Source organism: Enhydra lutris, unplaced genomic scaffold, assembly GCF_002288905.1.
Source record: "Enhydra lutris kenyoni isolate GAN:26980312 unplaced genomic scaffold, ASM228890v2 scaffoldscaffold75, whole genome shotgun sequence".
Classification (NCBI taxonomy): Eukaryota; Metazoa; Chordata; class Mammalia; order Carnivora; family Mustelidae; genus Enhydra; species Enhydra lutris.
In genome coordinates, this window is record NW_019154159.1 from 6,018,370 (window position 1) to 6,160,046 (window position 141,677).

Below are 141,677 nucleotides of genomic sequence, written 5' to 3' on the forward strand. Positions count from 1 at the left end.
CAGAGCCCAAGCCGAAGAGCGGGGCTTACCCCGCGGGGTGCTAGGTCTCCTCTGCAGCTCACCTTGGGTTATGGCCACCTTCGTCCTGACCCCAGCCGTCCGTGCAGAGAAGAGGCGCAGCCCCACGGCGGGGCTGGGTGGAAACCCACCATGTGTCTGCCTGTGAGCAGCGGGTCCCAGGTGAGGGGGAAGGCAGGGCAAGCCCAGGTTCACATCGCATCCAGCGGCCACACCACAGGCCTGCTGTTGTCAGGGCTGCGGTACAATGAGTCCCCACCCGGCAGGCGGCGAGCGTGTCCGGCAGGTCTGCGTGCGTGCTCTGCCCCGTGCCGGTCACCGCAGCGACTAGCTCTGCCCTCCAGAGCTGTCCAGTGCCCTGCTCAGGACCATATCGGGGCCCAGATGCTTAATTCCATTTCCACCTGGCCTTCGAGCTTGGCTCAGTTCCCACCGGTGTAGACACCGGTCCCCCCTCCTCAGCTTCACATGAGTGAGCAACGGAACTCCCATTGCCTACACCATGAGTTTGATGCCAGCTGAGGGTGTGGAGTGAGGACCTGCCTGTCGCGGGCTCTCAGGCGATGCTGTGGACGTGAGGCTGTTCTGTGGCCTCAGCTGCTGGCCCGAAGCTGAGCGGCAGGCCTAGGACACTTGTCCGCAGTGAGGAGACCACTGATTCCGAGTCTAGTCAGATGGGTCAGCTGAAGGAACCTGGCCCAGGCAGGCAGCTCACTGGCCCGAGGCCGCTTGGCCACCAACATGGGCCCAACCTTGGTATTGACGTGCACCTCCTTCCGCACAGGTGCCAGGTTTGTTCCCAGCCGGCCAGAGCACTCATCTGAAGCAAATGACCCCTCCACTCTTCCATCCAGGGAAGCAGAGGGTTGCTGTCCTTTCTGGACAGAGGCCGGCCCCCTATTTTCTGAACAAGGATAAGCTGAGCACTTCGAAAACGGAGGAGCAAGTGCCAGGATGGAAGACTGACTTTACAACTGAATACACACCCATGCACGTCCACGCACACCTGCACACATATACCCACACCCATGCACGCACACAGGCGTTCACACCCGTGTGCAGTTGGATGCACGCACACTCGTACACATGAACGTAGATCCAGAAGTCTGTTCCTGGAGTCCGTGAGGAGCAGGCTCCCTCCCGGCAGTGGGCACTTTTGCTCTCAGGAGCCTTCCCTGAGCAGCACCACCCAGAGGTGCCCCGTGGGCAAGTACGAGACATTCTCTAGGACGCTCTCATGAGAGTAACCCTGGCAGAGAACGGCCGGCTGATTGTACATCCAAACTGGGATGCGAGAGGCAGTTAAAACGTGGATTTTTTTTTTAAATGCACAAATAGGGAAATATCTGCAGTACGTCCCCAAGGAACCCTCAGAATAGGCCCTTGTCATCATACGTGAGCCAGTGTGGGGAGCAAGGCTCCTTGGGGCTCTCACCTGGGCTCTGGGTGGGATACGAGCCCATTTTCACAAAGACAGGTGGAGAACGGGAATGAGGAGGACATTGGGTCCCAGGGTCCCATAGCAGTCAGGGGCAGGATAGAAATCACATTTGTGCAGCAGAGTTGGGATGAACCCCAGGGGATCAGCTCACCCAACTCTCCTCACTGTACAGATGAGGAAGCTGACATCCCAAGAGGGCAGGGTCTTTCCAAGGTCACAAGAGAAGCAGATGCAGAGTTAGGCTCCTGGGCCTTACTCGGGACTCTTAAATCTGCTCTAATAAAAATTCAAGATTTCCTGGCACTGACAGTATGAGCCCCTTTTGGTCTCCTTTTTTAAAAGTCAAGGTAGAGGAGGTACACATTGAAAAGACAGAGATCAGGAAATCCCTGATGTGCTCCCTCTGGGGAAGGAGCAGGAGCTCTGGCAAACCGCCCATACAACCCAGCTCAAGGGCCCTTACCTGGAGGTCTCTCAAGAGATGTGCTTAGGAGTGGGGACAAGAAGAGTCCTGGGCCCTGTGCACCCCAAGGGAAGATTAGGAGAACCAGAGGTTTCAGAGTCAACCCTCCCCTCCACCAGACTATGTCCTGTAGGCCACAGGCAGCATCGTGCAGGGGTAAGGAGTCCTGGGCATGTGGACACATAAGGGAAAGGTGACAGGTGACCATGGAAAGGCCAGTGGGTTAAATGGAAGCTGCAGCCAGAGGTCTCTGATCTGGGAGACCCTGATCTGGGAAAGTACCAGCCTGTCCTGGTGAGGACTGCGTTGTGCACTACCGGGGACGGGTGTCAGGGGGGACACACAAGAGCCACAGGTGAGGCAGGTTCTACCAAGATTTGAACTTGGATTGCTGGATTCAAAGTCCAGAGTGTTGACCATTACACCATAGAACCAGAAGACACCAGGGCCACCATAGGGCCACCCTTGGCCTGAGTGCAAAAGGAAGAAGGGACACCAAAGTGGGGATGAAGAGACAAAAGGGGGAGGGGGACAAACAAGTCGTGCAGTCCCACGGAGACCTGAACTGTGATCACTGGATTCAGAGTCCAGAGTGCTGACCATTACACCATGGAACAGGGTGCTGCTGGGCTCTGCACACCCTGATAGGGAAATGGAAGGGGGACAGGGACAGGTCTGCAGGCAACTGCCCAGGAAAAGATGAGCATGTAGCAGGGGATGGTTTTGATCCATCAGCCTCTGGGTTATGGGCCCAGCACGCTTCCACTGCACCACTCTGCTTCCCCTGGCACCACTAGGCCAGGCCCCATCTGTGAAAAGTCTGCAGGCCACAGCCCCTCCAGGCCAGGGGGACGAGGCTGGCAGGCTCCTGTAGCAGCTGGAATAGGCCAAGGCAAGTGCCCATTTACAAATAAAGTGGACTTGTTTTCCCTCCTTTGACTTCTTGTGAAAAGAAATCTCTGAATTCATGTCCTTTTCTGCTGTTAAAAACAAAACCCTCAAAAGTCAAGAAACAGAACAGTCACGGGCCAGAGTGTCCGTGTCACCGGGCTGTGGTGGCAGGTTCGGTAATGTGGTGGCGGTGACTGGGTTTTGGAAAGGAACAAAAACAATGTTTCTCCCCATCATTGGAAAATGACTCCTAATTTACATGATTATGAATAAATTCTTCTTTTAATTCTACTTCTTCGCTTGGACTACTCCTTTTCGGTGACCTGTAAAGTTGTTTCTTCAATACAAAACTGCTTTCAAGTGTTTTGACGCCTTGCTGTTCACCTTTATAATTCGAAAAAAAAAAAACAAACCCATAGACAAAACCCTTTCAAGGAAGTATGAACTGTCCCCCAGAACATTCTGGATACAAATCCTTTGAGCGAAAAACAAAAAAACCTTTCACATTGAACCTATTCAAGTAAAAAACCTGTATGGAACTTGCCATGTAGATAGCGATCCCCTCTCACAAGCCCACAGAAGCCTCGGGAAAGAGACGCACAGCCTGAAACCGCCAAGGTCCCACTGCGAGTGTCAGCCAGGACGCTCCAAGGATGTGGCAGCAGGGAGCTCAGTGAGCAGGGGAGGGGAGGCCGGTAGCACTCCACCACCAGCCACCGCACCGGGTGGCCAGCATGCTGAGGCTATCCGCCCGCCCGCCGGCAAGAACGTGCCGAGGGGTACTCGGCCTTCCCTTCTCTCTAATCTGCTTGCCTGTGCTTCCCAGTGGCGGCAGCCCCTTGGCTCTCGGCCCTCTAGCTTCCTGGTGGGTCTCGGGGCAGAGAAAGAGGTGACTCTGGGGTGCAAGCAGAGACATCCAGAACTGTGGGGACAAGCATGACCTCAGCTGTATGACCGCAAGCCAAGGGCTCTCCTCCAAGGGAGAGCAAGGGCGGAGGAGGACCTGAGGTGCAGGTCTGGGCAGCGCCAGCCGGCAGGGCCTTCTGAAGCGTCAGGATACACCCAGCTGGGCATAGGGGCCGCCCCTGGCTCCCAACATCAAGATGCGTCGGCAGGTGCCACAGGGGACGAGGGGCTGTACTGAGCCTGAACCTCCACCGCAGCGTCCTAGGGGTGTTGTCCGAGCCTGATAAATCCAGGCACACCGGTCAGTGAGAGACAGAGAGGCGGGCTCGGGACAGGACAGAGGCACCCCTCTGAGCAACACGTCCCACGATGCCCCCAGCAGGGACTCGAGGGTCGGCGTCGAAGAGCCTTGCGGGTGAGGTGTGCCGGCGGACTTCCTGGAGGGCCCGGGGTTCGAGAACACCCAGGTTCCCCCCGAAAGCTGGTCAGAAGGTCTCCGTCGTGGGAAAGGCTTAGGCAGGCGGACGAGGTGACCCACAGCTGTGCGCCCGTCGGAGCCTTTCTCCTGCCATCCCGAGGACGGCTGACTGACCCTCGGACCAAATCGGCCCGGGGACAGAGACGAGGCTGGACCACACGGATGCCCCAGCGCCAACGGCAAAAGCCCAGTGCTGGCTGTGGGGGCGCGGGCGGCGACGCCAGACACCCAAAGGCGGTGACCTCGCGGATGCTTCCGCTGCAGGAGACGCGCGAGGCCACGTCGGGGCGGACACTCACTCCGGACCCGGATCGTGTAGGTTCCCTCAGACCCCGCCGTCCCTGCCGCCCGGGCGACACCGCTCACGGTCCACCACAGGCGGCCCAGGGAGCCCCGGGCAGGGGCCCCAGGAAGGCGCGTCCGAGCCCATCCCCAGACGGTCCTGCACGCGAGGCTGCAGGGGCGAAGCCCGCGGGGTCCGCCCACGTCGCCCGGTCGCTGAGGAGGACACGCCCCACCGTCGGCGCCACGTCCACCTCGCGGGAGGCGCCGTCTTACTCACGCGGGGCCCACGTCCCAGCCAGCGTGCGCGGGCGGCCACAGCTCCCCCGGCCTCCCCGCCCGCCCAGCGGGTCGCAAGACTCAATCCCCACGTGGCCGCCACGCCGCGCCGGGCCGTCGTCCGTCACGTGGGCGGCCGGTCACGTGCTCGCGCGTGCGCACTTGATGGCGCGGGGGGGGGGTGCGGCGCGCTCCCGGGCCTAGCCGGGCGCGGGGCGGGGGGCGCGGCCGAGGCGGGGGGGTCCGGGACGCCGGGTTCAGGGACTCAGGACGGCCGGGCCGCCGCCGGCGTGGGGAGGAACGCGGCGGCTTCGGGGCGTTCGCGTTCAGCGGGGTCCGTGGTGACTCAACGCCCTCAGCCCGACGTCGCCGGCGGGGAGCTGCCGCCGCTGCGCCCTCGCCTTCGCCCCGCCCCCCCGGACGCCGGCCCCAGGCCCGCCCCTCCCCCGCCCGCGGGTCTGGGCCCGCGACCCACGCGCCGGAGCGCCTTTCTGCGGACGCACGGGCGCGCGGTGTGGGGGGAGCCCGGCCCGTCCGGAGCGGGTCGGAACCGCGGGCTCCTGCGGCTCGTGAAACGTCTCGCTGATCTTTCTTGGTTTTTTTTAAGACGTTCTGTACTTGTGCGAGCGGGCACAGGCGGGGGACGAGCAGAGGCGGGGGGGACGCGGGCCCCCGCGAGCAGGGAGCGCGGGCGCGGCGCGGTCCCCGGACCCCGGGCCCAGGACCCCAGCCGGAGGCAGACGCCCCGCGACCGAGCCCCGGGGCTCAAATGGCGCTTCTCGGGAAGCGGCTGCCGTTGGGGAAGGTCAGCTCTGCCCTCGGGCGGCGCGCGCGCTCGGAGCCGTCGGACAGGCCCGCCGTGTGAGCCGAAGGGCCGGGGCGTCCGGCGCGGGTGCGGGGACCCGTGGGGCCTGCAGGGGCTCGAGGGTCCCTGTTGGTGTCAGTTCCGTGTCCAGCCGGGAAGGAGCGAAACCCCTTCTAGCGCGTGATTCCTGCGTCGCACTCGTGGGCCGCACACTTTCCTGCTTTGTTTCCGCGACATGCGCTCCGCAGAGGTCCCCGATGTTCTCCTCGAGCTTCTGAAGACGCGGGTCTGCGCCCCAGTGACGAGCGCGGCGGCACCGGCGGACCCTGGCCCTGGAACTCGCTGCCCGCGGCGGGGCGTTCTCCTGTTGGAAAACAAGCTCTTTCAGGAGCACCTGCTGGCGCGTTCGTGGAGCACGCGAGTCCCTTCCTCTGCGGTGTAAGTTCGAGCCCCACATTTGGTGTAGAGATGCTTAAAATCTTTTTTTTAAATGCAGGACAACTAATTTTTTTAGACATTTTATTTATTTATTTGCCAGACAGAGCGAGCGAGCGAGCACAGGCAGAATGGCAGGCAGAGGCAGAGGGAGAAGCAGGCTCCCTACCCAGGAAGGAGCCCGACGTGGGACTCGATCCCAGGACCCTGGGATCATGACCTGAGGGGAAGGCAGACGCTTAACCCACTGAGCCCCCCAGGCATCCCATGGACAACAAATTTTTTACAAAAATACTTCTTTGCAAACATTTTGAGAAGCATTTCTCGCCCATTGTACATTTATTTGATCTCTGTAAATGGAGTCACGATATGAAACGTGAATTTTTCATTATACGTGGTTGGCCAGAATTATTGCTCATCGTAACAGGTGTAATGCAGCATCGTAGTATTCAATGAGGTCACAGTCTTCAAAGTCAGGGAGTCCGGGGCTCTCGGGGCATGGCCATGTCCTGGTTTCCTGTCCATCACCATCTTCCTTCCACTTTGCTTTCCTTCTGCTTTTTTGCTCCCTGTTGGAGAGTGTCCTAGTTCTCAGAATATCTTTCATTTCTGTGTTATTTCCATTATCCATGTTTTCTTAGCTATCATGATTCTTTCCCTTCATGATTTTGACCATTGAGTGTTTCTGGTTTCCCTTGTGATACACTTGAGTTTTTGAAGTGCCTACAAGACTTTGTTTCAGCTTTTCCTATCAGTAGCATCTTTCCTTCTGGTTGTGTTTGGATTTCCTGTGATCAGTCATGTTTACGTGTGCCACTTTGGTCTGAACTTAAGGCAAACATAGTGCAGCTCCAATGCATTTGAAAATTGCCCATCTGCGGTGTTGGACTGTGACAGGTGCACAGCGCGTGCAGGGACTCCTGAGCTCATGGAGTCCTGTCACTGGGGCATCTTGCTTTCTTCAGGCCCTTTGCTGCATCATTGCCGGCTTGGGTGTTGTTTCTTCAGAGACTTCCAGATGTTGGACAAGATGCCTCAGACACACTGGGACGGTAAGACATGGTCTGCGCTGGCTCGCTGCACAGACTTCCCCTCTCGCGCAGTGTGCTTACTGGCGGGGCCGCTGCAGACGTGCCCTCCCAGCACAGGAGTTGAGAGACACTAAGAAGGGAGAGCATTTGCCGGGATGATGGGGGCTCCTTGTGCAGGGCGTGTTCCTGCCTGCAAGTCCTCCTGGCCGACCTGCGTTCCTGGGATAGGACCTTTGCTCAGTTGGGACGTCTGATGTGGTGGGGGATGCCCCCTGCTGCCTCAATCTTTCAGACCTCTCTGCCCCACATGCTCCTGGGGTCTGGGGCTGGACGACAGGACCCCCTTGGGGCAGCCTCTGGCTGTAGGACAGGTGGAATGCTCTGCAGGCCCCAAGAGGTGCCGCCCACAGGCTCCTCTCCAGGCCCCCTGGGCAGGGCTACGTTCACCCTCTACCCTGCTTCTGGGGAAGTTGGGGGCACGGGAGTGGACATCCCAGCTGAGCAAAGACCTGTCCCCTCATGCTGCCTGCTCACCTCAGCCAGGGCAGCCCCAGCCATGTGACCCCACGCAGCAGGCTTCACGTCCCACCATCCTGAGAGAGTCTCGATGGTTACCCATGGTGACTGGGGGTTAAGTGAGTTAGTGTGCCCAGAGTGTGGCTCTGGGCACACCTGGCACAAGAGGCCAGCCCTCACGTCCTAGTGTTGTCTGCAGCAATGGTAGCAATCAGAGCCCCAATGTGACCCAGCCATCCGAGCGACTCTGTCCCTGTGGGAGGCTGGGACCTGGGCCCGTTCACGTTTCCAACCCTCCCCTCTCCACTAAGGCCCCTGCAGCACAGACACCCATCTCTCTGGTCCTGAAAAGAACACCAGTGACCAAGAAACCCTTGCTCCGATCATGACCAGTCAGCCCAGGACAAGATGCCTGGCATCCGTAGCCGGGGGGGGGGGGGGGGAACGGATGCAGCACACCCACTAAAAAGGCTGCACTTACCACGCGTGGGGAAGGTGGGGCAACAGGAACCCTCATGCGCAGCAGACGGGAGCAGAGAATGGTGTGGCCACTTTGGATACAGTTTGGCAGTTCCCTCGTGTTTTTCCAAGGAGTTCTGGTTCTTGGAGGATGGTGTTTGCTGCTATTTCAGGTGCACTGGTATCCCCGTGTCTATGCCATCTCCGGGTGTAGGGACTGACCCAGGCGGCACCCTGCGGTATGTGCGGTGCGGGGCTGCAGGGCCAGCACGTGCAGGTGTGGCCACTCACCCGAGAACGCAGGCGAGTCTGTGATTGTCTGTGTGTCTACACGAAGGTCAGAACACGCTCCACCTGTGGCCCAGAGCCATGGGGCTTCTTCTAGTCTCTCCTCACCTGCCTGCCGTTCACTCACCAGTACCAGAAATCTTCCTTGCCCACTTTTGGAAATGTTGGTGTTTCTCTTTCTGTTACCCTCCGTTGGAGGCAGGATCTGTTTCCTTTTGTTTTTGTTTCCCAAATTGAAGCAGTGTCTGTTTCCTGTGGGTGTAGCTCTCCATAGGTATCGTTGGATGGAAGTGGACTTTAAAGGGTTTTTACAGCTTTGGAGGTGTTTCTGTTAGCCCGGTGGTCGGATGTATGGCTACGGGGGCAGGCCGTGTGCCCAGTACAGCTTTGAGGCGGGCCATCAGAATGCTGTCCAGGCGTCCCCCTCTTTTGGGCACCTGTCCCAATGGCCTGCTTTCTCTTCCAGGTCCCACCTTGGCCCACGGGCCTCCAGGATGAGGAAGGGTTTCATCGTGACCCTCATAAGCTCAGGAAGGTTTCTGCATGGGCCAGCAAATGGCAACCAGTTATCAGTACTCATAATGCCGCTCTCCTAAACTAAGGCATCAGGCAAGTGCTGAGAGCAGCGAGCCTGAGTCCCATCAGGAGAATGTCTGCGCACAGAGATCGTCGTCCTGTGGGCCCGGAGTGAGGCGGCGCCTGCATGGCCCATATCAAAGTGGCAAATGGAAGCCGGGGGGGGGGGGGGGGCTCTTAGCGGGGCCTGGGCATGTGTGCGTGTGTGCGCGCACGCGCACTCGCGTGGTGGGAGGGGTTCTCGGGGAAGGGGCTGGCTCTGTGGGAGAGAAGCTGCTGCTCCAGGTGAGGCATGGGGATTGCTTGAACCAGGCCTCCTCCTTGGCCTGACAGGCAGCCTGCATCCCCTTGGCTCTCGGTGAGCCCTCAGTGTCTGGCACAGGAAGGAGGCTGGGGACAGGAAACCCTTGCCGAGTGGATGTGCGAGTGAACACAGGCGTGGGGCTGCAGTAGCGCAGGGGTTAAAGCCTGGCGGTGTCACCTCTCGGAGATGGGAGGACCAGCCAGGCCCAGGGTGCTGAGAGGGCGCGGGGAGCGCCAGGGTTGGCTGAGCTGGGGTGAGGAGGTCCCTGGGTTTGGAAACCACCCGCACCCGTGCTGTTTGATTCATGTCTGTCCCGCAGTCTGCATTTTGCATGTTTTCCTTTGGGGAACACCAGTGTCAGCACAGAGATGTAGAAAGGCGGCCTGGAGGAGGAGACACAGCTGGACCTTGACGCTAAGGGCAACAGGTGTATGGGTGGCCAGCATGGGACACCAGCCCCGAGCGACAAGGGCCCCATGCCTTCATACCACCCCAACCAGGCTGTACCTGGTGTGCCTCCCAAACTCAGATAAAATGGCTGAGAACACAGGAATGTGGGGCAACTTAGGGCCTGCCCGCCCTACTTCCCTTGCTTGCCTTCCCTTGCCTACGTCCCTTGCTGACGGCTGCCTTTCTGGGAGCAATGCCTTAACCAAGCAGGTAGACACAGGCAGCCTCTCTGACGGCTTCCATGATGTGTGTGCAGGAGGCGCTTCTGGGCACAGCTGTCACCCCTCTTCCTGCCCCTGGAGTACACATGTGCGAACACGCCTCTCCCTATGTCCAGAGCCCCTGGGGGATGTCTGTGGAGAAGAGAGTTTGGTGACGGACACCTTAGAGTCACTTCCAGGTCCAATTAATATCAGTACACTTAACAATTTTCTTTTAAAAATTGGTATTATAAGATTTATCTCTAAAGGTCTCGTTTGTTTAGGATGAAATTCAATGAGGAATGTATGTATTATTCATCTTATAAAACTCACTCTTTCCTAAAATCAGATGGAATTTAAAACATTTTACCAATTTTTACCTTTTAAGTGATCTAGTGGTGGTTTCCAATCTTAATTAAAATGTAATTTTAAATAGAAATTATAAAACAAGACATTAATTTTTTAGTGGAAAAGGACAGCATCCTAAGACGTGGGAGTGGCTCCTAGTAGCAGCCAGTGAGTGTTGCTGGGACTTTGCTTGGTTACCAGGCAGCAAATCAGCCCCGTCCATGAAACGGGCACCACGCTTGGCCCTCCCCTCCCCTGGCGCTACACCGCGGCCCATTTCCTTTGCAGTCATGTCGGGCTGCCCCCACTGCTGTGCGTCTGAGTCAGGGTTGATCTGTTTATCAGCAGAGCAGGAGCGGATAGGTGTGTGCAGTCAGTTCTAGGACCACATGACCACCCGAAACTGTGTGAGAGTCTAAATTTTTATGTTTTTAAGATTTTACTTATTTACTTATTTACTTACTTACTTATGGGGGGGTGGAGAATCCCAAACAGACTCCATGCTGAGCACAGAACCCTAAGTGGGCCTTGATCCCACGACCCTGAGAGCACAACTGGAGCCGAAATCAAGAGTCAGGTGCTCGGGACGCCTGGGTGGCTCAGTTGGTTAAGCAGCTGCCTTCGGCTCAGGTCATGATCCCAGCGTCCTGGGATCGAGTCCCACATCGGGCTCCTTGCTCAGCGGGAGCCTGCTTCTCCCTCTGCCTCTGCCTGCCGCTCTGTCTGCCTGTGCTCGCTCTGACAAATAAATAAAATCTTAAAAAAAAAAAGAGTCAGATGCTCAACTGACGATGCCACACAGGTGTCCTGCGTTGTTTCAGTTTTGATTCTTCTGAATAAAGAAGATTTATTCTTTTTTTTTTAAATTTTATTTATTTGGCAGACAGAGATCACAAGTAGGCAGAGAGGCAGGCAGAGAAAGGGGGGGAAGCAGGCTCCCCGCTGAGCAGAGAGCCCGATGCGGGGCTCCATCCCAGGACCCTGAGATCATGACCTGAGCCGAAGGCAGGGGCCTCAACCCCACCCAGGCGCCCCAAGAGTTCTGTGTTTTAATTTTTTTAAGACTTAATTATTTTAGAGAGAGACGAAGAGTTGGTGTGGGCAGAGGGAGGGGCAGAGGGAGAGAGAGAAGCAGGCTCCCCACTGTGCACAGAGCCCATGACCCTGAGATCAAGATTTGAGCCGAAACCAAGAGCTGGCTGCTGTTAAGCCCGAGCCACCCAGGCTCCCCTGCAGGAGTTCCTTTAAATTCTGTTTAGATACTCTTGTATGTGTATTGTGGCTATTTTCTCAGTCTGTGGCTCATATTTTCATAGTCCTTGAGGAGCAAAATGTAAAAATTTTTCATACTTCTAATGTAGCAACTTTTCCCTTTTATGGTTTTCACTGTTTGGGTTCTAAGACCGCAAAGGCACTAGGATAGTCTGTTACATTTTGGGCTTCCTGGTCTTAGCTGTTCATACAGGCTCTCTGACCCAGCTCACGCTGGTGTGTGGGGTGCCAGGTGTGGTGAGTTCATACTTGTGGTTGTTACTGTTATTAGGACAACCAGTAGTCCCAGTGCACCTGTAGACTTCCTGAAGGGAAACTCCTTCTCCACTCAAAATACTCCAAACAAAAAAATGTGTGGGTTTTCCACACCAAGTAGTTCTCCAGTCCTCTGTGGATGCTAGCTGGGCGTCCCACGGTCCAACCCAGTTCCGCCACCAACTGCCCAGAGTTAGTGCAGGTCCCATAGATTGGGCTCTGGGCCACCAGAAGGCCCCCTGTTTTAGACGCCATTTGTAAGTAATGGGTCCCAGGGAACCCACACTTCTTTTTTTTTTTTTTTTAAAGATTTTATTTATTTATTTGACAGACAGAGATCACAAGCAGACAGAGAGAGAGGAGGAAGCAGACCCCCTACTGAGCAGAGAGTCTGATGCGGGGTTTGATCCCAGGACCCTGAGATCATGACCTGAGCCGAAGGCAGAGGCTTTAACCCACTGAGCCACCCAGGCGCCCCAGGAACCCACACTTCTGACTCAGCTACAAATCAGGGGTTCCCATCACTCCGTCTCAGGTTCAGTAATTTGCTAGAATAGCTCAGTGGAAGTTTCATAACAGATTATTAACCTCAACCTCCAGTTCCTCTCCCAGAGGATGAGGGATGGAGCTGAACGGTCCAACTTCTCATCCTGGTGACCACCCCCCATCCAGGAACCCACTCAGAGTCACCTCATCAGAAAAAAAGATACTCCCATCCCGTAGGAAATTCCAAGGGATTTAGGAGCTCTGTGTCAGTAACTAGCGGCAGAGTCCAAACACATACTTAAATCATACTTCCCTTCCTCTATAAATAACTTTGACACCTTTGTTGAAAATCAGTTGCTTTGGGGGGTGTGCGCCTGGGTGGCTCAGTTGGTTAAGCGTCTGCCTTCGACTCAGGTCATGATGCTGGGGTCCTGGAATCGAGCCCCCACTGCATGGGGCTCCCTGCTCAGCAGAGAGTCTGCTTCTCCCTTTCCCATTCACCCTGCTTGTGCGCTCTCTCTCTCACTAATAAATAAAATCTTTTTTTTTAAGATTTTATTTATTTATTTGACAGACAGAGATCACAAGTAGGCAGAGAGGCAGGCAGAGAGAGAGGAGGAAGCAGGCTCCCCACTGAGCAGAGATCCCGATGCGGGGCTCGATCCCTGGACCCTGGGATCACGACCTGAGCCGAAGGCAGAGACTTTAACCCACTGAGCCACCCAGGCGCCCCAATAAAATCTTTTTAAAAAATTTTAAAAGATCAATTGATTCTGTACGTGGAGGTCTATTTCTGGATCTTTTATTTTGTTGCACTGACTTGTCTATTCTTACCCCAATACCACACAACTTTACTACAGCTTTGTATTTGGTTACTCTAGTTTATTAGCTATAGCTTATAGGTTACCAAAATCTCCTCTTTAAAAGCCAAGTCAGAGGACACATCTTATATTCACTTGGCGCCTGTAGCGACAGCAGCCTTCTACTGATTTACATGAATGCGGCCCAACCTCGTGGCCCGCTCGCTCTGGTTTCCTGTGCCCCTGCACTGCCATATGAGTATGAAAGCTGGCTTGTCAGTTTCTACAAAAAAGCCAGTTGAGGTTTTGCCTGGGATGATATTTACTCTGTAGACCAAACAGGGCATAAGTTTAGCAAATCAATATTCAAGAACCTGTTGCTTTGGGTTAGTGATCTTTACCAATACAGTTACTCGAGCCCGTTGGGGTGGGCTCTATACTGACAGGAACTTCTCTGGATAACACCATGTAGTACTTGTATTTCTGAAAGAAAACCAGAAAATGAGAAAATTATCATTTATGTAATATAGTGCTTACATCCATGATAATACTTTTTAAAATTTACAGTATCGATTATCAGCATGACCATCTTTTCATGAATATACCTTATGTTTTCTTTGAAAGCTTGGCCAAATAAGAACATGTGTTTGCTCCATGTACCCCACAGCCCAGGACGGGTTGACAGCAGCTCCTGGCCGCCAAGTCAGAGGAGTGGAGTTACGTGATTTCCTGAGACAGACTTGTCCTGAATCAGTCACTCAGAAGAATAAGTGAGGTCTGGGCAGCTGGGGAGACAGGACCTAACATTACAGAAACTAAGTAACGATGAAAGGAAGGCAGCAAGAAACATCAGCAGCCCATAAGTTACTAAATGTCAGATAACTGTTACAGACACAGGTTACAAAATCCACACACACAGTTGCCACAATGAGGGAGCATGGGGGACCCTTGGGCCGCATGGGTTTGAACCATGTAGGTCCACTTACAGGTGAACTTTTTTCTTTTTTTTAAAAGATTTTATTTATTTATTCGACAGAGATCACAAGTAGGCAGAGAAGCAGGCAGAGAGAGAGGGGGAAGCAGGCTTCCCGCTAGGCAGAGAGCCCGATGTGGGGCTCCATCCCAGGACCCTGAGATCATGACCTGAGCTGAAGGCAGAGGGTTTAACCCACTGAGCCACCCAGGTGCCCCTTCAGTGTCTTTTACAGTTACCCATGTCATCATCTGGTCAGGTATCCTCCATCCCTTAGGGCAGATCTGGGAATCCACTGGGGTCACTTTCTTCTGGCCTGAAGAACGTCAGTATTCTTCTGAAGGCCAGCTCCTCTGGTGACAGTTTTCACCTTTTGTTTATCTGAAAATGCCTTTTGTTACAGATGTTAAAAATTAACTATGGCCTTAATTTTTGAAGGGTATTTTGGTTAGGCATTGGATGCTGGTCTCAAGGATGGTTGGAGCTTTAGCGTTTTGTGGACACTGTCTTTCTCCTTCTGGTGCCCACTGCTCTTGGTAAGTCATTCTCAATGACGTTTCCCTGACTGTAATGTGTCTCTTAAATTTTTGTGTCCTTTTAAGGGCACCTGGGTGGCACAGTTGGTTAAGCAGCCAACTCCTGATTTGGGTTCATGTCAGTCATCATCCCAGATTGTGAGCTTGGGGTCATGAGAGTGAGCCCACATCAGGCTCCACACTCAGCAGGAAGTCCGCTCGGGATTCTCTCTATCCCTCTGCCCTTCTGCACCCCCCGCTCTCCTGCACTCTTTCCAAAATAAATCTTTAAAAAAACAAATTTTCTCTCCTTTTAGGACTTTTATTTTTACTTTTGGTTTTCAGAAGTTGGGCTGTATTATGCCTGCAAGTGTTTTTCTTTGAATTTGTCCTCCTTGGGACAAATTTTGCTTGGGACAAAGTTTGCTGAACTTTCTGGATCTGAATCAGTGTATTCACCAATTTGTAAAATTCTTACACATTCTCTCTTCAAATATTTCTATTCATGCATTTTCTTTTCCCTTTCTTCTGGACATCCACCTTTAGTACACTGCAGTGTCTGATCTTGCCCACAGTTCCTAACGTTCCTTTCTGTTATCTTTCTAATTTTTTTCTGTGTTTTCAGTTGCCTTCTACTGATGGAACGTTTGAGTTGAAAAATCCTCTTTTCAGCCATCTCTAGTCTGGTGTTCAGAAAATTCAATGAGCTCTTCATTTCAGGTATTTTGCTTTCTCCTTCACTACTGGTGTGTAGCCCTTCCTCCCACGGTGTGTCCCTGGCTGCACAGAGACCCGGCGCCTCCCAATCCCACAAAGCCTCCGCCCTCACATCACACTTGCAACTAGGAGAGGTTCAAAGAACAGTGTTAGGTCACTATAATGAAACTTCCTCTAGTTCTGTTTCCTTATGTGTATGCATTTATGAAAAAGAGGGATAACACTGGCTCTGTGCCCTGCCTCACTCCAGCAATTCTCATCACCAGCTATATGAACTAGGTGTTGAGGGGAACAAAGCCCCCAGACATAGTAAGAGATAAATCTCCAATATACTCAACCTTTTAGTCTTAATCAAAACTTACATATATTTATATTGCTCTCATCAGTTATGTTAACAATAATTGTAATACTAATTAAATCCAAGAGAAAATTTTTTTAAAGATTTTATTTGTCAGAGTGAGCACAGGCAGACAGAGTGGCAGGCAGAGGCAGATGGAGAAGCAGGCTCCCGCTGAGCAAGGAGCCCGATGTGGGACTCGATCCCAGGATGCTGGGATCATGACCTGAGCCGAAGGCAGCTGCTTAACCAACTGAGCCACCCAGGCGTCCCGTAAATCCAAGAGAAATGTTTTAACATGACACTTTTGCAGGAATTAATGTACGTGTGTGTGTGTGTGTGTGTGTGTGTGTGTGTGTGTGTCTGTCTGTCTGTCTCTCTCTCTCCAGGGGTAAATAATAAGTTCATGAATAAATACCCACGCCTAAACACTTATTGTATTTAGGATAAAATTTGTGGGGGAATTTGAATGGAAATGAGTTTAGGAGTAAAGGTTGTTTTTTTTTTTTAAGATTTTATTTATTTGACACACAGAGATCACAAGTGGGCAGAGTCAGGCAGAGAGAGAGAGAGAGAGGGAAGCAGGCTCCCTGCTGAGCAGAGAGTCCGATGCGGGGGTCGATCCCAGGACTCTGGGATCATGACCTGAGCCAAAGGCAGAGGCTTTAACCCACTGAGCCACCCAGGCGCCCCAGTAAAGGGATTTTTATTGTATTTTTTAATAAGAATTTATTTATTTGATAGAGACAGAGATAGCGGGAGCAGGAACACAAGGAGGCAGACTGGGAGAGGGAGAAGCAGACTTCCTGATGAGCAGGGAGCCCGATGTGAGACTCGATCCCAGGACCCAGGGACCATGACCTGAGCTGAAGGCAGATGCCCAACCGACTGAGCCACCCAGGCGCTCCAAGATTTTTTTAAAAGATTTTTTATTTATTTGAGAGAGTGAGAGAGCAAACGCAGGGGGGAGGAGCAGAGGGAAAGGGACATGCGGACTCCACAAAGCAGAGAGCCCAACACAGGGCTGGATCACATGACCCTGAGACCATGACCTGAGCTGAAACCAAGAGTCGGATGCTTAACTGACTGAGCCATGCAGGCGCCCCAGGAATAAAGGATTTAATAAAACTGGTTAACTAAGAGACTGTTTATATGTTTACAAAACATGCTAGTGGTTTCAAATCACAATGGCATTCACAATCCTTTTCATACATTTAAGGAATGATACCATGATTTATTTAAAAAGTCAGTATTTACATTTGAGAAATTACATCTACCGCAATTATTTAAACATGATGGAAAATTTTGCTATTATCTTAAATGTGGGGGCTTACAAGGTTTCACAAAATTAGTTCATTCATACTGTGCAAAACGCTTTGAGGACTCTGGGTCCAGCTATTGCTTTCTGCAGTCTGAATCATTAGAGGGGACACAAATGGGTCTCCCTACTTTCACGTTTGTTACAAGAAGGCTGACATTTGCAACAGTTAACCTGGATCATATTACTCTTTGCTTGAACTGCCCCATTTTCCATTTCCCTAAATGAGAAGCCTTCTCCAATGCTCTGTGTTTCTCCGACCGTCATTCCTGGGCCTTCTGCCCAGGACACGCCCAGCCTCCTCCCTCCTCAGACCCGTTGCCCCTTCTCTTTGCCCAGAGGTTCTTGTGGTCCCTGGTGCCTGTCCTTCAGGTGTCAGGTCGGATGTCTCCTTCTGTGCTTGCCCCTGGCTCCCACACTCTGCCTTGCAGCCCACGCCACTCTTGGGCTGTCCCATGTATTTATTCTCATGTGCGCCCGTGGGTCCTCTGTGAGCATCTGCTCTTTTCTTCCTCCTGTGTCTGGCACAAACTAGATGCCCAGGACACCTCTGGAGGAAAGAACAAATCCGTGTCCAGAGTCTGGGTGTGCGCCTGCCACATCTCCGGCTTCAGCTTCCTGATGTGAAGAGCAGTGGGCTGCCCATCTCGTGCGCATCTTCGGGGGCTGCTCCCCCCGGCCCCTCTGTCCCGAGGGGTCTTGCACGCCGGCTCCCTCTCGGTCCTCTTCCTCTCACACGTGCTGAGGGCACACAGCTGCCCAGCTGGCTCACTGCGGTCTGTGCGACCTGGCCTGTGCCTGCGAACCCAGCACCTGGAAGGACCAGGCCCTGACTCGGAGCCTTTCCTCGCTGTCCCAGCGCTCGGCGAGTTTTCCTGGACAACCGTGTGATCTTCGCCGTTTTGCTTGCTCAGGGCTTGGCATCACCTAACCTTTGTCAAGGCGCTTTGCGTCTACGCTGCGAGGACGGAACGGACGCGCCTCGGGAAGTGGCACATGCTCATCCTCCGCGTCTGCGGGTCTGGCTTCCCCGCACGAAGGACAGCCGGTGATGACCACGGCCTGAGAGGGCGTTCAAGCTGCTGGAGTCCGCCTCGAACGGCGCGACCCTTTACCGCAGGGGAACCTCCGCGAGCCAGGCGGGGGGTGCCCGAGGGTGCGCACCGCACCGGGGCGGGCCGCGCGGTCGGGTCGCCGTCGTCGGGGGTCGGGGGCACGCCCGGGGGTCGGGCGTCACGCTGGATCACTCGCTGCTTCCTCCGGTCGCCGCGGTGCCGTTTACTCTCCGGAAAACTCGACTTCCGAGTCATCTCCGCAGCCCGCGGGGCCCGCTCGGTCCACTCGCGGCCGGAGGTCGGCGTCGCAGGCTCCACGCACCGGCCCGCGGGGACCCCGCACTCTGCATGAGGCCCCGCTGCCACCCCCCCGCCTGTCTCAAGACCCCCGCGCGCGAACACTTAGCGGGGCCCGGGTTCCGTCCAGGACGCCCTCCGTCCCCCGGACCTCAACCCGCGAACCGCTCCGCGCGCCGGACCTCCGGCGGGTGCGGGCCCGGCCTCCCGCGGGCGCCTCCCGCGCCGTCTCGGGCCCAGGTGAGATGCGCCCCCCGGCCCCGCGCGCTGCATCCCTGGCCCCCGGCCCCCCGGCCCCCGCGCCGACCCGGCCGTAGGTGGTCTCCCGCCGGCCCCCCGCCGTGGAGGCCGTTCCCGCTCTGCCCGAGGCCGTGCTGATGCCAGTGCAGGCCACGCGCGCTCCACCCGCCCCGTGGTCCGAGCCACCGCCCCCCCGGGCAGACGTCACGCGCCCCCCGCCCAGCTCGCGGCGACCTACGCCCGCCGCTAGCCGCCCCGAAGCTCCGCGCCAGCCACGCTCTAACCCGGGTTTTCCAGGCCGCTGGGAGCCGCGCCTGCGCCGGGCGCCGCGGACGGACGTGCGGGCGCTCGGCCAGCGTGCCTCGCTATTGGCCGGCCGCCGGTAGCCCCACTGCTGCGCGCCGCCCCCATTGGCCGGCACCACCGTCAGTCAGCGGCGCCCGCCGGCTCGCAGCGCGCCGCGCGTGTCCCGCCCCTCGCCGCCGCTCGTCGCTCGCCGGCCGGCGGCCTCGCGCGGCCCTCAGCTCCGTGGCGGCGGCGGCGGCGGCGGCGGAGCGGCCCGGGCCCTCGCAGGCCCATGGCGGCGGCCGCGGCGCTCCCGGGCGCGGGCGGGCCTCCCGCGGGCGGCGGGGCCGGGGGCGGGCGGGGGCGCGGGCGGCGGGTCCCCGCCGGGCGGCTGGGCCGTGGCGCGCCTCGAGGGCCGCGAGTTCGAGTACCTGATGAAGAAGCGCTCGGTGACCATCGGGCGCAACTCGTCGCAGGGCTCGGTGGACGTGAGCATGGGCCACTCCAGCTTCATCTCGCGGCGCCACCTCGAGATCTTCACGCCCCCGGGCGGCGGCGGCCATGGCGGGGCGGCCCCGGAGCCGTCCGCGCAGCCCGGGCCCGACGCGGGCGGCGACTTCTACCTGCGCTGCCTCGGCAAGAACGGCGTGTTCGTGGACGGCGTGTTCCAGAGGCGCGGGGCGCCGCCGCTGCAGCTGCCGCGCGTGTGAGTGGGGCCGGGCCGGGCCGGGGGGCGGGGGCGGGGGCCCGGGCGGCGGGACGGACGCTGAGCTGGACCCGCAGCCGCAGCCCGGGCCCCAGCCGGACCCGCCAGCCTTCCCGTCGCAGCGCTAGGCCCGGGCCGCTGCGCACGTGGGCCGACGCTCGCTCGGGGCCTCGCGTGTCTGGCTCGAGCCCGGCCCGCGACCCCGCCGCCCCGGCCGCTGCAGCGGCGGCCCCCGCGGAAGCGTGTTTCCCTCCCCGGGGCCCGCGCTGAGGGGCGGCGGGAGGCTGGCGGCCGGCGTTCCGCGGGGTCGCTCCGGGCTGCGAGGGCTCCGTCCCGCCGCGCTCTGGGCGACCCGCGCAGTGCGGGCTCCGCAAGCGCGGCGGTTCTCGGACTCGCGCCCGGCCCGTAACGTCCGGGGACTGGGCCCTTCTCGCAGGGCTCCGCGCTGCGGCCCGTCGGCTCCTCGGAAGCCGGCGCAGGGTCCCGGCGCGTCGGGTGCGCGTCCGGGGGTGTCCGCGCGCGCCCCGCCTGCTGTGCCTGGAGCGGAGTCCCGTCCCGTCCGCGCGGCGCGAGCGGGGCGGTCGTCCGCGACCCCGAGCGGCTGGGGCCGAGCTGCGCTGCCGCACGCCCGCGCCCCGGTGTGCGCGCCGCCTGGGAGGCTGCCCGGGCCGCGGTGGGGGCGCGCGGCGGGCCGGCTCCTCTGGGGTCGCCCGGCCGCGGTGCGAGCGTCGTTGACGGACGGCTCGAGGTCGTGGCGGAGACTTTGTCTCTCTGCTCCCAGCGTTTTGAGGTTTTTCAGGAAAATCCTTCTGTCCTCAGCCAGACCTGCTTGCACGGACGGGCCGCGCACGAGGGTGAGTTGACCTTCGGGCGGGGAGGCGCCCACGGCCGACTTCCCGAGGGTCCCGGCCGCGCGGAGACGGCTGAGGAGGAGATGCGGCGCGCTGGAGGCCGGCGCCTGGACCCGGCTCGGGGCCACCGCGCCCGGCATTTCACCTGGGCCCGGGGCTCTCCTCGGAAGGTCTTGGCGTTTCGACGGTGGAATACGCAGTGACTGGGACGTCGCAGCACCCCTCCTCAAGGCCGCGTTCCCGGCGTGTGGTGGAGGGCGCTGACAAGCGGCTTGCGGAGAGGAACGCCGTGAAGGCGGCTGGTGCTAGCTGAATGTAGAGAAAGTGCTTTAAAAAATCCTTTCTTTGAAACTAAACGCAGTTTTTTTGTGTGGTTTTTTTTTTTAAGATTTTATTTATTCATTTGACAGACAGAGATCACGAGTAGGCGGAGAGACAGGCAGAGAGAGGGGGCGAAGCAGGCTCCCCGCTGAGCAGAGAGCCTGATGCGGGGCTCGATCCCGGGACCCTGAGACCATGACCTGAGCGGAAGGCAGAGGCTTAACCCACTGAGCCACCCAGGCGCCCCTAAATGTAGTTTTAAGTTACAAGTTCTTTTTGAGTCAAAAAGTCAATTTGTGCAAGTTTATTTTTTTATTTTTAAGATTATTTGATCACAAGCAGGCAGAGGGGTGTGGGGGCGTAGGCTTCCCACTGAGCAGAGAGCCTGATGCGGGGCTCGATCCAAGGACCCTGAGATCATGACCTGAGCCGAAGGCAGAGGCTTTAACCCACTGAGCCACCCAGGCGCCCCAGTTTGTGCAAGTTTAAAAGCACATGTAATTTCGAGCAGTTATGCAGCTTTGTCCCCTGAATTGAAAATCAGTGTATAAGTTAAAAAAAACCGCAGGACAATCCATGGTTGGTCTTTTATTTGAACAACAGTGATTTTAGTCCAATTCCAATTTTAGAGTGAATTTGTGTCTTGTAGTTAGTGTTAATTTACATACGGAGAAGTTGCAGAGCACATAAGTAATTTAGACTTAAAGAATGACTTGTCATTCTGTTAAAATAGCAAGTAACGTATTAATTGAAGGGGAATAGAGAAAGACGAGGCCGGTGATCCTGTGCGCTGGCCGCTGTATTTTAAGCCGTTTGGGTAAAAGCTGAACACAGATGGTTTTTCCATGATGATTGGTGAGCAAAACGGATCCTCAAGTGTGTAGGGAGGTTGCTGAGCATGCACATGAGTGCCAGGACGTGTGGTTTTTCCAGAAAACAGGTGATTTCCACAAATTGTGTGGCGCTCTGTGTACAGAAATGCAAACTTTTTCTTCTCCAGGAGCATCTCACTCAACTGGAGGTGCAGGTGTTGTTGGTACTAGGGAATTCTCTGGGGTGGCCTCAGTGGAAGAACCCCGGGCCACCTGTGTGCATGTGTTCCTGTGGGGGTGCTCCTGGAAGTGAGCAGGTGGAGGTGGCCTTATGGGTGTCCCTGGGCCAGGAGCCTGGTGCTGAAATACATGGAATTTAGGTTAGAAGGGACCTTGGGCCTCAATGTACAGTGTGACGTTTGCCTGGGCCTGGTTGGGGAGCATTTTCAATATGGTCAGTGACAGAATGAAGAGTGTCCTCTTTGAGGACAGGGTTCTTACTTGTCTAGGGACCCGTTCTGGTGCCTGAGTGGGCAATAAAGTGTTTTAGGAAGATCTGCTGGGCAGGAATGTCTGGGTGTGTTGTTGCTCTTGTTGTTGCCATGGTAGCAAACTAAGTATAATTTATAAATAAAAATAAACAACTCTTTAGCAGTTGTTCAAGTACTTTGAAACCTCTCAAGTGAATTTGACATATTTTTGATCAGAAAGGTCCTGGAATATCTAATAGCCAAACATAAATAGAACAGGTTGAATTTGCTATTGCCCCAAACTACTTAACATGTGAAACCACACTTGTGTATATTTAGAAAAGTGACCTGTTCCTATTTTAAATTAATTGTCAATCAGTTCATGATACAGCACTACTTTCTTTCTTGTATGGCATGTTTTAACTTGCAGATTAAGTTTGTTAATGTCACATTTGAGGACTTTCTCATTAAATCAGGGATAGCGTCCTTGAAGGTTGGGACTGGAGAGAGGTGAGCAGAGAGTGGCTTCTGGAGTTTTCCACACAAAGACTCCCAAGAAAAGAACTGAAGGAACTCCCAATGACTTGGTTGTGTTTAGAAGTGGGAATGGGGCAGAAGCAAGGTTCTCAGAGAATACCAGTTAACAGAAAGAGGAGAGTAAGCGGAGTGCCAGGAGTGGAGATGGCCTCAGGAAAGTGTAGTGACTCAAATGTCACCGATGTCCTGTTCCTTGGAGAGCCATGTGCTTGGCGATCAGGACCTCTTGGAGGATGAGGAAGGAGGCTAGGTGTGGGGCTGGAGAGTGAGTGGAAGTGAGGGTGTAAGAAGTTCGTGGGGGCAGGGGACTGTTGTGGGGAGGGTGGAGTTAAGAATAGGCTTGGGAAGAGTGGAGACCCTATGGGTCAGTGGAGCCAAGTGGGTGAAGGAACCCCCGAGAGACGCAGCAGAGGCCTGGTTGGCCCACAGAACAGACACAGACAAGGTATGAAGGACAGGGTTCCCTGTAGGAGAACATCCCATGGGGATGTCTTATTTGAAGACCAGAGCAGGACCCACTAGTGAGGTCTCTCGTGTTTTCTTGTTCCAGGGCTGCAGGGTTGGCTGAGATGCCTTTATATTTTATGACCTGCAGCTGACCAGTTTGTGTACAAAGCTGAGAGCCAGGAACCAAGATGTCTGGAGTCCAGGGCTCAGGACTGGGTGATGAGTAGGGAGACATCCATAGCAGAGGGGCAGATGGGCTTTGCACTTTGAAAAGTGCTCAGCATATAAATCAACTGCTTTTAATGACCACTATGTGCTTTTCTTTAAAAGCTATAGTATGGGGCGCCTGGGTGGCTCAGTGGGTTAAGCCTCTGCCTTCGGCTCAGGTCATGATCTCAGGGTCCTGGGATTGAGCCCCACATCAGGCTCTCTGCTCGGCAGGGAGCCTGCTTCCTCCTCTCTCTGCCTGCCTCTCCGCCTACTTGTGATCTCTGTCAAATAAATAAATTAAAAAATTTTTTAAAAAGCTATAATATGTTTTCACTTACCAAACTGAGATATATTTTATCACTGATTTGTAGATATTGGGAACACTGGGCAGCTATTTTAATGTAGTTGTCAATTTACTAAGTTAAAAATAACCCAACAACTGGGTTAACTTCTACTTCACCTAGTATGTGGTAATTCTTCCAGTGGCAAAACTCCGTTTATTTTTATGTTTAATGAGTGGTTTAAGACAGTTTAGATGTAAAATAACTTGAATTCATAACGCATTTTTTTTAAAGATTTTATTTATTTATTTGACAGAGATCACAAGCAGGCAGAGAGGCAGGCAGAGAGAGAGGAGGAAGCAGGCACCCTGCCAAACAGAGAGCCCGATGTGGGGCTCCATCCCAGGACCCTGGGATCATGACCTGAGCCGAAGGCAGAGGCTTTACCCCACAGAGCCACCCAGGCCCCCCCTTCATAATGCATTTTGAGAAACAAGCCTATGTGGCAGGACCTGTCACCTGCATTGGTCTTGGTCTTATGTGTCTGATTGTATCAGGAGATGGTGAGGATGGGCTTTGGAGCTGGGCACCCTGGGGCTAGACTCCACCTTCCCGTTTAACCTGTTGGAATTTTTGTTCTCTCGTGTGTAACATGAGATAACAACTGTATGACTTGTGCAACACAGCACTGTGCCTGTGTCCCTGGTACATCAGGGGCTACGCGTGTTTTGTCCATGAGTGTGCCCTGGTGTGAAGGGGCCTGTGAGGACTTAATGTGTCACAAAATGTGACCCAAGGGCATCAGTGTTCTTGAGGGCCAGCACTCTTCAGCTTGCTCATAGCTCTGTACACATGCACACATGCCTGTAGTCAGTTGATCTAGGGCCTCTTGGAGTAGTGAGTGAAGTTTGAAGTTCCTTCAGCTGGGAGAAGTTGCCCTCTCCCTCCTAGCACCTAGGCATAGAGGCTGTGGGACGTGGTTGGTGTTGTCCAGCAGGCTGGGCCAGAAGAGGTGCATTAGGGGTGCCCTCCCTCTTGCAGTCTCTGTTGGTTCTCTTCCATTCCCAACTGTAAGCATCACCACGGAACTTTCCTGATTTGGGAGAGAAGAAAAACTGCTTCTGCCTTGGTTACAAAGTCAGGGAAGGGAACTGGTTAAAAGTTGTCCCGTTTGTGGTCTGATTTGAAGGATACTTGTTCATTAATGCCATTGGCCAAACTGTTGTTTTGGAAATTAAGAATGGCTTCTCTGTTCAGTTGAAGAACTTCATAATTCACAATGCACTGTTTTTCTTTTTAAAACTGCTTTTTTACTGAAATGTAAGGAACCACATACATTTTTCAAATTTGGGCTATGTTTTCTTCCTGGGAGGCATTACAGACCTGAAGCTGGGCTCCTCTGCAGGTCTGTCATGACAGCTGAGCGCTTGCCAGGCTGACATTGGTGCTCAGGACCCTTAGTAGTAGGTGGTGGAGCCTGTTCTCAGGACTAGTGTGTCGTCCCCCCCCCCCCCGCCACCGCTGTGCTGTCAGGCTAAGGGAGGCAGAGATGTTCCCTCCTTTCCCTCCTCATCATCTTGTGCCGTAACTCAACTCGCTGAGGTTCCTCTGTGCCGGTCTTCCATGATGTGGGGACCAGGTCCTATATGTGTTTGTAACCCCCTGGAAATGGCACAGAGCCATCATCGCTTGGGCTATATCCAGAACATGTGTACCCACTGAGTGCTGATTTAGGATGTTACTGTTACGTGAACATTCTCAGGTGCTGATCATCTGTCTAGTAATGGGATTCCGGTCAGACTTGACTCCCCCAATTACCAGCACCTTCCATCTAGATCCATAGTTGCAGAAGCTCAGCAAAGCTTCATGCATAATTGGTGGAAATAATCCAGGAGATGAGGCTATTATAGTGACAACAGATTTTTCCATTGTGAAAATGGAACAGCTCTTGTTTTGCTGAGGAGAGAGGTGTTCTGTTGGTTTTGTTTTTTTTTTTTTTTAACGAAGAAAAGACAGTTTCTAAAATAAGGAAGCTTTTAATGAAAGCATCAACATCTTGGATAGTATTCTTATCTGTTTAACATCTCTGCATAGCTCATGTTTTCTTTTATGTTTGGGTTTTGGAGCAGTTTACAATATCTTAAATAGTGGTAATATAGTAAGTCAGCTCCCACACTTCTGCCCAGTTTTTGTTTTTTTTTTAAGCATTTTTTTTTTTTTAGATTTTATTTATTTATCAGAGAGAGAGAGGGAGAGAGAGCAAGCACAGGCAGACAGAATGGCAGGCAGAGGCAGAGGGAGAAGCAGGCTCCCTGCAGAGCAAGGAGCCTGATGTGGGACTCGATCCCAGGACGCTGGGATCATGATCTGAGCCGAAGGCAGCTGCTTAACCAACTGAGCCACCTAGGCGTCTCTGGTCCCAGTTTTTGATGAGGATTTTTTGAATATATTTTTGAACATTACATCAGGGCTTGTTTAAGGCACACATCACTGTTTCTGTGATTTGAAGCAGTTTGAGCACCACGACAAGGTGCTAACTGTTGTCATCCCAGGAAGTGCCCACGTGGGGAGATTAGGAAGCACTTTTTAGAAACCTGCCTTTCCTGGGGTGCCTGGATGGCTCAGTTAAGTGTCCAACTCTTGATTTCGGTTTAGGTCATGATCTTTGGATCATGAAGATCTAGCCCCAGGTCAGTCTCTGGTCATCATGGAGTGTGCTTGAGATTTTCTCTCTCCCTCTGTTCCTTTCCTCCCCCAACCCCTTGCATACACCCTCTCTCTCCACAAAGAAAGAGAGAGAGAGAAAGAAAGAAAACTGCCTTTCCTATATGCATCAATTTCTAGAGTGTGTGTATGTGGTGCTCTGCTGAGAATTCCTTAGGGATTTTAGACATTATTTGGCTTTTGCTGAAGTTTGTCATTTGGCACAGATTGCTTCTTATCCAGTGAAAGGCATCAGAGTACAACAGTGGTTCTTACCAGGGCCCCCTCCCCTTTCTGGGACATTTGGCAGTATCTGGAGACATGCTAGGTTGGCACAACTGGGAGGAGGTGCTGCTTCTGGCATCTAGTGGGCCGGGCCAGGGACATTGCTAAAAATATTATAATGCACAGAATAGTCCCTTCCCCTGCAACAGATAATGATCCAATCTCAAATGTCAGTAGTAGGGAGGAAGACCGAAGGCCCCCCACCGCCCAGCACAGTTTTAGAGTAGTTGATAACAGCCGTTGGATATTATTCTTGGAGCTATCGTGAGTGAATCTTGATAATTTTTTACAGATCATACCCACTTAAAACCTTTAAGCTAATAGCATTTGTTTCAAATTCAGTGGCAGGCACCTTTCTGAAATGAAGCCTGAGGTGGAGAGGCCTGATGCGGAATCACTCCCTTTGCAGTTTTGGAAGGACACGCACAGAAGAACACCTTCTATAAATCTTAGCTAGGTTTAAGATTCGTCTTAGTATTTTAAGGAGTAACCCAACGTTCTCCCTCTTGGAATATGTACTCTCAGGCATATCTTACTGGTAAAGTTATTCTGAAAACATTTACAGTTAATGGGGTTAAAGAGACATTGAATTAATCTATTGCATTGTTCTGGTGGGGTGGTTTTGTTTGTTTGTCTTGGTTTTCCTGAAAAATGAACTGATGATGTGAGGGAGTCTGACATTAGTGTCACCACAAGCATATTACAAAAGACTGCTGTCAGATGCCGTTTTCTTATTTGTCTTATTTGTCGTAAAAATTGGAAGTTTGAAATTCATTTTTTTACTTTTACTTGAATAGATGGAATACAAAAAACCCTAAACAAGTAAGGTGGACACTTACTGTTGTATCTTTCCGGTCTTTTTCAGTATATAGTAGCATTTTGAGCGTGTAGGTGATGTTTTAACAATACTGCATTTTTTCCTGTGTCCTGTAGTTTCTCTGCAAACATTTTTGCTACATAACTAATTGACTATAAGGCAATTTTGCTGTAAAAGATAAAATCATGCAAAATAAAGGAGGGACATTTATTAAAAAGGATTCAAACATGAAAAATGAATAACAGAATTAAAGATTTTATTCCTGAGAAGACTGGTTGAGTATCTCTCAGTTCCTGGTGTTTAGTAGGTTCTAGGTCAGTCTTAGGTGCCCTCCCTGTTCTGTGGAGGGCAGCTCTCTGGGGTCTTAAGAGCCACATTTCAGAGGTTACTTGTTATCTCCTCTGTGTCTTTCTCTCCACACAGGAAAGATTGAGGGTGAGGTAAGAATGAGTAACGCAGGCATTCATTAGTGAACAGTCTCATAGCACTGCTTGAGCAGGGGAGATGAGAGCCTTCTCCCCCATGTGATCAGACTATTTAATCTCTCAGCTTTAGGGTCCTCTTTCTATAAACAGGATATTACTGAATTGACTTCATGGGGTTGTGGTGTAGATTGTCTTTGCCTGATACAGGAGAATTGGCTGAGTAAACATTAATATTGTTTTAAAGAAAAAAATTTAAATTTCTTGTCTCAAATATTTTGATTGGGGAGTTTGATCCACTTATGTCTAAAGTAATTACGGTAAGGAAAGATTTCTGCTATTTCACTGTTGTTCCTTATGTCTTACAGCTTTGTTGTCCCTTGTTTTCTTCCTGTCTGATTTTTTTTTTTTTTTTTTTTTTAATTTATTTGGCAGACAGAGATCACAAGTAGGCAGAGAGGCAGGCCGAGAGACTGGGGCAGGGTGGGGGGAGCAGGCTCCCCACTAAGCAGAGAGCCTGATCCTGGGCTTGATCCCAGGACCCTGAGATCATGACCTGAGCCAAAGGCAGAGGCTTTAACCCACTGAGCCACCCAGGCGCCCCCCTAACTGTCTGATTTTAGTTTAGGTGATTTTCTTTCTTTCTCTCTCTTTCTCTTTCTTTCTTTCTTTACTGTTGTGATTCTCTTCTCATTTTCCTTTGTGTATATTTTAAAGATTTTCTTTGTGTTTACCATGGAGATTATATTTAACATCCTAAATTTAAAGCCATCTATTTTGAAATGATATCAACTTCAAAACCTCTCCTCCTGTGTATGTCCTTCCTCCTCCCTTTTATGTTGTCACAGATTGCATCTTTATACATTGTGTGCCAAATAACATATTTATAATTTTTTATGGATTTGTATTTTGAATTCTGTAGGAAATCAAAAGTAGAATTGTAAACCAAAATGACAATAATACTAACTTTTATATTTTCTAACATTTTTACCTACACTGGAGATAATTTCTTCATATGGTTTTGAGTGACCGTAGAGTGATCTTTTATTTCCACCTGAAGGACTCCCTTTAGCTTTTCTTGTAAGGCAGGTCTAGTGTTAATGAACTCCCTCAATTTTTGTTTATTGAGGAATATCTTAATTTCTCTCTCATTTTTGAAGGACAGATTGCCAGATATAATAATTCTCAGCTGACAGTTTTAATTTTTAAATTTATTTCATGTTTTTAGCACTTAAATGTTATCTCACTGTCTTCTGGCCTTCATGGCTTCTGAAGAGAAACAGCCATTAACCTTATAGAGAGTCCTTGTATACGACAGGTTACTTCTCTCTTGCTGCTTTCAAGATTCTCTTTTTTTTTTTTTTTAAGATTTTTTAAAAATTTATTTATTTGACAGAGATCACAAGTAGGCAGAGAGGCAGGCAGAGAGAGAGAGGAGGAAGCAGGCTCCCTGCTGAGCAGAGAGCCCAATGCGGGGCTCGATCCCTGGACCTGGGATCATGACCTGAGCCGAAGGCAGAGGCTTTAACCCACTGAGCCACCCAGGCGCCCCTCTCTTTGTCTTTTGATGGTTAATTATAATGTCTTGTTATGGGTCCTTTGAGTTTATCCTACTTGGAGTTTATGGAGTTTCTTGGATTTGTAGGTTTGTGTCTTTCATCAGATTTGAGCTGTTTTCAGCCATTATTTTTTTCGAATATTTTCCTTCTGCCTCTTTTTCTTTTCTTCTTTTGAGACTCCCATAAGGTGTGTGTTGGTCTACTTCTTGATGTCCCACGAGTTCTTTAAGGCTCTTTTCAGTCTTCTTTTTCCTTTCTGCTCCTCAGACTTGATCATTTCAGTTATCCTATCTTTAAGTTTGTGGATTTTTTGTTCTGCCTGTTCAGAGATGCTGCTGGACCCCTATGGTAAATTTTTCATTTCATTTACAGTACTTTTCAACTTCAACAGATAGCTCTTTTGTCACATCTTATAATTTCTACTTTTTTTTTTTTAATATTCCTGTTTGTTCCTTTGTAATTCTCCTGACTTCCTTTAGTTGTTTTTTTTGTTTATTTGAGCACATAACATGGTTGTTTTTTTTTGAGATACTTTTTTTTTTAAATTTTATTTTATGGTAATCTCTACACCCATGGGGTTTAATTTATAATGTAAATTCACAAAATTTACATCTAATTTACAACCCTAAGATTAGGAATCATATGCTCTACCAACTGATTCAGCCAGGTGCGTGACATGGTTGTTTTTAAAGTCTTTGTCTAGCAAGGCTTATGTCTCACCTTCTTCAGAGATGATTTCTGTTCATTTATTTTGTTCTTTTGACCAAGTCATGCTTTCCTGGTCATCATGTGGCTTTTGATTTTGTTGTCTTTGAAAACTGGACGTTTGGCTATTATAATATAATAACTCTGGAAATCAGGTTCTCCTTCCCAGAAGGTTTGTTGTTTTTTGTTTGTTAAAGGCTGTAGGAGTTCTCTTTGCCTAGTGACTTATGCAGACTATTACTCCAAAGACTCTTTTCCTGGCAGTGTAGTTCCTGAAGTCCTATTTCTATCTTGTGTTTAGCTGGTGTTTCGACAGAGATTTCCTGAACATGAGCAGCTCTCCTGTCTCCCATTCTTTGCATATTGGCTCTGGGCCTGGGCCCTCCTTCAGTTCTTTTTTTTTTTTTTTTTTTTTTTTAATTTCTTTTTTTTTTTTTTTTTTTTTTTTTTTTTAAAGATTTTATTTATTTATTTGACAGAGAGAAATCACAAGTAAGCAGAGAGGCAGGCAGAGAGAGAGGAGGAAGCAGGCTCCCTGCTGAGCAGAAAGCCCGATGTGGGGCTCGAACCCAGGACCCGGGATCATGACCTGAGCCGAAGGCAGCGGCTTAACCCACTGAGCCACCCAGGCGCCCCTCTCCTTCAGTTCTTGATTAGGCTTGCACTGTGCCTAAGGATCAGCTCAAGGTGAAAACCCAGAGTCTTCTCAGGTCTTGTATAGGCATGCATCTTGCCCTGGACATCTGTGTGGTATTCTGAACTTCCTCATATGACCGGTTACTTTTGAATGTCCTAATTTCCCAGAGAAACTCTCCCCAGCTTTTGCCTTAGGAAGTGTAGTGTATGTTTAGACTGTATGTAATGTTTTGCCATAGGTTCTGAGGATTTTTATTTAACGTGCAGTGTTTTCAAGCCTTTTCAGCCTGATTTCTGAGTTGAACAAAACACCAGAAGAGTGCCTATGTCTCTCCTTCAGGTAGTCTGTGACAGGTTAGAAGAGACATATACAATAGTGACCAAAGTCCGTTCTGTCCCCAAACCAAGAAAATAGCCCCATACTGGCAACCCTGGCTGTCACCACTTTAACACTGTGTTTACTTTAAGACCATTACTTTTTTTTTTTTTTTTTAAGATTTTATTTCACAGACAGAGATCACAAGTAGGCCGAGAGGCAGGCAGAGAGAGAGAGAGAGAGAGGAGGAAGCAGGCTCTCTGCTGAGAAGAGAGCCCGATGCGGGGCTCGATCCCAGGACCCTGGGATCACGACCTGAGCCGAAGGCAGAGGCTTTAACCCACTGAGCCACCCAGGCGCCCCTAAGACCATTACTTTAAGACCTTTTATGCTTGAAGATAATTTGTGCTTCAAGACCAAGGCCTGTTGCTACCATGCCAGAGGGAGCAGGCAGGGGCAGGAGAACCTAAAACCTGCCTGCCGTTCCATGGCACCTCTTTCCTGATTCAGCACTTGGTGTTTGCAGACTTCTCACTCTCTTGCAGAGTTTTTACAAATTGGTTCTGACAGTTGCTGCATGTTTTCCAGTGTTTGTGTGTTTATGTGTGGGGTGAGGGTAAATGAGAACTTGGAGCTTCTTAGTGAGCTGTTTTGCTGATGTCGCTTCTGAAGGTCAGTTCTTTTGAGTGAAAATTTTAATTCTTTTAATTCTCATTTTTGTCATTTTGCACTGAGTGAAATAGTGGCAGTTCTTTTTCTTGGATTTAGTGACGTGACAACATTTGAGTAAAGTCAAATTTATTATCCCATTTTTAAAAAGTGAAATAGAGTATGAAAAATTTTCTAAATTACCTCGAGTACAAAATAACATGAAAGTCAGACTGTTATTCTTAGTAAGTCTATCTTGATGGGGCAGCTGGGTGGCTCAGTCAGTGAAGCATCTGCTTTGGCTCAGGTCATGATCTCAGGGTCTTGGGATCAACCCCCAAGGAACCTCAGGCTCCTTGCTCATCAGAGAGTCTGCTTCTCCCTTTCCTTCTGACCCACCTCCCTCCCCCCTTGTACGCTCTCCCTCTCCATGTCTCAATTAAAATAAATAAAATCTTAAAAAAATAAGTCTGTCTTGACTATTAGTAATTTGAATCAGGAAATATGAAAGTCTTCAGTAGTCTGTACTATTGATATATTGGTTCCATTTTCTTTAAAATATCCCCACCACAAAGCCAAGACTATAATAATGATTTTTGTTAAAGAAATGTTTCCAAATATCTACAGTCCTAGGAAGAACATTTTTCTTTAACATAAAGGAAGAAATAATTTGCATTTAAGTTATAAGAATGTTTTAAAATGTTACCATGTATGTAGCACACCAGTGGGGAGGGTGGAATTCTTACCTGTAGATGGTGATGAGGATGGGATAGAAGGGGCCCTTGAAAGCACACTGGCTTTCCCAGCACCTACTCTCAGTTGCTCTGTGAATTGATTCTTTCTTTTTCTTTTTTTTTTTTTTTTCAAGATTTTATTTATCTGAGAGAGAGTGCCCGCATGTGCACCCAGGTGTGAGTGGGTGGTGAGGGGGCGGCGGGTGGGGGCAGAGGGAAACAGACAGTCCTAAGCAGACTATGAGCTAAGTGTGCAGCCTGACACAGGGCCAGATCCCATGACCCTGAGCTGAAATCACGAGGTGGCCACTTACCTGACAGAGCCACCCAGGTGCCCCTCTGTTGAATTGATTCTTGTCCCTATTGTAGGAGGAAATTGAGGCATGGAGGGTGTTAATCCAAAAGTGCATAGCTTAGAAATGATAGATTCAAACCCACATCCAGTTTCTTTTTGCCATTTTTAAAAATTACTAAGCTCTATTCAAAGCCAAAAACAGCCATTAATTAGAAGATTGGAAAATCTACAAGAAAAACTAAAATAGGTTTTTAAATTGTACTAATTAATCTTTTTTTTTTGGCATTTAGATTATATAAACTGCATTATACTGAAGGAAATACCATGTAACTATTAAAGTGTATTTATCCACATAGAAGAACAGAAGTTGTAGAATAGTGTGTATGGAGTAATTGTACTGGTGGAATTGTATGTTAAGTGCTTGTGTGTGGTATAGCCAATGCATACCTGGATTTAAAACACCATTAAGGGGTGCCTGGATGGCTCAGTCACGTAAGCTTCTGCCTTCAGCTCAGGTCATGATCCTGGAGTCCCAAGATTGAGTCCCATGTCAGGCTCCCTGCTCAGCGGGGAGTCTGCTTCTCCTTCTGCCCCTTCCTCCGCTCATAATCTCTCTCTCTCAAATAAATAAAATCTTCTTAAAAATTTTTTTTAAAAAGACTTTATTTATTTATTTATTTATTTATTTATTTATTTATTTGACAGAGAAGGCAAGAAGAAGCAGTGGGGAGTGGCAGGGAGGGGGAGAAACAGACTCCCCGCTGAGCGGGGGAGCCCAGTTCTGTGCTCTGTCCCAGGACCGCAGGATCAAAATCTGAGCCAAAGGCACATGCTTCACTGACTGAGCCACCCAGGTGGCCCAATAAATACTTTTTTTTTTTTTTAAGATTTTATTTATTTACTTATGAGCAACACCGAGAGAGAGAGAGAGAGAGAGAGGCAGAGGCGGGGGGAGAAGCAGGCTCCCTGCTAAGCAGGGAGCACGATGTGGTACTCGATCCCAGGAGCCTGGGATCATGACCTTTGCTGAAGGCAGACACTTACCCGTCTGAGCCACCCAGGCGACCTAAATATAATCTTTAAAAAAGATAAATAAATAAAATACCATTGGGATGACAAGAATATGTGTCTACAAATGGGCATCTGTTTCCTTTTTTAAAAAAATTTGCTAAAATGAGTATATATTTCCGTGTAGTAAGGGAAGGTTATATCTAAAAATTGATTGCTCCCATGGAGATTAATCTGTTCTTTGAGGCACACTAGCTACTTATATCCTGTTGTAAGTAAAACGTATTCCATTTGGGTTCTAAACCCAGTGTAATTGCTTTGCAACTGAGAAACATCTTGTGTATGTTATATAATATTTGAAGATACTGGTGTATCATTTTCTTATTTTGTGTTATGCTTTTGACGTGGAAGAATATTTAGTCTTGGGGCACCCAGCTGGCTCAGTTGTGAAGTGTCTGTCTTCGGCTCAGGTCATGGTCCCGGACTCCTGGAATCGAGTCTTGCATCGGGCTCCCTGCTCAGCGGGGAGCCTATTTCTCCCTCTCCCACTCCTCCTGCTTGTGTTCCCTCTCTCACTGTATCTCTGTCAAATAAATAAATAAAATCTTAAAAAAATATTTAGTCTTGCCTTGAAATGCTGTGTCTTGTTCCTAGAACAGGTTGTGTCTGTATATTGTGGCAGCTGTGCCCACTGATAGGTAATGTCACTGTCAACTCTCAGGAGTGAGTATTTTAAAAATTATTGCTAATTCTTGGGGCACCTGAGTGGCTCTGTCAGTTAAAAGACTGCCTTTGGCTCAGGTCATGATTCTGGGCTCCTGGGATCGAGCCCCACGTCAGTCTTCCTGCTCAGAAGGGGAGTCTGCTTCTCCCCATCCCCCTGCTCGTGCTGTCTCTCTCACTCACTCTCTTTCAAATAAATAAAATCTTTAAAAAATAAAAATAATCGCCAATTCTCAAAAATTTGAGGTTTGCCCTTCTGCTCTAAAGGAGGAATGAGAAGTAATGTGGAATTAACTGTTGGTGTCAATGCTACAGGTCCCCCACATGCAGCAGGTTTCTCTTTTGTTTGAGTTGCCGTCATAGGCAGTATAACAGGAACTTTAGTCCTCCTCTGGCTTTCTGACTAGCAAAGAAAATCTGATTCATGAAAAATAAGTTGTGGAGTTACTGGCCTTGTGCTAAAGATTTTATCTATGGACAGAGGCAAAGAAAGCTTTCCATTTTCCTTTTTGAAAAAGAGGGATAGGTTACTTCTCTTAAGTGTGCCAGACTATCCTGTTGTTGGCGTCTGTGCTTTGGACAGTTCAGTCACTCTTCTCCTACCCTGTAGTAATGTCTCTTTTCTTGGATGTGTAGGCACCTGTCTGTGCACTGGTTGAGTTGGCCCAGGAGTCTTTGGATGGCAGTTGAGGCAGCGCAGGGGCTGCAGGGCACTGCTCTTGTTTAGAGGTAAATACTTTAAACTCTACAAACATTGGTTCCTTCTGACCTCAGATCTGTTCTTCATAATGAACAAGAGCCCATGGAGAAACTGCATTTTCTGAGTGGAGTGCGTAGTGGTTGAGTTCTTACATGCAGAGGTGTGATGTGAGGGCCAAGGAGACATGGCCCTGCCTTGGCAGAAGGCAGAAATGTTGGTGTAGTCACTAGGGGGTGGTCAAGGAGAGGCAGGGGCAGGGAGGCTGGGGACAACTGGCATAAGACACAGTGTAGAAGGCTGCGTGTGTAGACTGACGGGCCAGGGGCCTGAGGCTGGGTAGCACCTTGCTTGTTTGGGAGTTTGTCCTTCATCATCCAGGGGCCTCTGGTCGTGAGCAGAAGGATGATCCCATGACCACATAGTGGGCCTGTGCCTGAGGAGAGGGGGGCTGGAGATGGATGGCAGAGCCAGGCCTGAGTCTGGCTACGGGTGACCAGACACAGAAGCTAGCCGGGAGGCAGGTCTGCAGAACCCTGGGCACGGGACAGAGATCTTTTGGGATTGTAGAAGAGTGACCCAGTGCTTATAACTCAGTTCCTGGCATTCCCCACAAAGGCTGGGCATTGCTGTTGCTCCACACAGACAGATCGTGTTTCTGCAGAGGAACATGCACATTCTTGTCTTCAGATCCGGTTTCACAGCTGAGCAAGTAACACCAAAACCAGGCTTTGGGGATTTCAGAATTGTAGATGAGTGATTGTGAACCCATAGACTGTATCTCTCTCGTTCTAAAAATGCAGACTCACTGTGGCTCTCGTCTTCATGGTTTCCGATGACCAGCAGAGCCATAGCCATCACCTCTGCATTCCAGGAAGCAGGATGGGCACTTCCCAGAGTCCCAGGTACTTCTGTGCATTTTCTTGCCTCATGCTGGGATTTATGGCCATACCCGGCTGCCTGGGAGTAGGGAGGCAGGAACCTGTAGGTGCTCTTGCAAGGAGGGAGGAGCAGGAATGGTTCTGGGCAGCTTGCAGAGGTGAAGGCGGTGTGGGAGCAAGGCATACTTCTAGGCTCCAGTTGATGGTTCTTGTTGATGCTGCTGATGGAGTGTGAACACGGGAGGCAGAGAGCCAGTGCTGAGCTCTACGGGAGAGTAGAACACTGGGTCTCCTGGCTGGCCTCTGTGCAGTTTGATATTAATATTCTAATCTCATGATCCCCCCCCACCACCCTGTTTTGCTCTTCATTTTTTAACTGCAGCTCCTTCATTCTGTGTCTTTCTTGTCTTAGGCCCCTTTTGATCTGTGCAGTGCTAAAGTCCAAGCTGGGTGAAGCTCGGGGATGGGGGCTGAAGTGGTGTCAGGTGCTTTTCAAGGCCTGTGATGTCTCTGCTTCTCTCAGTGGTGGTGTCCTTAGTCCCTTTCTGCAGACATGAATTCATTCCTGGCTGGAGGGAGAGGAAATGAGGGAGGGGAAGGACCTAGGCTTGTGCTCCCAGGAAGTCACCTGTTTCACCATGTGAGAAGGGGTGGAAGCACACCGGTGGTTCTGTGTGGGTCATGAGCCACAGTGGACAGAGTGCTGAGACCAGCAGCCTCATCAGGACCACACGGGTGTGGAGTGGCACCAGGTCCTCGTCAGAGGGCAGTGTGTGCCCCTTGAAGAGGTCCTAGGAGTAAACCCACACCTCATAGCCACCCTAACCCATAGGAAGTGGTTGGATTTCACTTGGACCAGTTAAATTGGAGGTGATGGAAATCCCTCAGGGTTGTATTAAGGCACAGGTTACTTTGGCTTTTGCACTTTTGACATCAGCTGGAAGCACAGCATTTTGTCTGGTAAATCCAGTAAGGAGCAAGTGGGATGTGCTCTCAGACCTGTGGGGCCTGTTCTCATAGTGTCCCTGCCCAAATTCAGGATTCTTATCCCTTCATGCCCCATTCTCCCTTTGTTCCCTTCCTCCAGGAAGCATGGAAGGTACAGGATTGTGTCCGTCTCACACCCCCATGCTGGCCCTGCTTCTTGGTGGTGAAATTTAAAAATACCCATGCTTGACCTCCCTCCCCCTTCAGAGACTGGTTAATTAGGGGAGGGGGGCTGTTGGGTGTGTGTATATTTTGGAAAAACTCCAGCAGCTTCTGGCAGGCACTCAAGGTTAGAAAGCACCATTTAGGAAAAAGAATTTAAAATTTAGCAGTTGGTTGCAGAAGGTTTATTTGTGCTGGAGTGCATCAAGCTAATCTGGTACTTGGTTGAGGGCCAACCACCAGCCTACTGATTGGGGCTGTGGGCTAGAGTTTTGGGTACCCAGTTAGGAGAGTTAGGTCCAAGGAATTCAGATACTTATTAAATTGAATTGTTATGATGCTGGTAGTATTTAAAAAGTTTTAGGGGCATCTGGATAGCTCAGTTGTTAAGCATCTGCCTTTAGCTTGGGTTGTGATCCTTGGGTCCTGGGATCAAGCCCCGAATCAGGCTCCCTGCTCGGCGGGAAGCCTGCTTCTCCCTCTCCCACTCGCCCTGCTTATGTTCCCTCTCTCACTGTCTCTTTCTCTCTGTCAAATAAGTAGATAAAATCTTAAAAGAAAAAAAAAAAGTAAAAAAAAAAGCATTAAAAAGCTTTAAGTTATATAAAATAATGCTTGTGATAGACTATTATGACTTATAAAAACGGATATGAAAAATCACCTATAATCCCACCATCCAGAGTAGCCACTGTTAATACAGGATATATGCACTACTTTACAAATAGGTTTGAATTTTTTATTTTGTTTTTTTTTTTTTAATTCGGTTTTAAATGGTAGCTTTAAATTCTATTATAGGGAAGATTTTTGTCTCTTTTTACTCAATATGACTTTTTTTCTATGATGTTAACTCTTTAAACAAAATGCACAAGAACTCCTGTCTGTTTGTGATGCTGTGATTTACTTTACCATCCCCCACTGTCCTGCATTTAGATTATTTTTGCTATCGCAAACAGTATTGCAATTAAGTTTTTAAGTATTAGATTCTTAGAAATGTTCCTGTACTGAATACGTATTTCCATTTTAAATGTTCCTTGCTTTCTTTTTATTAAAAATGTTAGACGTGTAGTACCATTAAGTTCATTTTGCAAAAGGAAAGATCACCCCGAGTCTGCCGTCCTCACGCTCGTCTTCATTTTCCTGGAACCCTTTTGCTGTTCGTTCTCTGCCTGTGGACACAGTGCTTGGGGTGGGTGAGAGACGGCAAGCTGCTCTGGACTGCTGCGTGGGGGTGCCTCTGTGAATCATGTTGGGGCATAAAGTGAACAAAGTGTTCAGCACCATGTTTTATATGGAATAAAAACCCCGACAGGTTTAGGGTATTTCTTCCAGCCGCACCCTCCCAAGCCAGGCTCTGCCAGGGGCACAGTTAGGATGGGCTCCCAGCCCAGCAGTCAAGATGAGTCGTGGAATCTTCATGTTCTCTATTTCTTGGTTTATTTTCTGACAGTGAGGTTTCTTTCTTTCTTTTTTTTTTTTTTTTAAGATTTTATTTATTTATTTATTTGACAGAGAGAGAGAGCACAAGCAGGCAGAGAGGCAGGCAGAGGCAGAGAGAGAAGCAGGCTCCCCACTGAGCAAGGAGCCCGATGCGGGGCTCAATCCCAGGACCCCGAGATCACGACCCGAGCCGAAGGCAGAGGCTTAACCCACTGAGCCACCCAGGCACCCCTGAAGTTTCTTTTTGAAGTGGAAAACTTGATGTGGAAGTAGGAGAGAGAAATGGAGTATTGAGGCTTTTACAGCTATGAAGCTGACTTTTGGATCAAATATCTATATTCAAATTTGGCTTATTTGCAATTACTGGTATTTTAAATTTGGAACTATGGCTTAAATGCTGAATTTTATTTCTTTATTTAAAAAAGATTTTATTTTTTATTCATTTTTACTTAAAAATTTTTTATTTTTATTTTTTATTTTTAAGTAATCTCTATGCCCAGCATGGGGCTTGAACTCAAAACCATGAGATCATGCATGCTGTACTGACGGAGCCAACCAGGTGCCTCTAAATGCTAAATTTTATTTTATTTTTTAAATTTTTCTTTTGCAGGGGTCTGGGGGAAGTGCGCTAAAGAGAGAGGGAGTGCGTGGATGTGCTAGGGAGGTGGCGGGAGGAGCAGAGGGAGAGAAAATCTTAACTCCATGCGGGGCTCAATCTCACAACCTTGCATGACCTGAGCCAAAATCAAGAGTTGGACCCTTAACTGACTGAGTCGCTCAGGTGCCCCAAATGCTAAATTTTAAAAGTTAGTTATGTTGAGATGAGATGCAAAAGAGTAAAGTGTTAAACTATTTTTTTTTTTTTTTGCTTATATGTGGAACTGAAGAAAAGATAAAATTCCAGTAAAATTAAATTAATGATTGTGGACCTAGTGACGTTTGCTTCATTATGTGTGCCATTTGTCACAGTAAGAAGAGGCTTAGAGGAGAAGCAGCACAGGCCTCATTGAGTACACCTATAAAATGGCTCCTTTTCTGAAATCTCATTCCTACCAGCATTCTTTCTTTTAATTGTACCTTCTTTTAGTCATGGACTGCTAAAAGCTGACTACCTCAGAGTGAGACATTTTAAGAAGTTATTAATAATAGCAGATACAGTCTTTCCTCTTCCCTTCCGCCTCTGTCTCAGAGAAGAATTTGAAAAATCAGTGGAAAGGTGAAGACTTGCATAGTAGAAGAAAGTGGTTGACAGAATCCCCTTCTGGCCCAAACTTCTGAAATGGTTTATACTGTACAATTGTAGAGTATCAGTGAAGTTTATCAGTTTCAGATGTAGAAGAAACCATGTTTCGTAGAGAAAATTTAGAAGGTGCAGAAGAAAAAACTATGTATGTACTTGCTAAAATGTAACATTTTATAAGTATCTTTTTTTAAGTATTTTATTAAAATGTATTTTTTTAAAGATTTTATTTATTTATTTGATAGAGAGACAGAGATCACAGGCAGGCAGAGAGAGCGGGGGTGGGGGGAGCAGGCTCCCCGCTGAGCAGAGAGCCCGATGCAGGGTTCGATCCCAGGACCCTGAGATCACGACCTGAGCGGAAGGCAGAGGCTTTAACCCACTGAGCCACCCAGGCGCCCCTATTAAAATGTATTTTTAAATAATTTCAAACTTCTGCAAAGTTTCGAGAATAACAGAGAGATTTCCTTATACCCTTCATCCATATGGACCAGTTTTTCGTATTGTGTTTTTCTGAACCATTTGAGGGTAGGTAGCATATGTTAGGCACTTTTACTACCCTTAATAATAGTATATTTTTTAAATGATGTTTTCTTGTGTAACTATAGTCCAGTTAGAACATTCAGGAAAAATGATACTGATACGACATTTGTATTTAGTCCACGCTCCGTGTCCACTATTTTCATTTGCTCCAGTACTGCCCTTCCTGGTCCTCAGTTCCCTCCATGACAGGACACTGTGCTGTCACACCCCTTAATCCTCAGGGCTCCTTAGACCTCTTAATCAGCTTTTATTTGTCTCTGATCACGTTGATGGTTTTGAGGGGTACAGGAGGTGTTTTGTAGACTCTGCTTCCACTTGGATGTGCATGAGGCTTCTCTGATCTCTTGATGGCGATGTGGCCTGTGCGGGTCCTTCTCAGGGCCTCCGTTCCCAGGGGCACTTGGTCCTCCGTGCGGCTGTAATTCGGCGGGCTGGTCAGGGAGCTGCCCTTCCGCCGTGTGATTCCACTTACCCTGCAGCTGCTCAGCTCTCCCCGCCTCTGCTCGCCAGGCCAGCTGCCTTCGCGTGGAGATGTGGTTGCCATGAGATATGCTTCCCTGAGAGTCATGGGTCCAGAAGGTTCACAGCACCCTGACGAGGCCAAAGGCACAAGGTGTTGATCCTTAATGGTCTTTTGTATGCAGAGTCCGCCATGATATTACTGATTTGGCGGGGCATGGGTCACATGGCTCTAAGGCCAGCGGTCTGAGGGACAGAGCATTTGTACCCCTTTGCTTCGGATGTGGGAGGTGGGCTCTGACACTACTTATTCTGGGGTATTGCCGCAAATAGGAGCGATCTTTGGATGGTGGGTAGGCCAGGTGCCAGGTGTTTGCCATAAGGAAGCACGAGGGAAGACCCTTTAGAATCTGTTCGGGAACACTAAGGGTGGCGCGCAGCAGGGAGGGTTGAATCTCGGACCATGACCAGCGAAACAGTATCTGCTTAGTGGTAGAATACAGAATTGAAAGCTGTTCCCTTTTGGAATGGGCTAGACCATTTGGAATGGTTTGGAGAATTGAAAGTAAGAGATATCAGTGTGATTATTTTAACCTCTGTGTCTTCTCTCCATTCCTTCCTTTGTTCATGTTGTTCTGTGTAAGTATGTGTCACCCTACAGCTAACTGAGTTGAAGCCTCCTTGCCCTCCCCAGCTTGTCCATACCTGAGGAGTATGCTTATTCCTCCGAGTCCTGTGCCTCTCCCTCGGGGTGGTGGTCTCCAGTCCCAGACCCTACCCGGGGACCCGAGCTGAGTGCATCCTCTCCTCCCTCCTGTGTGCCCAGCTGTGCTGTGAGGGCTGCCTCCTCTCAGTTGGCTAATCTTTCCTTTGTCTGTTTCTTCATGGCACCATGGCATGGAGGGAATCCACATTTTCACAAATAATTATCAAGTTGGTCCTTCATTCTGTCTTGTATTCTCTTGGAGTTTATGTTCACTAACAAGAGTGACGACAGAAGGCACATAGGAGTAGGTAAGCAGTGAGTGGCTTTCCTGGCACTTGGCTTCTGGGTTTGCTGAGTGGAAAAGCATTTTATTTGTTAGTACTGTGTTGGCTGGAGTGCAGTGGTCCCTGGGATCATCTGAGGTGGTGGGTGGATGCTGGCGTGCACGTGTGGCTGGGCAGCATTTCCGGCTTTGCTCTCAGGGAAGGTGTGCAGCCCGCCAGCTGCACTGTAGGGAGGGGGATAGGTGTGTTCTGAAGAAACTGTCAAAGTGCTCCTGAGATGAGCAGCCTTATAGAGTTAGGATTTTAAAAAGTAGTTGCAGATTCTAAATGTCTAACAATTAAAAATTTTTGTTTATTAAATTAAATCTAGGAGCACCTGGAAGGCTCAGTCGGTTAAGCATCTTCCTTTGGTTTAGGTCATGATCCCAGGGTCCTGGCGTCGAGTCCTGTGACAGGCTTCCCCCCTTGGTGGGGAGTCTGCTTCTCCCTCTGCCCCAACACGCTCTCTCTCTCTCAAATGAATAAATAAAATCTTTAAATAAAATCTTTAAAAAAAATCTGTATGTTACAACTTACCAACTTGTGTGACAACCAGGTGCAGCGCTTGAAGGAAAACCACTGGCAAATGTCTGAAAAGGGTCTTACTGCCCTTAGCTTACTGTCTTAACTGCATTGTATCTTTAAAGCTCATAGTGGCTTGCCAGAGATTAGAAGGGAGAAAAATCGAAAAGGAGCCTGCAGGCAGGGGAGATGAAGGGGCCAAGTATGGCCGGAGCTGCATTGGCCAGGAGTTGGTCACCCAGTGTGCAGGTTGTACTTACTGTGTTGTCTGTGTTTTTTCTCTGTTTATTCCTTTTAAGACTGTCTTTGGCCAGTCTTAAGGTTATTTACCTTGGGAAGGAGATGTGAGGTCAGTTGAACTTCTTGAGGGGATTTAAAGACATAATGTTACCGGTGTGGACCCCTCCAACCCCCATCATAAGTCAGAGGTCCTTTCCCCTGTGAGGGTTCAGTGTTTTCTAAATCTGTTTCCTCCTTCAACTATTCAGCTATTTGGAAATGCCAGCTAAATGAAACTGGACATGTTATTAGGATAATATTTTGAAAGGTCCTTTTTGTTTTGGTAATAGACTTTATTTTTTTTTTTAAGATTTTATTTATTTATTTGACAGAGAGAGAGAGATCACAAGTAGGCAGAGGCAGGTAGAGAGGAGGAAGCAGGCTCCCTGCTGAGCAGAAAGCCCGATGTGGGGCTCGATCCCAGGACCCTGAGATCATGACCCGAGCCGAAAGCAGAGGCTTAACCCACTGAGCCACCCAGGCGCCGCTAGACTATTTTTAGAGCAGTTTTAAATTCATAGCAAAATTGAGCAGGAGATAACGGAGATTTCCCGTGAACCCCAGCTCTACACACACAGCCTCCCCCGCTGTCGGTGTCCTCATCAGAGCGGTGTATTTGTTACAGGTCGTAATCACGCGGAGCCCGTGGCGTACGTCACGGCTCGCTCTCGCCGCTGTGCGTTCTGTGGGTTTGCACACGTGTGTAATGACGTGTGTCCACCATCGCGGTCTCCTACGGAGCAGTCTTGCCGTTGGACAATTCTCTGTGCTCTGTTCGTCCTTCCCCCGTCCCAGCTCTGTCCTTGGTACCCACTGATCCTGCTGCCCCCAGCTCTGCTGTTTCCAGAATGTCCTGGGGTTGGAATCCTGCACTCCGTGGCCTCTTTCAGATTGCCTTCTTTCTCCGGGGAACGCGCATTTATGTTTCCTACGGAGGAGATAGGAAATGGGAATAGGAAATAGGAAATAAGAAATGGTTTCTTTTCATGGTTTGAAAGCTCACTTCTTTTTTAGTGCTGGATAATATTTGATTGTCTGAATGTTCCACAGTTTACCCATCCATTCGCCTACTGAAGGACATTTGGTTGCTTCCCAGTTTTGGCAGTTAGGAGTAAAGCTGCTATAAACATCCACGTGCAGTTTTTTGTACAGACACGTTTTTCAGCTGCTTTGGGTAAGTACCAAAGAGCACCGTTGCTAGGTCACATGGTAAGAGTATATTTTTGTAAGAAACTGACAGACCGGGGCGCCTGGGTGGCTCAGTGGGTTAAAGGCTCTGCCCTCAGCCCAGGTCATGATCTCAGGGTCCTGGGATCAAGCCCCGCATCGGGCTCTCTGCTCAGTGGGGATCCTGCTTCCTGCCTGCCTCTCTGCCTGCTTGTGATCTCTCTCTCTCTGTGTCAAATAAATAAATAAATTTTTTTTTTTTTAAGATTTTATTTATTTATTTGTCAGAGAGACGGAGAGAGAGCGAGCACAGGCAGACAGAATGGCAGGCAGAGGCAGAGGGAGAAGCAGGCTCCCTGACGAGCAAGGAGCCCGATGTGGGACTCGATCCCAGGACGCTGGGATCATGACCTGAGCCGAAGGCAGCGGCTTAACCAACTGAGCCACCCAGGCGTCCCTAAATAAAATATTAAAAAAAAAAAAAAAAAAAAAGAGAACGAAAGAAACTGACAGACTGTCTTCCAAAGTGGTTGAACTGGTTTTGCATTCCCACCAGCAGTGACAGTTTCTGTGGCTCTGCATCCTTGCCCGTGTTTGATGTCGTCAGTGTTCCAGATTTTAGTCACCCTAGTAGGTGTGCAGTGGTTTCTCAGTTTTTCCCCTTAAATCCAGTTGATTAGGGCATGACTTAGATACAATAAAATACACCAGTAGTGTACAATTCAGTGAGTTTTGACAAATGATAGACCTGTATAGCCGCCACTGTGATCAAAGTAGAGAACAGTTCCATTACCCAGAAAAGTTTCTTTTTGTCTCCTTACAACATCTAGCCCCAGGCAGTCACTGATCTGCTTCTGTGACTATAGATTAATTTTGCTTGTTCTAGAATTTCACAGAAGTGGAATCAGAGTACATAGTGTTTTGTGCCTGACTTCTTTCCCTCAGTGTGGTATTTTTGAGATTCATCCATTTTGTTGTGTAAATCTCACTGTTTTCATTTGCCTTTCCTTGATGACATGATGTGAAGCATCTTTTCATATATTTGTTTGCCATCTGCATATTTTCATTGGAGAAGTGTCTGTTCAGATCTTTTGCTCATTCTTTTTTAAAGATTTTATTTATTTATTTGACAGACAGAGATCACAAGGAGGCAGAGAGGCAGGCAGAGAGAGAGGAGGAAGCAGGCTCCCTGCTGAGCAGAGAGCCTGATGCGGGACTCGATCCCAGGACCCTGAGATCATGACCTGAGCGAAGGCAGAGGCTTTAACCCTCTGACCCACCCAGGCGCCCTCTTTTGCTCATTTTTAAATTGAGTTGTTTTCTTGTTGAGTTTTAAGAGTTCTTTGTATGTTTTAGGTAACAGCCTTTTATCAGCTATGTCTTTTGCAAATATTTCCTCTAGTTTGGCTTGTCTTCCCATTCTCTTAATGAAATGTCTTAAAAAAAAAAAAAAAAAAGGAAAGAAACAATACCTATGAGTTGTTGCTATATTCCAGACACAATTTTAAGTGCTCTTAAAGTTTTTAAAATTTGTGGTAAAATACAGGGCATCTGGGTGGCTCAGTCGGTTAGGCATCTGCCTTTGGCTCAAGTCGTGGTTCCAGGGTTCTGGGATCGAGCCCCACATCGGGCTCCTTGCTCGGCAGGGGGCCTGCTTCTCCCTGTCCCTCTGCCTGCCTGCCTGCCACTTCCCCTACTTGTGCTCAGTCTCTCACTGTCTTTCTGTCTCTCTCTGTCAAATAAAATCTTCAAAAAATTAATAAAAATTTGTGGTAAAATGCACATTACACAAAACTTACTATCTTAGGGGCGCCTTGGTGGCTTAGTCAGTTAAGTATCTGACTCTTGATCTCAGCTCAAGTCTCGATCTTGGGGTTGTGAGTTCAAGCCCCATGTTGGGTTCTCTACTGGGCATGGAGCCTAATTAAAAAATAATTATCATCATAACCACTTTTCAGATGTACAGCTCAGTGACATCAAGCACTTTCTCATTGTGTGTGACTGTCATCACTATCCATCTCCAAACTACTTCTTATAAAACTGAAACTCTGTCCCCATTAAACAGTACTGCCCATTCCCCTGTTCCCAGCCCCCTCTCCCAGCCCCATCAATCTACTTTTGTCTGTATAAATTTGACTACTCCAGGGACCTCATATGGAATCATACAATATTTGTCCTTTTGTATCTGGCTTATTTCACATAGCATAATGTCCTGTGTCAGGATTTCCTGATGAAATGTCTCCTTCCTCTCTCCCTCCTTCGTTCCCTCTCTTTCTTTCTTTCTTTCTTTTTTTTTTTTTTTTTAAGATTTTATTTGTCAGAGAGTACGCACAAGCAGAGAGAGCTACAGGCAGAGGGAGAAGCAGGCTCCCCGCTGAGCAGGGAGCCCGACACAGGGCTCAATCCCAAGACCCTAGGATCATGACCTGAGCCGAAGGCAGAGGCTTTAACCCACTGAGCCACCCAGGTGCCCTTCCCTCAGTTTGTTTTGTGAGGTGAGGAGTCTCTTATGGTTTCTCTCCCTCCCGATCCCATCTTGTTTCATTTATTCCTTTCCTGCCTCCCAAACCCCCCACGTTGCATCTCTACTTCCTCATATCAAGGAGAGCATATGATAATTGTCTTTCTCCGATTGACTTATTTCACTAAGCATAATACCCTCTAGTTCCATCCACATCGTCACAAATGGCAAGATTTCATTTCTTTTGATGGCTGCATAGTGTTCCATTGTATATATACACCACATCTTTATCCATTCATCTGTCGATGGACATCTCAGCTCTTTCTGTAGTTCGGCTGCTGCGGACATTGCTGCTATGAACACTAGGGTGCAGGTGCCCCTTCGGGTCACCACATTTGTATATTTGGGGTAAATACCTCGTAGTGCGATTGCTGGGTCGTAGGGCAGCTCTATTTCCAACTTTTTGAGGAACCTCCATGCTGTTTTCCAGAGTGGCTGCACCAGCTTACATTCCCACCAACAGTGCAGGAGGCTCCCCTTTCTCTGCATCCTCGCCAATACTTGTCGTTTCCTGACTTGTTAATTTTAGCCATTCTGACTGGTGTGAGGTGGGATCTCATCATGGTTTTGCCTTGTATTTCCCTGATGCCGAGTGAGGTGGAGCACTTTCTTCATGTGTCTGTTGGCCATCCAGATGTCTTTGCAGAAATGTCTGTTCATGTCCTCTGCCCATTTCTTGGTTGGATTATTTGTTCTTTGGGTGTTGAGTTTGATAAGTTTTTTATAGATTTTGGATACTAGCCCTTTATCCGTTATGTTGTTTGCAAATATCTTCTCCCATTCTGTCAGTTGTCTTTTGGTTTTATTGATGGTTTCCTTTGCTGTGCAAAAGCTTTTGATCTTGATGAAGTCCCAATAGTTCATTTTTGCCCTTGCTTCCCCTGCCTTTGGCGATGTTCCTAGGATGAAGTTGCTGCGGCTGAGGTCAAAGAGGTTGCTGCCTGTGCTGCCTGTGTTCTCCTCAAGGATTTTGATGGATTCCTTTCTCACATTGAGGTCCTTCATCCATTTTGAGTCTGTTTTCATGTGTTATGTAAGGAAATGGTCCAGTTTCATTTTTCTGCACGTTACTGTCCAATTTTCCCAACACCATTTGTTGGATAATTACCTGTATGAATGTCTTTTTTCCATTGGACATTCTTTCCTGCTTTGTCGAAGATTAGTTGAGCATAGAGTTGAGGGTCTGTTTCTGGGCTCTCTATTCTGTTCCATTGATCTATGTGTCTGTTTTTGTGCCAGTACCATACTGTCTTGATGATGACAGCTTTGTAATAGAGCTTGAAGTCCGGAATTATGATGCCGCCAACTTTGGCTTTCTTTTTCAACATCCCTCTGGCTATTTGAGGTCTTTCCTCAATATAAATTTTAGGATTATTTGTTCCATTTCTTTGAAAAAAATGGATGGTGCTTTGATAAGGATTGCGTTAAACGTGTAGATTGGTTTAGGTAGCATAGACCTTTTCACAGTATTTGTTCTTCCAGTCCATGTGCATGGAACGTTTTTCCATTTCTTTGTGTCTTCCTCAGTTTCTTTCATGAGTACTTTATAGTTTTCTGAGTATGGAATCTTTGCATCTTTGGTTAGGTTTATTACTAGGGATCTCATGGTTTTGGGTGCAATTGTAAATGGGATTGACTCCTTAATTTCTCTTTCTTCTCTCTTGTTGTTGGTGTATAGAAATGCAACTGACTTCTGTGCGTTGATTTTATATCCTGATACTTTACTGAATTCCTGTACAAGTTCTAGCAGATTTGGAGTGGAGTCTTTTGGGTTTTCCACATAAAGTATCATATCATCTGCAGAGTGATAGTTTGACTTCTTTGCCAATTTGGATGCCTTTAATTTCTTTTTCTTGTCTGATTGCTCAGGCTAGGACTTCTAGTACTATGTTGAATAGCAGTGGTGATAATGGACATCCCTACTGTGTTCCTGACCTTAGGGGAGAAGCTCTCAGTTTTTCTCCATTGAGAATGATAGTCGCGGTGGGTTTTTCATAATGGCTTTGATGAATTGAGGTGTGTACCCTCTATCCCTACACTGTGAAGAGTTTTGATCAGGAAGGGATGCTGTACTTTGTCAAATGCTTTTTCAGCATCTATTGAGAGTATCATATGGTTCTTGTTCTTTCTTTTATTAATGTATTGTATCACATTGATTGATTTGCGGATGTTGAACCAACCTTGCAGCCCTTGAATCAATCCCACTTGGTTGTGGTGAATAATCCTTTTAATGTACTGTGGGATCCTATTGGCTAGTATTTTGGTGAGAATTTTCACATTTGTGTTCATCAAGGATATTGGTCTGTAATTCTCTTTTTTGATGGGCTCTTGGGTTTGGGGATCAAGGTAATGCTGGCCTCATAAAATGAGTTTGGGGGTTTTCCTTCCATTTCTGTTTTTTGGAACAGTTTCAGGAGAATAGGAATTAATTCTTCTTTAAATGTTTATTAGAATTCCCTTGGGGAGCTGTCTGGCCCTGGGCTCTTGTTGGGAGATTTGTGATGACCGCTTCAATCTCCTTACTGGTTATGGGTCTGTTTGGGTTTTCTGTTTCTTCCTAGTTCAGTTTTGGTAGTTTTTTTTTTTTTTTTTTTTTTTATTTTATTTATTTATTTGACAGACAGAGATCACAAGTAGGCAGAGAGGCAGGCAGAGAGAGAGAGGAGGAAGCAGGCTCCCTGCTGAGCAGAGAGCCTGATGTGGGGCTCGATCCCAGGACCCTGAGATCATGACCTGAGCCGAAGACAGAGGCTTAACCCACTGAGCCACCCAGGTGCCTCCAGTTTTGGTAGTTTTTATGTCTCTAGAAATGCATCCATTTCTTCCAGATTGTCAAATTTGCTGGCATATAGTTGCTCATAATATGTTCTTATAATTGTATTTCTTTGGTGTTCGTCGTGATCTCTCCTCTTTCATTCATGATTTTATTTATTTGGGTCCTTTCTCTTTTCTTTTTGATAAGTCTGGCCAGGGGTAGACAAACCTTTCTTAAAGAGAGCTTCGCAGGTGCCTCCTGTGGGGTTCCGTGTTGGGAAGGTAAGGAAATGGTTGTAAGCAGAGAGGCAGGCACCGTTTTTCTGCTTGGAGCCCAGGGCTTGTTTATTTTCCTTTTTATTTGAATAGTTTAATAGTTCTGGGGTCTACTTTTGAGAGCTGTCATTAGAAACTAAAGCAGTGGCCTCAACACCCAAAGAACAAACAATACAATTGAAAAATGGGCAGAAGACACGAACAGACATTTCTGCAAAGAAAACATCCGATGGCCAACAGACACATGAGAAAGTGCTCCACCTCATTTGGCATCAGGGAAATACAAAGCAAAAACCACGATGAGATCCCACCTCACACCAGTTAGAATGGCTAAAATTAACAAGTCAGGAAACGACAGATGCTGGCGAGGATGCGGAGAAAGGGGAGCCTCCTGCACTGTTGGTAGGAATGCAAGCTGGTGCAGCCACTCTGGAAAACAGCATGGAGGTTCCTCAAAAAGTTGAAAATAGAGCTGCCCTACGACCCAGCAATCGCACTACGAGGTATTTACCCCAAATATACAAATGTGGTGACCCGAAGGGGCACCTGCACCCTAGTGTTCATAGCAGCAATGTCCGCAGCAGCCGAACTACAGAAAGAGCTGAGATGTCCATCGACAGATGAATGGATAGAGAAGATATGGCGCATACACACACACACACACACACACACACACACACACACACACACACAGGAATACTATGCAGCCATCAAAAATACAAAACCTTGCCATTTGCAGCGATGTGGATGGAACTAGAGGGTATTATGCTGAGTGAAATAAGTCAATCAGAGAAAGACAGTTATGATCTTACTGATACACAGAATTTGAGAAACAAGGGAGAGGATCATGAAGAAGAGAGGGAAATAAACAAGATGACATGAGAGAGGGAGATAAAGCATAAAAGACTCTTAATCCCAGGGAACAAACTAAGGGTTGCTGGAGTGGAGGGGTGGCTGGGGGCTGGGCACTGGGAAGGGTGTGTGTTGTGGTGAGTGCTGTGAATTAAGACTGATGAATCAGAGACCTGTACTCCTGAAACAAATAATACATTATATGTTAATTAAAAAAAGAAAGAAAGAAAGAAACCAGAGCAGTGGGAATGCCTAAGGAAGGAGGGAATCTTGCTGTTTTTAGTTTTCACTCTTTTGTAGCTTTTAAATTTTACATATAGAATTCATTGCCTATTAATGACAACAGAAATACTAATTGATATTCTGTTCTAGACTGTAGCTTTATGGAGTTAACTCTTTTTCAAGCAAACGCTCGGATTTCCCCTTAAATCAGACTATTTCTGGAGAAATTTGAGGGGAAATGGCACGATGCCGACAGGTGGTACATACACAGATACCACCCTCAGGCCTCGGAGCCAGCGGCGTTTCAGAGTCAGAGTAGTTTGGATCTTAGAAAAGTAGTACAGTATGTGTACTTTATATTATTTCACACTCCTAGCAGCCTGTAATTCGACACATTAGAATTTCTGTCATGAAATACATGATTATTCTAAGCAGGATAATTAAAAGCTATAATTAGCTCCTTCTTAGTTTGGGTCAGAATTGGCTGTCAGACAATTTCAGGTCAGGGTTTTTGGAGCTGTTTGTCTCTTGGAATTTGTGAACAAGGGACTGTGGACCTGTATAAGGTGTAGGGCTGCTTGATGGAAGTCATTGTAGTAGGGTTATGAGGAGCAAGATGCCGACAGGTGGCTGTCCTCTTTCAGTAGCTTTAAAGCCTCCAGCTCTAAGTCTGCAGTCCTATTTCTGTCTGTTTCAAGTGCCCTCCTTTCCTCCTGTGAGCCCGTGTGGTCCAGCCAGGGTGGTGGACTCACCCTGTCCGTGGTCTGTTCTGCTTCTCTGCATCAGTAGTATCGTGTCTCTGTCTCCGTCATTTCACTACACCTGTCCTTACCCTTCCTTCTACATAGCTCTTGACTCACTGATTTCTCACCTGGACCTTGAGAGTAATTTCTTTTTCTTTTTCTTTTTTTTTTTTTTTTAAGATTTTATTTATTTGACAGACAGAGATCACAAGTAGGCAGAGAGGCAGGCAGAGAAGGGGGGAGGAGCAGGCTCACCGCTGAGCAGAGAGCCCGATGCGGGGCTCGATCCCAGGACCCTGGGATCATGACCTGAGCCGAAGGCAGAGGCTTTAACCCACTGAGCCACCCAGGTGCCCCGAGAGTAATTTCTTAATTGTTTCAGCACAGTGCACACACACAAAGTGTACAGCTCCTCAGCGCAAAGCTTCATGACCACCTGCCGCGTAATCTGCCCCCAGTTAAGAAACACTGTGTGCCTCAGCCGCGCTCCACAGGGCCCCTCCCAGCCACAGAACCATTGTCCTGAATTCTAAACTAGACATTGTTTTGTTTGCTTTTGAACTTCATATACATGGAATACATGGACTTCAGAGAATGCTGTTGGCTTTTCACTGAGTAAAATGATGGTGAGAGTAGCCTGTATATTTGTGCTTAGCTGTGAGTCACTCACTCTCATTGCCGTGACGTATTCAGTGACGGACTGTACCGCAGTTTGATGTTCTGTTGTAGTTGGACAGTGTGGTGATTCTGTTTTTGGTCTGTTACAATGGACAGTGCTGCTGCATTTTCTAGATATTTTTTAAGTTGGAAGACTTTTTGTAATTGAAAATTTGTGATTCCTGTGTTTTGATGAGCACACACATTTCTGTTGGGTGTGCTTCTGGGCTCCATGGCCGTGCTGGCTCAGCATGTGCAGCTTTCATAGGTGCAGCCACTCTGGAAAATGCTTTACACCATGTACACCCCACTGACACCGTGTTAGGGAGCATTCACTTGGCTTCTCAGCTTCCTCAGCATTGGCACTCTCTTTTTCATACTAGGTTTTTAGTGGGTGCGTAGTGGTGGTGGTTTGTGGTTGTAATTTGCATCTCTTGATGACGAATGATGTTGAGGATCATTGCATGTGCTTACTGACCGTCCAGTGCAGTATTTTCAGAACGCTTTGCTGCAGGTTCCGTGGATGTTCATCTCTGGTGTGCAGCTCACCGTCGAAGCTCCTCAGTGTGGTGGAGGGTAGTCCCGTGGCAGAGCCGCCTGCTCAGAAAGCAGACCTTGCCATTCCCTTCTGGGTTATGCTTTTCTGTTCCTATAAAGTGGAAATTAATCTTTTAATAAAGTGCCCGAAGGATGAAATGCCTTACCTAATGTCAAGCATATGTAAAAACTCACCATTTGATAAGGAACTCAATACAGTGATCTCTCTTACTATTATTTAATTGGCAGCCTTATTAATGATCTAGAAAATACAGTCCTAGGGTGGAGAGGAAGGGTGAAGTTGGTAAACAGTATGGACTTCCAGTTATAAGATAAATAAGTTCTGAAGACATAATGTCTAGCGTAGTGTCTAAAGTTAACAATATTCTGTTGTTTAATTGAAAGTTGCTAGGTGAGTTGATCTTAAAAGTTTTCACCCCATGCACACAAAATTGGAACTGTGAGGCTATAGATGTTAACTAACTTTATTTGGGATAATCATTTTGTAATACATACATATTAAATCATTACATTGTACACTTTAAACTTATACCATATTATACTGCAATTATATTTCAGTAAAATGGGGGGGCCCCCACAATCCTAGACACTGTATTCCTTGTGCCTGGAACTTCACAGGTAAAACAAAAGTGACATTGTCTCTAGGATATTAGTCTTCACGGTTGGTGTGTGCACCAAGATTGAGATGATCTTTTAGAGTTTAGGAAGAAAATATACTTGCTATTTTTTTCATCCTGTTTGTTTGTTTTTCTGTTTTATAGTGTATAATACAGTGATATAACTTACACATATATGAATATGTTGTTGCCAGATTATTTTTTTTAAGATGTCAATTTTTTGAGGTATATTTTACATAGGATAAGACAGTTATTTTAAAGGTGCCTCTCAAAGAGTTTTGGCAGATGTATGTACCCGTGTAACCAATACTCCAGTGAAAACAGTAGAAGGGGTGCTTGGGTGGTTCAGTTGGTTCTGAGACTGCTTTCAGCTCAGGTAATGATCCTGGAGTCCTGGGATTGAGTCCTGCATCGGGCTCCCTGCTCAGCAGGGAGTCAGCTTCTTCCTGCAACACTCCCCCCCTCATGCTCTCTCTTTCTCTCTCTCTCAAATAAATAAATAAAAATCTTTTAAAAAGATAATAGAATGTTTCTTCCACAAGATCTTCCTCCTGTCTCTTTGTAGTCTTGCCTCATCACCCCACTGAAAGTCCCAGGCAGTCACTCATATGCCTCCGTCACTGTAGACTAGTCATGTCTTTTCTAGGATTTCTTATGAAGTGAATTATACAGTGTATATTCTTCAGTCCTTTTCTGATTAACCTTTCTGAGATTCATCCATGTTGCTTGTTTGGGCAGTTTTTCCTTTGTCATTGTTGAGTGCTGTGTGAGAAGTATTTTCTTGTGTGGACATAACCACCATTGGTCGGTCCATTCACCAGTTGCTGGTCAATGCTGGGAAATTTCCAGTTTGGACTGTTTTGGATCCTGCTTCTGTGAACATTCATGAACAAGTCTTTGATTGGACAGACGCTTTCGTTTCTCCAGGCCAAATAAGCGGACAAACTTTTCCATTTTGTATCCCACCAGCAGTGTGGGAAAGTTCTAGTTGCTCTGTGTCCTTGTCAGTGCTTGGTTTTGTCAGTCTTTATATTAGCCATTCAGTGGATACGTAGTAGTATCTCATTGTGGTTCGAATTTCGTTTCACTGATGACTAAAGACGTTGAGCACCTTTTCACATACTTGCTGACCATTCCTGTGTTGTCATCATCTTTTCTTTCTTTCTTTTTTTTTTTTTTTAAATAAACTCTAGGCCCACAGAGTTAAATAAACTCTGTGGGGCTTGAACTCATGACCCCAAGATCAAGAGTGGCATGTTCCGCTGACTGGGCCAGCCAGGTACCCCTGTATCTTCTTTATTAGAAGTCTGTTTGACCATTTTTAATGGGCTGTTTGTGTTCTTATTGTTGAATTTTATATGTCCTGAACACAAATCATTTGGGAGTTATGTGTATTATAAATGTTCCTCCTATTTTGTTCCTTGCCTTTTCATTTTTTTTTCCCCCCAGAGAGGGAGAGTGGGAGGGGAGGGGCAGAGGGAGAGAGAGAGAGAGAGAGAGAATCTCAAGCAGACTCCTTGCTGAGGATGGAGCTCCTTGCTGGGGGCTTGATAAGAGGACTCTGAGATCATGATCTGAGGCAAAATCAAGGGTTGGACGCTTCACTGAGGGAGCCACACCAGCGCCCGCCTTTTCATTTCTTGATGGCTTATTACTCATATATCGTACATACTCATTTGCTGACTCCTCCTTCATTTTTCACATAAGAGTGTACAGTCAAAGCTCTTCGGAGGCTCCGAAGAGCTCTTTTCTGCATTAGCAGAAGGAAGTGCTATAGACTGAGGGCAGGGGAGGAGCCCAGGAGCTGCACCCGGGCTCCTCTTCCCAGTGAAGTCTGGGCAAGACGTGTGTGTGTTGGAGAACCTGCTCTGGTCAGCGTGAGAGTGTCTGGGCAAGTTTGGAAAAGAGTAATCCCAAGAGTAGGCCCACCTCAGAGGACCATTTCTTCTCACTGGCCCCTACGGTATGCTCAGTGCTGCTGTCAGTGAGACAGAGACCACCCAGTCATCTGTACCAAGAGCCATGCATGTGGCCTTTCAGACAAGAGAGGGCTGATGGGATTATTTCGCACAGTCAATGGAAGTCCTCCTTCGTCTTGAGTGTGTCCTAAATGATCGAGGATTACATACTGAAAATTAAAGTAGAATTTGTACTGTGTTTTATAAGGCTGCTGGAAGCACAAAGCATTACCGTCGACCATACCAGCATTTACTGCCATCCTCACCCCCAGCCTGGCATCAGGATCTTAAATGTGCTCTCCTAGGTCGGCCTTTCCCCTGACAACGAATGGGGAGGAGGGGGAATAACAAAAACAAGCACAATTCTTCTCCAAACCAAGGAAAAACTCAGAAGCACTGGGCAGCAACTTGTGAAGCTGCTGGTCACGTGTGTTACTAGAAAACCCAGCAGCAGCTCCCTAAATTGGGTCAGCAGTGTTTCTGGAATTGAGGCTTTCAGGTGTGTGGGTACATGAGCAGGTCTGCCTGTGGAAATGCACCATTTCCTAACCTCTAGTATCTTAGGGCGCAGGGCCAGTCCGTAATAGTTGGGCTCCAGTACAGAGTGAAAATGTGGACTGAGAAAACAGGAAAAGGCCTCGTCCTTTCTCCTGTGGTCTCTCTCAACCTGCTGTGGTGTTTTCATTTGTTACTTAATATCAAGCTTTCTTAGGCAGAAGGGTACTCAAAGGGCAAGTGCAGACCCTCTCAGACACCCGAGGTGTCCCTTCCAGGCCCCATTTGGGACAGAGGATGATTGTGGGAGGGGGTTGCTGGTGCAGGAGGCAAGATGTGGGTGAGCTGGGGTTCCAGGCCTCAGGCCTGTACTCCATTGTGTCACTGGGCTTCACTTACAAAACATAAATTCAAAAATGAAATTCTTGAGCATTTCAAGAGGGTGGCAGTAGAGCATTAAATAAACCTCATTTGTGGGCCCTTCTGAGCACAGCACCTGTGTGACTGAACTGTGGACTGACCCCCAGAGTAGACCCCCTTAGAAACTTCCCAGATCACCAGACCCCCGGGCCCCCAGAGTAAGAGCTTTATTTCATAAGCTATGCAGCTTCTAAGTCATTTTGAAGCAAAGCATGGCAGGAAAGTGCTTTGCTCAAAAGACGGGGCTCAGCAGGCGGTTCCCAGCCCAGTTGCAGGCGTCTCATGGAAGCAACAGGCTTTGAGGCTCTGATTAGAAGATTCATGCTGAACCTCATAAAGACTAAAACAGCCTGGCCTGCCTTAATACACACCACCACCTCACATTTCACACGTTTTCATAGAAAACTGGTGTTTTAGCAGTTTGCAGGGTAAGAAGTTCAAGCAGAGGCGATAGGTGTTGCTTGAGTTTCATTGCTGAGGTGTGAGAAAAGTAACACTACATGGGGTTTCTGATTTTTTTCTCAGTATATTTTTCATTGTCCATAACTGTCTGAAACTTGGTCAAGCTCTCTACTTAGAACTTGTGCCCTTTCAGTAGCTACTACTACTTCTGAGGTGCAGTGCGGCCCTTCCCTGGGCTGACATTGCTGTCCCTTTGCAACCCCCTTCTCAGGCAGGGGAGTGCTCGCCAGACTCTGGGGCCGTCTTGGACTGATGGTGGTGGCAGCCTTGGGGTCCTGACTTGGGGTGGCCCGTCAGCAGGACTGATCAGGGGCTGGGCGTGCTGCTCCTAGCTCCTGGCAGAGGCAGCTTGGGGTAGGGGGTGACTGATGAGTCACTGGTGAGTTTGATCATTTAGAGGCAGCAGTTCAGGAAAGGTGGCATTATAAGTTTCAGTGTTTCTTTCACACCATTGAAAAAACTAGTAGGAGAGAATGGGGAATGAAAGTGTCACTTTGGCCATCGTCTTCCTCAGGGCTCAGGATGAGGAGTTCTTTTTTTGTTTTTTTTGTTTTGTTTTGTTTTTGTTTTTAAGATTTTATTTATTTGACAGAGAGAGAGAGATCACAAGTAGGTGGAGAGGCAGGCAGAGAGAGAGAGAGAGAGAGAGGAGGAAGCAGGCTCCCCACTGAGCAGAGAGCCTGATACGGGGCTCGATCCCAGGACCCTGGGACCACGACCCGGGCCGAAGGCAGAGGCCTCAACCCACTGAGCCACCCAGGCGCCCCAGGATGAGGAGTTTTCTTCCATTTTTGCAGGAAAAGCAGCGTGGCTTGCTGTCAGGGCTGTGCGGGACTGGAGTCCGATTGGAAGTCCCGTGGTAGTGTTCTTTCTAGGGCGTGTGCTTGTTTGGGTCCCGAAGGTGCAGCCATACCTGCTGGCTGAGTTTCTCGGGCTCCTTGTCCTCTGTGACATGGCACACGTGCCCCCTCTGTGCTGAGGACACCAAGGCGTGTCTCCAGCCGGGCTTCACTAAGGACTGGGGGATGTCTCCCTGGGGTGGTGGCTGAGGGGCACCTCACGTGTCGTATGTCCACTTAACCCGTTCCTCACCCACCCGCATCTTAGTGAATGCTACCGATGTCCCCTGAGCCGTCCTGAGGTCCTCCCTCAGCCCACACTGAGCAGTGGATCTGTACACTTCGTGCTGTACCCATGGGCTGCTTATTTCCATCTCTGAAACCAGTCGCTTCTCTGTCCTCACTGCCCCTGAGGTGCAGGTGTCACACACCCCGGGCTCCTGGGGAGCCTCCTCACTGGTTTCCTCATTCCCACCCCTACCTCCCAGTCTGCTCTGCAGGGTCACGGCCCATGCGTTTCCTCGGATGTGGGAGACACTGCCGCCCTCCACCTTGTTGGTGATCACTGCTGCTCACGCTAAGTCGTCAGTGGCCCCAGAGCACGGTCCACCCGCCATAACACATTTTTACTAACTCAGCCTTTTCCTTTGCCGGTCATGAGATTAAACTATAAGATTTTTCTTCCTCTTCAAGTTAGATTGTCTTTGTCACTCGTTAAAGGTGAATGGCTTAGAGTAACTGTTCTCTCCTTTCTTCCCTAGAAAACAGGTCAGCAACTCCGCTTAGTGTGTCTTTGGCCAGCGGCATAGGTGAAAGGGCTCGAAACGATTTTCCAGATGCGCCTTTGGTATCGCTATCGTGGGAGAAGGGGTGTTTTGTTTATTTATTTATTTATTTATTTTTAAAAGATTTTATTTATTTATTTGACAGACAGAGATCACAAGCAGGCAGAGAGGCAGGCGGAGAGAGAGAGGAGGAAGCAGGCTCCCCGCTGAGCAGAGAGCCTGACGTGGGGCTCGATCCCAGAACCCTGGGATCATGACCTGAGCCGAAGGCAGAGGCTTAACCCACTGAGCCACCCAGGTGCCCCGGAGAGGGTGTTTTTATAGGAGAGGTCCTTCCTGTGGCCCTTTGTGCACAAGTGTGGCCTTAGGATTCAGATCCTACCTTCTGTTTTTTTCTCTCTGCCTTGGGACCAGCAGTGTCTTAAATGGGGCCACCACAGTAGCCTGGGTCCCAGAGTGAGGGAAGTGTGGAGCAGACCAGCTTCTCTGTAGTATGTGCATGACAGAGGCTAGATCCAAACCTTTGCTGTGAGCCACAGAGACCTGCAGGCCATTTGTTATCACCACAGGATTCAGCCTTGCTGCCTGGTGGACGTTGTGGGCAGGACACTCAGTGGTGTGCTGAAGGAACATGGCTTGGAGGATACTGCTCTGTGAGATGATTGATGGATTTAAGGTGGGACAGATACTCTTCCAAGGGAGGAGGAAATCCAGAGTATGGAATATGGTATCACCGCAGACCACAGCTTCTTCGGTCAAATTTGAAGCCCAGCGATGGGATGGTGTGGATGTGTAACAGATGTCAGCCGGATGAATGAGAGTGTGCAGGTGTCAGGGTCACTGTGTGAATGTGGCCATTGTATTGTCCTGTGTACCCCCAAACTGGGGATCACAGAGTCAGGAGTCAGTGAGAAATAGGGTGAGGTGACTTTTTTTTTTTTTATTTATTAGAGAGAACAGACAGGCAGAAAGGGAGAGGGAGAGGGAGAAACAGACTCACTGCTGAGGAAGGAGCCTGAGGTGGGGCTCAGTCCCAGGACTCCCGGATCAGGACCTGAGCCGAAGGCAGATGCTTAACTGACTGAGCCACCCAGGTGCCCCAAGGTGACATTTCTTTACCTTTGTTAGGTTCCCACAAAGTTGTGCTTGAAAGGTGATGGGACTCTAGATATCATGGACTCCCGCAGAAGAGAGATGATGATGAGGGTCATGACCCGCACGGGCCTTCGGTTTGTCAGCGGCAAAGGCCCGGTCAGTGCGGACCGGTACGCCTGTGAAGCACAAGCAAGCACCGTCTGGCAGAGTCGATGGTTCCCGAACATTCTCTCTCTGTGTGCTTACCGCGCCATGGATGTCATGGACGTTCTGCACATTGTGCACAGTCCTAGCCTGGCACAGATGGCCTAGGTCACTGAGCTTTGCACTGGATATTTTTAAAGTTTCCAAATCATTTTCTTTTTCCTTGAAATTACTTCAGACTTCTAGAAAAGCTGTAAAAATAGAACAGAAAATCCCCATTTCCCCAGATTCCCCAAATATTAACATTTATTACACCTTCTTTACCTCTCTCATTTTTTTTTCCCTGAAATTTTTGAGAGTAAGTTGCTTGCGTGATCAATTTTTACCTCTAAAGTCTTTCCATATATGTTTCCTAAAAACACTCTCTTCTATAACTGCAGTGTGGGCACCAGCGCCAGTTAGCGTTGGCACAGTACAGCGATGTAGCCCGCTGACCTTGCATAGACTTCAGCGGCCATTTGCCGATGCCCTTCATTGCAAAAGAAAAACCAGACCTGTTTCCAGAATGGGGTCACGGTTGCGCTGACCTCTCTTTTCATTTGTCACCACTCTTCAGCCTTTCTTTAACTCCTGTGGCATTGACATTTTGTTTTAAAGATTTTATTAGTTTATATGACAGAGAGAGAGTGGGAGATCACAGGCAGGTGGTGGGGGGGCGGGGAGCAGGCTCCTTGCTGAGCAGAGAGCCCGATGCGGGGCTCGATCCCAGGACCCTGAGATCATGACCTGAGCCGAAGGCAGAGGCTTAACCCACTGAGCCACTCAGGTGCCCAGAGCATTGACATTTTTGAAGAGGACAGGCCAGTTATTATGTACGATGCCCCTCGATTTGGATTTGTCTAATGTTTTTCCTCTGGTGAGATCGTGTTGGTTATTTTTAGCTAGAAGCCCAGAGGTGAGGTTGTGTGCACCCCACAGCAGGGGTGCTGCTGCCACTTTGTGCCATGGTGGGAGGGGAGGCACCTGCAGGTCTCTCCCCAGCACCACTGCAGTTACTCTGACTCCTCCTGGGGTGGTCTCCTCATCTGCAAGGCACCAACCAAGTTGGTGCTGGTGTGTGTGGGTGGGGGGATCACTGAATTAGGGAAAGCAACAAATTGCGAGGAGTTTTTAAAATTTCTGAAATACTCTTTAAAAACTTGAGTGATTCTAGAGTTAACCTAATAATGTCTGATTTGCCTCCAGATGTGTGTTTTTCTGTAGGCAGAAAAGGAGGACACTCCTGAGATTTTTCCAGCTCAGGGAGTATGTCTGAGTGAGTGGTCCACGGCACAGCAGAGAAGGATGTCAGGAGGCTCTGCAGACCTCATTATGAGAGCTTAGACTGAGGCCGCTAGTGTGGGGTCTCGTGTAAGAGTTCCCAGCCCAGGCGCCAAGTACCGGAGAGTGAGTACAGAGAGGGAGGGGTATGTGCGAGTCTGAATCCACGTTAAGATGGTAACATTTGTTCAAGTAAAAGAAACTTAATTTTTTATCAGGGTCCTTTACATGTGTTAGAAGCCATCAGCTGTTGTGTTGCTGCTGTCGGTTTTGATTGTGGTTCAAGATGTGCCACTTCTCAGTTCTCAGAGGTGCTCAGTACCCTCAGGTTGCTGTCCTGTGATGCACGCTTCTGGTCGTTTTCACTGAGAGATTTGTGATTCTGCAACCTGACTAGCTTGTCTTACAGTTCATTTCTTCATTTTTCCGTTTTCTCTGTTATTTTGTCATAATTGTCAGGGTTTTATACACAGTTGCATATTATACTGAGCTTCATTACAAATCTTTCAGGATCTGTTTTATTTATTTATATATATATACACATATATATGTGTGTGTATATATATACACACACACACATATATATGTATATATAAAATTTTGTTTTTAAAGAATTGAGTGTGCAACCAAGTGTGCATGCATGAGGCGGGGAGAATGAGAGGGACAGAGAGTGTTTTAAGCAGTCTGCACGCCCAGCACAGAGCCTGATGTGGGGCTCAATCCCAGGACCCTGAGATTATGACCTGAGCCATAATCAAGAATCAGTTGCTTAAGTGACTGAGTAGCCCAGGTGCCCCCAAAGTATTTTTAAAGAACACCTCATGTTACGCGTTGTGATGGTAGGTGTGAGACATGGGCACTCACACCCTTGCCATAGCAGGGAAGTGGATCAGGGGGCACAGATAGGATGGGCCTTCCAGCCCCGAAAGTCAGGCCACTTGGTTGTGGTGTTGGGTGGTTGAGGTGGTCCAAGGAGGTCCCCCCACCTGGGTGCTTCACCTTCTTGCTACTCTTATGTTTTGCTGCTCTTTTTAGTTTCATGAGGCAACTAATCAGAATTGTTCTGCTGTTTCTTACTTCTAGCTTAGAAAAGTCAAGCCTCAGTCCTTTACCTATCCTGCAGGAGAGTGAGGATCTCATAGCTAACTGACGTCCACAGAGAGCTTGAACACGGTTATAGTGTATTTCCCTTTGAACACAGCCCACAGAGAGAAATCCCTTACGTCTGTAACATAGGCACCAGTGTAATCACAGCCCAGGTAAAGAAATAGGGCATTGTTAACACGGAAGTATAGAAAGCAGGACTGTGAACCCCTTGTCACGTTATCAGTATTTTGCTAAATTTTTTTAAGATTTATCGATTCATTTGAGAGAAAGCACATGTGAGGGGGGTTGCAGAGGGAGAGAGAGAGAATCTCAAGCAGACTCTCCCCTGAGTGCAGGGCCTGGTGTGGGGCTAGATCCCATGAATCTGAGATCATGACCTGAGCTGAAATTGAGGTCGTTTCAATAAAGGGCCCCCCCTTTTTAAAAAGATTTTATTTATTTATTTGAGAGTGAGTAAGAAGAAGAAGGAGGAGGGACAATCTGAAGGAGACTCCACGCTGACCGTAGAGCCCAATGTGGGCTTGATCCCACGGCCCCGAAGATCATGACCTGAGTCGAAATCAAAAGTCAGATGCTCGACTGACCGCACCACCCGGGTGTCCGACAGATGGCAACAGACGGCTTTTTAATAATAACTGCTCTCCGTTGAAGTATACTGTTTGTACAGAAAAGCACACGTACCGTACATGTGTAACTTGATGAATTGTCGCAGAAACTCGCCATGTAATCAGCACCCAAATTTAAAAATAAAAAGTTACCAGGATGTCTGGGTGGTTTTTAAGTGTGTTTTGTGGCTTACACACACATGAAAAGAAGTTTCCTCTTAGATGAAACCAGAGATTTCCCCATTTTCGCCTGTCAAGGGGGTGGGGTTGGTGGCAGCAGTGTCCATGGTGGCTAGGACGGAAGTTTCACGGTCTGTTGGTCAGAGACTGTCAGCAGGTGGTCTGATAGCACCTTGCCTCAACTTAGACACCCTGCGTGCGCTTGGAGTTTAAAGTTTCCTGACAGCACTGTGCCATGGAGACAACCAGGGGACAGGGTCAGTCATCACCTTTACTTGGAAACCTTGGGACTCAGATACGAAGGAAGGCTGTCCTTGATGGGGCAGTATCCTGTCCCTAAGGCAACACTCAGCTGATCCTGTGTGCATGGATGCTGGGGTGCGGGGGGACACTCTGGAAAAGTACAAGCCGAGGACCAGTGTGGAGGGTGTGGCCTTATTTTGTGAAATGCAGAGAGAAGCGCTGGGAGACGTGTGTGCCCCATGGGGGAGGAAGTGCTCACCTTCCTGGAGTCCCCATCCGAGCTGTGCACCATGCTCTGCTGCTTCCTCCGCACCACACGAACGGCGGCAGGTGTGTGTGCTTTTGATCTGCTGGAGGCTGGCCTCCTATACGTCCTCGGGGTGTGGTGGGACAGACAGACGGACTGTAGGAGAGCAGGTGTTGATGTCTTAAGTTGGGCTGAAGGCGGTTGGTTGGTTTGTTTGTTTGTTTTTTCAATACACATCTGAGTGTTTGCTAAATGTTATGTGAATTAATCACCAAGACACTTTAAGAGGGAGATGATGCCATCTCTGTTTTGTGGGTGAGAAGACTGAGCCACAGAGAGGTAACCGCTCTGCCGGGTCGGAGGCCTGCACACTGGATGGTGGCACTCGCTCTCACAGCCTGTCCTTCGTGGCGACGTGGGAATGATGATCTGAGGACAGGGCTCAGGCGCTGTATGTGGGAGAGGAGGAGGAGAAGTCACCCTTCTGCAGTTTTCATATATGTGGTGCTAGAAATTAGTGGCCAGTGGGGTCTTAGTCACCTTCTTCTCTAAGCCTAGAGTTGATTCACATCTCACACTAGCAATAAAGAGGCAGCTGCAAAGCATTTAACTGTGGTCTTCTCGCTTGTTTTAGTCATGTGATCTGCTTGTTTTAATTACCTGTTTAATGTATGAAGCTGGGCACTTTGTAATTCCACAGGTGTAAACTGGGGGTCCACTTCATACATCCGAGGGGTTCTTCTAAGCTCTGGCTGAGGGGTTTGGTCAGCAAGTGACAACTCTAGCCCTCAACTAGAGTGCTGGGAAGAGTCCCCTTGATGATGTCCCCAGAAGTGGGAGGTACCTCTGCCCTCCATGCACGTGCTGGATCTTTCCATGGCAGACAGAGCTGACCACCAAGATGGGTGCCCTGGGACGGGCGGAGAGGTCAGCCGACTGCCGTCACTTGGTTGTTTGGCCATTTATATACACACAGATCAGGCGCTATTTAACTGATGTGAGATCAGGCAGCGACCAGGAGTCTGTGGCTATTTTTAAATTTTATTCTTTAAAGATGTTTGGCTTGCAGTACCTTTTTTTTTTTTTTTAATAAATATACTTCAGTTATGTCAAGGAAGCTTTATTAAAGGTGAGCCAGAGTATTGAATTGTAAACCTTTTCTCCTGGAATTTAATATCTCTGTCTTTTGTTTGTTTGCTCAGTAAAAGGTGATAGGATTCTTCAAAAGGAATGATTTTTCTTTCTTAATTAAGAAACCACCACAAAATTATGTTGCTTAATGACCCAAATAGACTTGTGTGTTTATTTTAAAAGGAGTAATGCAGATTAAATTACGTTTGAGGCTTTTTTCTACTTCGGTTGGGCTGGTGTAAGAACGTGTTCATTGACTAGTGTTTTAAAGTCATGAATGTCTCTTTGTGGTTTCACTCATTAAGCGAATCATAGCACATGGGGTGAGCTTGGAAGTGGGGTTCTCGATGGCTTCTCCACACAAGATGACGCTCTGGAGCATCGGGGACACTTGGGCTCTGTACCCTGCTGCAGGTGGGACGCCCCATCGTCCAGTCTGGCTCACTAGTGCTGACAGTTGGCTTTTCTTTTTTAGGTGCACGTTTAGGTTCCCGAGCACAAACATCAAGATCACGTTCACTGCCCTGTCCAGTGAGAAGAGGGAGAAGCAGGAGGCTCCTGAGTCCCCGGTGAAGCCTGTGCAGGCCCACATCTCGCCCCTGACCATCAACATTCCAGACACCATGGCCCACCTCATCAGTCCCCTTCCCTCCCCAACCGGAACCATCAGGTACAGCAGCTGATGTGGGCAGGGGTCACCACAGAGTCAGGGTGCGGGGCGTGCTTGCTGAGATGTCCACGACCACATCCTGATTTTCATTCCTCACCTCCTCCCTTGGGAAAGGTGCAAAAGCCGTCAGAAGTCACAGGAAGGGGCAGGAGCACACAGCAGCGCCGCTCCCTTCCCAGGGTGGACACAAGGGAGGGGGGGAGGTTCAAAGGCGCTGCACATGCCGTTCAGTTTTCGAACACGCTTTGCTCCCGGTTTCCGGCCTGTGAAACACAGTTCCCTTGTGTTCCTGGTCTTCCCTTACGGACTGACTGTGTTTGAGTGTCAGTTGAAGGGGCAGGTGATTAGCCATTTTGGTCTAAACTCTGAGATACGTTTTCATTTGCATTTGAGTTTTTTTAATTTGCTGTAATTTCAAGTAAATTCTGATGCCCTGTACTTTGGATTGATGAATTTGAGCACAGCAGAGCGGCTGACTTGTGTTCCCCTTGATGTTCTAAGAGACACTGGGTGCGTCGGCCGCTTCAGGGCACGCACGTGGTGCAGCAGCCAGAACCAGAGCACCGTGGTCAGGTTGTGCTGAGCGCTCAGAGGGCAGTAGCTGAGGCACAGGTCGAGAACAGCCGCTGGGTCCTGTGGACGTGTGTGCTTCGAGCAGGTTAGGCCGCTGCGTGTGGGCGAGTGGTGCTCTGCTGTGAGGCGGGCGGAGCTCGCGTGCGCCAGGCTTCCAGGTGCTGTTGGCGCTCAGGAGAGGGGCGTAGTGATCTTAGCTGTGAGTGATGGAAACGGGGGTGCGCAGCGAGCACCGCACTGCTCTGTTCATCTGGCTCCTGCCGTCGGGGCTGTCCAGGGCCCGGCTGGGAGGTGGGGTGGGCTGTGCTTTGTCTCGTCTGTCCAGGCTGACGCGCGTGGCCGGGCCAGGGAGGGCACACGGAGAACTGGCGACTCTGGCTTACACCTCGCGGCTGAACGCTTCTGTTTCCTATCTCAAAACCAGCATCAGCAGTAGGCCTTCTGGAAATGACCGTGCGTCGGGCGTATTCGTAAGCGGAGGGAGTGACGAGTGGACGGGCTGCCGCTCCTGCGGCCCCAGGCCTGGTGTCTTGCGTGGCAGCGGCTGTTGGCCTCAGGCCCCTCCCTCCTCTGTCTGCCCCTGCGGCGGTTCTGCTGTAGCCGCTGCCCCTGCGGCCGCTCTGCTGTAGCCGCTGCCCCGTCTCCCACTTGCTTGAATTCGTCTGCACGTGACTGTGTGGCCCAAGTAGCCACCGTGTCCGTGGAGAGGCAGCAGCCGGCAACCGCCTGGCCACACTGTTGTCCAGCACGGGGTGAAAGTACGCAGAATTCAGAGGACCAGGAGCAAGCCCTGTGTGCCCCCGTGGGAGGGCAGCCCACAGCGGGCGCAGCAGCCTTGGAGGCAACTCACTGGACAGGTGGTGTAGACATGGCGGGCTGTGGGGAGCAGCTCCTGACCCAGCCTCTCCTCACCTTCTGCTCTGTCTTCCTCTCGTTTTCCTTGCGCGTCTCTCCTCCCGCTCCCGTCCCTCACGCTGTGGCCAGCGTTGATCCGGGTCGTGCCCTCACCGGGCAGGACAGCAGCGTGGGAGCCTGGCTGTGGACGGCTTATGGGCAGAGTGCACTTGCTTGTCCAGACCCAGCGTCCAGCCCCATAGGGCCACTCACCTTCCCCACGTCAGCACTGCTCACATGGTACCGGTCTTTAAGACGGTGAAGTGTGGGTTCCGTGCGGTCCTGCTGCTCCTCTCCCCCGTCCTCTGAGCGGGGTTCCTGGCCTGAAGTAAACCCCCGTCCGGGGAGCGCGGGTCTTGGTCCTGCATGTTCCTGGCAGAGCGGCTGGGCCAAGAGCACGTTGCCCCCTTCCCTTCCCTCTCCTTCCCTACTTTCAGCTCAGGTTTTTGGAGGTAACTCCTGTTTCTTAGGTATTTTTTCCAGAAATTTTCTATGTATTCATAGTACTTGTCTTTTCCTCTAAACACGGCTCCTCCGGTCCAGCCGCACGTACTGTTGCATATACCTCGATGGGTTTCTTGGGCTCTCCCTCCTTGGCGTCCTTCCGCTGCCGTGGCTCATTCTCTATTAAAGTCTGATCCTGCATAGAGAAGGGAGCAGAAGCGCAAATGTGTGGTTTGGGGAGTCACCGCAGATGAGTGTGGATGGTCTTCAGTTATCACTGAGATCAAGAAGCAGCACCCTAGCCCTGCCTCGTGAAAAACAGCACACGTGTTTCCAAGTGGGTCACTTGGGTGTCTGGCTGGCTCAGCCGATGAAACGCTCCACTCTTGATCTTGGAGTCGTGTGTTCCGGCCCCATGTTGGGGGTAGAGTTTACTTTAAAAATAAATGAATAGGGATGCCTGGGTGGCTCAGTTGGCTAAGCAACTGCCTTCGGCTCAGGTCATGATCCTGGAGTCCCGGGATCGAGTCTTGCGTCGGGCTCCGAGCTCCACGGGGAGTCTGCTTCCTCCCTCTGACCTTCTCCTCTCATGCTGTCTCTCACTGTCTCTCTCAAATAAATAAAATCTTTAATACATACATACATACGTACATACATACATACATAATTGGGAAAAGGAAAAATAGGTTCCTGTTTCTGTGTTTGGGGTGTGTTGTGTCCAACTGACCTGACACATGTGGTCCAGGCCCTCATGCCACCTGGGTCCGTTTCCATGGCCTCATCCCCTCTCTGTGCTGCCTGTGCTTGGCCTGGCCGCCTTCCTCTCTCTCCAGACTGTCCCTGACCTTTCTGGTGTAGCTGGAGGCCATGTCCTTGGTCGGGAGGGAGTCAGCGGATCATGTGCTCTATGTCCCTTTGCCAGCCTGGAACCCTGGGGCCATCACCAAAAAAAAGTCGGTTCTGTGTTCTTGGTAAGTTCCAGAGCCATCCTAAGCCTCCGTTTCCTCGCTGGTGAAACAGGTGGGCCACCACCCCCTTTGAGAGTTTGTTTTCTGATTATGTAAAATAACAGATGTGAAGCAGATACCTGATTTCCCTGTGTTTCCTGGAGTGATCCTAAACTTCACAGAGAACCCGTGAGGCCATGCTTTTAGGAAATGCTGATATGCTCCCACTTTGTACTTGAAATCAGAATGGGTCATGGAAGCGCAGTGTGACATGTGTTCTATAATAGACTGATAGCAGTGACCTTTTCCCGTCCACAGTGCTGCAAACTCCTGCCCATCGAGCCCCCGGGGAGCAGGGTCTTCTGGGTACAAAATGGGCCGTGTGATACCAGCTGACCTCAATTTAATGGCCGACAGCTCGCAGCCAGAAAATGAAAAAGAAGCTTCTGGCGGAGACAGCCCAAAGGTAAATGTTTTACAGCCTTGAAACAGAACCCAGGGGCCATCACGCAGCCAGCTGTCCTCACTTCATTGTCTACAGGTCTGCGAGCATCCCCACGAGGGCTTTTGAGAAGTGCACGTCAGAGTGGATGCACGCCTGGTTGTGGGCCCTCCCTTTGGAGCATATTCTTAGGGTGGAGGTTTTGAGTTCTTTTGGTCACTCAGCACTGGGCGCTCCCCAGTGGCAGCTGTGGGCCCAGGTGCTGGGGGCCGAGCTGGTGGAGGACAGGAGAATCTTGCGGTCCTCACAAGGTGATGTGCACTGTGTCCCGGGAAACTCTTCCTGGGGTTTCATCCTGCCGCCACAGACACGGAAGATTGTGTGTGCACTTGTGTCTGAGTGCACGTGTGCACAGAACACACGTTTTTGGGATGGTCCACACTGTGTCCGTGCATGTTTTTATTCTTCGACGCAGTAATGCCCCTTCTAGGACTGTGTCTAAAGGAAATGGCAAAAATCTCCAACATAAGTTTATATAAAATAGGAAATTGGAAGCAGCCTGAATGCCCCATAAGAGAAGTTCGATCACGCAGGGGACTGTCATGCAGCATGGCTGCTGGCGTGGAAGAGTCCTGGGCACAATGCTGAGTGAGAGACATAAGCAACGCACAGTATTATTTGAACAACCTACATATGAAGTGTCACGTGTTTGCGCAGTGGAACGTGGCACGGGCCTGGGATGGATGCACCGCAGCCTGTCCCCTGTAGCCAGGAGCCTCGTATATGAGGGGTGCTGGGTAGGGGAGGCAGGCACAGAGAGGCGCTCTCTGTACGATTTCCGTTGTGTCCATTTGCCTGTTTAAAATCAGAACTAAGTTGTGTTTTTTCAGGATGCATTCTGAGATGATAAAACTTCTAATTAATCACAGTGAGATTATGATTACTATAAAGTGTCAGGAGTAACAGTAGAAACTGTGGGCTCAGGGGGCATAGGGAAGCTTCTGGAATGTGGGCTGTGTTCTCCTTTGACCTAGTGTTGGTTGTACTGACATTCACTTTATAAAAATTTGTTTTCAGCTGATAAAGATGTATTATGCACTTTCCTATCTGTGTTACATTTTTCAATAAAAAAAGTTCTTAGGAGCATAAAGACGAAGGGTAAGAAGGAGACGCCCCGGATGGCATAGAGCAGTGAATTGAGGAGGGCTTCGTTCTCTCTTTCTGGTCCCTGGGGGGGGTCTCCAGGGATGCTGGTCTGCCTGGCCCTTTTGAGTAACTCAGAGTGTGTCCACTCAGGAGAGAAGGGGTAGAGCCCAGCCTAAGTGCTCAGGAAATACTAGTTATTTAAAAGTCGGATCCTGGGGCTGTAGATGATTCCGTCTTTCTGTGTGGAACAGGCCCCCCACTGCTGGCTCTCAGGATGGAGCGTGGCCTGGGCAGTTGCGGCCCATGCTCCTGTCCTTGGCAGGTCTGTCTTCCTGCCTCGTCTGTCAGTCCTCTGCTTAGCTCTCTTTTACTCTGTTTGCGTTTATTCCCAAACAGTGTCTAAATTGCTCCTTTTTAAACCTCATGTAACAAGTATTTTCTTGAATATATTCTTTTGCAGCTTCCCGTTTGCATTCACTGTTGTGCTTCGTGGTTCATTTAAGTTGGTTCGTACATTTTCCCGTTCACAGCCAGGGGTGTACCCTCTCCACAGTTGGCTTATTATTACGCACATGTATGTGGGGTTCTGAGTTGTTACAGTGATAAGGAGCCGCTTGTGGCCCGGTGTGCCGGGAGCAGGGCTGTCCGTGTTCTGCAGCGCTCACAGCAGCCCTGCGTGCCTGAGACCTCAGGGTCGGAGCCCGGCGTTTGGTATATGGTGCTCCCCTCTGTGGGGCTTCCTAATGTGAGGAGCTTCTCAGTTGATGGGACAGGGTGGTTCTGAGTGGTTGTCACTTTGGCCCTTGTGTGCATCCGAGGACCCAGCAGGGCCTGGGAGAGAGTACCAGCTCCCTCCTCCCCGAGCCATCCCAGCCGTTCCCTTGGTTGCTAGATCCATGTGACGGGCCTCTGGCCGTGATTTGACATGTGTTGCCCTGGACTCTGCTGAGGTTAAGTAGCTTTTTTCTTTTCCCTATGTTTTTCGTTTTTGCTGTGTGGAGTTTCTCCTTATGTGATTTTCGTATTCATTTTTATGCTGCTTGTACACTTTTCCATTTGCTTCCTATAAACTTTCCAAATGCTTTTCAGTCAGATTATATTATTTTCATAGTAAGGAGAACTAAGCATTTCGTAGGAACACTTAAAAACACCAACAGTTCTGAATTTTAGTAAATTTAGTAAAAATTTTGATAACTTCAGTAATCTCTCTTTTTTCTTTTTTAACTTAAATACAGGATGATTCAAAGCCACCTTATTCCTATGCACAATTAATCGTACAAGCAATTACGATGGCTCCTGATAAGCAACTTACTCTAAATGGAATTTATACTCACATCACTAAAAATTACCCCTACTACAGGACAGCGGACAAGGGCTGGCAGGTAAATCCGTTTCGGTTTGTTATGAAATCTAACTGTGACGTGTCAGTAGATGCTGATTGACAACTGAGAGGACACTTAAGCTGCTTTCCGTACCATGGGCACAGGGCAATGGTAGAGTGAGGTGAGGGAGACCCTCTTTGGCTCAGGGAGGAGGAAGTGTTGGAGGCCACTGTCCCCATGCTCTGATCTTCATGCAGAGCGGAAGGAATAGTGGCTCTAGAAGCAGACCTCAGCCTATAGTTTTTATGGTCACTGTCCCCACAGATGGGAAAACGTGGATTATTTGAAAGGTTTCCCTTTAACCACTGCAGTTAACTCCCTGTGTCTGAAGTACAGGAAAGTTAAAAACCCAGCCTGTCCTGCACTTAGGCTTTCTTCTCTCTTCCTTATCTGCATCTGCTGGCATACTCAGCTTCTTGAAGTCTACACAGAGATGGTTTTCAGACTGATCAAGGAACCCTTTCTTCAAAAGACATTCTCCCATTGGGCCATACATGACACAGATAACTGTGGTGCTGCCCTGTGTAAATTGGGGAACCCGCCTGCTTGTGTACCATGCTTTCAGATTATTCCTGGGGTGTCTGGAACCTGGGCCTTCTCAGAGCACCTTTGAAAAATCAGTACATATTTCCTTGTTCAGCTTTTAATTTAGTTTAGTTTTTAAACTTCGACACTGTAGTTTTTTTTTCTTCTGTGTGTCTGTGTTCTCTGTGTCTGCTTAGTGGACATAACAGTAGGACATCTCTAATTCAGACAATATGGGAAAGGCAAATCTGAAATACAGAGTATTAAAAGTGTAATGAAAGAAGAAACATACATTTGTAATTCTTGAATTCATTTAGGTCACAAGGAATGGCAACAGTCTTCCTTTCGGGCTTACTGAGTCAATGATCCTTTGAGAAATGTGTCTGGTGAGCCATAACCCTAACCTAGCGATGGGGTGGGAGGAGCTGTTTTCTGTTTAATGAGGGCAAAACCTTTTTCTTCCTCCTGTAGACATAAAACATGTTATAATAATAAAATCCACCAGCCAAACCCTGAACTTTTCCTTTGTAAGGGGCCTTTAGTCATATAAGGGTCTTTGATTGTGGAAGGTACAAAGTGAGACGCAGCTTCCCCTCCTGGCCTGGGACATCTGCTCCCCGCCGGGCTCCCGGTGCACAGCTAGGTGCATTTCTTCATTGGCCGTGAGGGAAATGCTGGGTGTGGAGAACACGTCCATACCAGCTACGTGACAGGTTTCTCAGCACATTGGACAAGAAATCCCGGTGATACTGACATATTTTAATCTAGAACAGTGAGGTTGTGCTTCAGAGAAAATGTAAAACAAAGGAAGCAGAACCAGATGATAATCTGTGTCCGTGTCTGGTGATTGCACCTGGAACAAAGCCGCCTGCATGTGGGCAGGTGAGGTCTCAGCATGCCCATCAGGAGTGTGGTAGGGTTTTATTCAGCTCATTGTGTGCAGGGTTCTGGTGATTGGAAACATCAGTTAGCTGGGCTTAGTGGGCGTGAGTATTCCTAAAAAGCCTGACCCAACTCTGAATGATCCCTTCCCACTGTGTTCCCTAACATTCGTTTATGTGGCAGCTGCTTCCGGGCGTCATGTGGTTTTCTGGCGGAAGGACAAGGGCAGCTCTCGGGGGTGGCCTCCTCCTGGCTTCCGTCTTGTGGGGAGTTAGTTGGGTCAGGTGCTGTCTCCACGTGCAGTGATTGCTCCTGGCTGCTGGAAGGGACTTCGTAGGAGCTTGAGAGCAGAGGGAATAAACAGAAGTGCCGCACAGCAGACACCCTCTCTGTTCAGCTGTCACTAACGTTTTCACTGTACCGTCGTCTTCTCTGTCTGGACAAGGTCCATACAGGTGATTCTGTGTGCCTCTTGTCCGTGTTAGGCCGCTCCTGAGACATTTTGCACCTCCTGGCTCCAGCATTTTAGCAGGAAAGGGATTTCCTGCTGCACTCCTCCCTTTAATTTGGACATGCACTCAGTTTCTTTCTGTCCTCAGAGGTCCTTAGCTGTCCCCAGTCCTGACCCACATGTGTCCTTTTTCTGTCATGAGAATTTTCTGAGGTGCCCTTCCCAAAGTGACCGTGCTTAAGGTCTGTATGTATGAGACCTTATTCCCATTTCCTCACTCTTGGCTTAAAACAAAAAAGCCTTTCCGTTTTGCAGCCTTGTTTCATAAAAGAGCCAGGTTCATTTTCTTCGCTAGATTTTCTTTACACAGAGAGTAGGGGCAAGACTGTCACCTAAAACAGCCTCTTTTTATTTTTATTTATTTTTTAAAAGATTATTTATTTATTTATTTGACAGAGATCACAAGCAGGCAGAGAGGCAGAGGGGGGGAGGGGAAGCAGGCTCCCCGCTGAGCAGAGAGCCCAATGCGGGGCTCGATCCCAGGACCCTGAGACCATGACCTGAGCCGAAGGCAGAGGCTTAACACTGAGCCACCCAGGCGCCCCTAAAACAGCCTGTTTTTAAAATGTGGGTTTCCAGGGACTCCTGGATGGTTCGGTTAAGCGTCCATCTCCTAACTGGTTTCGGTTCAGGTCATGATCTCAGGGTTGTGGGATCAGGCCCTGTGTTGGACTCTGTGCTTAGTGGGGCATTTGCTTGGGGTTCTCGCTCCCTCTGCCTCTCCCCCCAGCTCATGCTTGCTTGCTCTCTCTAAAATAAATGAATGAGTGAATAAATAAATAAATAAATATTTTGAAGATTTATTTGATACACAGCGAGAGAGGGAACACAAGCAGGGGGAGTGGGAGAGGGAGAAGCAGACCCCCTGCCGAGCAGGGAGCCCAGTGCGGGGCTCGATCCCAACCCTGGGATCAGGACCCAAGCCGAAGACAGAGGCATAACATCTGAGTTCCTGAGAGACATGTGTTGATGCTCCCGGCACGCCTGTTCTGAGCACCCGATGGGAGTCCGGAGCTCCCTTTCAGACTTACTTCTGGTAGTTTGCATTGTCTACCCATGGCACAGCTTTCTGATTGGTCTAGAGGAAACTCTAGGGTAAGACAAGGTCTGTGTCTGGAAAGATGGGATATTTCTTTCCTTTGGTTGCATATTTATGCCAGAATGTATTCTTATGATTTATAATTATAATTTTATCCAGCCCAGATGCGAGGTATTTGTTATGACTAGGAGATTTGAATTTTGGGCCTCTAGGCCTCTGAAAGGGAAACAGAGGGAGTGCTGTGGGCTCACTTCATTCTGCTCATTGAACTCTCCTTCTGGAAGGTACTTTGCATGTTTCCTTCTCATCAGTTTCTTTACGAGTCCTCAGTAGAGCACTCAGTGTGGCTGGGACAAGCAGAAACCAGGGTCGAAGCAGGCGTGCTGGAGGTGTTCATGGAGGACGGTGACCCGCTCTGCGTCTTTACCCTGGGTCTGGGTCTGCTGAGGGGACAGGAGGGAGGAGGGGCTGGCACTCAGGGAGGGTGGGTTCTGGGAAGCAGCCTCGGGTAGGGGAGGATTTGGGGGGAAGAGAATGTGTTCACTATTGCAGATCCTTTTCTTCGTAGTTTGTTTTAAAGAATAATAAGCCGCCTTTTGTCTGCATATGGTAATTCCTGAATCATTAGAGTCTGAGTCCGTGTGATTTTAGTGTATGTAGCTTGACTTGATCAAATTATAAAGGCCTTAAATTACCTTAGAAATAGAGTTACTCTGGTCTGTGTCTGCATTAGATAGCTCTTACTACTTACGCGTGTTTTCTAGTCTTGTCGATTAGAAAATCACAGCCTCTTTGTTCTGTGGTTTTGTTGGGAATGGAGAGGAGGTTAGACCCTGTTGTGATGGTGTCTGGTAGGTTCTGTCCCATTTTCTGGACAGAAAATACCAGCTCCTTCAGGAACTTGGGTACAGCTTGTCAGTGGCATGAGGGTCATGGAACTGCATGTTCTCCTTTACCAGGGGCAAGAAATACTAGTGCCCCAGTCCCCTGGCGGGGGCACTTCCTGCCTCCAGACTCCCCTACGCTCATTTCCCTTTTTCCTCCTAGCAACACGCACGCTACAGTATTAATGGCGTTTATTCGGGGCTCCTCACCTCCCACGTTCTTTACTGCAGCTCGGCGGCCACTTCTGAGGCCCCCTTGACCCTCCCTGGGCAGCCGTAGAGACTGTCTTGTTCGCAGGGAGAGGGCCCGGTAGTGTCATGGTCTAGATCTGCTTTTCTCAACCCACAGCCGTGGAGTCGACCCTCCTCCCCTCCAGACACTGAAACATCTGCTCGTGTTCGGGGGAGGGTTGTCTCTCTGGTGGAGGTACTGGTAACAGTTCGATTTCCGGAGGAATTAATAGAAAGGCATTACTGGTTGTTAGCTACACCCTGTGATAGGACATCACAGTAAGGGTCTGCGGTTTTAGGGTCTGTGGTTTTCTAACTCTCACAGGACACGTTTGTGTGTGAGCAGTTTCACAAAAGGCAGACACAGCGCTGCCTGCGCCTCTGTTGCCCACAAGGCTTCTGGCGCCCACAGGCTCCCGTGGTCTTCACCGCAGCCCGCGACCGGGGGGGCACTTGAGCGATCCCCGAGATGGGCTGTAGAGAAGAATTTGATGCATTTTGATTTTCTGAGCCGCCTCTGGCAATTCAGCGTCTCAGGCTGTGGCTGACGGTTCTGTTAGAAGGCTCATTGGGGGGAATGTGGAAGTGACTTTTCGAGAGCCCAGAATTTTATTGTGAGTCACCACCATTTTGAAACTTCACTAGTCTAATTTTTTAATTTTAAATTTTAATCATTAGTGTAAACACATGAAAAGATGTGGCTGCATGACTTTCCTCCCGCTGTTCCTGACTTTCTGGAAGGCTCAGGATCGGGTGTGCCGCCAGGAGTTGCTCAGGTTGCAGTGGGGGCTTTCCTGAAACTGTCTGTGAACTGTGAGCCCAGCAAGCTTTTTGTAATAGAAGGAATAGAGGAGGGGTTGAGAGAGAAATTTTCTGTATGTGCCTCACTAGATGATTTTGTGGATCAAATTTTAAAAACATGCATGGAAGCGTTTTGGAAATTGCCGTTACCAGAAGATGTGTCCGTGATACTTCCCAACCTTTCGCTCATTTTTCTCTTCTGCTGGTTTGCTGAATACTCGATACTGGATTAATTCATTTTAGACGGCTGTGACAGATTCCTATAAGCTGATTTTGTGCTCAAAAAGTATTTTAAAGGATTGGTTGGCTTTGGCTCTGTTTGTCTCTAAGCAGGGAGAGGCCCACAGGAGAGGTCAGATGACGACAGTGATAATCCTTGGCTTCCCACCTGGAAAACAAATGGAAGTTGACATTTTTCCTGGTGGAAATTGCCTCCTTCCCTGTGGTGTCGATTTCCCACCCTTCCTTGTTCCCCAGGTCCCCTCCTTGCCCCCTGGTGTCCACCCTGCCACCCCGTTCCCAGAGCCGTGTATCAGCCTCCGGCCCCCCTCTGGCAGAAGGGTCGCACCCCAAGCCCCTCTTCACTCAGGGAGGAGGACTGGTTCCTCCAGCACAGAGCTGCCTTAAAGTTGTCTGCCCTCTGCAAGGGGCTGAGTGCTAGGTTTCTGCTTTGCAGGGCACTAAAACTGGGGCACATTTTGATTTCTCAGCAAAGAAATATATGAATTCTACGTATTTTTTTATGTTTCATAGAATTCAATTCGCCACAATCTCTCTCTGAATCGTTATTTCATCAAAGTACCACGTTCCCAGGAAGAACCAGGCAAAGGCTCATTCTGGAGGATAGACCCTGCTTCTGAAAGCAAATTAATAGAGCAGGCTTTTAGGAAAAGACGGCCTAGGGGCGTGCCTTGCTTTAGAACCCCTCTGGGACCGCTCTCCTCTAGGTAAGGAAAAAAGACAATCAAGAAAGACCTCACTTACTGGTCAGTGAATTTACCTTCCATGTATTGGTCAATTTTCCTTTTGCAAGTGAAGGAACTGCTAAATGCATTATGATTAAATGTTTGGGGTGGGGATTTGAAGAGACGTGTTGGATGCTGCCCGTGGACTTTCTCTTAATAGTGTCCGAATCAGCTCAGACTGTTGACGGAGTTTTCCTTACACTCTGGTCCCATGTTGCCGTTGTGGCTTCATCGGACTCATGATGTATCGTGTTCGACGAGCAGCAGGTGTTCCTTTCCGTTGGCTTGTGAACAGCTCTTGAAAGCCGCATTTTAGCTGCTTAAACTCAAGACTGACTTATAAAATGTTAATTGCCTGATTTTCAAGTAATACATTATTAGCTTATAGATACTCTGTTTTTTTAAACAAAAAAAAAGAAAGAAGGAAAGAAAGAAATGGTCATGATGTAAGTCTTAGGCCCCTGCCTGCAAGCACACTGCCCGCTCCTGCTGACGGTGGACAGGAGCTGCTTCGAGAGTGCAGCTGGTCCAGCTCTGTGGCGGTGCGGCCTGTGCTGGGCCCGGAGCCGTGGTGGCCCAGCCCTGGCACACGGGCTGTCACAACTGAGTGAGTCTCGCTGGGGATCCCTCTCAGGTCACGGGCATTCACACGGAAAGTAGGACATATAGAGCTGTAGTCGGTTGGCAGAAGACAGATGACAGACACCCTTTTTTCAGAATGCACTTTATTGAAACAAGGCTGCTTAATGAGTGCTTTACCTGTAAAACCCCACTGTCTTCTTTTTGGTGATCCAGAAGTGCCCCAGCCTCTCCCAATCACGCTGGAGTGCTGTCTGCCCACTCCAGTGGTGCCCAGACCCCCGAGAGCCTGTCGAGGGAAGGTTCGCCGGCCCCCCTGGAGCCTGAGCCCAGCGCCTCACAGCCCAAACTGGCCGTCATCCAGGAGGCACGGTTTGCCCAGAGTGCACCAGGTGAGATGTGCAGAGACGGAGCGGGCGCAGTGGTGGTGGAGGGGGTCAGAGAGGCAGGGGCGCCAGGCTCCTCGGAGGGGACGCAGCAGAGGCCTTGGCTCCTTTGTACCTGGTGCTTTCTGCGTAGGGTCTCACGGTAAGTGCTGAAAAGCGAATAGCACGGTGAGTGTTTAAAAATCAGTGAACATTGTTTTATGTAAATAGCTGTGTAGATGCCTGAAATAGTTCAGAATTAATCTGTTTCTTAGTTGCTTCATCATTTGAAAATTAGGGGAAAATCCCCCACCCAAAGAAATAACACAAATTAGACAAACCGGACACCAGTTGGCAGGGGAAACTCTTCACTTAATGAATGGTGAGCATTTCGGAGTAAAAATGTGTATTCTGGAGAATTAAAAAAAAACGCAGACACAAAAAGACATGGCATGGAATGGGCGAACTAATTCTGTTCGGGTTCCTGTGTGGTTGGCAAGATGCTTGTTTTGATATGGTGGGATTCCTGGCCATGCTGGCAACATGTCACCTGTGGCTTTTCCTTTATTCTGTGCCCAAACCAGCAGAAGCAGAGGTTGGTTGGCGGAGCTTGTAAGTGTGTCTGGACTTTGAGGTTCCCTCGCACCCACTGTGAGATAAAGACTTTGATCCTGGGGGAGCGTGGCCCCTTTGTTCGAACCCCAGTAGGCAGCTTCTTCCCATATACCGTGTCGACATTTTCTTTCTCATGAGGAAAGAACTGTGGGAAGAGGTGTTGTAAGAGATCTGAATAGAGCGAGAATTGCATTTTTTGCCATTACCTCCATGAATTAGATATCTCCATTAAAATACTCCGCTCCTCCCATCGTGCGTGACTTGAGCGTTACAAGGTGAAAGGCGGCACGTTTTGTGTTGTGAGTGGGTGCTGGTGCTTGGTCGGCTCTGGGATACGGCTGGAGGAGCGCGGGCGACTGCACCTCACCCCTGTGTCCTCGTCCTCCACAGGCTCGCCTCTGTCTAGTCAGCCTGTTCTGATCGCCGTGCAGCGACAGCTGCCACCGACGATCAAGCCTGTCACCTACACGGTCACCGCTCCCGTGACCACCTCGACCTCCCAGCAGCCTGTTGTGCAGACCGTGCACGTTGTCCACCAGATCCCTGCGGTGTCCGTCACCAGCGTGGCCGGCCTGGCCCCGGCGAGCACGTACACTGTCGCTGGTCAGGCCGTGGTCGCTCAGGCAGCCGTGCTGGCCCCTCCTAAGGCAGAGCCGCAAGAGAATGGTGATCACAAGGAAGTCAAAGGTGAGCCGCAGAAGCAGTGGCTACAGGTGGTTTCTCAGGCCCTGAGACGCCCACGGACTTGTTTGCTCAGACTCCCTTCCTCAGCACGTGAGGTCTTACATGGGTTTGCCGGCCACCTGGTGAGATTTCTGGAAGCTTTCCAGTCATATCAGTTGGTATCATTTCTTTGCCTCTTTTTCTAAATTTCAGTGAAAGTGGAACCTATTCCTGCGATTAGCCATGCCACGCTGGGCGCTGCCGGCCGGGTCATTCAGACGCCACAGACCAGCCCTGTCCAGACGGTCACCATAGTGCAGCAGGCGTCTCTGGGTCAGCACCAGCTGCCCATAAAAACTGTAACACAAAATGGGACTCACGTGGTGCCAGTCCCTGCCGCCGTCCACGGCCAGGTGAACAATGGTAAGCACTGTCCTCCACGGCTAATAGGGTCCAAATATCAAGAGCAAAGGTCCTTTGCTCTCCTTTTTATGAACGGCACTGTTCTTTCTTTTGGTTCCAACTGTTACAATTTTAATTTTTGTCTGAGGACATGTTTGCATTTCTAAACCATAGGAAATCCTTTTGTTTAAGATTTTATTTGTCAGAGCACAAGCAGGGGGAGCAGCAGAGGGAGAAGCAGGCTCCCCACTGAGCAGGGAGCCCGACACAGGGCTCGATCCCAGGACCCTAGGATCATGACCTGAGCCGAAGACAGACGCTTAACTAAGCCACTGAGGTGTCCCTAAACTATAGGAAACCTAGTAGTGCTGTAGGGTAGCTGCTGAGTGGTTGTGGGTGTCCGCTCTCACGGATGCCCCTGGAGGACCTGTTTTGAGCTCAGTGTTCCTGTAAATACCTAGAGGGAAATACTCCCGCCTCGCTGTGTGTAGACTCCTGGGTGTGGTCTGCAGGTTAACAAGAGGTTTGGGTACTGGTACCCACCTGCTGAAATGCCCCCTGGGAGGGGTGCCTCAGCAGATCTGTCCAGTGGCAGTGCCCCCCGGGTGTGTATGTGGTATGCCTGAGTGTGTCTGACAGAAGCCAAGAGTCCTGCTGCTCTGTGCACATAGCTCTCCACGAATGCTCTGACATCAATGAGTGGAGAAGATAGGACAGGCCAGGGGAACTTGGATTTTAAATGAGGGCCCAGGGAACTCCCTTTGGCCGGACTTGTGGAGCCAGGTGAAGGGTGGGAATCCCGTGTCCTTACTGCTGCTGCGGTTTCAGCCGCGGGTCCTCGCCCAGGCACGTGCAGCGTGCTGTCCGGTAGGACTCAGCAGCGGCCTGCAGGACCTCAAGCAGTAGGGTCAGGCCGCCGGCCAAAAGCAGCTCTCTGTGCCCACGGACAGTTGCTTCGAGAGAGGGCAGGGAACAGAAGTCTTCATTGTGTCAACCTCCCACTCCTTACTGAGCTGTTAAGGAACGGAGGAGACCTGCATTTACCTCGTGGGGTTCAGACTCTGACGGCCTCACCCCAGATGCAATGGAGGGACAAGATCTGGAACCTTTGTTGAGCGTTCTTTGTTTTTAAATGATTAGCACATGCCAGTCTGTGGACAGATGGAGAAATTTGCAAAGTTCCCCATTTAAAATGCTTTCTTCTCAGGCTCCGTGTCTCTCAAGGGTTAAGAGTTGTTCGGGTCTTGCTCTTTTCTCTCTGAATAAGTTCGTCATTGTGGCTGGTCTTGGTGGAGCAAATCTGTCGGGTCCTGGGTGCGGCTGGAGGCAGGTGGCGTTGGGAGGTGGATGGGTCGGTCCTCTTCTGGTTTGAGTCCTGCTCAGCGTGAAGCTGTGGGTGCTGGTGCTTCCCAGGCGTCATGTGCCTCAGAGTCCCTCACGGATTCCCTCTCAGAGTCCCTGAATGAGCAGGTGTGGCCTGGGGGCCCAAGAATGTGCATTTCTGACGCAGTCCAGGTTGTCCGAGAACCACTGGTGCCAGTCAGGGGCCTCTTATGTCGGCCTCTCTGCTCGAAGGAGTTGGAAAAACTGTGTATCCCTTTCACATGTGTAAGTTGGCATCTAAAATTTTTCTTTACAAATTTAATAATTAAAGGGTTAAGTTGTCCACTATTAAAAATACTGATGTTTGAGAATAAAAATTTTACAGTGTTTTCTTAAATGTGCTGCTGGTTCTGAATCCTGCCCTGATTTGATACCTACTCTCATCTCAGGACATACCAACACCCAGACGGGCCTTCCTGCCCTTGTCGCTGTGTCCCACACCCTCACGGATCTTGGACAAACGCCAAATACTTTATGCTTGAATGTGGTCGATTGAGCCCATTTTTTACCCTGCAGCAAGAGAATGCAGAAATGTTAAAGATTTCATTGTGACTGTAAGGGCTGATTTATCAGTGTTATTACTACAGTCGATCAAAACCAAAAATATGAGGGCACCTGGGTGACGCAGCTGGCTAAGTGTCCGACTCTTGGTTTCAGCTCAGGTCGTGATCTCAGGCCGGAGAGCCCATGTCGGGCTCTGCGCTCAGTGTGGAGTCTGTTTGAGATGCCCCCCCCACCCTTCCTGCTCACGCACACTCTTTCTCTAAAATAAATAAATAAATCTTGGGGGAAGAAAAACAAAAAATACAATTCTTATAAAACAAACTAAAATTGTATTAAAGATGAATTTCTCAATCTCGGGGCTTTAAAGAAAGCCCCACAGTCATCATTGACGATCGCCCTGAGACCTTGTTCCCTCTCAGAAGAAGGAAGGGTGGAAAAAATAACTAAACTCCTTCTAGTTTTAGTCATCTTTTGGCAAAAACCATTCTAAATTATCTGTTTATTGGTTCCTTAATTTGGTTGCAGTCTTTTCTTAGAAATCACTGGTTTGGGAAAGTGTTTTTTATCCAGTCAGTAATGATGCTACGTCATTAGCATCTGTTTTCAGTCTCCCTTTGTTTCCTGTCCCATCCCGACGTGCTTCTCCCCAGCGGCAGCGCCCAGCTGAGCGGGTGAAGGAGGTGCTTTTGAGAAGGGGAAGAGATGGCAGATGAGCTTTAAGACTCCGTGGACAAGGAGGGGGGCCTGGAGGTGGCTCTCCTTCCACAGTGTCAGGTGTCGCTTGGGGGCTGCATGGCCTGTGAATTCTTTTACCTGTGAAAGTCACTCTTGAGAAGGGAGAGCAGGATCTGCTATTAATCAGTTGTGAAAGTCAGCAGCTTTGATATTTTTCTTTTAAGCTTGTTACTGTGGAAAAGGTCTAACATTCCGGAAATTAACTCACAGCCCATCTTACTCCATTCTTCCCTGTCTGTTCCCCACCCAGATCCAGACCCAGTGTCATTTCAACTATTAATATTTCAGCATCTCCAAAGGAATTTCCTTGTACAGTGTAAGCACCATGCCATTCTTGTGGTTTTTAAAACTAGCAATAATCCTTTTATACCCAGTATCTCTTTAGGATTCAAAGCTTCTTTTTTTTTTTTTTTTTTAAGATTTTATTTATTTATTTGACAGACAGAGACCACAAGTAGGCAGAGAGGCAGGCAGAGAGAGAGAGAGGAGGAAGCAGCTCCCCGCTGAGCACAGAGCCCGATGTGGGGCTCGTTCCCAGAACCCTGGGATCGTGACCTGAGCCGAAGGCAGAGGCTTTAACCCACTGAGCCAGCCAGGCGCCCCCAAAGCTTCTTTTCTTTTTAAGTAATATTAAAATATACAGAACACGATATGACTGTTTTGAAGTGTACAAGTCAGTGGCATAAAGTCCATTCACAGTGTCTTGAAACCATCACCTCTAATGGGTTCAGAAAAAACTGTGTACGCAGTGAACAGTCACTTCCTGTTCCCCTGGTGGCCACTAATCTGCTGTCTCTGTGGGTTTACCTACACTGGACATTTCCTGTAAATAAAATCTGTGGCCTTTTATATCTGGTCTCTCTTAGCATCATGTTTGAGGTTCACTGATGTAGCCTAGGTCAGCTCTTCTGGATGGCTGAATATGTTTCCATTTTTGTTGGCTCATTCGTCAGCTGATGGACACTTGGTGGTTATGAATAGTACTGCTGTCAACATCCGTGCATATGCATTGAGTTTGGGAGTTGTAAACCTAGGAGTGGAACTGCTCATTGATATGGCAAGGCTGTGTTTAATTTATTGAGGAACTGCCAAACTATTTGCCACAGCGGCCACATTTTGCATTCCCACCAGTGCTATGTGAGGTTCTGATTTGTCCACATGCTGACCATCACTTGGTATTTTCTGTTTTTTTTCCCTCTCGTGGCCATCTTGGTGGGTGTAAAGTGATTATCAGTGTGGTGGTGGTGGTGGTTGAAGAGAGGGGAAAGCAGGGGACGGGTAGAGGGAGACTCTCCAGTAGATTGCCCAGTGGAGCGTGGAGCCTGGGGTAGGGCTCGATCCCACAACCCTGAGATCATGACTTGAGCTGAAATCAGGAGTCAGAGGCTCAACCAGCTGAGCCACCGGCACCCCAGTATCTGTGGTTTTGACCTGCATTTCCTTCATGACTAATGGTGTTGAGCATCTTATTGGTTGGTCGGTTATTTGTATGTCTTCTTCAAACAGACGCCTCTAAGTCCTCTGCCCATTTTTTGTTGAGTTCTAGGAGCTCTTTATATATTCTGAATACTAGGTCCTAATGAGATACGTGATTTGCAGATATTTCCTCCCATTCAGTGGTTTTTGTCTTCGCTTTCTTGATAGCGTCTCTGATGCACCCATTTCAATTGTGGTGTCCTGTTTCTCTCTTTTCCCTTGTCTTGTGCTTTGGGGTGTCCTTGCTAAGAATCCGTTGCCATGTCTGAGGTCATGACGATTTACCCCATGTTTTCCTCTACTAAGAGCTGTGTAGTTTCAGCTCTAACGTTTAGGTCTTTGATCCATTTTGAGTTAAATTCTGTATATAATGTGAGGTAAGGGCCTGACTTCATTCTTTGGCATGTGGATGCCCAGTTGTCCCAGCACCCTTTGAAGAAACTGTGCTTTCCCTACTGAATGGTTTTGTCACCCTTCCTGAAAATCACTTGAGCGCCTGCATGCCTGGTTGGTTAAGCGTCAGCCTTCGGCTTGGGTTGTGATCCTGGGGTCCTGGCATTGGGCCCTCTGTTGGGCCCTCTGCTCGGCGGGGAGCCTGGTTCACCCTCTCCCTTTGCCCCTCCCCGTTTGTGCAGGCATGCGCGCTCTCTCTTCCTCCGTCAAATAAGTAAATCTTAAAAAAAAAAAAAATGTTTAAAAAAAAAATGGAAAATCACTCAACCTCAGATGTACAGGTTTGTTTCTCTCAGTTCTGTTTTATTGGTCTTCGTGTCTGCCCTTATGCCACAGCCACGGTTCTGATGTTTATAGTTTTGTAGAAGTTTTAAAATTGGGAAGCATGAGTCCTCCAACTTTGTTCTTTCTTCCCCAGATTGTTTTGACTGTTGTGGATACCAAGCAGTTCTGTGCAAATTTTAAGATCAGCTTTTCCATTTCTGCCAAAAAGGCATTTGGGATTTAGATAGGGCCTGCACTGATCCTGTAGAGCGCTCCAGACAGTCGTGTGCTGGGAACGTCCCATCTTCCAGCCTGTGAGCATGGACGTCTTTCCATCCGTTCAGGTCTTCTTTGATTTCTTCCAGCAACGTTCTGTAGCTTTCAGTGTAAAAATCTAGCTTAAATTTCTTCCTGGGTTACTCCTTTGGGACTGTTCTTTCTGAAGTTGTTCGCTGCGACCGTATAGAAATCCTGCCGGTTTCCCTGTTGCTATCGTTCCCTGCAGCTCGGCTGAATTCATTTCTGGTTTAGGGGGTTTTCTTGTGTGGATTTATTGGGATTTTCTATAAACAAGGACTGTGTCGTCTCCAGTAGAGCGAGTCTTGCTTCTTTCCCATTTGGATGTCCTTTGCTTCCTCTTGCAGCCTAACTACCGGGGCCGGGACCCCAGCGAGCTGCCGAACCTCGGTGGCAAAAGCAAGCACCTTGCCCTGCTCCGGCCTTCGGGGGAGAACTTTGTCCGTCACCATCGAGGCGGATACCAGCTGTGGTTGCCGTTTACAGACTTTATGTTCCTGTCTGCCGTCTGGTCTGCTGAGTAGCTTTGTCCCCCGAGGGTGCTGGATCCTGCCACAGGCTTGCTGTTTTGGTTTTTGAAGAGCGTGCCTGCTTGGGGGTGGGGGAGGAGCAGAGGGAGAGACTGTCCAGCCGACCCCCGACTGAGCAGGGCGCCCTGCAGGGGGCTCAGTCCCGCGACCTGAGATTACAGCCTGAGCCAAAACTTGGGCCTTTACCAGCTAAGCCCCCCAGGTGCCCCGTCCCGTGCTTTTTCTGTGTTGAAATGATTCATGTGGACTTTTCCTTTGTTAACGCCGTGTGCTGCGCTGGTTGGGCTTGCGCTTCATCACGCTCGCAGCCTGCGGTGAGTCCCGCCTGGCCGTGGTGTATGACCCTTCAAGACGCTGTAGGGTTTGGTTTGCTCCGGGCTCATGAGGGTATTCGTCCCCCATTTGTCAGGGGCGTTCACGGTTACTTACCATCGGTATCGGGACGGTGCTGGCCTCAGAGTGCGTGTGGAATTCAGGCCTGGGCCGTGCGACGGAGCCTCTTCCTGGTAGCTTCTGCGGCTGCTCGACCTGCTTCCCGGAAAGTGTGCCTTTTTTTTTTTTTAAGATTTTATTTATGGGCCGCCTGGGGGGCTCAGTCGTTAAGCGTCTGCCTTTGGCTCAGGTCATGATCCTGGGCTCCTCGGATCAAGCCCCGCATCGGGCTCCCTGCTCTGCGGGGAGCCTGCTTCTCCCTCTCCCACTCCCCCTGCTTGTGTTCCTGCTCTTGCTGTTTCTCTCTGTCAAATAAACAAAATCTTAAAAAGAAAAAAAAATTTATTGTCAGAGAGAGAGAGAGAGAGAGCATAAGCAGGGGAGCAGCAGGTAGGGGATAGAGAGAAGCAGGCTTCCCCGCTAAGCAGAGAGCCTGACAACACTGGTCCGTTCCAGAACGCTGAGATCATGACCTGAGCCAAAGGCAGGTGCTTCACTGACTGAGCCCCCTGGGCACCCCAGTAAAACGTGCTTCTGACCATTCCTCAGTCTCTCTCCCCCCGCTGGGCTGTGGTTCTGGCCAAAGGTACTCCGTGGGTCTCTGCTGGGACTGCTTAGCCTAGGCCTCTGTCAGGGGGGCAGAGGGTGTCAAGAAGAAAGGTCGCCTCACTCTACGGACCGTGTTCGCCTGTGACCCTAAAGGAGAAGTCCCAGGCCGACCCTTCACTCGTCCTGAAGCGTCTCCGTCGTACTCGCAGCCGTCCTCCCCTCTCCTTGCAGGAAGTGGCCTCCAGTCCTCCAGCTTGTGCTGCTTTGAGGTCCGGGGGCGAGGGGTCTGGCCTGCCGGGTTTTAAGGAGGTGGAAGGGTCTTATGGGGATGCAGGTGCCTGTGTCCTGGTGCCTGCACGCTGGGCCCCTGTTTGGCCAGGCCTCCCCCAGGGCCCCTTGCAGGGCTGCATCTGGAGCCAGCAGAGTGCCTGCTCGGGCGGCTGGTCTGCAGCGGGGAGCTGCCCCGAACTCCTCTGAGGGGCGCGGGAGGGTGGAGGCGCCTGCCCCGAGGGGGCCATGTTGCTGCCCCGAGGGTGCCATGTTGCTCCGTGACCCCTGCTGCTGTGAGTACCGCCAAGCACCTGTGGCCTTCGGAGATGACCTCATGCACTTGACCCTCCGTGTTCGCCTGGTCAGGCCCCGCGGGGCATGTGGGGTTGGGGTGGCTCCCCTGAGGTCGGACACAAGTGTTCCCTCTTCCAGGGCTCAGTTCTCACTGTTTGCTGTTGACTTTCCCGTTTAAAATGAGCTGGACGCGCAGTCCTGGGAAGGTGTGGTGCCGCAGGCTGGGATACGCCTTCCGGACGCAGGGGTTAGACGAGCTGCTTTTGGGCGCGCTCAGTGTCCGTGAGTCACTAGTGCAGGCTAAGTAAGTTGTCTTTCGCCAGACACATGGAAAACGGTGTGTGCGCGTCAGCTGACAAACGGCAGCAAGTGCCGGCATGCTGCGTGGCTCAGTTCACTCACGCGTGTGTCAGGCACGCTTATGCTGTGTCCCAGCGGGGAACTCGGGCTGCCTGTCAGCGCTGCCCCGGCAGCTGCACGGGCCCTTGTGCCCGGGACAGGGCACTTACCCCTGATGAAGGCACGCACGGTCCGGAGGAGTCAGAGGCCCCCCGGTCAGCGAGAGTCTAGCTGGTCCCTTTCTTGGTTCCTGGAGGGCGTGGCCATGTGCAGAGCCCCACCCCGGCCTCCTGTCTGGGTCAGGAGGTCTGCGCTCCACAGGGCGGGGAGCTGACGGCTCACCACGTGGCCAGCCTCCAAAGCCCCCCTGGGGCGCATCTGCCCAAGAAGATGCCCTCCCAGCCCCATGTGTCCCATACAGCGGGCCTTCGTGGCACAAAGCCCGCAGACAAACTGGCAGATGAAGCGTAGGAGGTCAACAGCGCTGCTCTGTGGTCACCCAGGTGGCCGAGATCTGGAAGACCTTGGTTGGCTGTAGCTCGTCCGGCATAAACCAAGTAAGACAGGTGCCACCTTGGGACCAGGCCACGCGGCAGTGATGCCTAAGCTCCTGTGTGAGGAGATTGTCCAGAGATGCAAGCTAGGCGTTTCCTGAGTCAAGTACAAGAAAGGTTGCTCTAAACTGCAGAATGCTTCCCATGCCTGTGGCTCACCCTGGCGGCCCCTGCGCCCTCCCAGTGGTCAGGCTGAGTCTGCAGCAGCTGGTGTGTGTCCCCAGGCTGGGGGCCCCGGGAGGGAGCCTGTACCTCCTGTGCACCCCGGCTTCTTGTGCCCTTGCACCTTTGTGGACGAGTCCGTCACTAGGCACCTGGGCTTAGGGCTTGGTCCCCTTGGCCTTGCATTTCCATTTCTGATTTGCCTGTGGCCTGAGCCTTTTCTTCCTTCCGAGTCGTCAGGGCAACCTTGGCTCATCTGCTACTTCCACTCTAGGACACAGTCCCCCATCTGTCTTCTTTCCCCCTCCTCTCTGCTTCCCGGGCTTGGTCTGAGGAGGGGCCCGAAGGTAGCACCAGGAATTAGGGACCTCACGTTGGGACACTGATAGGGATGCTGGCAGAGAGTATCCTCTCTAGAGAGTATCCCCTCCACAAGCCCAGGGGCTTGTGGGCGCGTGTCTGCTTATAAGCTCCCCAGGTTCCCGGGGCTCAGAAGGGGAGTCAGTGGCACAGACTCTGGGCTTTCCTTGTTGGCAGCTCCCTGGTAGCCCGAGCCACATGCCCGCTCCCAAGCTCGTGTGTGATCGGGAGCGTCCAGGGCGACAGGGGGCACGGGGGGCCTCTGCACCAAGGAGGAGGCCAGTGGCAGCCCCTGTGCCTGACCCTGAGCCTCAGCCTCCCCCAACCCCCGATTCTGTGAGAGATGCACACTGTTTCGATGATAAGGATGCCAGCTGTCACTGAGAATGCCCACAGATGAGTTAACTTGCTCTAGGGTTTCTGGTCCCTGGGAGTCCGGTCCAGACTCCTGTGCCCCACAGCAGTCCCCCGCAGGAGCCAGCGCTCTGGGCAGAGAGCCTACACCAGTGGGTGCTGGGGTTCCCCTGGGGGCCTGCTGGGGGACGAGGACAGGGTCTGACTCACTGTCTCTTTGCAGCGGTGGCAAGTCCCCTGCACATGTTGGCCACACATGCGTCGGCGTCGGCGTCCCTGCCCACCAAGCGCCAGAATGGCGACCAGACGGAGCAGCCGGAGCTGAAGCGGGTCAAGACGGAAGACGGCGAGGGCATCGTCCTCGCCCTGAGCGTGGACGCGCCGCCGGCAGCCGGCAGGGAGAAAGGTGTCCAAAACTAGCGGCTGGGACAGCTTTTCTTACTTTAATCTCAACTCTGTGGTGCCAAAAGGAGACACTGCCTCTCACCGACACTTGGAGCGTGCTGTCTCGGTGGGTAGAGGGCCCTGCGGTTGGACTTCACCTCAGCACTGAAAACACGAAACCCAGGTGGCCTTAAAACTCCTAAAAGACAGAAGTCACACCTGAACAAAACCACATGCAACAAAACCTGGTTCTGGCGGCGTCTCCCCACCCCAAGCTCAGCTTGTCCCTCCACAGCGGAGCTGCTGGCACAGGGCGGGGACCGTCCCTGCCACCCTCCCAGGACCCTTGGGGCCGGCACTGGTAGATGAGACAGTATTTTGTTGTTCACATGTGGAATTAGAATATTTTGAGGTGTCCTTTCTTTACAAAATAATGGGGTCTTTGACATTTCCGATCGCTCCATTTCTACTCTGGAAACTTTGGAATCACACAGGACCTTCCGTGTCGATTTCTTTGGGGAAAAGAAGCAATGTAGTTTTGTTTTTGTTGTTTTCAGCCTATGGAATGATTTCCTTTTTTCTGTCCTGTTACCGTTCAGCCGGAGCCGCAGGATGACATCTGCGGGTTTTCCGTGTTAGAGCAGGTGCCGGCTGCATCTAGGACGGATGGACAGACAGGCTAGACAGACGGACGCCCACGCTGGGCCGCATGTTAACCATGACTGAAAGAACTGGTGGACTCGCGGAGCTGCACTTGACTGGGTCTCTTTCCTGCTACTTTCTGTTGTTTGTTCCTTTGTGTTGACTTTGTCCCTGGCATAATTTTTCCACTCTAAGTAAAACAAACCTCCTAAGTGTTGTGTGTGTTTAAAACGACAGAACTGTTCCTCCTTCATTTGGAAAAAAGATTCAGTCTTATACCACACGCCCTTTTCAGACAAGTGTCACAGGTCTCTCCGTGGCATGTCGCTAGTCACTATCACCGCTCCTGGGCCCAGAGCCATCGTCCGACCTGTCGCCCACCTGACGACGCTGCGGTTTGCCCGGCGCGTGGGGAGCAGGTGCTGGGGCAGAGCAGAAGCCGAGTGCGTGGACAGGAGGGTCTCGGAAACATCCAGGTCCTTCTCTGGTTTGTAACAGGAAATCCCCCTCGGCCTCTCAGAACTGAAGCAGTCCTAACGCGGACTTCTGTCCTACAAAAAACAAAAGTGAGACGAAAGGAAACAAAGGTGAGACAGTGAGCAGTAGGGGCCCCACCCGGACTTGGTCACGCTGTCCCCAGAAGAAAGCCACGGGCCTTTCCAGAGTGTTCCAGGGGGTCAGGGCTGAGCAGCCGTGCAAACAGAAGGGGGCTTTGGCCTTATTGTGAACTTTAAAATGTCATCATCATCATGTTATTTATTTAAATGTAGTTATTTTGGTATTTAATTTTTTTTTAAAGAGAGGGAAAAAACCCTGTATTTTCCTGGTGGAATGAAACGGCTCAGAATGGTATATTTAGGCAATTTTAAAACATTTATAATTTACCTACAGACCAAATATGATAAATCTGTTCTAAGTATTGTGTGTCACCCCCAGTATGGAGCTGTCACAATGTTACTGCAGATGATGCGTATTAAAAATTATGAAATGACTGCACACTAGCTGGATTTCTAACTCAGCCATTTAGAAAAATAAAAACGAAACCATCATGTGAATGATACCATGTGTGCCAGTAGCCAGATCTGAGCTGCGCGCTGTAGCCCCTCCTGGCGGCTCGGAGCACCTCAGGGCAGCGGTCTGCAACTTCCGGGCACTTTACAGACACCTTGGGATGTATAGTTTTGTCTTTTTACTCAGAAAGTTTGCAATTTGCAAAGTAACTCGGGTTGCAGTTGTGTCTTGTCGACAGTCCGGTCGCTCCACTGAGTGGTCCGGACCTGCCAGTTGTGGCTTCTGTAGGCCCTGCCTGAGCTCTGAGCAGGTGAGTGGTCAGGACTGACCCCAGCAGGAACTCTGGATTGGGCAAACGCATCGTATGTCCTCCTGGAGATGTGTCTACACAGCCGTGTCCCTGTCACCATCCAGAAAGATGGGCAGATGCTCCCTAAGGAAGCCCAGTCCCTCAGATGGTCATTTCCGAGCCTAAAACACGACACTCTGGAGGCTGGGATTGTAGGTTTAAAAAAAGGGCTTCCAGTTCTCAAATTTTGATAAAGAGGCGGCTAGTTTGTTGGCGTAAAGTAGCTGGCGTGTGCCTTTTCCAGAGGCCTTGGGGGCCTTTTTGCTCTGGTTGCCTCGTTCAGTTGGCTCATCGACTGGCACGTGGGAAGGTAAGAATATCAAGGAGGGCAGGAAAAACCACGGATTAACAGAGCCATAGCCCAGAGCTCTTAAAAATGTTCCGTTTAGCTCTGACTCCGAGCGCCCTCACGACACCCCGGGTCACCGAGGCCGCGTCCCTCCCACCCTACTTGCTGCCTGGGGCCCTTCAACAGATTCGCCGCTGCTCCTGCATGTGTTACTTCAAGAGGTTTCTGCTTTGATCTTTGCCAAACTTCTGAGCCCCCCAGGGACTAGGAACTTCAACAGCTTTGCCCTGAACCAAACAAAACCACGAAAAAACTCCCGTGTGAGCCACATGACAGGCGTGTTCTGAGGAGTCCGGGCATGATTTCGGATCCAGCTTCACTCTGGCGGCGTCCGTCTCCACGTGAGCAGCTGAGCTCCTTGAAGACACCACCCCCTTGGCCGTCGTCCCTAGAACAACAGCGTAGACCCTGAGCCACGGTCAGAAGGGGCAGGGCCAGGACTCGGGATCTCTGTGCTGTGTGACACAAGGCAATAAGTGACAATCTTCCAGTCCTGACCTCCACAACCTTAGAAAGTGTAGTGGTAATTTGTGTGCAAAGATTTGACAATTTAAAATTACCAAGTTCCTGAAATTCAATAAAATATTTTTACTAATTTTAATAGAGTATCATTGTCATTTTGATAAACTGAGGCAAGCTTTTTTTTTTCTTTCTTTTTTTTTTTTTTTGGTGCTTCAGCATGCCAAAGGCCTAGAGCACTGGAACAAATTACAAAGGACCTGCTTGAGCTGACCAGGGTGTCCGCTCTGCCACCAGGAAGGGGTGTTCAGTGTTTCCACGAGGAAGAGGCACAGGGCGTTGCAGGCAACGGTCATAGAGTCTCACTGATTTTTCATCTGACATCGCAGCTGTGCAACCTACTTGAGGTTGTGGTTGTTGCTGTCGTTTCTTCTACAGACTTGGCCTTCAATCTAAGAATCAGGATCACTGCAAACAACAGAGATTTATCCTGCCACGGGATGAGTCTCACCTAAAGAGGCACATGGCTCTGTGAGCTCCACGTTCTAACACGATGACCATCCAGCCACCAGAATGCCCGTGCCCTGGACTGTTGGTGTCCTGGAGCTTGTGGACCCTGGGCAGCGGGGGAAGGAGGAGTGACCAAGAAGGATTGGCACAAGGCTCCATGGGAGCTCAGAGAAGCGGCACCTCAGGGCTCAAGGACAGAGCTCGGCGGGTTGGGGGGGGCTTCGTTCCTACACGGAGACACTTTCCCTCACACAAGGAAGCAGCATGGTGGACTGTTGGGAGATCTGCCCGCGCCATGTTCAGCGATGCTTGAAGCTGTGTCCGGCCTTAGCCCCGCTTCTCTCAGGCAGTGTTCCTCTGGTAATTCATTAGGTTCACCTTGAGGCTGAACTATGTCAAAAGAGAGGTGACAGCTACCCGAGAGGATAAACTACCTTTGTCCAGGAAAAAGATGTTGAAGGGAAGAGGCTTCAGAGAAAGGAAACAGTTCACTAATGGGAGGTCTTCCCTCGTAGGAAAAGCACTGCTCGCTCGAGGGAGCCCCCCCCCCCCCCCCCCAGGGCCCCGTTTCATCTGCAGTGCAGACCTCAGGGCGTGCTGTGAACCCACCTGCAGTCGCCCTGCGATGCGTTCAGGCACAGATGGAGGTGTAAGGACCACGGGGCACAGTCACACCGTAGGCCGCCGGCCAGCACTCGCAGGCTTCTGTGACATGCTGCGCTGCACAGACCTACCACGACTGCTCCCTCCACGTTTATGTCCACAGAAACACCAGATGTTAACCAGGGTCTCGGGAGCTCTGAGGACACGGGTAAACCTGTGGGCACAAATTGCCTGAGTTTGGAAATGCCCTTCAGAGCTCCCCACAGTGTAGGCACGGTCTGCCCTATGTCTTCCCAGGAGTTACAACTAACAACCCTTAAATAATAAAGCAATTATCCCAGTTCTCTGAAAAACAGTAGCAGGCAAATTGGGGCTGGGAGATTAAAACTCCAGGAACAAACACTATAGTGATGACTTCCCCATATTTTCCCCTCTTGTATCTCCTGGAGAGCCTGAATACCGGAACTGCACATTAGAACCAGAAGACAGAGTACTGAGGGACACTCCCTCTCCACTTGGCAGAGCACGGGAAGGGCCCGTGGACTCCGGGAGGTCATGAAGCTGCACGCCTGCATGCAGGGACCGGCTCTGGACACACAGTACTCAGACAAGAGGGACTGGAAAAGGGGACACCTGTACATGCCAAAGAGGGTGTATGTGGAAGGAAGAATCCCTGTGATGTTTTTCCTTCCTTGGGTCCTCAACTTTGGCCCCAAGTTGGACCTAGTCACAGTGTGCAGCACCACAGGGAGGCAAAACCTGAACTTTTTTAGCCAAAGGACTGGGAAAAGTAAGGAGTATCTGGAAAATGGAAATATGGGAAGATCCCCTAAGGCCCATATGATACCTGGGTTCACCCTGAGCTGCATGTGCCTGGAACAGACCTGAGGAAGTAGAGACTCTATGAAGTGAATGACTGTAGAGATTGGTCCCTGGTGGTGCCCACAGGCATAGACCCAAAGAACACTGCGTGGGTTTGGTAAACAATGGATACCAGAACCACAGCCCACTCGGGGCAGATCAGCACGTTCAGTCTGAACATAGATTATTTGCCTGCTTCCAACAACATTCTCTAAAGGATTTTAATGACTCAGTGTCTCATGATATTAAAGATGTCCAGAATACAATCCACAGTTACTCACCATTCGAAGAGCCAGGAACGTCTTTGAGAAGAAAGTTAACACATGTCAACTTAAATGTGTTGGAATACTCAGAAGACGATAATTAGAACATTTATATAAATATGTTTTATTATAACCATACTCCATGAAAGAAGAGCAAATGCTCTTGAAATAAACCAAAAGTTATAAACTTTAAAGTGAAAAATACAGTGGGTAAACAAAAACATTTGGAAACAGAAACAAACGGAGCCTCAGGGACTTGTGGGACAATATATAAAGACTTCATGTATGTGTTCATTGGATTCCCAGCAAAAGGAGAAAGACATTGGTGTAAAAAAAACTTCTTTCACACAATGGTTGGAAATATTTCAAATGTGACAAAAGACGAATGTACAGATTCACAAGGCTCAGTAAACCCCAAAAAGTTAAACTCAAAACTATGTCAAAACACCATGGACCAATGAAACTGAAGCTTTTTAATCTTGAAAGTGGCCAAAGAAAAGTGACTCCTTATACACAGAGTAACAATGTGAATAACTACAGACTTCTCATCAGAAACCGAAGAGGCCATATGACTGGGGAGTTATTAAGGCTGGAAGTAACCATCCATCTAGAATACTACGTCCACAGAAAATACCAGGAATACAGATGAAATGATACTCCTAGATGAAGGAAAACTAAGAGTCCTGAACCATGGGAACTCTCAGAAGGCAATGTTAAAGGACGTTCTTCAGGCAAAAAGTAAATGGCAGAGAGAAACTTGGAACTTAAGGAATGAAGAAAACTCAACAGAAATGGAAAGATCTGGGCAAATACACTAATGTTTCCTCTCAAGTTCTTTAAAAGATGTGTGACTTTGCAATATAACAATTACTGTCTTTCAGGGTTTTCAGTGTATGCAAATGTTGTATTGACAAATGACAATATAAAGGAGGAAGGCAAAGGTTTACTTAAAGGGTCTCCACATTTCACTTGAAGTGGTGAAACACTAATTCTGAAGTAGACTGAAAAACTACTTAGAATATTGTGATCATTAGTACAATCACTAATAATACCGAACAAAAAGCTAAAAGGTAAATGGAATGCAAAAAATGTTTCGAATAATACAAAAGGAGGCAGGGAACATAAAACCAAAGGGAAGAAAAACATGAACTAAGCAAAAAATATGGCAGAATCATCAATAATTACATTAAATATAAACAGCCTAAACATGCCAATTAAAAGAGATTGTCAGAAATTTTTAAAGTCGCATTTTCAAATGCATCAAAAAGAATAAAATACCAGGACACCTGCGTGGCTAACTCGGCTAAGTGTCTGACTTCAGCTCAGTCATGATCTCAGGGTCCTGCGATCAAGACCCACGTAGGACTCCCCACTTGGCAGGGAGGCTCCTTCTCCCTCTCCCTCTGCCTGCTACTCCCCCTGCTTGTGTTTGTTCTCTTAAATAAATAAAAATCTTAAAAAAAAATAAAAATAAAAAACCTAGGAATAATAAACTTAACCAAGGAGGTGAAAGACCTGTACTCTGAACACTAAAATAGTGATGAAGGAAAGTGAAATGACACAAATAAATGGAAAGATATTTCATGCTCATGGGTCGGAAGAACCAACATTGTTAAATGTCTATAGTCTGCTCAAAGCAATCTATAGATTTAGTGCAATCCCTAGCAAAATACAGACAGCATTTTTCACAGAACTAGAACAAAGTCCTAAAATTTGTACTGTACCACAAAAGACCACAAAGAGCCAAAGCACTCTTAAGAACAACAAAGCTGGAGGTATCAAAATGGCAGATTTCCAGATCGTCTAGAAAGCTGTAATAAAACAGTACGGTACTGGCACAAAGATAGGCACAGAGACCAATGGAACAGAAGAGAGCCCAGAAATAAACCCAGTTAAACGGGGCAAAAATATACAATGGGGAAAAGACGACAAATGGTTTTGGGAAAACTGAACCACTTTCTTGTTCTACACATAAAAAATAAACTCAAAATGGGTTTAGGACCTAAATGTGAAATCTGAAACCATAAAACTCCTAGAAGAAAACAGGCAGTAACTCCTTGGACATCAGTCACAGCAACGTATTTATGAACGTGTCTCTTCAGGCAAGAAAAACAAAAATAAACTTTGGGGACTACACCAAAACAGAAGTCTGGAAAGCAAAGTTAACCATCAACAAACAAAAAGGCAACGTACTGAATGAGAGAGGTCATTTGCAAACGATATGTCTGATAACGAGTTAGCGTCCAAAAGAAAGAAAGAACTTATACAACCTACCCCCCCCCCAAATAATATGATTAAAATGTGGGCGGGGGACCTGAATAGACATTTCTCCAAAGAAGACACAGATGACCAACAGACACATGAAAATATTACCGGTGGCTTCTCCTTCAGTGCATGTGGCTCTTGGTCCCGCTACTTCAAAGAACGGACAGGTGGACCGGATGAAGAGTGGAGGTCAGCAAAGTTCACTGAGTAACGGTACAAAGCTCCCAAAGAGGGAGGCCACCCGAGAGGGTTGCCACCGGAGTTTCTAAGTCTAAGGGTTTTTTTTAGGTTGTCGACAGGGCTGTTTTAATCTGATTAACCCTCCCCATGCCTGTCACCCAGTCAGGTTTTTGTCCATTCAAGTGGGAAAGAGGGAAAAGAGTGGAGGGCTCCTTCCAGGGTGGTGTAAATCCTTTTAACAGTGGTTTGCTCTATAGGGTGGCTGGGGCTTCTTGTCCAGGCCTGCATTTCTCCTATCCTTCACCAGTAAGATGCTCATCAACAATCGTGAGGGTAACTTGAACCAAAACTACAATGAGAGATCACCTCGCACGTGTCAGGGTGGCCATTACCAAAAAGACAAGGAGTCATGAGTGTTGGTGAGGATCCGGAGAAAAGCAAACTTCCCTGCACTGTTGGTGGGAATGTAAAGTGTGGGAAACAGTAGGGATGGTCTTCAAAAAGTTAAAAAATAGAGAAATTACCCTATGATCCAGTAATTCCACTACTGGTTATTTACCCAAAGAAAACAAAGATAGTAATTTGAAAAGCTGTATGTGCCCTTATGTTTACTGTAGGACGGTTACAGCAGCCAAGCTGTGGCAGCAGCCCAGGTGCCCACCCGCGGATGACCAGGTCCACGAGATGAGAATGATCTACACTGGAATACTATTCAGCCAGAATGAAGGATGAGATCTTGCCATCTGCAACAACATGGATGGCCCTAGAGGGTATTAGGTCAAATGAGTAAGAGAGAGAGAAATACCATATGATTTCACTCACATATGGAATCTAAAAAAGAAAACAAATGAACAACGAAGAGACCCAGAACTACACAGAACAAACTGGTGGCCGCCAGAGGGTGGGGAATGGGTGGAGCAGTTGAAGGGTAGTAAGAGGTACAGGCTTCCAGTTATAAACTAAGTCGAGAAGGTGAAAGGCAGAGTATAGGGAACATAGTCGGTAATACCGTAACCATGCAGGGACCCATGGCAACACGAGGCGGGAGTGAGAGATACAGAACTGGAGTCACTGTGTTGTACACCTGCAACAGAAAACAGCGTGTCCACTATACTTCAATGATAATTTTTTTAATTTTTTAAAGATTTTATTTATTTGAGGGAGAATGAGAGAGAGCAGAGAGAGGAGAAGCAGACTTCCCAGAGCTGGGAGCCTGATGCGGGCGGGACTCGATCCCAGGAATCCGGGAACATGACCTGAGCCGAAGGCAGTGGCTTAACCAACTGAGCCACCCAGGTGCCCAATAAAATTTTTTAAATAAAAAAGAGATAGACTAGATCAAAAATAAGGCCCAACTCACTCTAAATGATATGGATAGGTTAAAAGTAAAAGGATGGGAAAGCTGTATTATGCAAACACATCATAAACAACACTGGAGTAGCTGTTAATGTCAAACAAAGCACACCTCAGAATAAGGAAAATTACCAGGTATAAACAAGAACATTACATAATGATAGAGGGTTCACTCACCAAGACACATTTAACATCCCTGAAGGTTTAAGCACCAAACAAGAGCCTCAAAATGAAGCAAGGACTTTGGTTTTACTTCCCACACGTCAGGAGCTTGGAAGCTGCCACTCTGTCCTGGCAAGTAAACAGCTGAACACTGAAAAAGCAAGAGCCTTTCTTGGATCCGCGGGAGTCGGGAGGCCCTGGGGGCCAAATGCTTCCCAAAGACCAGAGAGCCAGTGGCCAGGCAGGGAGGGCGGCTGAGCCGAGCACGGACCCTTGCAGAGGTCGGCAGAGGGGGCCAGTGCTGCGCTAGGCAAACCTCACAGGGGCGGGGGCGCTGACGAGCTGCGGGAGGCTGTGTGCGGGCGGGAGTGACAGCCTCACTGGCAGAAGCTCAACCAGCGGCTCGGGAAATACTGAAGAAGCAGGGGACGGAGGAAAACTATCCTGAGATCCACAGAAGCAGCTTCAGAAGAGGCCCTAAGGGAAAGCCCGTTAATCGGTTAATGGCGCCTAAGCTGCTAGAGGGTTAGCGGCCTGACTGCCGGGGGAAGGGGAACACCCAAGTCCACCCCCCGCCCCCCAACCCAGCCTTCAGCCCCACCTGCACAGGGTAGAAAGCCGAGAAGCACAGAGCCGCAGGCTCAGTGGAGACCGAGCCTGACCGCCCTGACAGACCACCCTCCCCACAGCTGCCTCCCTAAAGGCCTCCTCACAGCAGTTCCGTCCACAGCGCAGCAGCTCCAGCTGTCAAGAAAAAACAAGCCCTAACTTAAAAGGAAAACAGTTTGGAGAGAGAGCTGCCTCCGCGCCGACAGGGCAGGGGACATAAAGCAGCCGTGATTATGACCACGCCAGGGGCTCTGACGCAGAGGAGACCGCAGCAAGCGTGATGGGCATCGTGCGGAGACATAAAGAACTAAAGAGAAAGGGTGGGGATCGGAGACGCAACACCAGTCTCTGATGGGCGCATCAGCAGACGACACAGCTGAGCAAAGAGTCTGCACTTCGGGAATTATCATTAGAAACTTCCAAAACTGAAAAGAGAACAAAGACTGAAATAAAACCAAAAGCTGAGACTATCCAAGGGCTGCGGGAGGAGCACGCAACGTGTGTGTGTACTCGTTGGGGCAGCACGAGAAGGAATTCTGGAGCTCTTCAAAGGAACAGAGGCGATATTTGAAACGATGATGGAGAATTTCCCCCAAATTAACGTGAGACATGAAACCACAGGTCCAGAAGCTCAGGGAACAAGCAGGAAAAATGCCCCGAAACCCCTGTACCCAGGCATATCATTTTCAAAGGAGGGCAACACAGAGGAAACGGTAGCAACAGAAGTGGATGTTAATCCGGCTGCGTCAGTGATCACTTTGAACGTCACTGGTTTACACGTGAAGTAAAAGATGGTTAGTCACAGTGACTCAACAACCAAGACCCTACTGCATGTTGTCTGTGAGAAACCCGCCTTAAAGAAAAAGACACGCACAGATTAAAAGAAATACTTGGAGAAAGAGATACCATGCTAACACTGGTCAACAGAATGAAGAGTAGGTACGTTCTTTCCAGACAGAGCCGACCTGAAACCAGGAAAGTCAGCACAGATAAAGAAGGGTGTTGAGTAGTGATACAGGGGCCAGTTCGCTAAGACAACATAAGGTAAATGAAGCAAAATCCTAAAGAACCCAAAAAAAAGAAGAAAACAAAAAGATAAGTCTGTATGACATTTAGATACATCAACACTTGGGGTGCCCACCTGGCTCCATCAGTAGGACGTGCAACTCTATCTCAGGCTGTGAGTTCAAGCCCCATCTAGGTCTAGAGATTGCTTAAAACACAAGCAAAAAGAGGATCCTGGGTGGCTCAGTCCGTTAAGTACCTGACTCTTGATTTCAGCTCAGGTCATCTCAGGATCATGAGATCGAATCCTGAGTCAGGTTCTGCAATGATTGTGGAATCTGCTTAAGATTCTCTCTCCCACTCTCCCTCTGCCCACTTCCCCATACCCCTCATTCACTCTCTCGTGAATTTAAGGAAATCTCTTGACAAAAACATCAGCTGAACACAAAATAAAGGAACAGACTTCAGTGACCACACAAGACGAGAAATACAGTCTTTGCAAAAACAGCGTGGAAAAGTTATCAAGCGAACGGATGACTAGAGCCTTCATGAAGCAACGGCAGTTCCTTGGGGAGCGGAGAGAGTCTGATTTCCAGGGTTCCCGTGCTGCGGTATTCACACGTGCAGCTGCCAACAAAAAAATCAGCACAGAAAGGAACAGTAAACTGTGGGCCACTCACAGGGGAAAATATTGATAGACCATCTGTAAGGAAGGCCAGAAACTGGACTTACTAGACAAAAGACTATGTATTTTTTTTTAAAGATTTTATTTATTTGACAGAGAAAGTGAGAGAGCTCACAAGCAGGGGGAGCAGCAGCAGAGGGACAGGGAGAAGCAGGCTCCCCGCTGAGCAGGGAGACTGATGCGGGGCTTGATCCCAGAACCCTGTGATCATGGCCCGAGCCGAAGCAGATGCTCAACCAACGACCCAGGCACCCCTAGACAAAAGACTTTAAATTAATTGTCTTAAATATGCTTAAAGAGCTGATAGAAACCATGGACAAAGAATTAGAAGAAATCAGAACAGTGTATGAACAAGTAGGGAAACAAAAAAAGAGAAATTATAGAAAGGAACCAAACAGAAATTCTGGAGTGGAAGAGGACACCTGAAATAAGAACTTGATGTCAGGCGTCCCAAAGCAGATTCGGGCAGGCGGCACGAAAAATCACGAACTCAAAGACAGGATAATTACAGCAACGTAATCTAATTGGGGGAGGTGGGGAGAAGAAAGAAAGAGAAAGAAGGAAGGGAGGGAGGGAGGGAGGGGAAGAGAAGAGAGGAGAGAAGAGAGAAGGAGGGGAGGAGAGGGGTTAAAGGAAGGAAGGAAGGGCTGGACCTGTGGGACACCATTCGGCGCACAGTTATACATACTGTCAGAATCCCAGAGGAAGGAGAGAGAGAAAGGAGCAAGAAAATATATGAAGAAATTGAGGTTGAAAGCTCCCCAAGTTTGACGTACAATGGCCAAGAAACTCAACGAAATTCAAGCAGGAAAAACGCAGAGGTCCACAGTCTACCTCACACTGAATGGTAACAGACTGAAAGTTTTTCCCACAAGATCAAGAAAGAGACAAGAACACCTGCCCTCAGCACAGCTGTTTGCCAGCGCTCTGGAGGGCCTCGCCACGGCAACCAGGCCAGAGAAGGAGAAGGCACGTAAGTGGGAAAGGAAGAAGCGACACCATCTCTGCAGATGACGCGATTCTACAGACGGAAGGTCCCACAGGCTCCACACAAACAGCAACTGCTACAGCGAAGAATTCGGCAAGAGCGCGGCGTCCAAGGCCAAGACACAAGGATCAGCTGTCTTTCTAGGCAACAGCAATGAACAACCCAAAAGAAAATTAAAAGAGAACAATTCCATTTATCAAAGCATTAAAAGAATAGAATCTTTCGGAGTAAATTTAACCATGGAGGTAGAAGATTTGTAATTCAAAACTACGAACAAAGCACTGCTGAAAGAAACGACAAAAACCTGAATCAATGGCTAGTTCTCCTGTGTTCCTGGGAAACCCTATCGTTGCGCTGGCAATACCCCGGGAAGCGAAGTGCGGCTCGCTTGTGCATGGCCTTGTGCAGAAATAGAAAAATCATCCTCAAATTCATAAGGATATAAGGGGCCTAAGTACCTACAACGATGTTGAAAAAGAACAAGAAACTAGCTGGAGTGCAGATACTTCCTAATTTCAAAACTTCCTACAAAGCTACAGTAAGCAGAGCAGTGTGGTTTTGGCGCAACAGCAGACGCAAGGGCTGGGGAACAGAAGAGAGTCCAGAAATCAACCCACGCAACTACCGCCAATGGATTTTCCACAAGGGCCCCAAGAACATTCAGGAAAAGAGAATGGCATCTTCAACAAATGAATAATCGGGGCACCTGGGGGACTCAGTTGGTGAAGCGTCGCCTTCAGCTCAGGTCATGACCCCGGGTCCTGGGATCAAGCCCTGCTTTGGGTTCCCTGCTCAGGGAGTCTCTTTCTCCTCTCCCTCTGCTGCTCCCCCTGCTTGTGCTCTCTCTCTCTCTGGCTCTCTCTCAAATCAATAAATAAATCTTAAAAAACAAAACAAAACCAAACAAAAACACCCAAATAAATAACCACATGCAAAAGAATAAGGCCGGAACTTACCCCATTTCATAAACAAAAGTTAATTCAAAATGGCTCAGTGGCCTAACAGAGCTAAGGCTACAGAACTATTAGAAAAAAAATATAGGGATAAACATTCGTGACCTCAGATTTGGCAACAGATTCTTGGGTTTGACACCTGAAGTATGAGCAACAAAAGAAAAAATCAATTACGCTTCTTTAAAAAATAAAGCTTTTATACACCAAAGAATACAATCAAGGATGTGAAAAGCCGACAGAGTGAGAACACATTTACTGATCGTGTATCCAGTAAAGCTCTAGAATCCAGTACATCATCTAAGCACTCTTAAAACGCCACAAAAAGTCAACCCAATTTAAAAATGCATGAACGCTGTCCTGCCACCTGCTCCGACAGGGACTGGCCTTGGGATGCACTGAGCAAGTGGACGTGGAAGGATACACAGCGTGGCTCTCCTCACGTGAGGTCCCGGGGCGGCAGACCCCCCAGACGGAGGGGCGGCGGCCCCCAGGGGCTCGGGGGGAGAAATGGGGACTCCCTGCTTAACGGGCACAGTTTCGGTTTGTGACAGCGAGCGGCTCTGGAGACGCGTGGCACTGACTTGTGAACGTACTGGTCACCGAGCAGTACACAAAAATGGTTAAAATGGCAAATTTTGTTATGTGTGTTTTACCACAATGAAGAAAACTGTGCGAAGGACCAGTTCAGACATTTCTTCGAAGGCACAGCACGACCGCGGCATGTGGGAGGATGGTCCGCGCCGCTTGTTGAGGGAACCGAACCCCGTCCAGGCACGCAGGCGGCTTTCGGGTAAGAAACGGAAAACCCCAAGCGTCAGCGAGTCTGTGGAGAATGGGGACCCCCAGGGCCCGCTGGCGGGGACGTGAGGCGGAGCCGCTGCAGTGGAAAAGTCCGGCAGCTCCTCAGGCAGGCGGGCACGGCGTGACCCCAGGACCTGGCAGTCCCGCGCCGGGGCCGGAGCCCGGGAAGGGCAAGACACGCGTGCACGGGAGGCATGTGCAGCGGCGCGCACGGCGCCTTCGGGGCTCCGACGGCCAGAGGCGCGGGGAGCAAGCGAGAAGCTCTACGGCAGCGCTCAGTCCGGGCCCGGGGCGGGGAGGGGATGGCAGCGAGCTCGGGCCGTGAGGGGCACCCGGGGGTGAAGCGATCCTGAAAGGAGAGACAGACAGTTGGCGGCCGCCGACTTGTCCACCTGGTGGTGGGGGTTTCACCTCGGTCACGACAGGGACGACGTGCGGCCCAGGTGACGTCACTAACGCGTCCCGCCAAATGTGGCAGCAGAAAGCGTCCCCGCCTGGGCCCGCAGAGCGGCACCGCGCCCCGGGAACAGCGACACTCTGTAGGGTGCGCCCTCGAGACCCCACCGTCCCCACCTGATGACGGGCCCTGAGGAAACGAGGACTGTGCTCCCCAAGAACCTCTGCCCGAACCTTCACAGCCGCGTCCGTGGCCATCTGGAGACAGAAGCCCGACCAGGGCTGGACAGGCGGCACGAGCCACCGACACTCTCAGGGCACAGGAACGGACTCCGGGACACACACCACAGGTGTGAGCTGGACCCGGCCGCCTCGGAGGGCTGCGTGCCGTGTCCCCCCCAGACACGCCAAAGCCCTGCCCTCCCCGACCTGTGACCGCGGCCCCCCTTGCAGGCAGGGGCTCTGCCCCGGGACACAAGCCCCTGTGAGAGGAGGGCAGCCGGCGTGCAGGGGACACAGCCGTGTGACCACAGCGGCCCCAACCCTCCTGCCAACTGCTGGTCCCGCTGACACCAGTCCAGACCCCAAACCTGTACAAGAATCACTCCGAAGTCCCTCTCGTCGTGGCCATCTGTCACGGCAGCCACAAGAGGTTCCCATCCTGTACGATTCCTGAAGCCCGGAGTCCAGGCAGGCTGTGCGGGGGTACCCGGCCGCCGGGGGCGCGGGGGGCACGGGCGGGAGGAGGGGCCGTGCCGCCCCGACTGTGGGGAGGCATCTGTCCCAACTCACAGCGCGGCGCGCACCCCAACGTGCAGGCGGCCGCGGCATGACCCCACCGAACGGCTGTCCTGCGAGGGGCCGGCGCGGCCGGTCAGCTCCCCGACGCAGGCAGCCAGCCGGGGTTCCTCCTGTCGCCTCTCCTGCCCCCGGAGACCCTGCAGTAAAAACAGAGCGTTCACGTGGTGCATGAACACGGAAACCCTCCGCTGAGAGAAAGCCACGGAACCCAAGGTCACACGTGGTGATTCCCTTTCTCGGAATGCCCACAACAGGCGAGTCCACGGGGCTGGGGAGGGAGCGGCGAGGACGGCTCTTGGGCACGAGGCCTCTGTTCTGGGGAGAGGACACAGGAGGTGGAGGTGACGGAGTGAATGTGCCTAAGGCCATAAACTGTGCTCCTCCAAATGGTCAAAATGGTCCAACTGATGTGTATCTTACCTAGTTTACCAAAATTACAAAACTAAAGTTTCACCTGGAAGAAGGTGGGGTAGAATGCGATGTCCATACTGAGCTAGAGACCCGTGGGGACTCGTCCCAGCGGGCACTGCTGTTCTGGCTTCCTCTGTGGAGGGCAGTGCCCCGTCCAGGGCCCCTGGAGACTCTGGTGACAGACGGGGCAGCCCACGCCCCAGCCTCCGGCTGCCGGCACGGACACGTGCCCAGGGGAGCCTCCTCCCTTCACCTCCTCTGCCAGGCGTGGCCCCCACGCACCAGGCACCAGTGGCCGGGGCTGTGGGACTCAGACACACCCAGCCTGACATCAGCGTGGAGAGGGGCCTTCGGGGGACATCCGCGTCTCTGTTCCCTCACAGCCGCGGCCGAGGTCCCAGAGGAACCTCGTTCTGCAGTGCCAGCGTGGCTGCAATTTCACTGGCACTTTCCTCACCTCGGCCCACCCCCCAGAGCACACTGGGGGGCTGCCTGATGTCCCCCCGAATCATGGTGTCGACCACCGGGGGGTGTGGCGACGTGCTCTCTGGGCTGCCGGCAGACCTCAGCCTCCAGGTGCCCGAGCGCTTGAGGACTGTCCTCTGGGTTACACGCACTGGCCTTCAAAAGAGAGCACAATGTGTGACAGGAAACAGTGATTTTCTTTGAAGATCTTATTTGTTCATTTGACAGGGAGAGAGCGAGAGCACAAGCAGGGGGAGCAGCAGACCCCACCGAGCAGGGAGCCCCGTGTGGGGCTGGATCCCACAACCCCGAGATCGTGACCTGAGCCGAAGGCAGATGCTTCACCAGCTGAGGCCTCCGGGCACTCCAGAAACAGTGATTTTAACGGGGCGAGAGCAGACAATTCTATTCTTAGACAAGTAACTCATTCTTGGTCTCGGTTCTGAGAACGGAAACCTTCCCCATTCTTGTATTCAAACAAGTGACTCCGTCTACTTGGCGGCTCTCCCTCCTGCTTGTGGGGCGCGGCGACCGAGACCCCCCCGGGGTCCCGAGACCAACCTCCAGAGGGTAACCAGCTCCCGTCCGCTGGGATGGAGCCACCTTAGGGACGTATCCAGCGGGGGCTGAAAGGACAGGGCACGGTCAGCACCAAAGCGGACAGCCAGACACGCCGGCCCCTCTCGTGTTTGAGCCGGTAGAAAATACCACGATCTTCTGGAGTCACCGGTCTGCTTTGAGGGTCAGAGACACCACCCTCTGTGGCATCCGGCCAAACACTGGACTGTCGTTACCTCTGCCTGCCCCTGAGAGGGTCTGAGGTCATTCGTCTCCTCAGCTCACACGCCCCAGAAGAGGGAAGCTCGCCGCCAGGAAGATCCCGATGCCGGAACTTCGGCAGCTGGAGGAGCAGGGGGCGGCGGCGTGGCAGGTGTCCGCAGGCCCGGGAGAGCCACAGCGGGGCTGCAGCAGTGGGCCTTCTCTTGGGCGGACCCTAAGACCCCCCATTCGCCAACTGTTGCCCCTGCCCCTCGGGCGCACGGGGGGTTAGAATCCAGTGAACACTTAGGTTTTCGAGGCTGCTGCATAAGGCAAATGGTTTTAAAATTAATGCCCAAACCACAAAATGACCTGAAACCCACAAAAGCAAAACGTGGATATGTCAGTAAATTAATGTCATAAAAATTGAGTTACATGCGAGCGTGCCTTGTACACAGAATAAATCTTTAAGTGTGATCAAGCCAAATTCAGCAGGAACTGAATAATAACAGGGACAACACTCCACGACCGAGCCGAGGGGGGTCTATCTCAGGACCACAAGCTTGGTCGAGCCGTCGGAACCAGTGGGATTCCCGTGAGCAGAACAGACGATAAACAACGTGATCACTTGAACAGATGCAGAAAGACCACGTCACGGAACTGCACCCCCACGCCCAGTGATGTGGACCCAGGTAAGTGCCTCGGGGCTCCCTGCTGCCCTCCGCCCTGCCAGCGTGGGGACTGAGCGGGCAGTATGGTTTCTGCAAGATTAAATGCTTAAAACAAGAAAAAAAATCTGTATTTCTCAGAAAAATATACGGTCTCTACGGGGTACCATTTGTGATCCCTAGGACACAACCAGAAAGTGCTGGACACACAGACGTATGAATGGGACTCCTACTCAGAATAAAAGAAAAACACAGTAGGATCACAGAGGATGTCAGCATGTGCACTATCAATATGGGCAAGGATGTAAGAAAAAAATGCTCAAATGAGCAAATAAGGTTTGCTAAGAATCAGAAACTAGCTTTAGAACAAATACATATGAAACAGAAAAGACAGTTACAGGCTTTAACGCAGAATGGGCAGTGAAAGGTCATTAGTAGCAACAGTCAGTGATACATTAAAATTACCTGTCAAAAAAAAAAAGGAAAAACTAAAAACTATATGAACAGGCCTAATGACCAGTGAGTGGGACACCAGAAGAGCTGTTTCAGATGTGTACCTGATTCCGAAAAGTAGAGACAACAGAATTATTTGAGGAAACAATGGCTGAAACCTTCACAAATTTGATGAAAGCCATAAATTTACCAATTCAAGAAGTTCAATAAGCCCCATGCATGGTAAATTTAAAAAGCGCGCTGTAGAAATACTGTTCCCAAGGACGAAATCAGAGAGGGGACAAACCGGAAGAGACCCTTAGCCACAGGAAACAGACTGAGGGTGGCTGGAGGGCCAGGGCTGGGGGGCTGGGGGCACTGGGTGACGGGCACTGAGGAGGACACGGGATGCGACGAGCACCGGGTGTTGTGAGCAACCGACGCGTCCCTGACCTCCGTCCCTGAAACTAACAGTTCACTCTGTGTTAATTTAAAAAAAAAAAAAAAAAAAAAAAAAAAAAGAGGGGTGTGACTGGGTGGCTCAGTGGGTTAAGCCTTTGCCTTCGGCTCAGGTCATGATCTCGGGGTCCTGGGATCGAGCCCTGTGTCGGCCTCTCTGCTCAGCAGGGAACCTGCTTCCCCCCCTCTCTCCGCCTGCCTCTCTGCCTACTTGTGATCTCTGTCAAATAAATAAATAAATAATCTTTATTATTAAAAAAAAAAAAAGAGTGCCCAGATGCTGACCTTGTGAGACGAGGACGCTTAGAGGCACGCCAGGATCAGGGCCGCCCAAGGTGTGAGCAGTGCGTGAGGGCCACACAGACCAGCCCCTCTTGCAGGAGTGCAGAGCCCGTGAACAGTGCCCAGCGAGAAGTGCTGCTCTTCCTGCCCACGAGCGGACACCAGAGACGACGAATATTCAAGACACAGACGCAGCATCAAACTGAAATAAACACCAAGCAGAAGAGAGGGCGGGTGGGAGCAGTTACGGGAAACGTCCCTCGGAACAACAGACAAAACACACCAACAGAGAAACACGAAGGCCTGAGTCAGCCGTCTACAGGCGACACGCACGTGGCCACGGAGGCGTTCCGAACGTTCCACCCGCCCAGAACGGAGACCTGTCCTCTCCACCAACGATGACAGCAGCTGTGCTCGGAGCCCAGTCCTGGTGAGGCTGAGGCGGCCGGTGCTGGGCAGGGACACCGACAGAATCACGGCAGGGAGGGCGGCACATGTATTTGACAAGTGTGCAAACATGTGCACAAGGATTACTGTTTCCTAAAGGTCTGTAATACCAAAAAAAACACAAATTAGCACCTCTGGGCAACTGAAGTGTGGCCCGACCCGTCCGCGAGCTTTCTAGCTGAGGCGCGGCTGCTGCAAATGAGCTGCCGCATCCCAGAGGCAGAGGCTTTCCAGGAGTGGCAGCTCGGGGCAGTTTCACTCCAACGGGACTCTCCCATCTGTTCTCTCCTACTTTACAGCTTTGTGAACTTCGGCTGTAAGCATCCTCTGATCCATTTCGAGGATCGAAATTTTGGTCCAAGTTCCCAAAGTGGTGTCGTCACGCCGATGTCTGTTACAGAAAGAACGAAGGGAGGTCAGGGGCCCATCTCACGAAGCCGTCTCTGGCATCTACAAGTTTGGTAAAGACGTGTGGTCCCGAGAGGGCCAGAGGGCCGGTGGCGTCCAGCGGCAGAGCAGGCGGCGGACTCCTGGTACTCCGCTGTCACCGGCAGCCCGAGCGGGGCCGAGGGCTTCTGAGGACACACCCTGACTAGCGGGACAGCCCATCCTGGAGGGTGACGAGGCTGCAGGGTGCTCCGGCGACTGCGCCTGCCTCCGCGGCGTGGAAGGAAGGAAAGGTACGAAGGGCCGGAGGAAGACCCCCGTCTGCGAGAGGATGGAAAGGACAGCCTAGCGAGCAGCGCCACCCAGGCAGTGACTGAACGTTGACACGGACACCTGCTGCCCAGCCCAGCCCCCAAGTGGGGGACCGTGGAGGGAGAACTTGTCTGTGTCCCCCTGATGCCCATGCTCGGGGCCAGCAGGACTCAGCCACACGAGACGGAAGGCGGCGGCCCCGGCTCCCAGCAACCCCTCTCTCTACACAGAGCTTCGAATCGACGGTTATCAGTTTGGAGAACACTTTTGGCTCTGCTCTATGTGAGCCTTCAGAAGGTTCACCGGGCAGCGCCCCTGTGCTGGGGACACTGCTCCTCCCCACACCTCCCTAGACGGGTGACTCAAGGTCACAAGCACGGGCCTGGGTGGGTGCATGGTGTCTGACCGCCTCAGCCTTCCAGGCCCTGGACTCTCTCCGTGGGGCCTGTCCCGGAGGACAAGTGGGGCCTTCACCATCCCGAGGGAAAACTCGCAGGGCATACACCGGGGCTCCTTGCAGGTGGCCCGGGATGTCCTAATTTTGTGAAGGATGCAAGGTCATGCCCGACGTGGTGGAGCCAGGACCATGCTCTCACACTGGACTCTCCTAGGGCGTGCTAGAACATTCTGGGTGTTCCAGATGGCGCCTCTCTGATGTCCCCCCCCACCCCCACCCCCCGCCGCCAGCACCGCAGCCGTCTCCACGCACAGGGTCACGGCTGTGGTTTCTCACACAACGTGCTTCCTGGTTTCCTGCACAGCTGGACACGCCAGAGGGACTCTACTGGGGGAAACGTGACCTAGTAACGGTATGAATGTGAAGGACCCTCCGAGCCTCTACGCACGGTTGGGGCTGACGTGTCCGAGGGGTCATCCCAACACGGACTGGGTGCCGCCCCAGAGGGAGTCCCATGTGCCACTGCGACAGCGGGCACAGCTTGCCCCCCAGACCGTACACGGTGCCACTGAACGTGACGCTCTTCACCGCCCCCCGCTCACAGGCGGGAACACCGACGCCGGAAGAGGTCGGCAGATTTGAAAACTAGGGTTTGGTTCTATAACATACAATTCTTTTCCCCTGACGGACACAGAGTACAACAAAATTAGTCACTTTTATTTTAAAAGAAACATTACAAATAAGTGCAAAATTAAACTTCATGATTAAATACACACAGAAGTACACGCATGCTGTACAGTGAAACCCACAGTTAGCGGATTACGCGACAGTAAGAGAACCGGCAGGACGCGGCGCTGCCGCCGCAGACTTGCAATGTTTGCGAACCTGAAATCAAAACCGCACAACTGGGTTTCCTTAGAGGGGATTTGAGAAAATGACACACATACCTCTGGGGGTACTAACAATATAGAGCCCATAACCTGTTTAGTCACCACGTGTTAGAAAACTTTACCGTGCCTCTCCTCGGAGCGCCAGCAGAAACGACTCGGACCGACGGCGGGGCCGTGCCCGGCTGGGCCTCCCGCTCCTGCCCAGACGTCAGGCCTGCGCTGCCGCAATGCCCAGCCTTTCCCTCCACATCCTCTAAATTAAGTGACGCTTTCCTCGGGGACTGATCCTGACGGTCTACGTTGTTCCTCTGCTCCCTGCACACAACGGGGAAACTCGGGTGGCCCGCGGGGCCCACAAAGCAGTTTGCTCGCTGCAGGCGCCCAGCCTGGGCCTCAATGCCGACGGCTCCAACAGACAGACGGGGACGGGCGCACCACAGGCTCACGACAGGCACGGACAAGACCAGGACGCCGGCTTGCGGGGAGACGCCCACCCTGTGCGAACGTGGCTGGCTCTCCTCGCTTCATCTTGAGAGGAGAGAAGGAATTCCTTTCTCCTTTTCTAAGGCAAGCTGCTGGTATTATTGTTCTATTTTAAAATCTGGTGGTAACGTAAGAACTCACAGGGACACGTTTGTTCATTTTCCCATTACAGACTCAGTAAAAATGATGGAACCTGTTGCCAAAACAAATTTCCATTTGTCCATCCTTTTGTCAACCCAGTCCCTACGTGTGCACGGAGCCCCCAAGCGCACGGGGGGCAGAGGCGGGAGGGCGCGGCGGAAGCACGGAAGCTAGCATCACAGCTCAACTACGGGTCGCAGGCCAGCAGTCGGGCCCGGGCAGCTCAGAGCCACTGAGTGTCTACACTGCCTTGATGATGATTCGTTCTTTAATACTGGAAATGGGAAGCCCTGCTCAGGAAAAGAGACAACCACAGAATGGCTTCAGGACCAAGGGCCCGGGGCAGTCCTCTGGCCGCTGACCCATGAGGCCCAAGGGCCCCGGCACCAGCCCCAGGGTCTGAAGGGCACACTCGGTGCTCCGGAGCGGCCGGCCGTGCTGGTTGCACTCCCAGCGGAGTCACAGCTTGTCATCGGTCATTTCTAGAAACTGCGCGTAGACGTCCCGGATGCACTCCCCCTTGGGGTTGAAGAGGAATTTGTAGTAGCTGCCGTCTGCACAAATCGCTGAGACAGAAGGAGACCGTTTTACTCAGCGGCTTCTGCCCTCAACGTTAACAAGCAGACCTCCCTGAGCTCAACTCTAAATGGCCTTGCTCTGGGCAGCAACGCAGAGTGAATGTGGGGAACAAGGGACCCCCCCACTCCTGACTGAGCACACGTGTGGCCAGGAACCCCGGCTGCTCTGGGGTGGTGCCTGCCTTCGACTCAGGTATGGAGGGATCTGGTCATCAGTTCAAACACCACATGACCTGCCCCCCCCACACAACTTCCTAGGAAACCCCAGAGGGCGGGAAGGGGGCTGCTGTCACCCCACATGACTGCGCCCCCAGGAGAGTGAGCACGGGGCGGCCAGCACAAGGACCACTTACCGATGACAGCATTTGGCTCTGTTCCAAAGGCACAGATGCACGGAGAGCCTGAGGGAACCTGAAACTTGGAAAAACTCCACTTGGAACTGAAGTACTTTGGAAGGAAACTGGCTGAGGCCAGACTAGGAGGGCAAGGGGGGAGAGAAAAGGCAGTTATGTCTCCGTAAGAAAGGTGAAAAAAATGGCTCTCTCATATGGCCTGAGCCCAGATACTTTAAATTCTATTTTTTCTTTTAATTTTACTTCTCACATGAAAAAAAAGCAAAGTGCTTACAAATGACTTTATGGTTATCCCAGGAAGCACCAGTACCAGAAGGGGCACAGGTTTCTACTGTGACTAAATTAATTTGCTAAGCATGGCAAACGTGAGGACAGGCACCAGGGTTTAGGGGCGAGACCTAAATCCCAGGGAAGGTGACTGAACCCTAATCGGACTCTGGGAAAGGAGGTAAAGATGAGGCTGGAAAGGAGGTAAAAATGACGCCCATTTCCACATCAGATACTGCGGACCCCAAACAATGCGCAGCTGAGGGACACCAACCCCTGCGGCTGAATCCCTGTGTCTAACTACTGACTCCCCAAAAACTTAACTCAGGGCCTACTGTTGACCAATAAAAAATGGTCGGTTCACACCTTCTGTACGTTCTGTGTACCACACATCCCGTATTCTTACAAGAAAGCTAGAGAAAAAATCCCAAGGAAGAGAAAAATCTATTCATGGCACTACGCTGTACCACGTGTCGCGGCCTGTGGACGTCACACCTGTGCCGTGCAAGGGTCCGCAAGGGTCCGCCGCGCCCTGTCACGCAAATGAGCGACTGCACTTCCCACCCAATGTGCCTGAGGGAGGAGTTTGTCCTCTTAACTGTGGGAAACCTACCTGGACTGTTTATTCCTTTTTGGATCTTCGGCAGCAAAGATGTGCACTGTGCCGTGGTCACTGGACACGCAGATGAGGGACGCGTCCGGGTTGAAGTTAATGCTGCAGAGGAATCAGAGGCCGCTCTGGTCTCATGTGGACGCAGAGAAGCCCCCCAACTGCAGTGCCACGCTGCCACAGGAGCTGGCGCCTCGAGACCTGGTCTTCCTAAATTCCACACAGCAACCGTAAGCACAACCCTCCCTCCATTCAGCAGCCCGCAGCGCTCTCCACGGAACCAGAGGGTCCACACTGGGGAGCGGGCTTCCTGTGGCCACCCCTCCATACCACTCGGGTGATAGCCCTGGCCCCTGGAGGTGCGAGCTGCCCTCCGGAGGGGGCACCACTGGGGCTGGGCAGGCCCCCACCCTGGCTGGAGAGGCCCTGCGAACAGACACAGAGGAGAGCCCCCACAGGGCTCCACGGGCACAGGCACTAAGTGCAAGTTCACGCCGTGTTTGTCGTACAGACCCAAATGCCGCCCAGCACTCGCCAAGGCCACAGACGCAAAGCATGAAAGCCCACCCCAGCAAGGGGTCCCCCACGGCAGGGCCGCAGACCCCGAGTGATTACAGAGGAGCTAACAAGGTCTCCGGTGTGTGTCTTAGAATACCACGGAAAAAATCAGCTGGAGGAGCAGTGGCGAAGAAATAAAGCTGGCGAGTACTGACGAACACGGAGGCAGGGTCCATGACAGTTAATTACATTCTCTTTAACTTCCGTCCATATTCCCATAACGATTTAAAGCTCTTCCTAATAAAACAAGCTGACACCAATTCCCTAAGAGCAGGCAGGGGCCCTGATTTTCCCTCAGTCCAACAAGCGGCATTTCAATGCCGTCAACCCAAAGCCACGGCCTCTCAAGGCAGACGGGGCGGGGGGGGGGTACTTTCTTACCAATAAATATTGGCTGCTTGAGATCCTCTCCGTAGCTCCTGGATTAAATGCCCTGATGAAGTATCAAATATTCTTATAAGGGTCCCCTTTGAAAAACAGTGAAGTGTTTTATTATCATTCACAACCTTTTAGTTTTTTGAAATGAGTATTATACTCACAAACCCATCAGCCCATACAACCCCTTCCCAACTCACCCTCCTCATCTAAAACTCCACTTCTCCCTCCACTGTACCCAAGAATAAGCTGGTGGCTCTTCAGTCCCACGGCCCTGGACAGGAGCCCAGAGCCCTGGGTGCCAGCCCTCCACTAACCCCTGCCTCCCCTGCCCCAGCAGACCCTCTTCCACAGCCGGGGCAGGCATGTTCCTGGAGGGCTACTGTTCTCGGTCTAGAGAAATGACACCTTCATGGTAATTCCCGTGGCCAGTTAGAAAAAGGAAGTGATTCTGCTTCCAAAATATGAGGCTCCATCAAGTAAAATGACTTTCCAATGGTCTATGTCAACTACGACTTGATTCCAAGAGGGTGGCCAAGAACCCGTAAGGAGTCAGAAGCCACAGGGAAGGGCCGGCTTCCCACAGGGCCACACTCTAGGTCGTTGGGAGGACGGGGCTGCTGGGGCAGGTGCGCAGCTTGAAGGGGAGGGACGCGCACTTACTTTCTCAGATGCAGTTGCGATTCTCGTTCCCTGCAGGTTGAGAGCAACGCAGCTCAGGACGCCCTCGTGGGCTGGAATGTCCACCGGTGGCTTCTCCGTACTAGCCAGGTCCACGAGCTGCACATGGCCCGTATGCGTGCCCGGGAAGGCCAGGAGGGAGTTGTTACTGTTGGGGCACAGGACGCAGAGGCCTGATCGGAGATGGAGAGAGCCCATCAAGCATTCACGACTGTCTACGAGCTTCTGCCTTACCCCAACAAAACCCATTCTGTCTTCTAGCTCACGAGGAAAAAAAAAATACATAAGACTTACTTACATGTTTTCATTTTTTAAAAAAAATATTTTATTTATCTTAGTGAGAGAGAGAGAGAGAGCGTGCACAGGGTGGGCAGGCAGAGGGGCAGGGTAGAGGGAAAAGTGAGATTCTCAAGCAGACTCCCTGCTGAGCCCAGAGCTCGAGGTGGGGCTCGAGCCCATGACCCTGAGATCATTACCTGAGCTGAAACCAAGAGTCGGATGCTTAACTGAGCCACCCAGGCACCCCCAGGGGTTTTCATTTATATCAGAATCACAAAATCTTTTCCTTAGGTATTAGAGGGCCAAACAAAGCGAACCCTGTGAGACTGCCTCATAACCGGACCATCTGCTGAACTTGTTCTTAAATAAACTTTGTCAAATATCCATCTTCCGTGGTACTAGCCACTGAGAATACAAAATTGTGAAGTATAAAAACTCCATTAACAATCGCATAAAATCCCAAAATACTTAGGAATAAATTAAACAGTGCTGTATAAGACACTGTAACACAATGTAGAAGAAAACCAAATTTCTGATGGACGGAGAGCTGATCGGATCTGACCTACTGTGGTCACGGCTAGAATCGACTCTGCCCGCAGGTCACTGTGGTCATAGTCAAGCTGTCTGCAGGCTTTCTGAACGAGCCGACCGACACTAGACGTTATAAGGAAAGGCAAGGTCCTAGAATAGCCAAAATTTTTTTTGTAAGATAAGAACAATATCGGAGAACTTATACTACTGAGTTTTAAGATTTTAAGAATTATTTCAAAGCTCTAGACACCAATTATAATATTGACATAAGGACATATCACTGGAATAGAACAGAATCCAGAAAAATCTTACACTTACTTGATTTAAAAAAAAAAAAAAAAGGCACCAAGATAATTCAAGGCAGAAAAAAATAGTCTTCTTAACAAATGGTACTAGAAACTGGATATTCATAAAGAAAAATACAAATCTGGGCCTTTGTCTCACGCCATATGCAAAAAAATAGATTAAAGACCTAACTTAAGATCTAAAGCTTCTAGAAGAACACATAAAAGAAAATCTTTATTTTGCAAAAAAAACACAAACTGAAAATATCTGCAAAAGTGACAAAGAACCTTATCTAGAATATACCAAGAATTCTTACAACTCAGTGAGAAGATAAACAATGTTAAAGCAAGAAAAGATGTGAAGACACCTCATAAGAGATGTCTGAATGGCGAAAAGCGCATGACAAAGGGCTTAACACTGCCGGTCCTCAGAGAAACGCAAACGAAGCCCCAGAGACATACTATTCCCTCGGGGTCGCGGTCCCGGTCGCGGTCGCGGCAACGCCCCCACGTTCAAAAGAGGGACAGTACCGAGTGCTGGGGCACGGGCTGCTGCCGCCGGCTCTCCTGGACCACTGTTAAGTTCAGATCACCGGATCTCCTGGTGGGGGTGCAGGAGGACCCCGCCTCTCTAGACAACAGCTGTATTTTATTAACGTGGACGCAGCATCACGACACCATCTCCAGTATTCGCCCGAGAGAAAGAAAACAATTCCTCGAGGCAAAGACGTGTCTGCGAACGTCCGCACCGACTTCTGTTCGCCACGGTCCGAACGCTGGAGGGGATGAATGACCCGGCAGACCCACACTGCGCAATGTCACGAGGCGGTAAAGACGAGAGGAAGAACACACACGCCACGCCTGGAAGAACTTGAGGTCTAGGCAGCGAAAAGAAAGACACGAACACAACCGAGAAGGCAGAACCTGAAGGCCAGGTAGGGAAGGGGGCCGCCCGGACTCCTCTCCGCTGCGGCGGCAGTTACACAGCTGCTCAAAGTGACCAAACGGTATCCAACAACACAGTCAACACGAGTGAGTCGTATGGATATTCTAGCTCAATAAAGCCAGAAGAAAAACACTAAAAATTTTAAAAAGAAATTAAGGTGCAACAATGAGGAACAGAGTCACATGCAATCCTTGCTCCGGAAGAAAAAGGGACGGAGACCCCTCAGAACTCAGAGAAAACACACAGTCCAAGGTCGCCCAAGGAGCTCCTGACCCCCTGACAACAACTGGCTGACAATGGTGGGGGGGGCTCCCCTCACTCTCCCCCAACAATGGTGGGGGGGGCTCCCCTCACTCTGCCCTGACAATGGTGGGGGGGGCTCCCCTCACTCTGCCCTGACAATGGTGGGGGGGGTAAAAAGAAAAAAAAAAAAAAAAAAAAAAGAGGGGTGTGACTGGGTGGCTCAGTGGGTTAAGCCTTTGCCTTCGGCTCAGGTCATGATCTCGGGGTCCTGGGATCGAGCCCTGTGTCGGCCTCTCTGCTCAGCAGGGAACCTGCTTCCCCCCCTCTCTCCGCCTGCCTCTCTGCCTACTTGTGATCTCTGTCAAATAAATAAATAAATAATCTTTATTATTAAAAAAAAAAAAAGAGTGCCCAGATGCTGACCTTGTGAGACGAGGACGCTTAGAGGCACGCCAGGATCAGGGCCGCCCAAGGTGTGAGCAGTGCGTGAGGGCCACACAGACCAGCCCCTCTTGCAGGAGTGCAGAGCCCGTGAACAGTGCCCAGCGAGAAGTGCTGCTCTTCCTGCCCACGAGCGGACACCAGAGACGACGAATATTCAAGACACAGACGCAGCATCAAACTGAAATAAACACCAAGCAGAAGAGAGGGCGGGTGGGAGCAGTTACGGGAAACGTCCCTCGGAACAACAGACAAAACACACCAACAGAGAAACACGAAGGCCTGAGTCAGCCGTCTACAGGCGACACGCACGTGGCCACGGAGGCGTTCCGAACGTTCCACCCGCCCAGAACGGAGACCTGTCCTCTCCACCAACGATGACAGCAGCTGTGCTCGGAGCCCAGTCCTGGTGAGGCTGAGGCGGCCGGTGCTGGGCAGGGACACCGACAGAATCACGGCAGGGAGGGCGGCACATGTATTTGACAAGTGTGCAAACATGTGCACAAGGATTACTGTTTCCTAAAGGTCTGTAATACCAAAAAAAACACAAATTAGCACCTCTGGGCAACTGAAGTGTGGCCCGACCCGTCCGCGAGCTTTCTAGCTGAGGCGCGGCTGCTGCAAATGAGCTGCCGCATCCCAGAGGCAGAGGCTTTCCAGGAGTGGCAGCTCGGGGCAGTTTCACTCCAACGGGACTCTCCCATCTGTTCTCTCCTACTTTACAGCTTTGTGAACTTCGGCTGTAAGCATCCTCTGATCCATTTCGAGGATCGAAATTTTGGTCCAAGTTCCCAAAGTGGTGTCGTCACGCCGATGTCTGTTACAGAAAGAACGAAGGGAGGTCAGGGGCCCATCTCACGAAGCCGTCTCTGGCATCTACAAGTTTGGTAAAGACGTGTGGTCCCGAGAGGGCCAGAGGGCCGGTGGCGTCCAGCGGCAGAGCAGGCGGCGGACTCCTGGTACTCCGCTGTCACCGGCAGCCCGAGCGGGGCCGAGGGCTTCTGAGGACACACCCTGACTAGCGGGACAGCCCATCCTGGAGGGTGACGAGGCTGCAGGGTGCTCCGGCGACTGCGCCTGCCTCCGCGGCGTGGAAGGAAGGAAAGGTACGAAGGGCCGGAGGAAGACCCCCGTCTGCGAGAGGATGGAAAGGACAGCCTAGCGAGCAGCGCCACCCAGGCAGTGACTGAACGTTGACACGGACACCTGCTGCCCAGCCCAGCCCCCAAGTGGGGGACCGTGGAGGGAGAACTTGTCTGTGTCCCCCTGATGCCCATGCTCGGGGCCAGCAGGACTCAGCCACACGAGACGGAAGGCGGCGGCCCCGGCTCCCAGCAACCCCTCTCTCTACACAGAGCTTCGAATCGACGGTTATCAGTTTGGAGAACACTTTTGGCTCTGCTCTATGTGAGCCTTCAGAAGGTTCACCGGGCAGCGCCCCTGTGCTGGGGACACTGCTCCTCCCCACACCTCCCTAGACGGGTGACTCAAGGTCACAAGCACGGGCCTGGGTGGGTGCATGGTGTCTGACCGCCTCAGCCTTCCAGGCCCTGGACTCTCTCCGTGGGGCCTGTCCCGGAGGACAAGTGGGGCCTTCACCATCCCGAGGGAAAACTCGCAGGGCATACACCGGGGCTCCTTGCAGGTGGCCCGGGATGTCCTAATTTTGTGAAGGATGCAAGGTCATGCCCGACGTGGTGGAGCCAGGACCATGCTCTCACACTGGACTCTCCTAGGGCGTGCTAGAACATTCTGGGTGTTCCAGATGGCGCCTCTCTGATGTCCCCCCCCACCCCCACCCCCCGCCGCCAGCACCGCAGCCGTCTCCACGCACAGGGTCACGGCTGTGGTTTCTCACACAACGTGCTTCCTGGTTTCCTGCACAGCTGGACACGCCAGAGGGACTCTACTGGGGGAAACGTGACCTAGTAACGGTATGAATGTGAAGGACCCTCCGAGCCTCTACGCACGGTTGGGGCTGACGTGTCCGAGGGGTCATCCCAACACGGACTGGGTGCCGCCCCAGAGGGAGTCCCATGTGCCACTGCGACAGCGGGCACAGCTTGCCCCCCAGACCGTACACGGTGCCACTGAACGTGACGCTCTTCACCGCCCCCCGCTCACAGGCGGGAACACCGACGCCGGAAGAGGTCGGCAGATTTGAAAACTAGGGTTTGGTTCTATAACATACAATTCTTTTCCCCTGACGGACACAGAGTACAACAAAATTAGTCACTTTTATTTTAAAAGAAACATTACAAATAAGTGCAAAATTAAACTTCATGATTAAATACACACAGAAGTACACGCATGCTGTACAGTGAAACCCACAGTTAGCGGATTACGCGACAGTAAGAGAACCGGCAGGACGCGGCGCTGCCGCCGCAGACTTGCAATGTTTGCGAACCTGAAATCAAAACCGCACAACTGGGTTTCCTTAGAGGGGATTTGAGAAAATGACACACATACCTCTGGGGGTACTAACAATATAGAGCCCATAACCTGTTTAGTCACCACGTGTTAGAAAACTTTACCGTGCCTCTCCTCGGAGCGCCAGCAGAAACGACTCGGACCGACGGCGGGGCCGTGCCCGGCTGGGCCTCCCGCTCCTGCCCAGACGTCAGGCCTGCGCTGCCGCAATGCCCAGCCTTTCCCTCCACATCCTCTAAATTAAGTGACGCTTTCCTCGGGGACTGATCCTGACGGTCTACGTTGTTCCTCTGCTCCCTGCACACAACGGGGAAACTCGGGTGGCCCGCGGGGCCCACAAAGCAGTTTGCTCGCTGCAGGCGCCCAGCCTGGGCCTCAATGCCGACGGCTCCAACAGACAGACGGGGACGGGCGCACCACAGGCTCACGACAGGCACGGACAAGACCAGGACGCCGGCTTGCGGGGAGACGCCCACCCTGTGCGAACGTGGCTGGCTCTCCTCGCTTCATCTTGAGAGGAGAGAAGGAATTCCTTTCTCCTTTTCTAAGGCAAGCTGCTGGTATTATTGTTCTATTTTAAAATCTGGTGGTAACGTAAGAACTCACAGGGACACGTTTGTTCATTTTCCCATTACAGACTCAGTAAAAATGATGGAACCTGTTGCCAAAACAAATTTCCATTTGTCCATCCTTTTGTCAACCCAGTCCCTACGTGTGCACGGAGCCCCCAAGCGCACGGGGGGCAGAGGCGGGAGGGCGCGGCGGAAGCACGGAAGCTAGCATCACAGCTCAACTACGGGTCGCAGGCCAGCAGTCGGGCCCGGGCAGCTCAGAGCCACTGAGTGTCTACACTGCCTTGATGATGATTCGTTCTTTAATACTGGAAATGGGAAGCCCTGCTCAGGAAAAGAGACAACCACAGAATGGCTTCAGGACCAAGGGCCCGGGGCAGTCCTCTGGCCGCTGACCCATGAGGCCCAAGGGCCCCGGCACCAGCCCCAGGGTCTGAAGGGCACACTCGGTGCTCCGGAGCGGCCGGCCGTGCTGGTTGCACTCCCAGCGGAGTCACAGCTTGTCATCGGTCATTTCTAGAAACTGCGCGTAGACGTCCCGGATGCACTCCCCCTTGGGGTTGAAGAGGAATTTGTAGTAGCTGCCGTCTGCACAAATCGCTGAGACAGAAGGAGACCGTTTTACTCAGCGGCTTCTGCCCTCAACGTTAACAAGCAGACCTCCCTGAGCTCAACTCTAAATGGCCTTGCTCTGGGCAGCAACGCAGAGTGAATGTGGGGAACAAGGGACCCCCCCACTCCTGACTGAGCACACGTGTGGCCAGGAACCCCGGCTGCTCTGGGGTGGTGCCTGCCTTCGACTCAGGTATGGAGGGATCTGGTCATCAGTTCAAACACCACATGACCTGCCCCCCCCACACAACTTCCTAGGAAACCCCAGAGGGCGGGAAGGGGGCTGCTGTCACCCCACATGACTGCGCCCCCAGGAGAGTGAGCACGGGGCGGCCAGCACAAGGACCACTTACCGATGACAGCATTTGGCTCTGTTCCAAAGGCACAGATGCACGGAGAGCCTGAGGGAACCTGAAACTTGGAAAAACTCCACTTGGAACTGAAGTACTTTGGAAGGAAACTGGCTGAGGCCAGACTAGGAGGGCAAGGGGGGAGAGAAAAGGCAGTTATGTCTCCGTAAGAAAGGTGAAAAAAATGGCTCTCTCATATGGCCTGAGCCCAGATACTTTAAATTCTATTTTTTCTTTTAATTTTACTTCTCACATGAAAAAAAAGCAAAGTGCTTACAAATGACTTTATGGTTATCCCAGGAAGCACCAGTACCAGAAGGGGCACAGGTTTCTACTGTGACTAAATTAATTTGCTAAGCATGGCAAACGTGAGGACAGGCACCAGGGTTTAGGGGCGAGACCTAAATCCCAGGGAAGGTGACTGAACCCTAATCGGACTCTGGGAAAGGAGGTAAAGATGAGGCTGGAAAGGAGGTAAAAATGACGCCCATTTCCACATCAGATACTGCGGACCCCAAACAATGCGCAGCTGAGGGACACCAACCCCTGCGGCTGAATCCCTGTGTCTAACTACTGACTCCCCAAAAACTTAACTCAGGGCCTACTGTTGACCAATAAAAAATGGTCGGTTCACACCTTCTGTACGTTCTGTGTACCACACATCCCGTATTCTTACAAGAAAGCTAGAGAAAAAATCCCAAGGAAGAGAAAAATCTATTCATGGCACTACGCTGTACCACGTGTCGCGGCCTGTGGACGTCACACCTGTGCCGTGCAAGGGTCCGCAAGGGTCCGCCGCGCCCTGTCACGCAAATGAGCGACTGCACTTCCCACCCAATGTGCCTGAGGGAGGAGTTTGTCCTCTTAACTGTGGGAAACCTACCTGGACTGTTTATTCCTTTTTGGATCTTCGGCAGCAAAGATGTGCACTGTGCCGTGGTCACTGGACACGCAGATGAGGGACGCGTCCGGGTTGAAGTTAATGCTGCAGAGGAATCAGAGGCCGCTCTGGTCTCATGTGGACGCAGAGAAGCCCCCCAACTGCAGTGCCACGCTGCCACAGGAGCTGGCGCCTCGAGACCTGGTCTTCCTAAATTCCACACAGCAACCGTAAGCACAACCCTCCCTCCATTCAGCAGCCCGCAGCGCTCTCCACGGAACCAGAGGGTCCACACTGGGGAGCGGGCTTCCTGTGGCCACCCCTCCATACCACTCGGGTGATAGCCCTGGCCCCTGGAGGTGCGAGCTGCCCTCCGGAGGGGGCACCACTGGGGCTGGGCAGGCCCCCACCCTGGCTGGAGAGGCCCTGCGAACAGACACAGAGGAGAGCCCCCACAGGGCTCCACGGGCACAGGCACTAAGTGCAAGTTCACGCCGTGTTTGTCGTACAGACCCAAATGCCGCCCAGCACTCGCCAAGGCCACAGACGCAAAGCATGAAAGCCCACCCCAGCAAGGGGTCCCCCACGGCAGGGCCGCAGACCCCGAGTGATTACAGAGGAGCTAACAAGGTCTCCGGTGTGTGTCTTAGAATACCACGGAAAAAATCAGCTGGAGGAGCAGTGGCGAAGAAATAAAGCTGGCGAGTACTGACGAACACGGAGGCAGGGTCCATGACAGTTAATTACATTCTCTTTAACTTCCGTCCATATTCCCATAACGATTTAAAGCTCTTCCTAATAAAACAAGCTGACACCAATTCCCTAAGAGCAGGCAGGGGCCCTGATTTTCCCTCAGTCCAACAAGCGGCATTTCAATGCCGTCAACCCAAAGCCACGGCCTCTCAAGGCAGACGGGGCGGGGGGGGGGTACTTTCTTACCAATAAATATTGGCTGCTTGAGATCCTCTCCGTAGCTCCTGGATTAAATGCCCTGATGAAGTATCAAATATTCTTATAAGGGTCCCCTTTGAAAAACAGTGAAGTGTTTTATTATCATTCACAACCTTTTAGTTTTTTGAAATGAGTATTATACTCACAAACCCATCAGCCCATACAACCCCTTCCCAACTCACCCTCCTCATCTAAAACTCCACTTCTCCCTCCACTGTACCCAAGAATAAGCTGGTGGCTCTTCAGTCCCACGGCCCTGGACAGGAGCCCAGAGCCCTGGGTGCCAGCCCTCCACTAACCCCTGCCTCCCCTGCCCCAGCAGACCCTCTTCCACAGCCGGGGCAGGCATGTTCCTGGAGGGCTACTGTTCTCGGTCTAGAGAAATGACACCTTCATGGTAATTCCCGTGGCCAGTTAGAAAAAGGAAGTGATTCTGCTTCCAAAATATGAGGCTCCATCAAGTAAAATGACTTTCCAATGGTCTATGTCAACTACGACTTGATTCCAAGAGGGTGGCCAAGAACCCGTAAGGAGTCAGAAGCCACAGGGAAGGGCCGGCTTCCCACAGGGCCACACTCTAGGTCGTTGGGAGGACGGGGCTGCTGGGGCAGGTGCGCAGCTTGAAGGGGAGGGACGCGCACTTACTTTCTCAGATGCAGTTGCGATTCTCGTTCCCTGCAGGTTGAGAGCAACGCAGCTCAGGACGCCCTCGTGGGCTGGAATGTCCACCGGTGGCTTCTCCGTACTAGCCAGGTCCACGAGCTGCACATGGCCCGTATGCGTGCCCGGGAAGGCCAGGAGGGAGTTGTTACTGTTGGGGCACAGGACGCAGAGGCCTGATCGGAGATGGAGAGAGCCCATCAAGCATTCACGACTGTCTACGAGCTTCTGCCTTACCCCAACAAAACCCATTCTGTCTTCTAGCTCACGAGGAAAAAAAAAATACATAAGACTTACTTACATGTTTTCATTTTTTAAAAAAAATATTTTATTTATCTTAGTGAGAGAGAGAGAGAGAGCGTGCACAGGGTGGGCAGGCAGAGGGGCAGGGTAGAGGGAAAAGTGAGATTCTCAAGCAGACTCCCTGCTGAGCCCAGAGCTCGAGGTGGGGCTCGAGCCCATGACCCTGAGATCATTACCTGAGCTGAAACCAAGAGTCGGATGCTTAACTGAGCCACCCAGGCACCCCCAGGGGTTTTCATTTATATCAGAATCACAAAATCTTTTCCTTAGGTATTAGAGGGCCAAACAAAGCGAACCCTGTGAGACTGCCTCATAACCGGACCATCTGCTGAACTTGTTCTTAAATAAACTTTGTCAAATATCCATCTTCCGTGGTACTAGCCACTGAGAATACAAAATTGTGAAGTATAAAAACTCCATTAACAATCGCATAAAATCCCAAAATACTTAGGAATAAATTAAACAGTGCTGTATAAGACACTGTAACACAATGTAGAAGAAAACCAAATTTCTGATGGACGGAGAGCTGATCGGATCTGACCTACTGTGGTCACGGCTAGAATCGACTCTGCCCGCAGGTCACTGTGGTCATAGTCAAGCTGTCTGCAGGCTTTCTGAACGAGCCGACCGACACTAGACGTTATAAGGAAAGGCAAGGTCCTAGAATAGCCAAAATTTTTTTTGTAAGATAAGAACAATATCGGAGAACTTATACTACTGAGTTTTAAGATTTTAAGAATTATTTCAAAGCTCTAGACACCAATTATAATATTGACATAAGGACATATCACTGGAATAGAACAGAATCCAGAAAAATCTTACACTTACTTGATTTAAAAAAAAAAAAAAAAGGCACCAAGATAATTCAAGGCAGAAAAAAATAGTCTTCTTAACAAATGGTACTAGAAACTGGATATTCATAAAGAAAAATACAAATCTGGGCCTTTGTCTCACGCCATATGCAAAAAAATAGATTAAAGACCTAACTTAAGATCTAAAGCTTCTAGAAGAACACATAAAAGAAAATCTTTATTTTGCAAAAAAAACACAAACTGAAAATATCTGCAAAAGTGACAAAGAACCTTATCTAGAATATACCAAGAATTCTTACAACTCAGTGAGAAGATAAACAATGTTAAAGCAAGAAAAGATGTGAAGACACCTCATAAGAGATGTCTGAATGGCGAAAAGCGCATGACAAAGGGCTTAACACTGCCGGTCCTCAGAGAAACGCAAACGAAGCCCCAGAGACATACTATTCCCTCGGGGTCGCGGTCCCGGTCGCGGTCGCGGCAACGCCCCCACGTTCAAAAGAGGGACAGTACCGAGTGCTGGGGCACGGGCTGCTGCCGCCGGCTCTCCTGGACCACTGTTAAGTTCAGATCACCGGATCTCCTGGTGGGGGTGCAGGAGGACCCCGCCTCTCTAGACAACAGCTGTATTTTATTAACGTGGACGCAGCATCACGACACCATCTCCAGTATTCGCCCGAGAGAAAGAAAACAATTCCTCGAGGCAAAGACGTGTCTGCGAACGTCCGCACCGACTTCTGTTCGCCACGGTCCGAACGCTGGAGGGGATGAATGACCCGGCAGACCCACACTGCGCAATGTCACGAGGCGGTAAAGACGAGAGGAAGAACACACACGCCACGCCTGGAAGAACTTGAGGTCTAGGCAGCGAAAAGAAAGACACGAACACAACCGAGAAGGCAGAACCTGAAGGCCAGGTAGGGAAGGGGGCCGCCCGGACTCCTCTCCGCTGCGGCGGCAGTTACACAGCTGCTCAAAGTGACCAAACGGTATCCAACAACACAGTCAACACGAGTGAGTCGTATGGATATTCTAGCTCAATAAAGCCAGAAGAAAAACACTAAAAATTTTAAAAAGAAATTAAGGTGCAACAATGAGGAACAGAGTCACATGCAATCCTTGCTCCGGAAGAAAAAGGGACGGAGACCCCTCAGAACTCAGAGAAAACACACAGTCCAAGGTCGCCCAAGGAGCTCCTGACCCCCTGACAACAACTGGCTGACAATGGTGGGGGGGGGCTCCCCTCACTCTCCCCCAACAATGGTGGGGGGGGCTCCCCTCACTCTGCCCTGACAATGGTGGGGGGGGCTCCCCTCACTCTGCCCTGACAATGGTGGGGGGGGGGCTCCCCTCACTCTGCCCTGACAATGGTGGGAGAGCAGGTCTCAGCCTGGCAGGCCAGGTGCTGGTGTGACAACATGGCCTGGAGAGCTCACCCGGAAGGCGGCGGCGGGCACCAAGGGAAAAAGGCACAAGAGGAAGAAAGAGAAGCCTGTCCCCATCCAAGTGCCCCCATCGAGTCTCAGGACTCATCCCACCGTGGCAGTGCCGCTCAGACAGAGAGACCTGCCGCAGGAGAGGGCACCCGGCACAGGTCCCCACTGGACAGGACATCAAAGAGCCAACTTCCATCATTACTCCTCTGCATTTCTTACCTTTAGGGTTATAGCAGGTTTCAAAGACATGCAACTGATGGGGGTTGTGTGTGAATGTAAACACCTTAATCATTGAGTCCAAAACAACCACAATTCTGGAAAGAAAAAAAAAATCAGAATTCCTATTCCCAAAAGCGAAACTCAAACATTTTGTGATTTTTGTTCTTATCATTTGAAACTTAGAAATGGTCCAAAGAGCACAGACAGAAGGATCATTCTTGAATCAGAGCCCTGAGCAGGCAAGGTCTCTGGAGGTTGGTCACTTACGAGCCCCCGGGGGAGTGGCCGGCACTGACGGACAAATGCCCCTCCCCTGAGCACCTTGGTACAGGCGGACTAATGGACCTTCCTGAGGGTTAGGGACATTTTCATCAAATATTTCATCTAGAGAAGAACCAAGTAGAGTACGTAGAGCAGAAAGTATTTTTTTATATGCTTTTAGATAAATCCGGATAATTTAGAAATGCTAGAAACTGGAAGGTCCTTGGATTTGGCTCCAGGATTTGCGTTATTAGGGGGAACCAGCAACATCACTGGAAGTCACAAACCTAAGAATACAAATATGATAGTCCCCTACTCCCATTCACCTTGTTCAACATCTCTGCCCCTCCCACATCGGAGTATAAGATGTAAATAACACCAAATTAAAATCCAAATTAATGAGACTCTATCTTGCTGAACTTAACAGTAAAAACGTCTATGTCCTCCTAAACGCCATAACGGCGACGGCTAGGAGGAGCCTGTCACTTCCAACGGGTGACAGCAATGCCACAGTCTCCTTCACAAGGAGGCTCTGGATCTTCCTTATCTTCCCACTGGTAACATTTATTGAGGCAGCGCGTGGCAAAGCTGGACTGGGAGCAGGAAGGCTCAAGCCCCGTGTCCTCAGTGGGAACCTGCTGGACAGGGACCATCCTCTGAGGGACTGAGGACCACCAGGGGCTGCGTCCAGGCACCGACAAGCCGCTTCTAAGCGAGCCGGGGAAGCCCGTAAAACGCACACCTTCTTTGCAGCAACACAAAGAATGCCATGACCTTTGGGTCGTAAACTACAATCACCACATTTGAAGACGTGATTTTCCCAAACACATTTCTTCCTTCAATATGAAAATATTTCAGCCGTCTTCAGAGAAAGCAACTATTCCACTTTGAAAACTAAGACAGCAAACCTACCGATCTCGCCGTAGCTTCACTGCTTTGACTTCTGTAGAAAATTCTATTTCAATAACAGTCTTCTTTTTCAGGTCATCCCAGATCATCACTGCAATTTCAGAGAGAACTTATGGGCACACCAGTACACAGGCAGCGGGGCCTTGCAGAAGCGTCCTGACCTCACGGGTCTCTGACCAGCGGGAGGTGCTGCTCTCCCACTGCCCAGTCTCAGACCCGAGGGACGTGGGCGGCCCACCACTCGCCAGGCTGTCTCTGAGAGCGGAGCGCTCCCCCACTCCCCCCGCCCGGCTCTTCCCTTCCAGCACCCCGGCCCAGTCTCCCCACAGCCCCACACGCACTCCTCCTTTCTGCCAACCTCGCCTAGATTTCGGGCGAACTTCTCCCCACCCCTCTTTTCTCGGTTCCACCTGCCTGAGCCAAAAGCAGGCCTGACCACAGCTCCTCCTGGAGTTCTAGAGACACACCTGGATCAGGCAGAAAAGAGAAGCTTCCGTGTTAATGGGTGAAAGCCCAGGGCTGGGGACTTCTCTCAGCCCCAGCCTGACCATTCCTGCTCGTCCGCCCCACAAGCTGCACGCGCCACCGGCATTACGAAGCAGCGGTCACCACACCCCAAGGGCTGAGAAAATTTACAGACAGCCTGAGGACGAGGACGGCCACACTGAGCTGGGGGACAGGTGTGGGGACTGCTCTATCTTCTGCACCTTTCTCTTACAAAGCTGTCTAGGGGGCCGTGAGGTCAGGGAACGTAAGCTTCCTCAGCAGGCCGTGGGCTAGGGGCCCCAGGGTAGAAGGTGATCAGTGTCTCCCCCAAAGGTCCTGACACCATGACCACCACGAGTCCTGGAGGTGGGGTTCTGGGGTAAGTTTTGCCAGAATGGACTCAGTGACCTCCATTTCATATCAAGAGATAACAACACCTATGAGAACTAACAAACTTTTATGGAATTATTTACTATTGAAGAGATTAAAATTTATAACCATCCAAAAACAGAGCAGACTTCTGTTGTCACCCCTTTAAAATGCCATCTTTGATAAATCTCTTCATTCCCAAAGCGGGCTCCCCTCGAAGTGCCCGGGAGCGCCAGCAGGTCAGTATGTGGGGCGGGACCTCAGTCCACGGTCCCCTCACTGAGACAATAACCTGCCCACAGAGGACGCGGGTACACTCGACCCTGCAGAGAAGCTCGAAAGTAAGCTTCTGCAACCCAACACCACAACGTCTGCCGTTCAGAACAGACGTAAACCGGCCCTGTCCAGAGAGAATCCCACAGAGGAGCCACGTCAACGGTGTCACAAATCCGAGTAAACTCGATTTTCAGAAATTTCTGTAAATAGCATGACAGAGCTCCAGAACCAGCGGCTCAAATTCTCACTCACAAAAGGAAGTGACCAGACACAATGCCACGGGCAGTGAGAAAAAGCCACAGACCCAGGTGACCTTCAGCTCCCCGTGGTCTCCATGGGCTGCAAGCCGCCATCCTGGTGTGCTGGAAATTCTCCATACACACCCAGGATTTGGCATGTCTGCCTTTTAATACAGTTCCTGAGAGCAAAAGGTAGATTCGGTAATTCTGGAATTCTCCTCCTTCCGTCCTCTAAGCTCCTAAGTAAGAGGAGGCCTTAGAGTTCTGCCTCAACAGCTCTGTGGGCTCGGCCAGAACCTGCCTGTCGCGCGGGGACGACCAGTCTCCTCTGGTCTCATTCTACCGTCCTCCACAAACCAAAGACACGACTTCTTCACATCTCAACACCGTGTCTTAATTTGTAACTATTAAAATAGAGTAGATTCAGGTAGTGATTTTGATGTTACTGAAAAACCACGGTGCCACCGGAAGGGCCGGGCTCCCAACTCTCTTTCCTCCTCAGTGATCACTAACACGCGTCATGGCAAAGACAGACCCCAGTGGCAGGACTGGTGCCTGCCCCCAAGCAACCGGGGCAAGGAATTCTAAGTAGGCTCCACATTCAGCATAGAGCCCAGCGTGGGGCTCAAACCCACAACTCTGAGATCAAGCACCAGATGTCTAACCAACGGAGCCTCCCGCATCCCCATCCCTGCACTCTGAGCACGGTGGCCTCTATGTCACTTCTGGACGGCCTCTTTCTGAACTCCCAAGCCACAGGCTCTGCTGGCAACGTGCCAGACAGCAACCCAGGCTTTCTGCCCTTTAGCCCTGGTCGTGACAAGCTGGAGGGGTCCATGCACACCACCACAGGCAGTTCCACTCCCCAAGCCCACTCACGCTGTCCTCCAGGCTCCTCTCAGGGCTGCAAGCCAGGGCCCCAGGGCCTACCAAGGGTCATCCAGGACTCTACACCTTTCCATGCTCACCTGACTCCCCCCCCCAGACCTCCAGCCTCATCCTTACACCCAAAGGCACCTCCTGGAACCTTCCCTTCCTGCCCAATCTAGAAAGAGAGCTATCCACCCCCTCCCTCCATCCCCACTCAGGAACTGATCATCAGCGGGTTCCAACCTCACAGCCCTCCAGGCTGTGGGCTCACCAGCACGTGACTCGGACAGTCCCACTTACTTCTCTCTCCCTATCCCTCCCTGTGAATAAGGGCTCCCACTCTGCCATTTCCAGTCTCACACACTGCCTCCAAACTAGAACATTCCTAAACCAGAACAGGACTGTTCTCCTGACCACACCCTCAGCCGGTATGCAAGACCCCCTAGGTCTGTCCTCACCCACCTCCGCCATCCACCTGCCCCTCTCCTGGTGTCACACCCTGCTTTCTTTCCCCCCAGCGGATGCCTGGCTTTACAGTATGAAGTACAGGCCGTGGTTAGTAAAGTTTCTGTTTCTCCCTTACTTTAAAGGCCAGACCTTTTACACCACAATCTCTCTGAACACCCAGAGACTTACACACACACCAAGAACAATACTTTCTAACCCTAGAGCTGACGTTGTTTCTGTTCTACGTGACGGCGAAACTGATGTTTCTGTGAGTCCATGGCTCTCGGTCGGAAAAATACCCTTCCTAACCCTCGCTTTAAAACGAACACATAACGTTTATGATAGCAACCCACAGCTGGGCACCCAGAACAAAACGGGGTCCAGAGGCACGGCATGGCCCCCGTTTAGCCAACATTAATTGAAAAGCACATGCTTTATGTCGATGGGAACAGGTGAGCCTCGCTGCACACTTTTCTCCTGTGAACACCAGAGACAAGACTTTCTCTCTGAGTGCCTCTTGTTGGTGACGGGTCCTTCATACCCCACAGGGCCACCAGGGAAGAGCAAACAGAGCCGCAGACAGCAAGATGCTCTAGAAAGTCCCACATGTCACAGCATGGGCGGCAGGACCGTTAAGCCCACTGTCACTTTACCTTTGTTAGGGGGGTACTTCGGCTTTTTCCCACCACCGACTAAAGCTAAATAATTACAGCGAAATAACATCTCCACGTGGCCAACTCCGCCTTCCAGAAATTCTGAAATGAAATTGAAAAAAATTAGTATGTATATTTTGCCAATTAAATATAGAAAAAAGGGGAAACGTAACACCCAGCATCTGACTTTAGTCCGCAATCTGTATGTGCCCGCCAACAGAATGAGACTGCCGGCTGGCTAGGCGAGCGCTCTGGACTTCCCTCAGCAGCCCATCCTCACAAGCTGTGTTTTCGGGTATAAATGCTGAACACCCAGCACCCTACAAAGCCAACGTACCAAACGTATGAAATACCTAAAGTCATATTTTAAGGGGTAGCCAAAATCTCTAAGCTCTAAGAAAGCATGCTAACTGTGGTGGCTCACTCGTTAAGCGTCTGCCTTCACCTCAGGTCATGATCTCAGGGTCCTGGGATCAGCCCCACGTAAGGCTCTTTGTTCGGCGGGAAGCCTGCTTCTCCCTTTCCCACTCCCCCTGCTTGTGTTCCCTCTCTCGCTGTCTATCAAATAAATTTTTTTAAAAATCCTTAAACACCTCTTCCCCTGGCTTGAAATGCTCAAAGGTGCTGGTGAATTAACTTAAGAGGAAAACCTCAGCAGACTTCCGGATGTCCTCCATGAAAAAAGGAAGACAAACGATGCTCACTGGGGAAGGCAATGGGAACCCGGTGAGAAGTTTGGGGCTCAGAGAAGCAAACCCCACTCTGAATGGTTTCTGGCACAGAGCAGGACCAGTGCGCACCCTGTTCTCCCTAGCTCTGCACCCTGGTCAGCAGCGACCGGAGCTCCTCGCCCAGGAAGGGCACAGCAAAGGGCAAGTGAGGAAGCAAAACCTCTGAAAGTTAGAAGTTAACAGAAGGTCAGTCACGGCTCTTCAAGATGGTTCCAAAGTTCATCAGCTGGCTCTGTGAGCAACACAAAATTCAAGGCCTCAGAGAAACACCAGAAAGGACTGAGTATCCCCTTGATCTGGGAGCGACACAGGACTGAACCGCACGGGGCCACTTTTATGCAGACTCTTTTTAATAAATACAGTCTGATACTGTAAATGTATTTTCTCTTAAAGATTTTCGCAACAGTATTTTATTTTCTTGAGCTTACTTTATCGTATGAAGACAGTATATGATACACATCACATACAAAATATGTGTTAACTCTTATCCATAAAGCTTCCAGGCAACCGCACGCTATTAGCAGTCAAGTTGTTGCGGAGTCGAAAGTCATACACGGGGGCGCCCGGGTGGCTCAGTGGGTGAAGCATCTGCCTTTGGCTCGGGTCATGATCCTGGGGTCCTGCAATGGAGCCCCAGGTCGGGCTCCCTGCTCCACAGGAAGCCTGCTTCTCCCTCTCCTTCTCTCTCTGCCCTACCCCTGCTTGTGCTCTCTCTCTCAAATAAATGAATAAAATCTTAAAAAAAAAAAAAAGAAAAGAAAAAGAAAAAGCCACACGTGGATTTTCAGCCGCAGGGTGGGAGGAGTGGGTTAGTGTGATCGCTCCCAATTCCTGGTTGTTCAGGGTCAAGAGCAATGTTGTTTATGTAAACATCTGGGTGTCTTTCTTCCAGTGTTTTCTTTCAGATAAAACCCTTTAGGTATAATTAATGAATCAAACAGTACTTGTCTGTATAAAATAAACACATTTTGCCAAATTACCGACAAAAAGATTCTACCAACTTCAACTGTACCACTGAGGTCCTGAAATGGCCACAGAACTGTCTGCTTCTCCACAGCCAAGCCAAAGCTACAAGCTACCATGTAACACCCCCACCCCCACGACAATCCACTCACTCCCTCCACCTCACACGCTTCCCGCTTCTCTCCAGTCCCTTCATCCCGGACATGCTGGGGTGAGCACAGGAGCATGCGGCCCATTAGACAGAATGAGGACTAAGGCCCCCAACACACCGTCATGTCAGGCAGGTTGCTGGACTGGGTAATGTCAGGCATTGTGCATGACAGTTACCTCTTATTTCCAGAAGCCCGTCTTACGCAGGACTGTATCCCTAGCCCCAGTGCAGCACCGGACACTGGAGGCTCCCAGCCACCGCCCCGTGGGCTCGGGAACAGGCTGTTTTCGCCAGCGTCCCACCTCAGTCATGTGCTGCTCCTTCTCGGTCTCTGTGTCCCCTCTACTTCCCCACATTTGGCTGCCAGCGTCCCAGGTGTGAGCACTGGTCATGTGGAGGGAAACATGGGTGACACGAAGACAGGAAAATGCCTCTGAACCCCTCTGCCCACCTTGCGGCTGTGCCAGCTCACTGAGCATGAGCTATATGAGTTCCAATCTCCTCTTCACCACGGAAAGCTGTATTTTTAAATGAAAAGTGAAATTTTTTAAAAAAGTGAAATTAACTTCTTATGAGTATCTCTTGGGTTTCTATCATCACTGGGTATCCTCCTTTATCCAAATGTATCGTTCCTGAACCTTCTTCCTAGCATATGCACAGATGTGAATCCGAGTCCTACACTGGGACCCCACAGCATCACCGTGAACTCCAGACAGGCCGCCATTCCAAACAGTCTTCCCTGGGGCCCCACGGCTTTCCTGGAGCAAAGGAGAGCTGCAAACCCACCTGAGGTGTAACTAAGATGCAGGACCCTCAGCCTGGGAGGGAGTTGGGAGAAAGCTGCCTCCAACAGCTCCCAGTCCCTGCCGGTGGTGGGTGCACCTGCGAGAGGCAGCTCACGTCCAGTCCCACCTACTCAGTGCCACAGCCACACGGGACATAACAGGGCCGACAGCCCGGATCTGGGGGTGACCACGGAAGAAGTGCAGGCACACTTCCTTCCTCCTCCTTTAGGAAAGCAAACCACAAGATAAAACAGGAACCAGATCCAGTCTGTTTTCTGGCACATTTTAAGTTGTCAGAAATATAACAGCAGACCAACCTACAAGTGCGCAGGGGCGGACTGCTTAAAATACACCGTCAAGAAGCACACCGCTGCCCTGCCATGACCCTTTTCAAACTCACTCCAAGCTAAGCTTAGGGACAGACTTCCCCAGACAGCGTTCAGCTGAGCAGCAAGAGGAAACAGTACTTGCCCTCAGCGCGAGAACGACAAACCCTTCTGGAACTTAGACTTTTAAATGCTTCTTCTCTAACACGTATTTTTTTAGTTTATTTATTTATGAGAGAGAGAGAGAAAGTGCACGCACAAGCAAGGAGGGAGTCGGACTGGGGGAGGGGAAGCAGACGCCCCGCCGAGCAGGGAACCCAATGCAGGACTCAATCCCAGGACCCCAGGATCATGACCTGAGCTGAAGGCAGACACTCAACTGACTGAGCCACCCAGGTGCCCTAACATATTTTTAGAAGAAATCCTCAATTTGTTATAAACATTTCATTAATTAGGAAATAGCTGTCAATATACTGCTAATGATTCAACTTCAAAGTAACTCCTAAATTTCTGGGTCAATTTAAATAAAAAGTATTTGCAAGTCAAACTGTTTCAAAGTATTTTGTCACTATCCATATAAAGAAAAGTTGTCTTAATTCACGAAGCAACCAAAAAAATAAATAAAAGTCAGCTTGCTATAAAAGTCAGACTCCTATCACAGCCCACAGCCCCCACTGGCCCACTGAGCGCACACGGCTGCTGGGCTGACAGGTTAGGAAGGCACAAGCTAACGCAGCACTCAGCGCTGGGGCCCAGCTCTAATCTAGGTGTTTTCTCCATTCTAATTCACTGATCTTCACGATAATCTTAGGAGGTAGAGAGTTACCACCTTTCTTTTACACGAAGAAAGTGAGGCCAAGAGAAGGGGAGGCACTTGCCCAAGGTCACAGAGCAGCCTGGCAAGGGGGCAGAGTCAGATCCCTCCCAAACAATGTGGCCGAGAACCTGAGCCCTTAACTACCAGCTACTCTGTGTGCCTCTAATAAACCCACGTCACACACCTCGATTTGCAAAGTCAACCCCTACACGTAAAGCACCAGTTACTGCTCTCAACCCCAGGGCTGCGGCACAAACACTGCCTCTGACAAAGGGGTTCCGCGGTCAAAAAGACTAATGAAAGCCCCTGACGCTGGGTCACTAGTTGTTGCAATGCAAGGGGGCTGCTGGGTGGAGTACTGAGACGTACAGACAAGAAATAGTCCCAGCATGAGAAAACAGAACTTGTGCACTGAATAAAGACCAAAAGCACAACTGCAGCAAGGCAAAGGGCGTTCCCGTTTTCTACGACTCATCTGAGACTGGTTTGTCTGTCAGCAGTGCTTTATTCTCCCAGCAAGCAGAGAGAGCAGGAAACACCAAAAGTGTCAGAAAAATACCTTGGAGTAAAAATAAATTGAAAAAATTCTACCTGTAACATTTACCAATTTTTCCGGTCAAATGGCAAAAGGATCACCATCATTTTAGTATTACCAGGAGAAGTCCTGATTCCACTTGAGAAGCTTCTGAAAACTTGTATTCCCCGAAAACGTAACTTAAAACACGGAGATACGTAAACAGAAGCAACTACGACTTACTGCTACAGACAGTATTTTCTAAGTGGTCATTTATCAAGAGTCAAGAGTCCCACATACTGACGGACACCCATCACTTGAGTCCTCTACAGCTTCACATTCAGCAGGGAGAGAACGGGTCGCACCAACTACCCCGAGCTCTCCCGTGGGAGCCAGCGAGAACTGAGAACATGGCCAAGACGTAGGACGCTTCAAAGTCCACATCCCCTGGAAAATTAGGTACACATCCACAGGTGGTTCCACAGGTGGATCACCCCTGCACCCCGTCTAGGCAGGCACAGGGCCATGAACCTATTTACTTTTTTTTTTTTTTTAAAGATTTTATTTATTTATTTGACAGAGAGAGATCACAAGCAGGCAGAGAGGCAGGCAGAGAGAGAGGGGGAAGCAGGCTCCCTGCTGAGCAGAGAGCCCGATGTGGGGCTCGATCCCAGGACTCTGGGATCATGACCTGAGCGGAAGGCAGAGGCTTTAACCCACTGAGCCACCCAGGCACCCCTGAACGTATTTACTTCTTGAAACCAGACCTGTCTCCACCAGCTGCGGGATAAAATGCAGATTCTCTGAAGTCTGGAAAAAGGGAGGAACTATGAAATGTCAACTACTCTTACCTTGTTTCTCTTTTTCTTTTAGCGGATCAGTGTTATAGACTCGGAATCCGTTTTCCATCCCACATGCAAAGCATCCTAAAGTGTGAGAGAGAGAAAGAGACATTAATCGCTGCAGTGGGACCTCAGCTGAGGGCGCCGGGGCCCGAAACAGCAAAAACAAGGGGTCTGGAGAAAACAGCCTTTCCTAAGAGCTCTTGCAGATGCTCCGAGCACCCGGGTGTGGCCTGCCCAGGCCCCAGCTCCCCTCCTCAGGGCTGCTACTCAATGACGTGCACAACCTGGCACGTACTCAGTCACCTAACGTGAAAAAGAGCCCTTGCTGTCACTCCAGCTTCCCCCTGCAGGGCCCTTCTCTGGCCTTGCTGAAGACCAGCTCTGCCTGAACACTTAATTCCCCGAGAGGGCTTCACCAGCTACCTTCCACAAGCCGTTCTGCCACCGCACATTTCCCTCAATACCTGCCTCTCGCTAACGCTCGTCACTGGCGTCCCCACTCCCAACACATGTCTCGAGTGCTGTGTGTCAGACACCCAGACCTGGAGCGGCAATGACGGAACAAGAAAGTCCAAGACAGCTGCGAGTGACCCATCCCAGCAACTGTGGACACAGCAGACCAGGGCAGGGGAGGAAAGGGCTGCTGCATCATGGCCTTCCAGAAAGTGGCCTGAGGTCTCCCATGACCTCCTCCCACCTGTAAACAAGCCTAACCTTGAAGCCCCAGTCACGGTCACACACCAGGTTGTTAACAGTCCAATTAACATCCACCGGAACAGCCAAAATGGCAGGAAATGCCAAGTATGAAGCCCGTCTGAAGGCATGGGGACTCTGACACTGCTGGTGGCCGCCAAACTGGTGCCCCCACCCTGGCGCACTGTCTGCGGGCTCTAGCACGACTCCTGGGCACTGTACTCCTGGGCACACGCGCCTCACAGAAACAACAACACTGGTTTGCAAAGGTGTGTGTCAGAATGTTCACAGCAGCCCTACCACAGCCTAACAGCCACAAACTGGGAACCCACCCAAATGCCCCCCAACGGCAGACTGAATTGAGACACAGTCACACAAAAAACTGCGACGCGTCACGGAGGACGATCTACAATACTCGGCAATACGGAAAATGTCTCACAAACGTGATGCTGGATAAAAAAGCCAGGAACGAAAGTGAAGTACAGAGACAGGCAAAACGAACTACACCACCGGAAGTCAGGCTGGACAGGGCAGTGACTGGAAGGAGCACAGGACGGCCAGGTGTGCTCAGGCTGGAAAACTCATCAAGCTGAACACTCTTCGGGGCTACACTTTTCTGGAAGCACAGCAGCCTTCACTGAAAAGAAGGAAAGGCATTACGAACACCCCAGGTTGGCAGCCCCTCTCTCAAGAAGTCTAGGCATCCGTCTGCAGCGACGCGGATGAACTAGAGGGCACTGTGCTGAGCGAAGTAATTCAGTCGCAGAAAGACAATTATCATACCATCTCCCTGATACGAGGGATTTGAGAGGCAGGGCGGGGGGTCATGGGGGGGAAGGGAGGGAAAAAATGAAACAAGATGGGATCGGGAGGGAGACAAACCATAAGAGACTCTTCATCTCACAAAACAAACCAAGGGTTGCTGGGGTGGGGGGGAGGGTGGTTGGGTGATGGACACTGGGGGGGGCATGTGCTATGGCGAGTGCCATGAAGTGTGTAAGCCTGACGAGTCACAGACCTGCACCCCTGCGACAAGTGATATGATATGTTAATAAAAATAATTAATAAAAAAAAGAAGTCTAGGCATCATCCTTGCTACGTTCACACAACTTTGTCCAACAGCTGGGGAACCCACAAGCCCCTGGGTCAGCCGGTGGGGGTCAGCCGGTGGGGGGCAACAAGGCACTGGCCTCGCTGCGCGGTGCTCTCCTACACATAGGCACACCACGTCCCGTGCTGCTTCACGACCCTGTGCGTCGTCCAGTCGAAGGTCTGCGGCAGCCCTGCCTCCAGCACCTCTACCCGCACCACTCCTCACGGCAATTCCTCACTCATGTCTCCGTGGCACATTCTGATAATTCTAGCAAGAGTGCAGACTTTTCCATGAGTATGTTTGTTATGGTAACCTGTGATTAGTGATTACAACTCACTGAAAACTCAGATGGTAGCTAACGTTTTTTAGCAATGAAGTATTTTTTAATTAAGATATGTACGCGGGCACCTGGATGGCTCAGTCGGTTGGGCCTCTGCTGTCGGCTCACATCAAGATCTCAGGGTCCTGGGATCAAGTCCCGTGTCAGGCTCCCCACTCAGTGGGGAGCCTGCCGCTCCCTCTCCCTCTGCCTGCCACTCACTCTGCTGGTGCTCTCTCTTGGAAATAAATAAAATCTCTTTTAAAAAAATTAAAGTACATACATTTTCACAAGGACACTGCACACTTAACAGACTGCAGTATAGCATAAACCTAATTTTTACATGCACTGAGAAATAAAAATATTCATTTGACTCGGTTTATTTTGACAGTCTCTCTAGCGCAGTGATCTGGAACCAAACCTGCAGTATCTCTGAGGTGTGTGTGTACAGATTACTCACATACGGCCCATATGCAAATACTACCACCACCTCCCACCCCCCCCCACCCCTGCCCCTGTCCCACAGCTACAGTGAAGTGAGCCAAGGACAGCAGTCTATGGCCTCAGGTCTTGGTCCAGGCAGAATAAGCAAGTGTATAAAGGATATATACACAAAAATGTGAGTTTCCCAGGGGAATAGAAAGAAAAATTATAGAAATGTACACCTCAACACTCAAGAGTCTCAAAAACCATCATGCCAATTATTTTTAGAAGATAAAAGTTTGAACACTTAAAATTATGACTAGGGGCACCTGGGTGGCTCAGTGGGTTAAGCCTCTGCCTTCAGCTCAGGTCATGCTCTCAGGGTCCTGGGATCGAGCCCCACATCGGGCTCTCTGCTCGGTGGGGAGCCTGCTTCCCCCTCTCCCTCTGCCTGCCTCTCTGCCTAATTGTGATCTCTGTCTGTCAAATAAATAAAATCTTAAAAAAAAAAAACAAAACTGGGGCACCTGGGGGGCTCAGTGGGTTAAGCCTCTGCCTTCAGCTCAGGTAATGATCTCAGGGTCCTGGGATCAAGCCCCGCATCGGGCTCTCTGCTCAGCAGGGAGCCTGCTTCCCTCTTTCTCTGCCTGCCTCTCTGCCTACTTGTGATCTCCCTGTCAAATAACTAAATAAAATCTTTTTAAAAAGAAGAAGAAGGGCACCTGGGTGGCTCAGTGGGTTAAGCCTCTGCCTTCGGCTCAGGTCATGATCTCAGGGTTCTGGGATCGAGCCCTGCATCGGGCTCTTCACTCAACGAGGAGCCTCTCCCCATTGAGTTACACAGCTGCTCTCTCTCTGCCTACTTGTGATCTCTGTCTGTCAAGTAAATAAATAAAATCTTTAAAAAAAAATAAAATAAAAAATAAATCAGTGTAACTATAAAACCAAAATGTAATAAATTCAACTATCTAGCATAAATTTATAGGGAATTAACCTAAGGGTAACCAGAAGCTTAAGTATAAAGGCATATTTTTTTCCTTCAAAAACTAACTTGGTGGCTCAGTCAGTTAAATGTCTACCTTTGACTGGGGTCATGATCCTGGGGTCCTGGAATCCAGCCCCGTGTCGGGCTCCCTGCTCACTGGGGAGTCTGCTTCTCCCTCTGCACCCCACCCCCCGAGAGCTTGTGCTCTCTGTGTCTCAAATGGAAAAATAAAACCTTAAAAGAAACAAAAACAAACAAAAAAAGACGAAACCACTAACTTTACTTTTTTTTTTAATATTTGACAGAGAGAGATCACAAATAGGCAGAGAGGCAGGGGGGGAGGGTGCGGGGGGTGGGGAGCAGGCTCCCTGCTGAGCAGAGAGCCTGATGTGCAGCTCAATCCCAAGACCCCGAGACCATGATCTAAGCCAAAGGCAGAGGTTAACCCACTGAGACACCCAGGTGCCCACCCCCAACTAACTTTACTTACAATTTGTTAAAATGAAACGAGCTGGGCCTACAGAAAGATATTTTTCAGACAATTGAAATGTGGTCTTTTAAGAACCACAGCTGTATTTTATTTATTTCTTGAAAGAGGGAGAGGATCCCAAGCAGGCTCTGCTGGATCTCACGACCACGAGACGACCATGAGACCACCGCTCAAGCCGAAACCAAGAGTCGCATGCCCAACTGACTGAGCTACAGAGGTGCCTCACACAGCTCTATTTCAAAAACAATCTGAAGGCACCTGGGTGGCTCAGTGGGTTAAGCCTCTGCCTTCCACTCAGGTCATGATCCCAGGGTCCTGGGATCGAGTCCCGCATCCGGCTCTCTACTCAGTGGGGAGCCTGCTTCCTCCTCTCTCTCTGTCTGCCTCTCTGCCTACTTATGATCTGTCGAATAAATAAATAAAATCTTTAAAGAAAAATCTTTGATAAAACCCTTATAAACATATACAATCTTCACTGGTTTCTTAAATAATCAGCATCATTTTGAGCCTAGAATACTATACCAAAGCTTAATTCAAAGATTCCTCACTCAGCATCAAGGCAAGTATCATAAGAATGATTCTCTTGCATTAAATGACTTCAAGACACTAAGCTATTTGCTTTTCTAGACACAGAAAGTATCACGAGTTTTTATGGTTACCTCTTCCCTCCCTTACTACCAGCTAGCCATCTCTTTCCACTGAAAACATATTAGTTTTTTAAAGATTTTGTTTATTTATTCACAGAGAGTGGGGGACAGAAGCAGACTCCCCACCAAGCATGGAGCCCGACATGGGGTTCGACCCCAGGACCATGAGCTGAGCCAAAGGCTGAAATATGCTGAAAACATTTTTTTTTTTTTAAGATTTTTTATTTATTTATTTGACAGACAGAGATCACAAGTAGGCAGAGAGGCAGGGAGAGAGAGAGAGAGGAGGAAGCAGGCTCCCTGCCGAGCAGAGAGCCCGATGTGGGGCTCGATCCCAGGACTCTGGGATCATGACCTGAGCCGAAGGCAGAGGCTTTAACCCACTGAGCCACCCAGGCGCTCCTGAAAACATATTTCTTAAGGAGTTGTTCTATCACTGTTAATTCCTTAAAGAGCTCTCAATTATTATCAAACCCATTAAAAAACCTACTGGCAGGTGCCTGGCTGGCTCAGTGGGTTAAGCCTCTGCCATCGGCTGGGGTCATGATCTCAGAGTCCTGGGATGGAGCCCCACATCCGGCTCTCTGCTCAGCGGGGAGCCTGCTTCCCCCTCTCTCTGCCTGCTTGTGATCTCTGTCAAATAAATAAACAAATAAATAAACAAACAAATTAATTAATTAAAAACAAAAACACCTTACTGGCCCTTCTCTAGTAATCAAACCCAAAAGTGTTCAGCTACATAATTGCCCAATGTCCAACATCTGGCCTCAGACTCATACCTCACTCATAACATGTTCTCCCACAATCCCTGCAGTCCCGCCCAACCCAAATCACCTTCTGTGGCTCAGCACCCACACCTGTCCCAAATCTTCCCCAGGCCTGCCACCTCCTCCGAGAGCCCTTCCATGACCTCAAAGACTGGAAGGAAACTTGCCCTCCTCCAACGACGTGAACCTCCTAAGCCTAACCAGCTCGCCTCTTTCCACCCGCCACCTTGCTCTCCCCAGCTCTCCTGTGACACCACAATCAGCACCTGTGGGCAGGCTGGACCGATCCCCTCGATCCCTCCGAGCACAGCACAAAGTCAGCACAGGCCAAACACAGCCACGCACCCCCCGTCCGTCCGTTTAAAACCGTTTCCACAAGGCGGGCCCTACAGCACCACCGGGATTCTCTCCAAAAACGAAACTTCCAAAGCGGCCATGTGAAAGCTCTGCAGGTCTGTCCCTGAGCCGCAGCGGCCACCCCTTCCCCCGCGGGAAGCCGGTAACCCTGCCGGGGAGAGGCCGCCCTACGCCCCGGGCCTCCCGCCCCCTCCGCTCCCGCATCCAGGGGCCTCGGCTGGATTCCGAGACGTGAAAACAAAACGCGCTTCCCCCAGCCAAGTCCTTCGAGGTCCGGACACAAGAGGGAAAAACGCGAGGGGAGTTCAGGGACCCCTCCTCACCAGCGAGGACCCGCACCCCGCTGGCCCCCCTCCCGCCGCGTCTGCGTGCGCGGCTGGAGACAGACTCTGGGTTTCCGCCGCGGCCGCAGCTTCGCAGCCGGAGGCCCTCGGCGCGCTCGGGAGAAGCAGCGGCCCCCGAGCTAGGCCGTGAGGAGCCCCACGTCACGCACCCGGCGAGAGCCCGCGGAGGCGGCGGACCGAGTGGGTGCGGCCGTCGCCCGCCCGGGAGCTCCAGAAAGTCCGAGGCGAGGGACACGCCCCGACCTCGGCCCACACCCCCCGCCCGAGCGGGAGCGGCGCCGGGAGGGCCCGGGCGCGAGGCCAGGACGAAACTGGGGGCGGCACGGTCAGGGGCCGCCTTGGGGGGAAGGGACCGGGTAGGGAGGGGCCGGTTCGGGTCGGGGGGCGTCCGGGGCGGGGGGAAACGGGCCGGGTCGGGCAGTGTCAAGGCAGGGGCCTGGTCCGGTCCGGAGGCTTCGGGGGAGGGGCCGGGCCGAGTCGGGTAGCGAGCGTCGGGGGAGGAGCGGAGTCGAGTTGAGGGGCGTCCAGGGGGTGGGGAACAGGGCCGGGTCGGGCAGTGTCAAGGCAAGAGCCAGGTCGGGGGGCGTCTATGGAGGGAGTGCGCCGGGTCCGTAGGCTTCGGGGGAGG

At 50.3% G+C, this 141,677-nt stretch overlaps 3 protein-coding genes and 1 non-coding gene across 4 annotated transcripts in view; 1 reads left to right on the top strand and 3 right to left on the bottom strand.

Moving 5' to 3' along the window:
- Positions 1–2,284: 2,284 nt before the first annotated feature.
- On the bottom strand, positions 2,285–2,356 carry TRNAQ-UUG. Its single transcript has one exon. It is a non-coding gene; the product is annotated as a tRNA-Gln (tRNA).
- A 16,656-nt stretch (positions 2,357–19,012) lies between these two features.
- LOC111160427 (forkhead box K2) lies at positions 19,013–91,069 on the top strand. The gene is given in 10 exon segments (XM_022523544.1): positions 19,013–19,072; positions 19,074–19,426; positions 64,316–64,510; positions 67,687–67,834; positions 70,192–70,338; positions 75,965–76,158; positions 76,972–77,147; positions 78,126–78,422; positions 78,612–78,821; positions 87,980–91,069. Coding segments are annotated over 10 exon segments (1,977 nt in total). The 3' UTR covers positions 88,177–91,069.
- An 18,031-nt stretch (positions 91,070–109,100) lies between these two features.
- LOC111160285 (WD repeat domain phosphoinositide-interacting protein 3-like) lies at positions 109,101–113,538 on the bottom strand. Its single transcript, XM_022523222.1, has 5 exons — positions 113,323–113,538; positions 112,666–112,751; positions 111,730–111,831; positions 110,850–110,971; positions 109,101–110,484 (listed from the first exon to the last, which is right to left on the bottom strand). Exons 1-5 carry the CDS (start codon positions 113,536–113,538, stop codon positions 110,378–110,380), a joined length of 633 nt encoding a protein of 210 aa, XP_022378930.1. The 3' UTR covers positions 109,101–110,377.
- Positions 113,539–118,282: 4,744 nt separating this feature from the next.
- The window catches only part of LOC111160396 (WD repeat domain phosphoinositide-interacting protein 3), a 23,916-nt gene continuing 521 nt past the window's right edge, over positions 118,283–141,677 (bottom strand). The window contains exons 2-10 of the mRNA XM_022523487.1: positions 134,938–135,012; positions 129,800–129,901; positions 126,463–126,550; positions 125,290–125,384; positions 122,505–122,695; positions 121,848–121,933; positions 120,912–121,013; positions 120,032–120,153; positions 118,283–119,666 (exon numbers count right to left, since the gene is read on the bottom strand). Coding sequence (XP_022379195.1) covers positions 119,560–119,666; positions 120,032–120,153; positions 120,912–121,013; positions 121,848–121,933; positions 122,505–122,695; positions 125,290–125,384; positions 126,463–126,550; positions 129,800–129,901; positions 134,938–135,012 — 968 coding nt within the window. The 3' untranslated portion in view covers positions 118,283–119,559. The remainder of the gene's footprint in view (positions 119,667–120,031; positions 120,154–120,911; positions 121,014–121,847; positions 121,934–122,504; positions 122,696–125,289; positions 125,385–126,462; positions 126,551–129,799; positions 129,902–134,937; positions 135,013–141,677) is intronic.

Excerpts from the sequence above, each read along its gene's own strand:
- LOC111160285 (XM_022523222.1), bottom strand. The coding sequence starts at position 113,538 with ATGGGCTCTCTCCATCTCCGATCAGGCCTCTGCGTCCTGTGCCCCAAC. Across the intron at positions 112,752-113,322 it reads TCGCAACTGCATCTGAGAAA|GGGACCCTTATAAGAATATT; the intron begins GTAAGTGCGCGT and ends TGTTTTTCAAAG. Across the intron at positions 110,485-110,849 it reads AGAGCCAAATGCTGTCATCG|CGATTTGTGCAGACGGCAGC; the intron begins GTAAGTGGTCCT and ends CTTCTGTCTCAG.